This window comes from Furipterus horrens, unplaced genomic scaffold, assembly GCF_987537825.1.
Source record: "Furipterus horrens unplaced genomic scaffold, mFurHor1.1.pri manual_scaffold_4, whole genome shotgun sequence".
NCBI lineage: Eukaryota > Metazoa > Chordata > Mammalia > Chiroptera > Furipteridae > Furipterus > Furipterus horrens.
In genome coordinates, this window is record NW_028327174.1 from 35,725,424 (window position 1) to 35,869,602 (window position 144,179).

Genomic DNA, 144,179 nt, shown 5'->3' on the forward strand with positions numbered 1-144,179 from the left:
ACCCCCGCTCCCGTCATTGGCACCAGCTTGACCTCGTCATCACCAGAAGAACGGATATTGGCAGCACCCTCCTCACCCGCAGCTACCACAGTGCAGACTGCGACACGGACCATGCCCTCGTGGTAAGCAAGGTGCGCATAATGCCGAAGAGGTTGCACCACTCCAAGATGAAGGGTCGCCCACGCATCAACACCAGTTGTGCCAGCAACCCAGTTAAGACCCAGCAATTCATCAACAAGATGGAAGATGCACTCGGCGAGGGAGTGGCGGCAGATGACATTATCGAATCCAATTGGCCACGTCTCCGCGACGCCATATACAACTCCGCCATTATTGCTTACGGGAAGAAAGAGCGGAAGAACGCTGACTGGTACGAAGCTCACTGGGAAGAAATGGAACCCGTGATCGAGGCTAAGAGGAAGGCCCTACTGGCTTACAAGGTCACGCCCACTCCCAGTACACTTCAAGCTCTACGGGCTGCCAGGAACAAAGTCCAGAAGACCGCCCGCCACTGTGCCAACACCTATTGGCTAAACCTGTGCAGAAGCATTCAGGAAGCCGCCGATATAGGCAACGCACGAGGAATGTATGAGGGTATCAAGAAGGCAACAGGCCCAATCCCCTCCAAGATCGCCCCCCTTAAGTCCAAGACAGGTGAGGTCATCACTGACCAGGAACAGCAAATGCGGCGGTGGACCGAGCACTACCTCGAGCTGTACGCAACGAAGAACACCGTAACAGACACTGCTCTTAACGCCATCCCAGACCTACCAGTCATGGAGGAGCTAGACACCCCACCTACTGCGGCAGAGCTCGGCAAAGCCATCGACCGCCTCGCTTGTGGGAAAGCACCAGGAAGCGACGGAATCCCTCCAGAAATCCTAAAGAGCGGGAAACCAGTCCTGCTACAGCCGCTCCACCATCTACTCTGTCTCTGCTGGAAGGAGGGTTACATCCCCCAGGATATGAGAGACGCCAACATTATCACCATGTACAAGAACAAAGGAGACCGCAGCGACTGCAACAACTACCGGGGCATCTCTCTCCTCAGCGTCGTCGGCAAAGTATTCGCCCGGGTCGCTCTTGCCCGCCTGCAGACCCTTGCTTCCCGCGTCTACCCAGAGTCCCAGTGTGGCTTCAGAGCTGGCCGTTCAACAGTGGACATGATCTTCTCCCTACGCCAGCTGCAGGAGAAGTGTCACGAGCAGCATAAACCACTCTACCTCGCCTTTATTGACCTCACGAAGGCGTTTGATCTGGTCAGTCGAAGCGGACTCTTCAGCTTGCTACGGAAGATTGGCTGTCCACCACATCTGCTTGCTGTGGTCATGTCCTTTCACGACAACATGCACAGCACGGTGTCCTACAACGGCGCAACCTCTGAGGCCTTCCCAGTCAGCAGCGGAGTAAAGCAGGGCTGCGTCCTCGCGCCTACGCTGTTCGGAATCTTCTTCTCCATGCTCCTCCAATACGCCTTTAAGGACTGCAGCGAGGGTGTCTTCATTCACACCAGATCCGATGGCAAGCTCTACAACCTGGCCCGTCTACGAGCCAAGACCAAAGTCAAAGAGGTGCTCATCCGTGAGATGCTCTTCGCCGACGACGCAGCTTTGACATCACACTCCGAAGAGGGACTCCAGCAGCTAGTCACTTGCCTTTCCCACGCATGCAAGGAGTTCGGACTAGCCATCAGCCTGACGAAGACGAATGTTATGGCTCAAGGCACGGGGACTCCCCCATGCATCACCATCGACGGATACACCCTGGAGGTTGTCAACGACTTCACTTACCTCGGGTCCACCATCTCGAGCTCTCTGTCAGTCGACTTGGAGGTCAACCGGAGAATCGCCAGGGCAGCCACAGTTATGGCCAGACTGAACCGGCGAGCGTGGAACAATTCCAGCCTCACTGAGAAAACCAGACTGCGCATCTACCAAGCCTGCGTACTCAGCACTCTCCTCTATGGCAGCGAGACGTGGACCACCTACGCAAGGCACGAAAGGAAACTCAACAGCTTCCACATGAGGTGCCTCCGACGCGTCCTGCATGTCGCCTGGCAGGATAAGGTCCCCAACACCGAGGTGCTGAAGCGAGCCAATATGAGCAGTTTGCATGCAGTTCTTAGCGAGAGACGCCTCAGGTGGCTCGGCCATGTCAAAAGAATGGATGCAGGCCGTATCCCCAAAGACCTCCTCTACGGCGAGCTAGCAGAAGGCAAGAGGATGACAGGGCGCCCAAAACTGCGGTTCAAAGACATCTGCAAAAAGGACATGACACGATACTCCATCAATCTCAACACATGGGAAGTTCAAGCAGACGACCGCCTAGCCTGGAGGCTCGCGGTCAGGCAAGGTACATCACGCGCGGAGGCTGCGCGCAACGAGGAGGCGGTCCAGAAAAGATCGAGGCGGAAGCAGCGTCAGCAGCAGCAACAACAGCCATCTGCCTTCACCTGTAACAAGTGCGGCAGGGATTGTCACTCCCGAGTCGGACTGCACAGCCATTCTCGGCGGTGCAGATAGACTCTCAGGAAGCTACGCCATCGTCTCTCGAGACGGACGGCTGCCGACGATAGTTCCTGCCATCATTTATTTCTACCCCAGACTTAGAGTAAAGGGAACATCTTTCTTTCCCAGATTAGAAAACAAAATATAATTTTTCTCTCTTCCTCCAAAACCAATAGTAGCCAGTATCTCAGCACTCTTGCCCCACACCCGTTCCCAGTTGTCAACTTTTCTTCCATTTGTCTAAAATTATGTCTTCTGGGGAAGGTCTGGGGCTGACGGGCCAGGGGAGGGAAGAGAAGCAGAGTCCCTGATTTTGCTCGAGGATCACCACACAGCGCTTTGTCCCTCCCTGCTTCTGCACATCCTGCCCATTCCTGCATCTCCTCTGGAGCTGTCTGCCTCCTTCACTCCCATGTTGCACCCCAGAACCTTCCAGGACAGCTTCAGTGTGCTCCCCTGAAATGCAGGTGAACCAACCACATGGCCTCTGTTTTTCCCAAAGACCCCCTAGTAGCACCCAAGTTTGGCTCAATGGGCTTGGCTCACTGGGCTAAATTTGGGAAGGAGAATAGCATGGGAAGGATTTTTACTCTATTCCCTCTCCTCACACCTGCCATCATATTTAGTTAAACTGCTAGAACATGTCGGAGAAGCTGAAGATGAATGTTTGTTACATGAAGAGTAGCAGAAAAGCTGTTGGAAGACAGACTCTAAGTACAGCTCCAGAGGAGGCCAGGGGAGACAGAAGTCCTGGTGGGCAGCAAAGAGACCAGCAGAGTAAAGATGAGTAGGTAAACACATTTCTATGACCAGTAGGAGAATAGAAATGGGGAGACTGCCAAGTGGGCCTTAGACATAAGTCTTAACCCAGGGGTCCCTTGTTCCATCCCAGCCTCTCTGGATTCTATCCTAAATTTTCCTAATGTCCTTAGCTCCTTCCCTGCTGGGCATCATGCCTCAGTCCCTGAAGCCACCACCAGCTGCCACACCTTGGCACAAAAGGTAGGTGAGAAAAGAGGGAGTTCCCAAACCTATGCTAGAAGAGATGTCTTCCTTGCATCTTTACTTGTACTTGACAATATTTCCCTTTCTAAACAAGGCCATACATATTGTTTGGCCTCTGCAGTACTTTTAGCAGCACGTTTCAGTTGTAACAGGATCGCCAAGGGTTGGTCTGCGGCTCTAATCCACAGGTGCCCTGCCCAGATCCCCTTCTAGGGCTGGTACAGGCAGCCCTAGCTTCTGTGAGTATTGGCCGCCAACCTCAGCAGCTGCCTCACTCTCAGAGAACTACCTTTGCCCTTGGGGGAACAGAGGCATCTTGCATAGGGGCTTACTACCAACCCAGAGCCAATGAGTGACTGACAATGGAGGTGCAGAAGGCCAGTCTCCTTGCCCCAGGGGAGCAACTCTGTGGTGATCCCAGCTCCAGCTGAGGCCACATCTTTCTGTAGCTTTATCCACCCTGCTCTGTGTAACCTCTCACACCCCCTTCACCTGAAGCACACCCTAAGTCACTTGCACAAGAATCCCTGTCTCAGGTTCCACTTCCAGGCAATCTAACCTAAGACTCATTCTTATTCCACTAGAGGTTTTTTACTGTCACCAGAGCAATACATCTCTGGGACACCAAGGGTGAGCTGAAGAGCAAGCAGCTTGACAGGACCCCAAGCCAAATTTGAACATATAATCCAAGTCAGTTTATAATATTCCCAAACTTAAGCCTAATATCTGCTCTCTTGATGAAACTACCAGATCTATTCTATCAAATCCAGAATGAAGACTTATTTACTCACATTCTCAGGTAATTTTTCTCTTAACTATGAATATGAATTATACTTATTGAATTAGGTATGAAGCATTTACTATTAATCAATACATTTGTTATAATTCTTAAAAATGTGGCCAAATGATTCTAAATTATTTGCAATAATTATTCTTGCTATAATCATATAAATCTCACATTTTTAATCAGTTGTATTTTTCCCCCCATGAACCGTAAAATCTGCTATTGTGGTTGGCTGGGTCCCTGATACGTAGGCTCTGGTTAATCTAGCAGTGTTATTAAACAGATCAGATTTCCAGTTTGCAATTTAAAAAATATAATTAAATACATGAAGGCAAAGAAGAAGATAATTTAATCTTTCTGCTATGATTCATAAGTCACATTAAGGTCATTATTATAAACCTCAATTATAGTATTGCAGAAGTGTAGGGAGATTGATGAGCGGCATTCAGATTGAAAGAATTCCAGACAGACCAGACTTTACTCCATGTATTTGTAGCATCAGCTACCACATTCATTGATTTCCCCAAAACACTGATCCTAGTACAAGCTTTTGTAGAATCCCCTATAGTTAATTTCAGCTGACTAAATCCATTCTTCTAGCCCATAAAAAACAAACAAAAAAAACCAAGACTATTTAATTTTCATGGAGTTATCCTCTCAAAAATCATCTACCTAAATAAAAACCCAATTATTTTAAATTCTGTTTCTGAATACATTTGGTTGTATTCCTTTTGGTAGAACCTATTGTAGTTTCCATTTATTTTTTTTTTCCATACTATACTTCATTGTTTAGCAAAATATACCAATCATCACCTTCCTGCCCAATCAGATTATTAGAGGGTTTTTAGAAGTTCTTGATGATTTGGTAACTAAACACTTTTTTAAAGAAGAAACTATTACTAAATTTAAAATTTCTACATATCTGAGAACTGTAGGTTGTTTCTAAGAAGCCCCTTTACTTTGGTCAAATAAATCAAAATATTTATAGATCTTTGCAGTATTTCTGTATGTATATTTTCATTAGAAATGGGAAAGAATACCATATTTATTTGCTTTCTACACACATGTACCAAAGGGAAGAGATCACTTTTTTTCTTTTTCTTACAAACTTATCACCAATAGTGACTAAATAAAGGCTTGTAAGATAGGCTGAATAACTCCAAATGATCCCATTTGTACAAATTTTAGCATATGACTGGGCTTCAAAATAGTCTTGATGTCCCAATATTACTGCTGTAATTCCAGCTATCACATCTATGTTCCAGGCAAGAACAGGGCTTCAGCCAGCCCTGCCACTACCCCACCACCAGACACACAAATAAGGAGTTTTCCTGGAAGCCCTCTACAACGTCTTCCATATACATACAATTGGCCTCCACTTAGTAACATTTATCTACAAGGAAGATTGTGATATGAAATTTCTCACTGGGCACAAAATCAGGGTTTTGTTACTGAGAATGGAGGGAGAAATGGAATGGGATAGGCAGCTAGCATTCTCTGCCTCATTCTCTTTTTTAGGATATGTTTCCTTAGATGAACTGTGAGCTCATAGAAGGCTGAAATTATGTCAAATTGATTTTTGTAATCACAGAACCTAGCACAAACCATAGCTTATTATGATTTTTTTTGTGTGTGTTTATTCATTTAAAAATGGAAATCTTAGCTAGTTCTAGTTTAGAATGAAGAAGATCAAAGACAATTATAACAGGTGAGCAGGTGGCATTAATTATTCCATTTATATTGTCATTCATTTGTTTAGTTCTTATTTCAACTAATAATTGAGTTTCCAGTCCGAGTCAGGCCCTGTGTCAGGCACGAGGGATTCAGTGATAAGTACAACACAGTCCCTGGCTTCAAGAAGTGAGTATCGGTGAGGTTAGAAGAAGCCAATGAGGGCTCCACAAGTCAAGGAGCAAGTTCAGGGTAATGTCATAAGAGAACTGAGAAGTGGTCCTGGACCACTATTTGAGAGGTCAGGGAGCCCTAACTAGTCTGGGTGAAACAGAGAGTGGGCAAAGAAGGAGGGAAAAAGAAAGACAGGTGTGGCTACATAACAAAGAAACTGATACTATATGCAGAAGTCCATAATCTATTCCTTCCAGCACACATACCTAAATGTTGGTTTTTCCCTTGTACTTCCTCATGGAGGATTTCCCAACACTTTGTCCTGCATGGCTCTGACCCACTGATGAGCTTCTAGGATGGCCTAAACTATAGTCACAACTGTGTTCCATGGACTGTATTTAAGCACAGAGCAACTGACTTCCCAGCATCCCATCTCACAGGGTGAGGTGCCTGGTGGGCCAGTTTGGGAAAGGCGGGTCTAGACATATATTCCTCAAACTTGGCAATATGACTTGCCAGGGAATTCTAGAAAAAGGGATTTATACCCAGTAACTGCAGATGTGAACCTCGTTTTCTTACTGTGTTACTACCTTGGATTTCAGTTTCATAAGTCACCGGAGGGACCCATGATTTAGTTGAACTAATGAGTCACCACTGCAGCAAATCCCTTTGACTATTTGACTAGTAATAGAGATACTGTCATCTCTTCCTGCAAATAATTCAATTCAGTTCATAGCATTTAGAGCCAGAAATGTATCTACACCAACTCCTATTATCTTTGCCTACCTAGATAAAGAGATGATCTCCTAACCACAAAGCAGAAGTCACACAGAGAGACAGAGATTTGAAGATGCTATGCCATTGCCTTTGAAGACGGGAAGAAGCCAAAAGCCAAGAACTGCAAGTGACATCTAAATGCTGGAAAAGGCAAGGAAATGGATTTTCCCCTAGAGCCTCCAGATAGAAGATAGCCTATACCTTGATTTTAGGATTGCTGACCTCCAGAACTGTAAGATAACATATTCTTATTGTTTTTAGCCACTACGTTGAGAGTTAGCTCGTTTATAGTTATCAACAAAAAACTAATTATACATAATGATATAGCTCTAGGTGTTATCCCTCCTGCCCCCCTCCCCCCCGCCTTGTTCATTCCCACTGCTTTCCACATAAGTCTCTCTCCCTTGGTAGGTGTTCTCTTTTCTGAATCTATCCTTTCAGATTGCTTTCTTGGAATTCAAATCTGATTATGTCAAAGGGCTTGAAGTGCATGAACACTCACTTATTTCTAGTTAGGTTACTTTGGGGGAATATAATTGGAAACCAGAAATAGGGGTTGTTTACAACTCCTGTCAAGGACATTTGGTGTGATCTAAGAAAGGTTTAACAGGGATGTGATTATAGCTAAGAAAGCTTAAAACAAATTGCACTATACACTGAAGAAAGAATGCCTTAACCACACAGGACTGAAGTAGGGAACAGATTTATCCAGATTTATCCAGAATTGGACAGGGGTAAATTTACTGCTTCAACAGCCATGAGCAAGGCACACTCTGTTTTACAGGTGGGGCTGCCTCACCAGGTACATCAACACTAGCAAGTGCTTCTCCTATATAGTGATCATGGCTATTCAATAGTAAATGTCATCCTGATTTACATACTAGTTACATGAAAGCTGGATGTCATGAGCCAGGCAACTTGTTCATCCCTGGATGCATGATAAAATCAATGTCAGGGCCCTACTGGTGACCAACAGAAATTATATTAAGGGTTTTCTACTTGGTATGATCCAGAATTCTGGTTTAACAACAGATACACTCCTACCTGCTATCACAGACCACCACAAAAGAGGGATGAGTATAACAACAACAGGAACAACCACAACAAGGGGAGGGAAGCTCTAAGACAGAGGAGAGAGAAGTCAACGTTTGCAAATGCCACCAAGGAAGGTGGGGATTAAAATTTTCCATTAGATTTGGCAATTTAGGTGGTGACTAAATGAATGGGCAGTCGCGTGAAGGGCAGGGAGGGAGAGCTTAGGAAATGGTCACATCGAGGTTGGACAGCTCTGAGAAAAGGATCCTTGTCCCACAGAGTCTTGTTTAAATGCAGTTCGCTTGGTTTTTGCATTGGAATCGGAGAGAACCCTTCTTCTCCCCCAACCCTCCAAATGTTGCCACGCCAAATTTGAGTCTTACTATTTCTTTCTCCTCAGTTAACCTCTGAGGTAGAGGAACTAATGAGCTGTGCAGTAACTAAAGGTCAAAAAACAAGAAACAAAAGGCCTACAAACCCAAACTCAATACAAACAAAACGAATCAGGCTCTGAGTAAAATGAGCTGTAACAAGTTGTGCTTCAAGTTTAATACCCTTGTTTTGATGATTAATAAAAAAGTATCTGGAGAATTAAAAGGGGCATTTTTATCATTGGAATGCTTTCTTGCATCTCGTCCATTATCTTCACCCCCACTTCCCGGCAAATTAATAGCTGTTGCAGAGTTGTGGGCATGTGTGAGCACAAGCTGGACCAAAGTCTGAATTTTGTCCTAGAGTAAGTGCATGCCAAAAAAAAAAAAAAAGGTGGAATAGTGAAAACAACATACATATCTGCATTTCTAGATGAAAGCACTGTTTCTTTCCTTCCTTAACTATTTGCTATATTTAAAGGGAGGTTAGGGGAGGGAGGGTCCTGAACCTGAGCCCAGCTCTTTCTAAACTTGGTTACTCACGTCTGATTCACTCGCTGTGTGTGTGTGTGTGTGTGTGTGTGTGTGTGTGTGTGTGTCTGTGATTTCTGTCTCTGTCACTGCCTGCTGCTGAAGAGCGGGTCGCTGAATCACTGCCACTCCAGAGGAAAGCAATTCAAACCCAGCCCTGGGGGTTGGCAGGGTTTTTTTGTTTTTAAGCGTCTGCAGGAAAAGCCTTCTACTTTCCGGGGTGACCATAGAGGGCAGTTTTATGAGAGTCACCCGGGGCTATGGAAGATTTTGCTCTCCTGAGAGTCAGTGTGGCACCGGTCATCTCACCATTTTGGCTCTCTGGGCCACAGGCCTCGGTGGCTTGGGACCGTGTGGCGAGCGGAGAGGCAGCGGGGGCCGGAGCGAGCGTGGCCGGGTGGGCCCGAGCGGTTTTACCGCACTCCCCGCCGTTTCAAACGCTCCCACAATGCAGCGCTGGCGTCCCAATTCCGTTACAATGTCTTTCCCGGCGCCGGCGAACCGGCGAGGAGCGGGCCGGGGACGCGGGGAGCGGCGACTGTAACCCGAGCGCCTGGCCGAGGGGGGCGCCCCCGCACCGTTCCTCTCGCGCGCTCAGCCCGCGGCACGGCGAAGGGGCGGAGCCGCTGGCCGCCCGGCCCGGCCTCCAGTCCGGCCCCCAGCCCAGAGACACCGGCCGCGGGAGCGAGCCGGCCGCCAACTCCGCTGCCCGTGCTCGCCGGTGTCCCGCACCGCACCCGCGTCCCGGCTCCCTGCCCGACCTCGCTCGCCCGCCCGCAGAGGCGGCGACTGTGCTGGGGGCGGCTCCCGCCGGGGGTGGCGGTTGGCGCTGCCGCCCGCGCGCTCGTACACACCCGCAGCCCCGCCAGGGGCGTCCTCACTCACCTAGCGCCGCCCGGGGAGGTGCACGGAGAAGGCGCGCCGGGGCCTCCCTCCGGTGCGGAGCGCCGGTTCGCGGAGCACCGCGGAAGGAGGCGCGCGGCGCTGCGCGCCCGGGGACGGACTCTGGGCAGCCGCAGGGCTCCGGGCGCCGCTGAGTCCCCAGCGCCCGGGCCAGCTCCGCCGGGCGGCCTGCGGGGGCGGCGCAGTTGCGAAACTGAGTGAGTATTAACTTTACTCGGCGGCCGCGATTTCTGGGCTGTGTCTGGGACCCCTCCGTCCTCCTCCCCGGAGCCTCGGAGTCCCAGGTCCCCTTCCCGCACCTGGGGCTTCCTCTCCCGTTCTGCCCCCACCCCCCTTCCTCCCGTTCACCTTTTCCCTGCTGTGTTCCCTTTTGCGCGTTCTCTCTGCCGCGCATACATGGGTCTGCCTGAAAAGTACGAGCTTGTTCCTCGCTTCTCGGTTTCCTCCCAGTGTCCTTGGCAAGGGAGTTTAGAGGCCACTTTTGTTGGGAAGGGAAATGTATGTCTGGTTTCTCTAATATTTTTTTCCTCCAAATGGAAATCGGATGCTCGCTAGCCGGGTGGCGGTTTGGTGAAATGCTTTTCTCCTCTGAAACAGTGATTGGTTTATAGGTTTTTAAATTTTGTCTGAACGATGAACCCTCCTCCGTCCCTATTCCCCTTGGCTGCCAACCCGTTAAGGCAGGGGAGCCCAGAAGAGGGGAGTTTCAAAGTAATTCCTTTTTGCACACTAGAAACTTTGAGAGGGTAAATCGTAGGAAACTCAAGATTTCACTTGAAGGGACGTGAGCTTTGAATGTGGGTCCTTGTGCGACACTGAGCCTTATAAAACGAGTACCTGGTTTATAATCGAGTGTTGCGTTGTTATTTTAGCATCATAGAGCCGCCTGGTGTTGCTAAACCACTACTTTCTCAGCATCAAATGGCATCTTGAGCAGTGCAAGCATCGGATATAATTGCGGGTCAGTATTGACCCTGATCTTTTAGGGATTTAGACGGGAAATACATATGCAGGGCACAGTTCATAGCTGATTGAAACCCATCAGGTTAGCCCTGTCAATATATTAACTCATTGCATTTTTAAAAACTGCTTCAGCCTCGTGATGGTGAGGACCAATGTTTATGGATTTTCCAGTATAATGTGGCTCAGCAGTTCTTCATTAGATATGTTGTGACCCCAGGAAGCGACTTTTCATATATATAGATGTCTGTTTTTCTGTCAGTTGGATTAAGTACTCATTTTGGTAGGAGACCTCAGGTAGTTTTTTTTTTTTTTTTTTTTTTTTTTCCTCCTCTTAAGTCTTTCATCTTTCGGTTGCCAGGAGTTAGCAATCATGTTATGAAGAAACAGAAAATGGGAAGCTTTCTTAATGGATTTTCAGCATCCTGGTTGAGGCAGTAGTGGGTGCCAGCTAGCCCTCTGCAGGGAGAGGTGGACACAGAATCAGGACACAGGAGACAGTGTTATCATTTTGGAGAGTGGTTTGTGAGTATTTATCTTTTAGCAGGCACACTAATGGTACTTTAAATTTTATTTCTCTCCATGGCGAACTCTCCCCAGGCCATAAAAATTACATGTGACCATACCCACTTTAAGAAGACTGAATATAATTTGATGATTATTCTGTCGAAATATAAGACCCAATAAAATCTAATTTGTAATGTAGATTACAAAACCTTTCAAAAATCTCCCCCTTCCTCATTTTCTCTTTTTTTAAGAGTACTTTCAGTAATAGACACAATTGGCAGTAGTGCTTGAGTTCTTTCTTTATAGGCTAATTAATCAAGCCTAATTTCTGAGTTTCAGTAGCTGAGGGGGGACATCAGAGAGCTGAGAGAAAGGGAGGGAGAGAGAGAGCAAACTACAGACTGTGCAGATAGGAAAGGCATTTCAGTTTGCCCAAGTGTCAACATGCTTCAGGGAAAAGCAGTAGAAAAGAAGTGAGAATGTTTAAGTGTTTTTAGGGTGCATGTTTACTGAATTAATTTGGCATTTGGTTGAGATATCTGGGAATTGCAGGTTTTAAATTCTTTGTGGTTGTGGTGTCATTTCTTTTTGCCTAATTTTTTTTAAGGTTGTGATTTTTTATGTGAGTTCAATGCTTGGCTTTTGTAGCCTTCTGTCATGGGTGGCTTGTATTTTTGACTTGAGTGCCTTGTTCATTTTGAGAAATGATTAGTTTTTCAGAATTCTTCTCATTAATTGATCTATTTTATGTTGACTTAAAATAAAAATATTGTTTGCCGCTGGATATTGTTACTCTTCATTATGGTTGATTTTTGGCATAATGGCTTTGCTATAATATTTATGGTAAACATTAAGGTTCTACATATCTTACTGGTATTCAAAAGATTGCAGAACTCTTTGCGGGTATAAGTGGAGTAAGGATGTGCATGGGGAAGGAAAACATGCATTAAATCGGAAGATTTGGATTTAAGAAATAATGCATCACCTGTTTACTCTCCTTGGGTGCTAGCTTGCTCCAACTGTAAATAGTCTTCAAAATTCAAAGTGTAGAGACAGTTTCCAAGAACTCTGTGTAGTGGAAAGAACGTTTACCCCATGGCCAAGCCAGCCAGACTTGGTTGGCAGGTGTGACTTTGTCACTCCCAGCTGAATGAGCTTCGCCATGCCACTTTAGCCCCTGTGATCTACAGTTTGCTTTCTGTGAAATGGGAATACTGCTACTAAAAGGGATGCTGGGACATGTAGAATACCTAATATACTTTCTGGCACAGCTTAGCCAATGGGTGGCAGCATCTCAGACTTCTCCAGAACTCAGTTCTTGATATTGAACCTTTCAAATACTTTCTGCTGTTTTTCATCTCATCCCTCCAGAGTGGCTCAGGCCAGGAGGCTTGGATTATCTCTCTCTTTTTTTTTTTTTTTTTTTTTTTTTTTTGTTCTATCACCCAACCCAACCATGTTGTCACAAAGTCTTACCCACTTTTCTGGCAAAATCTCGAACCTGTCTGATTTTTCAGTCTCCATTATGCTACCATCCTAGTTCCAGCCACCTTTATCTTTCCCGGTTGCACACACCCTACTCTCCACACATTCCGATCTCTTCCCGCACATCCTGGAAAAGAAAAAGACGTCACTTGGTTGTTTAAAGTCTTCAAAGCTCTTAGGAAACACATTTGTACTTGGCATAAAATATAAAATCCTCCACAAGCTTATAGGGTCCTGTGTGATTTGGCCCATGCACACCATCCTCCTCTCTTGTCAGCCACACGGGAACTTGCCCAGCGGACCTGCCTGAGGGCTGTTGCTCAGGCTGTTGGTCTCTCTATTTTATGACCATCTCACTGAGTACATTCTTGTTCTGGATGTTGGTTCAAATATCCCTTTATAAAGTCTCCTCTGAGAAGGCCATCCTTAGCATCATGTAACTTAGAACCTCTTTATTTTCTCCTTCATCGCACAATCATCCTTTCCCTTAATATTTTCCACAATTTTTAATTATATTATTTACTTGTTTAATGTTTCTGTCCTGCCCTTGAGGGCAAGAATAATGCCTGGTTTACTCATCAGTCTATACCCAGTGCCTGGGGTGTCTGTGTATAGTGGGTGCTCAATAAATAGTTATTATTATAATGAGTAAGATAGTAATATCAGTTTTATATTTGTGTTTTGATTGCCTTCTTATCACTGTTAAATCTGCTTTTCATAACAGAAAAGCCAGACCAGCACTCTCCTGTCTTCCTTCTTTGCTGGTTTTATGTATAATATGAAACAGCCTTTGCAGATATCAGGTAAAATTAATGCATTTGGGCTCTGTGGAAACATTTATAGTAATAAATTGAGACACCTTTTAATTAGTGTTACCCTTGTGATTTTCCTGTTGTAGATAATCCTTTTTTATAAGTACATCATTAAAGTAATTATGCATTTTTCATCAGCACGGGATTACTGAAAGAAAAAACCTTACCATGTCATTGTTTTACACGTCATGTGATAACATGTTAGCAGCTATTGGCTGCTCAGTGGTAGATTTCAAAGGAAGGTAGGGAAAACTGAGGTAGAAAAATGAGAGTTGCAGCTCTCGGGTTCTTGTCCTGTCCAGCTGTTGATGGGACTTGCACAGATGGCTAGATTTCATTTGACCATTTAGTTAAGGTGGAGGAGTGCTATAGTTACTTAAAAATGCGAGCCACCTAGAGGTCTGGAAGTTCTTTTTCGCTTCCTCACTAAAGTATTTCTTGTTTTAGCCAAAAGAGTCTCATGACTTTTGAAGGCCAAGAAAGGTTTAAAGCTTTGAGTATGTTTGTCATGTGGTTGCTCTTTACACAATATTAGTCTGATGTACTTACAGCTCTGAAGCAGTTACGTCTTTATTATTAATGTTGCTAGTCTCTACTTCTTACATAACCAGCCACATTTTCTTTTGACTTGTTTTTAAGACTTTAGTTTCCTTTTAGAATTTTTTCATAGACCCTTAGAGGATAATTCCAATTCTTCTCTAGTTTTGTATCTTGTAGGCCACTAAGTATACAGGGAACTTGGCAGTTGTTTCTAGTTCTTTCAGGATTTATTTCTTTGTACTCAACCTCTGGATTTCCCCAAAAAGTTATACCTCGGTGTGGTCTGGACCCTGAGTTTTTGCCAGCCAGAAGTTGGAGGCCCTTGGGTTGGGAGGACAGGGAGGATTAAAGCAGCATTTTTAAACTCCTGCTTCGTGCCGTGCTCTGGGCACAGTATTTGCACAAAAGACGAGTGACTGCTTCTCCTGGGCAAAGTCATAAGAAGGAACCTTAAGCTTTTCCTACATTCACTTCATTCATGGAAATTGTTCCTATTATAACCCTCATTTTTCCACCCTTGATTTTCCAGACAGGGAAGGGTGAAAAGATTGAGATGTCCTCTCTAGTCAGACCCCTTACCTTGCCTTGGTGTTTACTTAGACCTGATTTTATCTGCATAAAAGTATTGGGATTAGGGCCAGAGAGGGGCACACCACATGATCTGCCTTTTGTGGTAAGCCTCCGTGCCCCCAGGACATTTGCATCCTGAGTAGCCGCCACTGTGGAGGAGAAGAAAGCTATGGTTGGAGCCCTTGTTATTTTTTCCTTCATGTATATATGCTTAGTGGTTACTTTGGGTGACCTTGAACAAGTTGCCTGGAGCTTTTTAGCATCAATAATATTTATTAGCTATTTATTTCACAGCTTTGCTTTAGGATTTAGAAGACTTATTTTTGGCTTTTTTTTTTTTTTTTTTTTTTTTTTGGTCACATTCAGATATTTCACAAAGCTTATTATAATTAACTCTAGTGCTATCCAAGTATTATGCATTTAGAAAAATGTTTTATGAGAGAAATTTGACCTTCTGCTGCACCCAGAACCAGTCTTGCCTCCTCCGCCCACCCCTCCACTCCCCCACCCCCACCTTCCACACACACAGAACCAAAGGATCAGGGCATAATCGGAACTTCAACAGCAGAATCCTTTCAGAAGCCAAGGAAGATCTGAGTCTGACACCCAAGTTCCAAGGTCCTCCAATTAAAACATGCCCCACCAGCCCTTCCACATACCTGTTCTCCCAACCCCTTAAAAACCCTTCACCTAGTCTGGCAAAATGGATTTGAGGCACCATTAGGCCTCCCTTTTTCTTGGTTGGCACCTTCTCAATTAATAAACTTTTTCTTACTCAAAAAAAGGAAAGGAAGGGAGGGAGGGAGGAGGGGGAAGGATTTTGTTATTCAGTAGCGTATGTTTTACTCCTTGTTTTCGTAAGAAATCAGATATATAGGTTATAACAAGAGAAGACTTGTGATAGTTTCCACCAGGTTTTCTTCATGGGAGTGATGTACCTTGTCACTCTTTTTAACTGTCATTGGCTTCTGAGAGCTAAGTCATGTTTATTTTTAATTCTAGAAAAAATTTTATTGGAAAAATCAGTTAATGTTAAGTTATTCTTCCAGATATATATGCATTAAAAAACTGGTGTTCCCTTAATGGATAGGTATTGGACAGAAAAGCACAGTCTTACCTTATTTCTGCTTACAATATTTGAATACATTTATAATCTGTGAAACCCCACTGTAGAAATACTATTTAAAGACAGGTTAGGAATATTTTTCAATGTTTAAGATAAAATTTAGTCTATTTTAAAGCAAGTTCTAATACCCTGATGCCACTAGATGTTGGGAAATCGAACCTCCAACCTTTCGGTCTATAGGACAATGCGCCAACCGACTGAGCCGCACCGGCCAGGGCGCTCAAGTCTCTCTTGGCATTGCTGCTCCTTCTAGCTGTCTCTGTTACCAGCCATCTTCTTACAACAGTTGTCTGTGCTTAATGCTTCCACTCCTTTACCTGCCAACTCACTCCCCCGCCAGGTACCATTTCTTAGACACATTTCTTGCCACAGGTGCCAAGATCTTAATTGCCAAAATCAATAGAAACTTTTCACCCCTAATATAACCAAAGCTTTTTGAAGCATTTTACCATGTTGGGCTCTTTCCCTCTGTCTTGGAACTACTCCTTGACTTCCTGTCACCATTCTTTCTTTATTCACTCAGAAATGAACTCCATGCCTTTCCACTCATGGAAACAAAACACACAAAGTTCCTGTTCTCGTGGAAAGTGTACTCTTCTGAGGGGAGTTGGATAACAAATGAATGAGTAATTTTACATATTCTTAATATGATGATAAATGCTTTGGAAAAAAAAAACAAATGATGCAAGGTGGAAGAATTGAAAATGCTGGCAGTGGGCGTGCAGGTGTTATTGGATACAGGATGGGCAGGAAGTCCTCACTCAGGAGAGCACATTTGAGTAGAAACCATAATGAAGAGATGGAGCTACCTAACAACTGGAGGAAGAACATTCCAGGTAGAGGAAACGGTGAGTGCAGAGGCCCTGGGGCAAGTGCATAAGGTGTGCCCACATCATTGTAGTCAGACCAGTGAGGTTGGGGGGGGGCAACATGGGGCAGTAGCAGGAGATGAGGTAGAAGCAGTAGTGGGGGGCCCCTACTGTAGGGCCTAGCTGTGACAAGGATCTTGGTTTTTACTCTTAAGTGAGAAGGCAGTTGCAAGTCTTAGAGGAATGAATGAATGAATTGGAGGATAGCATGGAGTATTAGGCAAGAACATGAACTCTGGAGCTGGCTGCCTGAGTTCAAATCCCAGCCCTGAACTCAGTGGCTCTGTGACCATAGAGTAGTTGTGTAACTTCCCTCTGCCTCATTGGTAAAATGGAAATAGAAGTGCTATCTATCTCATAGTGTTGTGAGGATTACGTGAGTTAATATTTGTCAAGAACAGAGTACGGCAGATAGTGTTACAAAAGTATAGTGCTGTTAAATAAAGTCAGTAAGATTGAAAAGCCTCGCTTTGCTGCCCCATGGAAAGGGCTTGTCAAGGGGAATTAAGAATAGAATTAGGAAGCCAAGACATGGAAACAACCTAAGTATCCATCAGTGGATGAATGGATAAAGAAAATGTGGTATATATACAGAATTGCATATTCAGCCAGAAAAAAAAAGAAGGAAATCCTGCCATTTGCAACAACATGGATGGATGTTGAGGGCGTTGTACTAAGTGAAATAGGTCAGAGAAAGACGAATACCATATAATCTCACTTATATGTGCAATATAAAAAAACGAATAAAAAATCACCGAGCTCATAGATACAGAGCACAGACTGGTGGTTGCTGGAGGCCCTGGGGTGGGGAGAGGGGTATGAGTGAAATGGGTGAAAAGATGCAGACTTCCAGTTTTCAGATAGATAAGTCCTGGGATATGATGTACACCCTGGTAACTTAAAAAAAATAATAACAACTAGAAGCAGGAACACCAATTAGGTGATTGCAGTGATTCACACAAGGGATGGCTTCAATGAGGCGCTGGTGGTGGAGGTGGGGATGACCTAGTGACTGATGGATTAGATCTGCTTTTCGTCCCATCTCTGAGCTTTCTAAGACTTCTTCGATGCCTCCTTCTCTCCTGTTTGACCTGGGGTTCTCAAACACAGTGGCACTATATGGAATTTTTTGGTTGTCACAGAGACTAGGTTGTGGATATTTCCTGTGCTTAGTGGGCAGGGACGGGCCAGGGATGCTCAGCATTTTGTGTGGTGAAGACTTGTCCCTTGCAGTTTGCCAAGAGCATTCTGGATGAGAAGTGCTTCTTTAGACCTTCTTCCCAGTCTCCTCTCTGCTCGTAGGCCCAGGATTTCTTAACCTACAGTCTTGTGTGCGCAGCAGGGGTCCTGTAAGCTGCCTGTTATTTTCCCAAAATCTTGTTTGTTAATGTGCAGTCTGGGCTGGGGGGGGTGAGCATTTTCATCATGTTCTCAAACGTGTCCATAACCTGAGAATGTACAAATCCCCATTATGAGTGGTCTCATCCACATTCATTGTTTTTGCTTCAACCTGTATGGTGATGGACGTCACAGCTGTCCCTGCAGTGTTCCGTACTCTGACTTGTGCATCCCTCTTTGCTGAACCGTGCAGCGGTTCCTCAAGGTCATCATGTCTTCTAACTTCTTCCTTCAGTCCTGCCTGGGTTTGTAGAATGGTCATTCACCTTGCTCCTAATGTTGCCTTTCTCGTGCCACCTCACCCCTCACCTTGATTAAGTCATCTGTTCCTTCGGATTTGACCTCCTGGACAGCTGAGGAAATCTTTCTCATTTCCCCATCACCTGCTCCTCTAATTTAGCATCTCGTTTAGATTGTTGCCACTTCCCTGGCCTCTGCATCTGAGACCCAGCTTTCACATGTAGCCAGATGAGCTCTTGGATACATAAATCTCACTCTGTCACCGACTTGCTAAAACCTCAGCTTTGACACAGGACCTCTGAAACCTGGCACTGGTCCCCCACCCTGGGCTGGCTAGGTGGCTGGCCGCCTCCCTGCTTGGCTGCGCGCCAGCTGTCTTCCCTTATTGGTCCTTCCTGCACCAGGCTCCAGCAAGACTGAATAAGCTGTTTCATGTGTCAATGCTGAAACATCTAAACATGCTTTTGGTCACACGAAAAAGATGGTTCGACCTCTCCCTTACCTACCAAAATCCTGAAGGAGGAGCACACTCCTTTAGGAATCCGTCTGCCTTCTTTCTATACCACATATTTCCCTTCTCCCTTTGCATTTTAATTTCCAAAGCTCTCTACTTCATATAGATGAGCTTCTGAGAGGCTCCTCTTATCCTCATTTGTTCATAAGTTCTAAGTGACTAAGGGGACTTGAAGCTTGCAGTCCCCCGATGCAGCTCAGGGGCTATAAGTTGGTTCTCTGAAGCTTGGTAACTATTATGCCCTTGCTGCTGGATGTTCTGTAGGGCATCGTTGTCTGCAGTGGAGCAGCTCTGTCTACATTAAACATCTCCTGAGACAGGAGGCTTCTTCATGGTCTCTTTGCAGCCCTGAGGCTCCCCTTAGCCGCCCTTGGTGTCCAGATTCTCTCCTCACCACTTGAATTGCAAGAAGCAGCAGTGGGCCCAGCCCTGGCTCTGCTCAGCCATTCTGTTCTAGAACAATTTCCTGGCCGTCTGAACTAACTAACACTGGGCCAAGTTTCCACCTTTGGCCCTGATCATCCTGTTTTATATTCACAATGGAAAAACTTAGGAAGGTCTCTCTCCTCTGTTCTGGCTGATTATCACTGCTCAGTTTTGATAGGTACAGTTAGTCTTTTTCACCCTCAGTCCATTCATCCTCTGCCCTTCTGGGTTCTTCCCAATCTTCATATGCAACTATTTGTATAAGCTCTTCTTTTGTTTCTATCATAATTGTGTGTCTTCTTTTTATTAGTGCTTTAAATATGATGTGGTTAATAAATGTTTGTAAAAATATTTTAAAACACATTTTAAATACAGCAGGCACATTCAGCCATAGGCTAAGGAGCATGAAGGCACCCACCAGGCAGTTCTCAGAGTTTGGTTCTAGGGCGGGTTTTTGTTCCCATCTGTACAGCTGTGATTTGGCAGCTCAGGAGCGGAGGAGGCAGGATTTGTTTCATAGTGCCTTTCCTGCTTGACTGGAAAGTAGGATTTATGTTTAATTGTCCCCTGACTTTTAGCTCTTTGATGGCAGGAATTTGTCTGATTTTCATTGGATCCTTGGGATGTGGCACTGTCAGTTGTAGAGTGAGTTCACTATGCTGGCTAGTATTTATACCCTCAAGGGGAACCACGTTAAACTGCCACTAAGCATTTAACTGTGCAGACTAAACAAAGAGTTTGGAATATCATTGACTAAATCATTCATGTTATGTGGACAACTGAGATGATACTGAAATCTAGACTGTTAGGAATGGAGGTTTTACTTGGCTTCTGAAAACACTTCAACAAACAGTAAGTACTTACCATGTTCAGGAGTTGGTGCTGTAGAGGATCCCAGGAGGGGTAATGTGATCTGTGGTTTTGGAAAGCTTATTATTGAGTAATAAAGATGCAGTAAATATATAAATAATTACATATGGCAGAGTATGCTATAATATATAATTTTATAAACATATAAAACAGAGTATTGAAGAGAGAGTGGCTAAGTGATTTAAAGGGTAAAATATTCAAAGTATTCACTATAGCAGTATTACCATCATTCATTGGAAACATCTAAATGGTTGATAGCAGTTAAGTAAATTATGGTATAGGCACCAGATAGACTGTTATGCAGCCATTAAAATATTTGAATTTACAGTAATTTGGGTAAATGCATATGCTTTTATGTTAGGTAACATGTCAGAATGTAAACTTAAATATACCGCATGATACCAATTTTTTTTTAAAGCAAGCATAGCAAAAAGGGGGGAAAAGCACCAGAAAGAAAACATACCAAAATATAAACACTGCATCTGACTTCAACTGTATGATATTGTATATGTTTGTGTCTGTCTATATGTGTATGTGTATATAGAGTGGGGCAGAAGTAGGCCTACAGTTGTTCATGTGAAAAAGCAATACAATAATTGTTAAATAATAATACAAGAATAAACTGTTTTGCATACTCACACTGTAAACCTATTTTTGCCCACCATGTATGTACATATATGTGTGTACATACCATAATTACATACTTCGTTGAATTTTCACACACGGAACAAACTCATACAAGTGCTTAGGTGAAGAAATAAAGCATTATCCACATTCCCACAGGCCCCCTCATGCTCCGACCTTCTGATGGCATTCCACAGTTTTGGAATCATGTAAATGGAATCATACAGCATATACTCTTTTGTGTCTGATTTTTCACACTCAGTATTGTCTGATTCATCCATATTGTTTATAGTTGTAGATTTTTCATTGTTTTTATTATGAATGACTTAATCTTTCCCTTTCGTCTTTTTAATGTTTTCAAAATTTTCTATAATGAACATGTATTTTATAATCAGAAAAATATTTTCTTTTAAAGAGGCAAAGACAAGTTTATTTGTAAAGTGCTTGAGTAGATTCAGGTGGCCACTTCGGCTAGTCGTGGGACATGTGAGGGAGGATGGGTTGGGACTGTGCTGAAACAGATGTGCTTCAGTGCAATGTGAACTCGACATCAGGAGAGCAAGATTTTATCTTTTCGTCATTTAGTTGTCACAGGACTGTGAACACATGCTTTAATCCCTTTGATCTCCAGTTTGCTCATCCACTGGTCAGCTGGGTGTGATGGTATCATCCTTAGAGGATACTGGTCATGAGGATTAACTTGAGATACTGAGTCTGTGAGAAGGTCTGCCACAGGGTGAGCTCCTTTATTTAAAAATCGGGGTTAGAGAGGGTGGGTGACCAGGGAAGTAGTTACATCCAGTTGCCATGAATTTTCTCTGTGAAGTGAGGAGTGATGGTTATTTGTAAATGAAAGCAGGTGGCTTTGAGGTGGGGGCTTGAGCAAAGCAGAGAAGAAGCATTGGGGCCGGCAGCCCCTCTGTGCTCTGCGAGCAAGGGCCGAGGGAGGAGGGAGGGAGAACCCAGCAGTAGTAAGGGCCCATCGCCATTTGGAGTATAAGCATCAGTGTAGAATGTTGGTTTCCATGCCAGAATATTTGTTTATAATGTTTTATTTGGACTAATATTAAACCAATTGTTTTCTGATCCTACCAATGGAATGGAAGAGGCAGAAACAAAGAAAAGGAAAGAAGGAAAGCCCAACGGATGCAGGAGCAATGCCTTGGCTAATCTGCAAAGACTGCTATTTAGAGGAAGCCTCTGATTTAAAATGTGAATGTGAGTGTTCCAGGAGTCCATGGTGATCAGGAACTTAGGATATCTTTTTCCAAGGATATATACACTAAAGGGGAGCGCTAAGATGTTAATGTAGACCAGAAATGTCAACAAAACATGCAGGGAAGTTTTACTAATATTTTCTAGCTCAAAGAATCCTAAAATCACTAGCAGTTTTAGCTATTTTAGATCCTTTAAATAGTATAGGGCTGGATGGGCCAGCCTGTAACCCCATTCATGGCTGGTATTGTTTCTGTGGAAAAATTACTCAGGTGTAATGAAAACTGGTGGGGATGTGCTCCAAGCTCATCTGCCTCTTCCATCCTGAACCCTATGTGGAAAGGTTAGCTGTTTGTGGATAAATGATGTTAGTAGATTGGGCCATGCCTTTACTCATCATTGATCCATTCAGACAGTATCTGTTGAGTGTCTGTGGGCTGGTATGAAAAAAATTTTTTTTCTTAAGTCTTATCTTGCCCTGGCTGGGTGGCTCAGTTGGTTGGAGTGGCATCCTATACACCTAAAGGTTGCAGGTTTGAGCCTGTCAGGGCACTTATGGAAGGCAACAGATTGATGTTTCTCTCTCACATTGCTGTTTCTCTTTCTCTATCTCTCTAAGCATATTCTCTTATAAGGATTAAAAAAGAAAAAAAAAAAGAAAAGTCTTCTCTCCCAGGTACTTTTTATCTGGACCAGGCATTTAAATAAATAATTTTTGGACTGTGGTAATGGGTAAAATGTAGATCTGGGTTCCTGGGGTGGGTTGGACGTGAGTGCTTCTAGAACGGTGTTCCTAAGTCTGCCAGAGGAAATCAGGAAATCAGAGAAGGTTTGAGAGGGAAATTTGCCCTTGAACTAAGACTTGAGAATGAAAAGATATTTTCTGTGAGGCTACTCCATGCAGACAGAACAATAGGCTCAAAGCCACAATATCTAAGGGAGAAATTGGTCTGTTAGAGAACTACAAATAGTCTTGATATAACTAGTTAGATATCATTAAAGTAGCAATATGATGGGGAAGTGGCAGGAGCTAAGGTGTGGAATAACTCTTCCCTCTTACTCTACCCACCGGGGAAAGGATATCACGTCCTAAAGTTTGTTTATAAATTTGTGTTATAAGAAACACAGTTTTTCTGTCTCTGTCCTGAATCAAGATTTCTGCTTCTTTAGAATTTACATTAGGAAGTGTTGAGATTGCTTTATAATTAAGTGGAGCTTGGAGTACTGCTCAGTGTCTTCTAGTACAGTGTACTGGTCACCTTGTTTATATTCAGTCCGCAAACATTTATAAAGCACGTATTATGTCAGAGGAATCATACTTGCTGTGGATGGTATTATAAAGATAGGAATTGGCCTCTGCCTTTCAAGAAGCTTACAATCTAGTTAGCAAAGCAAAACTTGAACTCTCAGAAGCCCTATTATGGAAAGAAAGAAAACGGCTAAAGTAAACAGAATGGGCTTGTCACTTACATGTGTGGGAAGTAGAGAAATTGTTTAGAAGACAGGGCACCCTGATCAAGGACCAGAGGACCAAAAAGAACTATGGCTGGTGGACAGTAGTATGAAGGCAGGGCAAGGGGACTGTGGAAGACCGTGGTGGAGGCTAGCCCAGGAGCATGGACGTGCGGAGAACCATTGGGAGGGAGCATGGTGTCTAAGGTCACTCAGGGTGGGGTGCATTGTTGGCAGTAAAGAGAAATGGGGCCGAAAATGTGGCTGGGGCCAGGTGGCAAGGGTCTTAAATGATGCCCTGAGGAATTTGGACTTTATTCCAAGACACTAAGCTTTTCCGAACAAGTCTTCTAGTTGTCTTCCTCTGCAACCCCGGCCACTGCTGTCTTTAGTCTCCCAACCACTGTGCTCAGAGCAAGCCCAGTGAAATGCACCTTATCCTGACGTCATGTTTCAGGGACTCGCCTGGTTTAGCACAGATGACCAAGAAAGTTGTGATTTTGGTCTAGATCCTTAGGATGATTCATTAGTCAACAGCTTAATCCCTTGGTGTTGGTTCTTCTTGCCTTAGATTTTTGCAGCACACTATTCGGCTTTTCAACCACTTTTTTTTTTATTTTAAAGATTTTATTTATTTATTTTTAGAGAGAGAGGAAGGGAGGGAGAAAGAGAGGGAGAGAAACATCAATGTGTGGTTGCCTCTCACTCACCCCCAACTGGGGATCTGGCCCGCAAACAAGGCATGTGCCCTGACTGGGAATCGAATCAGCGACCCTTTGATTCTCAGGCCGGTGCTCATTCCACTGAGCCACGCCAGTCAGGGCTCAACCACTTTTGTGTCGTTATATAATTTGATTCTTAACAGTTACTGAGAATGATCCAACCAGACCATTTACAGTGAGGGGACTCAGCTTACAAAGCCAAAAATGAGTAGCTGAGGATCATTCAGCAGTGAGTGTTCAAGGTGAGATTAGAAACTGCAATTTCATGACTCTGTTCAGTCCAGGGTTCCCTCTATTATGTCATTATGCCATGGCCTTCCACTTGAGCCATTCTGAGTACCAATGGATGCACAACAGCAGTGTTGTTATGGTATCAGGAAGATGTTTGCCTGGGTTCATCCCTCTTGGATGTGACTTAAGTATTTTGAAATGGCTGAGATTGTGGGTTACACAGAGAAACTAATTGGCCTATATGGGAGTTTGCCATCTTGTGATTTATTTTTCCCCCATTTAAGGAACAGTCTAACTTCTTATAAACCTCTTCCATTCAACTGATTATTTTGATTTTTTTTCTGGAAATAATCCACCCAAATCACTGGAGCTGTTATCCTTGACTTTATATATTTAACAGGAAAATTGTTTTTGATCTTTCAGGTATTCAGTAGGTTAACAAAGTAGTTAAGTGAGTTAATTTGTGAATCATTTTTAAGCACTATGACTTAAAATATTTGTTTTAAAAAATTGGGAATCTTGTTTTACAAATGCAGGTGACTCTTCAACAATGTGGGATTGAACTGTTGTGGGTCGATTGGAAAATATCTGCGTATTGGTGGCCCCATGCACTTCAAACTCATGTTGTTCTAGGATCAGCTGTACACTTATTAATTTTGTTAAGAGCAGCAGAGTTGACCTTTCAAAAGTCATAATTAAGAACAACTAGGTTGTGAGGCCCACTGATGTAAAATTTTTACCTATAGGGATGCGGTGGTATTGACCATGGGAGAGTCTTGGAGGTGATTGTACCATGTTCTCTTTCAGAAGAGCAGTCACTGAGGAACAGAAGTGGAAGTTCACATAGTGGTAGGGCGTGGGACTAGTTCTGTGACAGCTCTTGGTTTAAAATCTTCAGTGTCTCCCTGTTGACAGTAGGATCAAGCCTAACTCCTCTGGCCTTTGTCTCTGAGTGAGTGTGGAGTTTGAGGCATTTCCCCAAGTCTGATAAACAAAGACACAGAAGAGAAAAAGTAGACAAAAGTAAGTACTTGTTTATTGGCACTGAGCAAATACAGTTTGATGGCATTATATTGATGATGGTAAGTTTCATGTGTGTCGTGGAAATGAAGATGGAACTCTTCTAACATTCTATTTAAAAAAAACATACAATAGACTTTAGTGGAATATGCAGAGGCTTCCGATGAACACTTTGTTCAATTGTAAGGTCAAATCAAATTATTTTTAAACTCCTAAATGACTGGGAGTAGGCCTAAAAAAAATACCCTCATATACCTCACCTGTCTAATAGGAGTAGCTGCAGTGGCGGTGGCTGTTTGTTTTGGCCAGGTGGGACGTTATGCTCCACTACTAATAATGTAATTAAACGCAGCATTCTATTTAGAGAAGGGAAACCAAACACTTTTCTCACATATTCTATTTTAAGAAAAAGCACACACATATTTACAGCAAAATGGGCAGTAATTTGGACTTTTAAAAAAGTACTTTAAATAAATGCAGTAACTTGTGGATGAAAAGGAATGCTGTAATAAGTCATAAATTCCCAACTGGGCCGTCATGGTGGGCAGTCACACCTCAGACCTGTAACTTCTTCAGTGAAAGGTGTTTAAGGCAGCCCTGTCCATTGTCCTTAGTGGATCTAAGTTAGCACACCTTTGAAATGCCAGACGTGATACGCCTTGAAGACATAGCCACCCTCTCTGGAGAGCACAGCATCTTAACTCTCCTGTAACCTAACCCCCGCCTCACTTTCACCTACCTCTGTGTAATGTTCCTTAAATTCTCTCCTTAATTCCAAATGCATAAAAGAAGCTACAATCTGCCATTCTGCAGAGCATTTAAGGTCTTGCTTTCTTGCATTGTCTTCAGTTTTGACTCAAACTCATAAAAATTCTCCACAGGTTTGGGCTTTCTTATGTGGACACTATTATGCTTCCTGTGCAGGGTGGGAAAGACCCTTCCTCCATAATCATTTCTGTGCCTTCATTAAAAGCACCTTATAAGAAATGAAATTGTTGCCTAAATGAGAACAGGGAAATCAGCAAGGGAGTTCTGGAAACGTTGGGGGTCCCTCCTCAGTGACTTCACCTCCATGCCATTTGGTGGTTATGTGATGTAGCTGAATTTATTATTTCTTGGGTATGTAATAGTTTTGTTACCTATTCTTTAAAAGCAAGAAAATTATCACTTTTTAAATCTCAAAGTAAATTCCACAAAAAAGGTTTTGTCGCTCCCCCCCACCCCCCACCCCCCCACCACTGACTCATTATTGGTTCTATTTTATTTTGGGGTTTGTTGATTTAAATAACTAAGTGATATCATGTGCAGGACTGTGCTAGGTCCTTTACCCACATTTTCATTTCAACTTCACAACTCTGCAAGGTAACTTGACTCATTTTATGAATGAAAAAATAGATTTGGAGAGATTTTTTTTTTTTAACTACTGAAAGTTAACTAACTAAGGACCCAGTGGGAAACGCTGCTCTCAGAGTGAGGCCAACACGGGGAGAGGAGCAAAGATGAGGGAGAGCAGTCAGGGCAACCAGGGCAAGGAGGAGACACCCTACAGGTCCGTCAGCCACAGGCCTTGCAACTCTGGGTATGCAGCGCCCTTGTCAGGGATATGTTTATCATTCCGTAGATCTGGGCTGTGTGTGTTTATTTACAAGTGCTTTATGACAGTGTTTGCAAACTCATTACAGCAGTAAGGCGGGTGGCATTAAGGGGTGAAGTGGGTTGGGTGTAAAGAATGAGTGGTTAGGACTCTGGCAAATTAGAGGGTACTCGAATTACCTGAAGGGGGGGCGGTCCCCACTCAGCTCCTCTGATTACTGCCCCTAGGAAATGTGGGTGGACTAGCTTTGGGCAAATCTTAAGGGGTTTTTGTTTGTTTGTTTGTTTTGTTTTCCAGAGAAGCCATATATCTGGATTTTTTGGGTGATTTCCATCCCTTTAAAAAAAAAAAAAAAAAAAATCCTGTGTTGGCTAACCAGAACAACAGTAGGTGGATTTGTGCTTTAAAAGGATCCGTGTCTTTCTGTTAGCTTGTGAGAGGAGGTGGGGGTAGTATTAAGTTCTTAAGCTGGTGAGAGAGGATTGCTCAGTTACCTGGTAGCCTCAGCCAGCTACTAGTGAACAGGAAAGGGTGGTAGTTATAAATGCCCACAGTTTAATTTTTTCATAAAAGGAGATGTAGATGTCAGACTCTTTTTTGATAGTCTCATTGCAAGAATAATTTAAATTCAAGCTAATTTAAAAATTATGAAATAAAATATTTCAATTAAATTTTTATAAAATTTAAAATCTATTAAAACTTCCATTTTAAGAATGAAGGATATCAGACTACCTGCTTTAAGTAACGATATTTGGGGGGGAGGGGTGTTGAAGGACATTATAAAACATATTATCCTATAAATTTAGATTTCATCCAGTAGAAAATAGGCAATGGATAGGTACTTTTTATGGCAGTAAAGAGATAGAGCAATTGCTTTATTAAAAGAAAATAGGGCTGCATTGTTAGGGTCACATATGTCCTGGTTACTGGATCAGTACTAGTTCACTCCTTTTTTTCTGGCATAATAATAGGAGTTTTCCTATTATTAGGAAGTATATGGTCACCTATACAGCTTGACTCCGTCTTTCCCTTGGATCCTTCAGCTGCGAAGAGAGGGGGGGTCTGCTGCATGGGCAACAGCAGTCCCTCCATATCACCCTGCCCAGGCTCTGTAGCTTCAGCTTCACTGGAGAGGACACTCCAGCGTCATCGCAAGATGTCGATTCAACACGGGAGGAGACAGATACCATGTCACTCCCGAGTTGGACTGCACAGCCATCCTCGGCGGTGCAGATAGACTCTTTAAGAAGCTACACCATCGTCTCTCGAGACGGACGGCTGCCGACGACGATGGTCACCTATATAATGTCAATATTTTTTAAAGATTTTTTTTTATTGATTTTTAGAGAGAGGGGAAGGGAAGGAGAAAGAGAGGGCGGGAAACATCAATGTGGGGTCGCCTTTCACATGCCCCAACTGGGGACCTGGCCTGCAACCTGGCATGTGTCCTGACTGGGAATCAGCCGGCGACCCCTTGGTTCGCAGGCCAGCGCTCAGTCCCCTGAGCCACACCAGCCAGGGCGTTAATGGTTGCTGGTCCCTTGCTCATAGAGATGGAATGAGGCAGGTATGCTGTGTGACATTGTTGCTGCTTGTAAAAGTAATCACTGACGCAATGGCTAAACCAGTCTTCACCTTAGAGTGATGCTCAGTGATTTCCAAAGAATCTTTGCTGTTGCCATCAGCATTTTACTTGTCAGCACTATATAAAGCATGCTTGATTATTTCTGTATCATAGTTTTCAAAGCCATCCTCCTTGTTAACTTTAACCTACTCTTATGGCTGTATATTTAATTTGTGGTATGTAAGGGAGGCATAGCAATAACATCTTCAAGGTTCTGTGGGTGAATACTAAGGAGCACAACTGCTGAATCCTATGGGAAGAGTATACAGTATTTAATTTTGTAGTAAACTGGCAAAAAAACTGTCTTTTATTTTGCATTCCCACCAGTGGTGAATGAGATTTCCTAATGTCACAGTCTTACTAGCATTTGGTGGTTGTCAGTGTTTTGGATTTTGGATTAGATGTGGAGTATCTGCATGTTTTAATTTGGGTTTCCCTGGTGATATTTGACATGGAGCATCTTTTCATATATTAGGCATTTTCACATAAAAATACTCTTTTTATTGGGAAAGAAGTGGTCTTATCACATCTTACAGATGTGAAATTTAGGGAGGAGTGGCTAAAAGTTGTATTTCAGGGAGCAAAGACCTTCCTGCCAGGAGGGCAGCTCTGAGTCCTGGCTAGAGGCAGTGCTGCCGACCGGCTAGGAGCACAGACTGCAGTGAAAGGGCTGTGCTCACATACAGACTTTCCCATTCACTGGCTGGGTGACCCGGTCATAGATGATTTAACCTCCCTGTGCCTCTTATCTCACCAGAAAATGAGGAATGAGTTAAAATGCGTAAAATATATAGAACAGTGGCTTGGCACATAGAAAGTGCTGCTAAATGAAATGTTTAGACAAATCCTTTTTCCTAACTTTGGCTTGTAGCAAGTGATTCTCCTGGTCTCTTGTGACCCTGTAGCAGAGCCTGTCCTCGTCTGAAAGGGTGAAGTAGTTATATCCAGTCTGGTTTCCCTAGTATCCCGAGGCAGGAGTGGCCGGGATGATTTTTGTTTATCAAGTCATCCTCCCCCAAGATCCTACATTTCCCAGGGCCATAAGATGATGCCAGCGTCAGTTATTAAAAAGACACACCAGGTGCATTTATTCCCAGGAGCTCTGCAGATTAGGCTCAGGAAGGTAATGGCTGTCCCAGGCTCACTTCCAGCAGAGCTGAGACGGGGGTGCATTGTGTTGTCTGTGCTACCCTCAGAATGTGTAGAGGACAAAGCCAGTTTTCTTTTTGAAGACTTGATTTCATACAGTGAGAATGAACTCACATTTCTTGTGTAATAGATGGTTGCTGGCACCAATTCAACACCTATAAGAATCCCCAATGTGGGGTGCAGTGAGGAAGGATAGTTTATTCAGAGCAAACAGCTCAGTTGTGATAGCTGTGGAACAGCTCAGTGGTGTTACGGCTCAATTACGAAGCCGCGTGGCTGGGGAACAGCACGGCTTGGGCGGCCCTGCTCTGCTGCACCTGCTCCTGTGTCCTCCGCGCTGCCTCGCTCTGCACCTCACCTGTCTGCCTCACTCTGCCTGCTCTGCTTCAGTGAGACTTCTCTAGTATTTCAGTTGCAGCAGGGGAAATGCAGTCTTCTGTCTTCAGCGGAAAGGGAATGTGTGCTCCGTGAGCCAGAGGGGATTTGACTTACGGAGAGAGAAGTCCAACTCCTGATTCTTGATTGATGTGTCCTCACACAGATGAGGACTCCAAATCTTCAGTTTGATTGGTCCTCACTGTCTTGATTGGTCATAATGGAGCTGCTCTGACTGATCTGTGAAGATGCTGATTGGGGCTATAGCTGCGCAGCTCTAATTGGATAGGGAATGCCTCAGTCCTATTGGTTGAAGTACAGTTTCTGGATCTTCTTTATAAGGGTTGGCTCAGATGGCAGGAGCACAGTATGGGTAGGCAGTTCAGTGCAGGAGGCAGGTACTTCAGTGCCAGCTTCTCCCTGAAGTGTGGCTTGCACGAAATGCCCCTGTTTAGAAATGGCTGCTAGCCCTGGCTGGGTAGCTCAGTTGGTTAGAGCATCGTCCCCATACACTGAGGTTGTGGGTTTGATCCCCGGTCAGGGCACCTATGAGAATCAATGCATAAATAAGTGGAATAACAAATCGATGTTTCTCTCTCCCTCTCTCCCTCCCTCCCTCCCTCCCTCTTTGCCTCCTGCTCCCTCTTTTCCTCTCTCTAAAAATCTATTTTAAAAACTTTTTTAAAAGAAATGGCTGCTAGACTTTTTTTTTTTTTTTTTTGTCTTTTTTGTTTTGTTTTTACTTTGAGCCCAGTTAGCCACCAGGATCCCTTCTTAGTAGGTATCTTCTTTCTCAGCATTCACACTGGTGTAGGCTGGACCGTGGAGGCTCGTGGTTCCATGCACCCTTTGGAGCCTGTGATGTGTAGGCTGCTGTCAGTTCACATCAGGCCAGGGCAGCCCACCTCTGCTGTGAGCACCTCTGCTGGCCACGCCTCCCAGCCCTGTTTCCCTAAATTGTGCAGGGAGGAGATGTCCATTGTCTTCTTCCATGTGTTTCCCACACTTCTGACTTATTTCCCTTCTATTTGCTTTAATCATTTTCCGTTTTTTATGCCCCCCCCCTTATTTATTCGTACACACTGGTCCTTATGTGTTTATGCCATTTTTCCTGTCCTAGGAGTCAGTAGCGGACTCTTGACTTTTAGATCCGTTGCTAGGCAGTGAACTGGTATGAATTGTAACATGGTATGAACTGACCGACATCCACGATACACCATGTGAACTATTCAGTCTTGCCTCTTAGCTTTCTTTTGCTTAGCCAAATTGAGCATTATTAACACAGCATTACAGTCAACATATGCTGTCAGCAAGGGGAAAGAGTACACCAAACTAAACAAAAAACTGTGGGAGATTGCATATAATCCTAGAAATAATCTAAGGGTTTTCCTTCCTAAAGGCACTAAGACAGGAAATGATAAGGTTTCAGAAATATGTACAGTATAATTCACGCAAGTGCCTGGCTTAAATAGTGTTTAAACATAAAGATACTCTTCTTCAACTTAAGATAGCTTTGTTGCTTATCTTTTCTTTGAACTGAAATGAGGACATTTATTCAAGATTAACATCCATTATGAAACAGCTCAATTTAGAAAATTAGATAATTGTTTAAAGCATACTTGAGTGTGCCAACATACTATAGTAATTTTCAGTTCCGTAAGAGCATAGTCTTTTTATATATATATATATTTTTTTTTTTTGCCTTTTTAAATGTATGCTGGAATTTTTCTATGAACCCATATTTTACATAGACAATGAAATGCATTGTCACTTGAAATTAATTAGTGTTATTTTAAAAATAAATCTCTTCCTCACATTCAAACTCACTCTTCTTTATGGTAGGGTCTTTTTAAAATTAGTTATCTGAGACCATTAGAAAAAAACAGGGGAGAAATTTTTAAACATCCATGTAGACAACCTTGAGGGCAGGACTGTCAGGTTTTTCACAGTGGTCTTGGGATTTTTCTTATTGTCTGGTAGCAATATTGAACAGATGGTTAGTTGACAGCAATAAAGTGGGATAATCAGATCTGATGAGCTAAGAAGAAGTTAACTAGAGCAACTTTTAGTGTTTAGAAAAATTTCTAGGGTGAGTGGTGGCCAAAATCAATGTTTGGGGTTTCATTTGTGTTAATACAGAAATACAACTTAAAGCCACAAGTTTGTTTTTTAATAATTTGTTTAATTTAAAAAATTATCTTATCCCTCAATGACTCCTTCCTTGTATGGAGAGAAGGAAAAGAGAAATTTGTATCAGCTAACCGCCTGTATTGCCACCTGGGGAAATAGCATGTCAAATTCCTGCTTTATCTAGATCCTCCTCCTGGCCCTCTCTCCATCCTCATGGATTGAGTGCCAGATTTGGCGCTAGGGGCTGGTACTGTAAAGAAGAAATGAGACAGGATTCATTGGTACAGTAGGGGAACAGATCTAACATATAACACAAAACAGTGGATTCCTCGAAAGAATCCTTTTAATATGTTTAGAGAAACTATCTGTTGAAGGACTGTTTACAAATTCATCGTTTGTTTGTTTTTTTACCTTTGTAGTTTAACTTCATTTAAATTGAAAACCAATTAACTTTTAAAATTTTTCCTGGTCTTAGAAAGCAGCTCTTTCAGGGTTGTGCCTCATTTACCTAATTTCTTCTGCACATGCTCAGAGCTTGTACTTTCTGAGTGACAGTAAAGACAGCTTTATAATGTCTCCTTTGCAGAAGGAACTTACTTCCTTTTCTCTTCTATGGGTCTGTTTCCTTCCCAACATTACCATCAACTTGATGTTTTCTCTTAAAACCTTGGCTCAGCCACGTGTTCTGTCTTAATCACTGGACCACACCAAAGATCATACTATTCCTTTCTCAGTGCTCACCTGATGTCCCAATGTCACATTTCTCTGATGTGTGTTCTGTAGGGAAATAGAACTTCTATTAATACAGTTATGTTTGTTTTTTAATCTATACGCACGTAACAGTGTTGTGTGTGTGTGTATGTGTGTTTGTGGGTTTTTTTGTTTTGTTTTTATTTTTGGCTGACTCAAACTGGATCTTCAATAAAGACACCTAGATAATTTGATGAATATTGATCACAACTCTGAAAACAGCTCTCTGATGTATGGGATATTGAAGTGTTAACCAAGGAAAGAGACCTTATCTAAGTAATCAGTGGATAGTCTAGTAAAGTTTATGAAATGAATTTTCCACACTGTTCTAAACAAAAATGATTGCTTGGCTATTTAAAAGTAATTGATCATATCATTTGCTTGACTTTCCTTCTCCTTTGTTCTTCTGATTTCCTGTATGACATTTAATTACAAATCATAAGACTAACAATTTATTTCAGTTCCTGTAGTTTATTTTCTAAAATTTTTAAATTTATTGAAGAGAGAGAGAAAAAAAAGAGAGAGAAACATTCATTATTTGTTTCACTGATTTATGCATTCACTGGTTGATTCTTTTAGGTGCCCTGACCGGGGATCAAACTTGCAACCTTGGCGTATCAGGATTATACTCTAACCAACTGAGCTACCCAGCCAGGACTCAATTCCTGTGGTTTATGGATCAGTTTATTACCCAAAAGGGCAAGGTGGAGGAAAGAATATGAAAACTTATTAGAAGCAGTGTGACTTATGTGAACTAACCTGGGATAGGAGTCTGGTAGGAAAAAAGACACCTGAGTTCAAATTAGGGCTCCACTATTTGTTAGTCCTGTGACCCTAGAAAGGTACCAGATCTTTCTGAAATGTTAGTTTCCTCATCTATAAAATGTGTAGTATAGGATTTACCTTCACAGGGTTGGGAATAGTGTCTGAGTTGTGCAGAGTGTTGCCTGACACTTACTAACTGAGTACTTATTGTTCTTTAAAGGCACTGGGTTTGGATCAAGTCACCTCATCTTTCTGAACTTCAGTTTTGTCATATGTGCTGTAAGACTTTTAACATTACTATGAACAAGTTCAAAATTTATAGCCAATAACAAATGTAATGAGTTATTTCATAAAGGTCTCCATCAGGATATGAACTCTACTGCAGCTTTTTTCCTCAAGTTTCTTTCATGCTTCTAAACATTTATTTGGTATTCTTGTTACCAAATATCAGTTGTTGCATAATTAGTGGAAAGAAACCTGTATCTCTACTGTATTTTTGTAGTAAGGGTTTGGTCAGTGTTTAATATATGAGTAATTATTCTTATTACCATTGCTCTCTCTCTTTTGCAAGCTAATATAGCTGATGATATCATAATGGATTTATTTCTACAGAAATTTTATTGTTTTAACATTTCATATGGAATATGTAAAGCCTAAGATACCTTTCTTACTAACACTGCATATTGCTTTCAGCAGAACTGAATTATATTTAGAGATGTAGGATGTCTGTGAGGTTTGGAATTGAAGAAGAAATAAGACCTTTGAATATTTCTACTCTTTATGAGAAAAACTACAAATTTAGAAGAATTTTAAATTTGCATAATATTCATGATTTTAATTTATGGATACAAACATCACTTATGAAAATGTATTATAACATTTTATTTATAGTTGAATATTTGTATGGGTTTTTCTCTTTTCAATAAAGAAGAACATGATTTTTTAACTTTTGAACACCTTGGGGTGACAGAGTAGAGAGTAGCTGGCTTCCTTCAAAACCTTTAGACTTTCCTGTCTGACCTACAAGATTTAAACCAGAGCAGTAGGGTCTTTTCTGGCTACCAAAATAGGAGAATGCCTTATCTTTAGCACATATTTTGAAGTGTCCAGTGAATAACCTTACTTTTAATTATATCAAAAATAATATAATTACTGGAGTATAGAGGTTTCTAATTTTTATTCCTTCCTTTTACCCCAAATTGCATATGTTGATACATGTTGATTATTGGTCCATTTCAATTACTTATGTAATAGATATCTCTTTTTTCAGACATGTGGTCATAGGAGAATTGTATCTAGATGAAAGGAATCATTTAGCTAGACAGGGTTTTCATGGACGATAAGGTTAACATCACTGAACAACCCTCTGCCATTATGTAACACCTTCTGAATTCATCACGCTTCAGTGGGCATTTATTGAACATCTCTCATATTCTGGGCAATGTGAATGCAGATATCAGTGCAAAATGTCTCTGCCCTCAAGCAAAGGCAGACATGTAATGGAGGCATGTATTGGAAATGGTGAGGTCAGTTGTTTAAGATCATGGGCTCTGAAGTCCACTTGCCTGAGTTCAGTTCCTGGTTCTCCTGTTTAACAGCTATGTGACCTTCGGCCAGTTATTTAACCTTTCTGTCTTTTCGTTTTCTTTTCTGATTATTCTCTGATTACAGCTTACCTATCTCAAAGGGTTGTGAGGATTTAGAAAACAGTGCCAGTGAGTACGGTTAGACTGCCACTGGGGAATACCTGGAATGATCAATTTGAATAAGGCCAGGTTTGCAGGGGGATGAGACGTTTGAATTGTTTCTTGGAGAGTGAATTGGAGTTTGGTCAACACAACAAGTTGGTGAGACCAGGCGTGGGAGACAGCTGAGGCCTCCCAGGGACTGGAGAGGTGAGGACATGCGTACAAGAGCCTGAGTCCCTCACTTCTGGTCAGGTTTGGCATTTACCAGAGGTACCCCAAGCACATTCCCAAGACACTGGCAGGACCAGGACACTTCCCATCTCATCCCAAAGAGCCTTGACTTCTCCAGAATTTTGCAATTATAAAACTCTAAAAAGGAGAGATTTTAATGTCAGCGCATCTGTAAGTTAGTATCATTTTGAATTACTTACGAGGGAATAAGCATCGTGATCTCCTTGGCCTTTTTAAGTGTCTGGCTCTGGTAGTGATAACTATTATATAGGCGAAAGATAATGATTATGTCAGTTTTAGTAACTCCTTCTTAACTGCCCACTTTTCACTTCCAAAAGATTTCCTTGAAAACAAAACTAAAAAGAGTGATGCGGTTTTAAAGAAGAAAAGATGGATAGGAAAAGAGATTTTGATTTAAATAAGTAAGAATTCCTTTGCCAGTTAGGCTGGATTCCAGATATCTTCCAGGCCTAGGGGTGGGGATTAGGGTGGCTAGTCTAGTTAGCCTCTTCTCATGTGATTCTGAACTCACCACCCAGCCCTCGCTTCCAGCAGGGTTGCCCCTTCATTGCTCTCCAGATGACATCATGCTCCGTGGACAAGCCCTTTGACCAAGGCACACCAGCCTCAAATGCGTGTCTTCCCTCCAGCTTCTTTAGGAGATAAGTTGCTCTGTTGAAGCCAGAAGGTTCTAACCCATCTTATGTAAGAGGGTGAAACAGGAATTCTGATACTCTAGTTGGCTCATTTTCATTAGAAAAAAAATAACATGACTGCTAGTCTCTTTTTCTTGCAGAACTTGGAAGCGTGCACTAACGCACCTTTGCACTGCAGCTATAACACTGTGTAAAAATAACCCGGAAATGAATGGTGCTTTTATAAAAACTGTTAAGTTATATGAAGTGTTAGTCTAGACCAGATTTGGAGACAATGTCTCCATATAGGATTAAGGGAGAACCAAGGGATGGAAGGGGACACTTTGGACTAACTTCTCCCTTCCTCAGTTGTGTGTGAAACGTATGTATTTTCTGATAGTTCGCACCAGATTTGGGGTCCTCCGGTCCTTTCTGCTTACACCATTTCTAATTTGATATTTCCCATTATTTCATAACTAAGAATTTGATTGTAACTTTTTTGGTGCCATTTTCTCTTCATAATAAAAGTAGTTCGGTTTCCTGGTATGTTAAAAAAAATGATTGATGGAAGATGGTCTTGTCACCAAAGTAAACCTTTCTATAAATAAATGCAGAAACGTCTGGTAAGGGTATAGTCTGAACGTAGCAGACATAAGAATTGCGTCAGTTCTCGCCTTGTGGCCAAGATTTCTTTCTTAGGCTTTCTTTATAACTAATGTCATGGCAAGGTTTCACATTCTCACAGCATTAGGCGATAGAACGGGCAAAGAACGGGTGCCAAGTTACTGTCTCTGTTAGCCAGCCAGTGGTGGTGATTTTTACTCACCAAGGAAAAGGGCGGCATGCTTTTGTTTTTATTTTTTGGTACTGAAAGCCTGAGCTCTCCCCTTCAGCTTCATTCTTAGGTCCTGACCTTAGGCAGTTTTCCAAATGTCTAACTGTTAAACTGCTTTCAAGAAATGATCGTGGAATTGCAGGGAGCTTTGGTTAGGAGGGAAAGAAGGCATGGAGTCTTTCTAGAACACCATGGGCCCATCAAATGACCTTTTTAAGAAACAACTGAAATTCCTTTTTCAAAGGCACAAAAATACTCCTCGAAACCAAACCAAACAACCCCACCCCATAAGTACCGCAGTTCAGGGAGGATCAGAAAGGGAAGGAAAAGTTCTTGGGAGAACTATCTGAAGCTGAACGCTCGGGTATTTTTGCTCCTTAATGATTTTAAGTTAAAATGGGGTGACAGCATTTTTAAGATAAAAGTGAGCCAGGCCTGTAAGAACACTTGTGTGCATTTTTAGGTGCCTGTGCCTGGTGCTCTGCCCTTCCTCCAGTCCAGACTACCTCCCACTCTGCCCGCCTGAGGACTTCAGCGCCATGAGGTGAGTCCCTACATCTGTACCCCATATGAACAGAAGAGGATCACATACAGTGACTTAAATACATTTTTTTTTTCAAAGTTTGGGAGACTTTTAGAGATTGTGTTCACTGGTGAACTCCTAAGAATCATCATTTGTAAGCCCTTTATTTAGATAAGTGTAAACGTGGTTAACGGTGGTATCTTTTGCCACTGAAATGTAAATCCTAGGGTCAAATGGGCTGATGTTACTAGAGTCGTGAAACAAGCTTTGGGTTCCAGATTTGAAGTCTGAAGCAAAATACTACAAATTGTATTACCACTCTTAGACTTCCCTGAATACTGTTCTACTAATGCTTTAAACAGACAGCCTCGTTTAGAGCAGAGACCTATGAATTTCTAACAGTGAAAGGCTGGAAGATTTTGATAAGTCTGAAATATATTCTATAGTATGAGCTTCCATCTCTTCAGTAATGTCAGTAATTGACTCCATTAAGTAAAGAGGGGGCAAAAAAATCCCTTGAGGTGAAAATATACAACTAAATTATTTTGCACCTGCTTTTTATATGTTCGATATGTGTCATCTCTTATCTCTTGAACATCAAAGTGACTTATTGGTCCCAGGAGGGAAAATGATTTGACCTTGTTTGTAGTAAGTGAATTACTTAGAATAAACTGTTCACATTTTACAGGCGAATAAAATGTGTAAGGACACCCTCCAGTGTGCTGTCTCATAAATTCCTTAATCCCTCATTTGCAGCAGTTGCATGCTTGCATTTTTCCTAGGCGATGGCATTTTGAAGGTCTCACATACATTAATTTCCCCCTGAAATAAAAAAAAGTAGGATTTTAGAGCTGCTAGTAATTACTAGATTATGTGGAAGGAATGGAGTCCCAAAAGCACAAGTTCGTATTCCCACTGGTTCAGTTGTTCTGTGGACTGTGCTGCATTGCTTATGGGTTAGGAAAAACTATTAATAGAAGGCCACAGTGTTGAGAGTAAATGATGGTCTGATTGTAACAGGGCAATTTTGCTATGTCCGTGTGAGACCTGAAAAATCCTAGTAGAGTCTTGCTCTTTGTAATGCCTTACTTTACTCTTTGTATTACAGTCTAAAGAAGAAAAGCATAAGAAAAAAAAATGTGTGTGTAGTTCAGCTGAGTAAAAAGCTCTCTCCATGACTGGATAGGCACTTAAATTTTAGTTTTAGTTTCCATTACTGATAAAGCTGTTCTGTAAATCTTTCTTTTATACATGAATTATTTCTGTTTAGAATATTTATATATTAATTTAGAACAAGAAGGAACTGTGGTTCAAGTTTAATGTTGAGGGATTGTGTACATTTGAGTCTGAGTAATTTAATTATTTTGTTTCTTTTGAAAAACTAGTAGGAGATGTGTGAGTTGCTTGAGTTTGTGGCTGAAGAGTTCTCATTTTTTGCTCTTTCTGCTCACATGTTTAGTATGCTAAAAATTGAATGATTCTTGGCTTCAAGTACAAAGAGGCTTCTTTAGCATACTGCTTTGTTTTCCTTTTTGAATTAAGTTTTGTTTGTTTTATGTAAATGAAGGGCTGCTGGGCTAGGGCATAGCTAGCTATACGTGAAACTTATAAAACATTTTTTGCCTGTGCTGGTTACTGAAGTAACCCAGTTTACTCAGAGAAGGGAGACTGTATGAATTCCCCTGGTCTAATGAATGAGACATCAAATTTTAGTCATGTTAACTTGGATGAGCAACGAAGCCAGCTTTTAATTCTCAGTATTGCTACACTGTAAAAGACCTTAAGCCTTTTTACTTTAAATTTTTAATGTCTTACAATCAGATTATCTCTACTAAATCACATTTTCTCCATAATGATACAATTTTTCCCAAGCCATTATTCTTTTAAAGCATAATGATAGAGAATAATTCACAGTTTATCACAAGGCATCTTTGTTAGGTTTATAAATTTGAAACTGTGAGAGCAAACTATAAAAGCCCATATTTTCTGTGGAAAAAAATAGATTGGGTAAAACAAAATAAGATTTTACAGATTGTTTATTTGCTTTTCTTTCTGTTTGAACTAGAACTTCCCGCACCCCCCTTTTCGGGTACCTTCCTGTAAAACCATTAGTGAGGGGGAAATAATGATAAACAGGATTTAGCTCTATATTCTTCTTTTATAATAGCCTTGCAAGTAATTTCCCATAGTTTCTGTGATGAAGTACATGGTGGTAGCATACTGAGCCCCTGGTAATGAGGAATACGTTCAAAATACTCTCAACATTTTATATTTTAAGCTGTGTGTATGTGTGTTTTCAAGTTGGGTTTTCTGTCCCATGTGGGCTTCATGAAATTTATTTTTTATATGCTTATACTTGGTTTTCAGGGTTTAGATTGGTGCATTTCTGCGTAAAATGTTAAAGAGATATTTATTGTTGTTACAGGTAATTCATGCACACAGATTTTAGGAGACTTGAAATGATCTTGTGAAGAAACAACTTGGTAGTAGGGGGACATTTTCTGTAATTTAAGTTGTCATAGTAACCTGCATCAAGACACATGCACTTGGAATCCAGGCCTGAAGAATTTTAGTGACAATAAACATTCCAGTTGCATTCATCATTTTTTTTTCCCTCCAAGAAAGGAGCCCTCTATTGTGACCTCATTATTTCATCTCTGTTTTTAGAACATAGGTATCAGTTCATATTCTTTTAGCATTTTGAAACTTCCCTGGTAGAGTAAAAAAGAAAAGTTTAGCTGTTTATATTTGAAGTTGAAATTTTCTAATAATGTATCACAAACTCATTTCAGGTGGCAAAATAGGGACAATATAATGAAGTAAGAAACAGGATTTGAAGAAATTGCCATATACATGTGTTAAATGCCAGTCTTAATATTAAGAGTATTGGAATCTGGTCTTCATGGAACTCTAATCTGGGAATGTTTTGACTTTCCTAATATCAAATTGTTAATATTTTTACTTTATGGCATCTTGTATTATTATCTTAATAAGCACAAGTGCATTTTAATAAGAAAGATGGGATAATATTTTATTAATAGAGTAAGTTTACTTTGTATCCAGACATTATTTTTAGATATGCTGTCTTTCACAAAGGACAACAATTTTTTTTTCTGAAGAAAAAGCTTGTTAATGTTTGCTTCTCTTTTGCCTTTTGCTGTTCAGTAATAAAGATGATTTGCAGTTAAATATTCTGCATAAGTAAGAAATGTTAAAAGAAATAGGAGGTAAGGGTGTGTATGCCCATTCATTCTGGGAAACTTGGAAAATAAATTGGAAGAGTTTGTGGCTAGTCTAATAAAAAATATACAAATTAGAAGTTATGGGTTGTAACTAGTTATCTATAGATGAAAAGTGATAATACTTTTGTAGGCACATATCCATGTATGTATTAGAATCTCAATCGAATGGGTGATTCTTTTAAAAACATAAATCAACAAAATTTAAATTTTAAAAAGTACAAAGGTAGATTTAGAAAACCTAAATAATTCATTTACTGGCAAAATGTGAAGAAAAATTAAATGACCCGTTACCTCACTGTTTAGAGAATTCTATAGTTCATATTTTGAGAAGTATTGATAATTTTTTAAACAAAATTGGAATCAAGCCATCAAGAACCAAAATACTAATAATGGTAAAATGATAGAATTTTATCTCCTATTTGAATTAACAACATAATCAGCTATCATTGCTATTATCTGAAATACCTCTGAAATATGAAGCTAGTGTTAAGAAAAGGGACTGAAAGAACTGTTGGGAAGAATAAAATTATTTGTAGATAATAAAAATCCCCAAGATGATCAATTGAAACTTACAGACTGTAACGATTCCATTATAAATAATGTAATATGACCTATATAGTAATAATAGTCAGTTCATAAATATGAGAAAAAAGGAGCATAGTAGTAACAAAAAGTATGCTGAGGATTAAATTTTGAAAGAAATGTGAATGGCGTGTAGGACAGAAACTGTTCGACTACACCATGAGGATGTGGACACTCAGTGTTTCTAGATATGAAGACAATTATTTTATTATCTATATACTTGTAAGTTTAATATAATTCTAATCAAAATCTCAACAGTAATTTTTTTGCAGGTCAGTGATTCTAAATTTAATTTTTATAAAAAATAAGAGCCATAAAATGTTTATATATAAAGAGGTTTATAGAGAACTTGTAGTGCTATATATTAATTAAATAGTATGATGTTCATAAAATAGACAAATATTTGGAAGAGAATAGAAAGCTCAGAAGAATGTCATATTGATAAAATGCCATTACAAATAATGAATATAAAAGTACAGTAATGAATATACTAGAAGAGAATGTGCATGAATATCTAATAGATTTGGGGAAAGAATAAACTAGAAAAGAGTAGGAAAGGTTAAACAGGAGTGATTCATATGTAATTACATTAAAAATAAAACAAGTTTACCATATGTCAAATCACAAAAAATATTCTTAAAACTTCCAGTCAAAATGTTAGCATAGGTAAACACAGCTCACCTCCTTGAACAATCACATTAAAATTACAATTAAACTATAGAACAGCCATCATTCAGAACTGTTAGAAACTGAGCTGAATGGAAGTCCTACAACTACAGAATTGAAGAAACCACATCAAGACTGATAGGAGGGACTGAGATGCAGAACGAGCTGGTCCCACACCCATGTACGGCAGAAAAAATTGGAAGGGATATCTCAAGAGCCCCAGGCCCATGCCAGGCCCCCCTGTCCAGGGTTCCAGTGCCAAGAAGATAAGTCTCCATAACTTCTGGGTGAAAAAAAGAGTTGGGGATTGAGGCTGTGGAGACCAACACTTCTGGAGTCCTAGGCAGTTCCTCTTAAAGAGTCCATGCACAGACTTAGTCAGACTCACTCCCTCTGAGCTCCAGCACAGGGACAGCAAATTGAAAGTCATCAGAGACATACAGGGAGGAACTGAATTGTCTGGCATCAAGGCGATGGACGGAGGGCAGCTTTCTCCTAGACAGAAGTACTGGCAGTGGCCTTTTCTTTTCTTTCTTTTTTTTTTTTTTTCTGGGCCTTACGCCCACAGAGCCACAGAGCCAGCAGGCAGGTGCCATACCTGAGACTCCTTCCACCTGGCTCAAAGTGTTCCCTCCACCCTGGTCCCATCCATCTATCTGGCTCACCCAAGCTGTTCCCAGTGGCGTTTCCATACAAATGGCCTGTCTTGACTCATGCTTCATATTTTCCTAAATTCTCTCAAACAGGCAGCAGTGGCTTCAGTGAGCTCCATACCTCTCGCTAAGCTGCACCAGGTCCAGCACTAGCAGCAGCCAGCCTTGGTTCACAGAAAGGCATCACCTAGCACCTCCAAGCCCAGCACGAGTAGCAGCCATCTGCAGATCACTTTGTAGACTGTGCTGTGTCACCTGGGACAGAACACAGGCAGTGGCTGACCTTGGATGTGCCAACAGCAGTCAAGACTCAACTGCAAGCAGGAGGATGTACACACTGAGTACCCTGCTTGGGGATTAGGGGAGGCTGTGCCACTGGACCCTGCTACATTGGGCCACTATACCAAGCCTGGGAGACATAGCAGTTCTACCTAATACATAGAAACAAACACAGGGACTACCAAAATGAGGAGACAAAGAAACATGCTCCAAATGCAAGAACAGAACAAAACTCCAGAAAAATAACTAAGCAAAATGGAGATAAGCAGTCTACTAGATGCAGAGTTCAAATTGCTGGTTATAAGGATGCTCAGTGAACTTAGTGAGGACCTCAGCAGCATAGAAAAGATCTAGTCAGAAATGAAAGATACACTAATTGAAATAAAGAATAGTTTACAGGGAGTCAGTAGTAGAGGCAATAAAGCTAAGAATCAAATCAGTGATTTGGAATATTAGGAAGCAAAAAACAATCAGAACAGCAAGAAGAAAAAACATCCCCCCCCCCCCCCCCCCACAAATGAGGACTGAATAAGGAGCCTCTGCAACAACTTCAAGCATACCAACATTCACATCATGGAGGTGCCAGAAGGAGAGGAGAGAGAGCAAGAAATGGGAAACCTATTTGAAAAAAATGACAGAAAACTTTCCTAACTTGGTGAAGGAAATAGACACGCAAGTCCAGGAAGCACAGAGAGTCCCAAACAAGATGAACCCAAAGAGGCACACCCTAAGACACATCATAATTAAAATGTCGAAGGTTAGATACAAAGAGAGAATCTTAAAAGCATCAAGAAAAAAGCAGTTGCCTACAAAGGAGCTCCCATAAGACTGTCAGCTGCCTTCTCCAAAGAAACTTTGCAGCCTAAAAGAGATTGGCAAGAAATATTCAAAGTGATGAAGAGCAAGGACCTGCAGCCATGATTGCTCTACCCAGCAAAGCTATCATTTAGAATCAAAGGGAAGATAAAGAGCTTCCCAGACAAGAAATAACTAAAGGAATTAATCACTTCCAAACCAGTATTATATGAAATGTAAAAAGGATCTTATTTAAGAAGAATAAGATCAATATGAACAATAAAAAGGCAATAAATAAATATCAGCAATTGAATCTAAAAAACAAAATAAACAAGCAGAACAGAAACAGAATCATAGGTACAGAGAATGTTCTGATGGTTGTCAGATGCAGGGGTAGGGGAAATGGGGAGGGTAGGGGAGATGAGTGAAAGGGTAAAGAGCCTAAGAAGTACAAATTAGTAGTTAAAGAATAATCTTGGGGATGTAAAGTACAGCACAGGGAATAGAGTAGCCAAAGAACACATATGGATGACCCATAGGCATGGACAGTGGTGTGGGGATGGCCTGAGGGAATGGTGGGAGGGGCTGGGAGGATGGTACAAAGGGGGAAAAATTGGGATAACTGTAATATCATAAACAATAAAATATAATCTAAAATTATTCTCTCTATATATAATATGTAAAAAGAGTTAATACCCATATATAAAGAATGATTTAAAGTCAATAAGAATATACTCAATGCCCAATTAAAAATTAGTATAGTTCTTAGTAGATAGTTTTAAAGAGAGTATAAACAAGTGTAGTCCTAAAGATTTGTTCCATCTTAATACTATACAAAGAAATATTCTATCTTGTAAACCATATTATTAAAGATCCAGAAGCATGTACATAACACATATATGTGACCTCCTATACATAAAATAAAATATAGCAGACCTTTGTAATTCCTAATGTTGGCAGTGTGAGAAGTAAGAATGTCCGTGTAATGCAACTAGAAGGTAGACTGCTCTGCAGCCAATGATAAAACCTGTCTGTCTACCTACCTACTTACCCACCTACTTATCTAGTTTGTTTAATGAATGGAAAAACAGTAATAATCTAAAAGTGACAATATTAAGGATATAATATGAATTATAATGTCCTTATATTGTCACACATTTTTTAAAGTATATGTACATAGAAAATAAATGAGAAGGCAATATATAAAAGTTAATGATGGTTATCTCCAAGAACCACAGGGAAATAATATTTTTGTTAACTTTAAATTAGTATTACAAATTTTCTAAAATATTTATATTCAGCAAGTTGAAAATGGATTGTATTTTTGAAAACCAAATATCTAAGATTCCATTATGTGCCTTCATGAGAAAGCTATAGTTATTGAGATGGACTGTCCACAGGAATGAACAACAAAAGGGTTATCAGAGTCAGTGGGCAGGGCTGAGCAGACGGCAGTCCCGGCTGCCATTCATCTTAGACTGTGGTGTGTAGTTGCGCATCTGGTATCTTGCTTCCCGGCAGTGTGGGGCCCAGCCTCCCCGGGAATGATAAAGAACAGTGTGTCCTGGGGTGGGTGGGGCAGAGAAGAGCAAGAGGAGAAAAATTGGGACAACTGTATTTGAACAATAATAAAATAAAATAAAAAAGAATGACTACTGGGGAGAAAAGCAGTGTGTCCCTATTTTTAATATATCTTGAAATTGAACACATGCTAATTCTCCTGTCTCTATAAATATAGATGTTTCTGCTGTGCTGTGTATTTACTTCCCACACTTCCTTAATGTATCTCTATAGTCTATTGGACTAGACATTGTAGGTGGTAATCATAACTAATGTCACATGTGGTTCCTCTCAATGTTGACATTGACAGGCGGGGATGGTACTGTGGCTCCACACCCACTGTTCTCTGTGAACTGTCCTGTGGTATGCTTTTTTTCTTTTGTGCTTTCCTATGTTTGGGATGAATCATAGTTTAAATAGGAGAGACATTTTTGTGAATATTTCAAGTATGATTTTTTTAGGTGCATTTAATAGACTTTGTATGAATCAACAGCATTTGTTTTGTATACCAGCTGCAGAGCTGTTTTACTTCCTTAGGGAAAAAAAATCTAGCTGAACCTTGAAAATTGATAGAATAGCTGATAATATACATACTAAATGTGTTTTTCTTATAATTTTTAAATAACTTCTAACACTCCAAAACTACAGGAAGTAATAGACCTCAAGGTCTGAATCATTTGCAAAAGGACCAAAATTTTTCACCATAACCTTCCATAGCTGTTCTCTTCTCTAGCAAATGTGTATTCAGACCTGGCATTGCCCAGAGGGTCTACCGGGAGGTAGCAGGTGGTAAAGAGTTACAGTCATGACATAAATTACGCAGTAGTGGGATGAAGAGGGAACTGTGGTAGCACACACGGGGAAGGACTTGAACTGTGTAGAGGTTAAGGAAAGCTGCTTATGGATATCACCTGAGCCAAGTATTTAAAGATGGGTATGTTTTCAGGAAGTGAGGAGAGGTCTCGTAGGACAGCCTGGCAAATAGTATATGCAAAGCCTAGAAGGGCACACAGAGCATGATGTGCTTGGGGATAAACAAGCAGCTGGGTGTGAACATGAGTGTGGATGGGAAGAAGATAACTAACGTAAAAGACAGGATCCTCATTCTAGTTTGACAGAAACAGCCTTTTCTTTTAGGGGCTCTGGGATTTATGGTAATTAATTGAAAGGATCAGAATTATTTAGAAGTAGACAAAGTTCTAGTTGGAGGATAAGTCAAAGTATTAATGATTTGGAGTAACCTAAATTTCAGGTATCTCTGTAAGGAGAAAAATCACTCATGCTTTTTATTCTTGATAGCTTGTGTATAATCTCAAGAAATTAAATATTTAACATACTCCCATGCTTCAAAAGATATTGCTACTTTAAAAATTAGATACAGATAGGCAACTGTTAAAAGCTATACTCTTTCCTGCAAGTTGATTCAATGTCCATTCAGTTTGTTAGTATTTTCTCCTGGGAGCTGCTCTAGCCACTAGACAACTTTACTGTGTAGATTCTTTGCAGAATTTGCCTTGTCAGGATGTGAATTGTGTGAAGGATAAAATAAAGTATTTTTTTTTCTTTTGGTACAGCAAGTAACTCTTTTAGAAAAACAGGCTGATATTAGCTGTCATTTTTATTACATTTTGCCCCTAAAGATCATTTAAATGTATACTCTCAATCTTTTTATTATGTCAAGAAATAGAAATGTAAATAATGATTGTTACTGTTAATGAAATAGTGATTTTGTATAGTAATATTTATATCCTAATGTGAAAAATAAAGTAATGTTATATGGGTGACTTTACCTTAGCTCTAGTACTATTGTGCCTGCTTCATTTTGTATTTCCCTGGTGTTACGCCACAGCACATTTCAAGCAAATACATAAAATCTTAATTTTATTTTTCACTTGGAAAGCACTTTGAAGATTCAGAGTTTATGTTAAAGAAACCAAGACCAAGTTGGAGACTGATTTATTTCTGCTGGACATATTCTCTAGTTCAAAAAAAATACTCTTATAACTCATCTTTGTGGCCCCAGTATCCAGCCAACTAGATCACGACTAGTCAAATAGTCAAATAAAGAGAATATATCTCTTTATTGTCAGAGCCTGAATTACAACTCATATTTGTCTTATTTCCTATCAGTCCGGTGTTCTTTCCTATCCACTGGTACTTTCTCATCTGTTTTGCTACCGCAGAATGGGTTTACATAGCAGCAGCGTTCCCAAGGTTTGAAGCTCCCTGTAATGCTGCCGGCTGCCATAACCCCACCCCCATCTCACAAGAAGGCCTAGCTTGTCAGTGTGTTAGGATAAGGGGACTATCTGGGCTGAGAACCAAGGGATATACTAGGATGTTCCTGAATAAACTCAAATTCTACACGCCAGATGGGTGGCGCTTTGTGCTTTTCAGTATATTGTTCACACTTCTTTTGATAAAACTGCACAGTCAAGAGCTGCTATAGGACTGTAGACTTCTTCTAGAATAATGTTTCTCAGCAGGGGTGGTGCCACCATCAGGGTGCTTGTGAAATCGGTGAGGACGTTTTTGGTTGCCATGGTGATTGAAGGGAAGGGATGCCCCTGGTATGTAGTGAACAGATGACAGGTACACCCTGTGGTGCGCAGGACAGTCCCACACGATGGAGTTGAAATGGGCCGCCCCACTTTCCTAACGAAAAGCCACTGTTGACATAACCTTTGTACTGAGATGAAAGTGTGGTTGCAAGAAATTAGGGCCGTAAGATCCAGAGTTCCTTTTAAGACATGTTGAATTTGAGATGGCTACTGGACATCAAAGTGACTAGGTTGATAGGCATCTGAATGCAAGGCTGAAATATAAATATGGGATTTGTCAACTATTTCAGGTGATGATCATATTGAATGAGATCACCAAGGAGTGACTGTAAATGCAAAATAGTCATTGACTGAGGACCAGTGACTGGGATCTGGAAAACATGAGTAAAGCCCCGAGAATAGGAGACTGAGAAGGAGCACCAGTGAGGCTGGAGGAAAACTGAGAGGATGCGGTCCTGGTAGCCAAGTGGAGAAAGTATCAGGAACAGGGAGTGGTACCCACTGATTCTTAGATTTAGCAGCCTGAAGGTGATTGGTAATAACAGTGGGTTGAGTGGGTGATGGAGGTGAGAGCCTGGCAGGAATGAGCTCAATAGAGGAGGGAGGTTAGAAAATGAAAAGGGAATCAGAAATGGAAGATAGCTGGCAGAAGTGAAATAATAAAGCTCTCTTCTGTCTTTGTTACAAGTCGGGTAGTAGAGCTGCTTACTGAGTCTCTGATCTGGTAAAGCAGTCAGCGGGTGGAGTGATGGTGCCAGGGTGGAGAGAAGGGGCTGGCTGGCCCAGGGCTTCTGGGGCCACACCAGAGTCGGCCAGACGTCTGCTCTGCCATCGCCCTGCAGTAGCTCACTGAGAGCGAGTAGACTTCCAGGCCCTGAGGATAGAAGACTTTCTTACACTCCAGTGTTTGTTCCTGCTGTTTAGGAAAGTTGGTTAGGCACCAGCCAAGGGCTTAGATTTTAGCCAGAAACTAGACGTGTGGGGGAAATTAGAAGGTAAGGTAGTAAGTACCAATTGCTGCTCCCTGGGCAGCGGCTTGAAAACAGCTAGTTTTTTCTTCTTGCCCTCTGGGACCATCTTAACCGTTTGACTTGTAGGCAGAATGGCACAGGGGCTTTAAAAAAGGGACAGGGGGGCACCAACAGAGCACACGTTTATGGGGGTGCTCACTCTGAGTCCTGCAAGCTCAGTGCTGGCCCTGGGGAATGATGCCTCCTTGCATTTTACACCCTAGGCACCCCTGCCTGCCACACCCCAATTTCCCCTGGCCCTGAGAATGGGTACTGTAGGTTTTTTATTTTTTTAATTATTTATTTGTTTGTTCATTTATTTTTATTTTTAGAGAGTGGGGAAAGGAGAAAGAGAGGGAGAGAAACATCACTGTGTGGTTGCCTCTCACTCGCGCCCCCAACTGGGGACCTGACGCGCAACCTAGTCATGTGCCCTGACTGGGAATCGAACCAGCGACACTTGGCTCGCAGGCCGACGCAGTACTGTAGGTTTTTTAAGGGTCAATTGGAAAACGCTCTCGCCCTAACGATCTCTTTTTATATTAAATTGGAAGATTAATTTAATGTATTTTAGTTAGTGTGATATTCCCCTCCATCCTTAATACCTGCTTGACTTCAGCGACTCTTAACAAGCATGAGGAAGACTTGGTGGAGGGAAAAAATGTTCTGGACCACAAAATTCCATTGTTAGCGATGGGAATGGTTGGTTGGGGCCTCTGGACAACCAATGAAAGGGCAGCAATGGGGGACTTTTGGAAGAAGCAGGAGAGAAGGAACTGGGGGGTAAAAGGGAGAGTGATTAGGATCGACCCTGTTTGTGATGACTCGACTAGAAACTGTTCCTTTTCAGCTGGCAACATTTGTCATTTTTAAGTGTTTGAAGGGCCCTAATACCATCATGTCTTTCCATCTTCGGAATCCAAAGGAGGTTATCACTTACTTTGTTAATCCTAAGAACTGAGTTTCTTGTTCTGCTCAGTGCAGATCTGAGAAAGGTCTGCTGAGGTCATCAGAGGAATTAGCCACCAGTGTACCTCAGAAACCGAAAGCCTACCACAACATCCACAGAACTCAGAGAGTTCTCAGGGCTTTGTGTCCAGGATAATATTGCCATGTGGTCCTATGATTGTCCTGTTTGAGGGAACTGTAGTAATAAAGGCATAACAGAGATCATGGGCTGTCTTAAGATTTTACTTTTTTATCTTTAGAGTGAGGGGAAGGGAAGAAGAAAGAGGGAGAGAAATGCCGATTGCAGCCCAGGCATGTGCACTGACTGCGAATCAAACTGGCAACCTTTTGCTTTGTGGCAAGACACCCGAGCAGCTGAGCACACTGGTCACGGCAGAATCATGGACTGTCTTGATCATACTATTTGAGTTGACGTATTCTCATACGAAGAACATTTAGGATCAGATGTGTAGAGAGGATTGTGTACAAGATGAGTGGTCATCTGAAGGAACTGTGGGGAGAGATGTACAAAAACGGCTCTGAAGAACTTCCATCAAGAGGAAGTGTCCAGAGGGCCAGGCAGCAGACGCACTTAGAAAGATTGCAGGTGGTTAGAGATAGTCTATGATCTCTTATCGTCAGGAAGTTGATGATTATGAGACTGAGGAAGAGTCTATTGAACTTAAAAGTGGGGAAGGTTATTTTTGTTTTGTTTTGTTTCATTTTATTAAGTGGTTCACAGTGAAAATTGGAATGGCAAGAAGTCCATGACTAATTATGGATGAAATAATGATCCTAGTTTTTAGATCATGGTATTTCCCTCAAAAGTTATATCTTTATATATTCCAGCCACATCTGAGTGAATCTGGTAGCAGTACAACAGAAGTTTCTATTGCACTTTCTCTGGGATAGGTCTGATGAGGTTTGGTTTGTGTCTGCTCCATTTCTAAGAGCTAATTCAGCCATGTGTCCATGGAAAGAAGAAAGAAGTCCCCATTGAAAATGGTAGACTTTTTTTTTTTTCTTTTCCACTTTAGTTAGCTTACATAATCAAAAGGTCCCTTGAAAATTTCCTCAAAACATGTTTTCCAAAAAGATTAGTCAGATGTTTCCCAGAAGAGCTTTCCTCTTTCTGCTGAGCAATATAATTTTTGATGTTATAGTTACCCTTCCAGGCCCTTGCTTCCTCTTCTCCTGCAACCCCACAAACACCTGAGTCAAGTAAATGTGATGACATGATTAATGAATAAATAGAGACTGACCCATGAACTTCAGTGATAAGCTAATGTCTTTGAGGCTTTTGAAACAATTAAGTGTAATGTCTGTCCTTCTTAATTATTTATTTTATTAGCTGGCAGAGTATATTAGTTCAAGGTTTGAGCTCTGCTTGCAGACTGCCTTGATCCAGGTCTAAGCTTTTCCCTAATGGGGTGTGTGATCTTGGGCATGTTTTGGAACTTTTCTTCACCGTGGTTTCTTTTTCTAAGAGAAGGGATCATCATAGTATCTACCTCTTGAGATTATTATGAGAATTAAATAAAATGATACATTGAAAGCACTTAAAACAACTCCTGACATATGATAAGTGCTTAGTAAGTATTACAAATGACTTTTTCCAAAGCTGTCAGGCATTTAATATTTTAAAAGTGAGAAAGGCAAATCTCTTCTTCCCCAAATATCATTATAACTGGCAAGGAGTATTTGAGTGTTGATTGTGTGAATTGTAGTTATTTAGTCTTTTTTCAGTAGCTGTAAATGGGTTCACATATTTCTGAAGATAGAAGAGAAGTAATCTTCCCATCTGGCCTCATATCAGTATTATCACCCTTGACACCTAAACATTAACTGCTCACATTATTATATTATTACTAATTATGTAACAGAATTGAATTCTTAACAATTTATGGGGACTATGTTAGTATCCACATTGTTTTTTTCTTAAACATTCTGTGTCCATGATGTTTCCTTCTACGAAAGCTTTAAGAGCTGTGCAATTTCATCTTTATGTGCTGTCCCTCCACCCAAATTTACAGACTCAGAATAAAGGAAAGTGTGTCTCCTAGAGTAAAAAGAGATGAGATTTCCATGTGGTCAGTAGCATGTTACCCTCAGGGTTCTTTGTTGGCGTGGGCTCGTCCTCAGGGAGCTCAGCAGTGTTCTACCCAATTCAAAGGGCAGAGTTCTCCTTGTGTGCTGTGCCCACAGGAATTTCCTCCCAGCTTCACTCTCATTACCAGTTATTCAAGAGTATTTTATAAACTCATGTGAAAATGTGGCTTCTCCATTGAGAGCCAGTTGGTAGGACAGTACTATAATGCTCATAAAACACTTTTAAATAGGTGAAACGGGGTTGATGCTCACAAGCAAAGTAATGAGAAAAGTATTCTTATGAGTATTCTACAGATGAAGAAATGACCCTGCATGAGTTTATAAGGGAGTTTAGGGTTATACAATTAAAGTTAGCAGTGAACCCAGGTCTGCTGACTCTTAAAATCCTATGTCCTTCCACTTTTATTGTTTCCCATCACATTCACTCTGCTCACTAAAATCATGTAATAGGACCTGGACTAGTAGCCAAGCCTGTTCATTAGAAATTATAATCATGGAGTTAGAATTTTAAATAAAATCGTAAAATTTGACAATGTTTTTAAGTGTTGAAAACTTTACTTTTTATAATAAAAGAAACTAGTTCCTTTTTAGTTATATTGTTTATTCTTCTTGGTTATGCGAGGTCTGTCCGGAAAAAGTCTAACCATTGTTAATATAATAATGGTTTGTGCAGTGTCGATGTAGCCTGGCAGCCAAGGAGAGCGGACTGGAATGTGCATGTGTGAACAATGATGACTTCACTGTACTAGTCAGTGGGGGTGGTAGATGCCTGTTGAGTGAGCGTGTGTACTGTGTGGCCATCCATTCAAAATAATTGAGCAAGCAGAGCAACAAATCTGCATCAAATTCTGCATTAAGCTTGAACGTTCCTCCATGGAAGCTATTCGGATGATTCAGAAGGCTGCAGCTCTGGACAATTGGTGATTGGCAACTTCATCAGGACAATGCCGCCTGCTCATGCATCACGTCTCGTGCAGTTTTTTGGCAACACATCATAGGTGACTCGGCTCCTCTACAACCCAGATTTGCAGATTTGGCGCCCTGTGACTTCTGGCTTTTCCCAAAACTAAAGTTACCTTTGAAAAGGAAGAGATTTCAGACCATAGGTAAGATTCAGGAAAACATGACAGGGCAACTATGGCAATTGGGAGAACTGTGTGAGGTCCCAAGGTGCCTACTTTGAAGGAGACTGGGGCATCATTGTCCTATGTACAATGTTTCTTGTATCTTGTATCTTCTTCAATAAATGTCTTTTTTTTTTTTTTCATAATTCATGGTTGGATACTTTCTGGACAGACCTCATATATAAGCATTTTCTAACTACATTTTTAAAGGTTATTTTTCATTGTATGTATACTTTGTCATTAAAGTAGATTTCATGTTGATGGAAGTCTTTCTTTTCAGTATGGCTAGTGTCGAGTAGGCCTAGATTAAGACTGTTTCTGAAATTCTTGGAGGCGTGTAATCACCAGTTTTTGTCCTTTACTTGCTAGGTAGGTGAGTGGTCTCAGGAAGAATAAAATGGTTCTATTTTTGAAACCATTATTTTTCTAGACCTCATTCTAAGCAAATGGCACATCTCTCTATTGCGTGGACAAACCTCAGGCCTGTAGCATTGGTTTGAGGAATATGAGAGAGTGGATTTTTGTTGATTTATAGATTGTGTTGCTGCACCCTGCCTGAGTGGCCTGTACTACTACTCAGCAGATGCAGCCACAGCTGGCTGGTGCCATTTGTCCAGTGACTTTCTGAGTGAGAGTCATTCACTACATCAGCAAATACTGATGGGGACCTGCCCGTTTCAAGATCATATTCACTGATCAGTCACAAATGAGTTCTGAAAGACTCAAGCTCCTGTAGTAGCACTAGTAACAGCTATTTTTTATTAAGTAAAAAATTATGTCAGGTTGTATTTAAGGCTTCATGCTTATTGTTATTTAGCTCTGACAAATTTGAAGATTATTATTCCCATTTTAGAGCCAAGGAAACTAGCAATTCATCTCAAAACATACAGCTATTAAGCGGTGAGGCCAGGATTTGAACCCAGGGCTGACTGACCAACTTCCATATTAGGGATGGTAAAATGTGTCATGTGAGTGGTACCTGTGCCCATGGCAGACCTAATTAATTGATCATGGTATTTGTTCATGCTAATAATACTGATTGTCCTTTTTGACACATTGCATTCTTAGCATCTGTGGTCAATCACGTAGTAGGCAAGATAAAATATATGTACTGTCCTTGACTTTAATGTGCCTGTATTAACTTTCTCTTAACTTCCAGTATGCCTGTTAGCTTTTCGAAAATAATGTATAAGGTAAATAATTGCATGTTCTGTAGCAAGAATAGGCATGCAGTATTTTTCTGTAGAAGTCATGATTGATGTGGACATTTGAGTTTAATACAGGTTAAATTACATTTTAAATAGCATATGAAAGCCATTTCCATGTCAAAAAATTAAGGCACATTGATTTATAATATTTATTTATTTGAAAATTTTCTCAAATGTGTATTTGAAATAAAAGTTTTTGACAATGCTCATAGAATTTGTTATAATGAAATTAGATATTTTTATATGTAGAGGAGAAACTGGCTGTGAAGTCTTCATTAAATTTTTATCGCACATCAAAATAATAATCCTTTAAAAATTAAAAATTTGAGTTATGGCTGGAATTGTGGAAATAAAAACTTGTTAGAATTAGATTGATTGATTGATTTCAAGTATTAAGTATTTTTCCTTTCAGATCTTAATGCTACTTTAACTGAAGATAGTATGTTTTTCTTTTTTTAAATCCTCACCCAAGGACATCCTTATTGATTTTTTTTTTTTTTTTTGAGGGAAAGGGAGGCAGGGGGTGTGGGGGTGGTGAAGGTGAAGGGATCTGAGAGACAGCCCAGCCAGGACCAAACCTGCAACCTAGGCATGTGTCCTGATTGGAAATAGAACTCATTCCAACCAACTGAGCCATACGGACCAAAGCTGAAGATAGTGTTTTTTAAATTGTTCATATATGATTGGATAGATGTTCCAGTGTTTCTCTTGACCCCTTGATTTAAAGGGCTCCACCCACTGCAGGATTACTGAAGAACATCTTGGCATAGGATTCAGAGTTGGAGTGTTTGAGCCAAAAAGCATTCATATCTACAATAATAAATTATCATTCCTGCCTGTTTCTTTGTGTTGAAATTTCTGGAAAATGCACTCTTCCTTTTTTCCTCTGAAATCTGAGACAAAAAACTGAGAAATAGATTTATATCAAAATATTTCCATAGATAGGCCAGCAGCGAAGAGACTGAGGTGAGATTTAATCCAAATTAACATGCAAAACCATGGGAAAGTGTTCATGTTTTGTCTATATATTTAAAGTTCGGTAATGTTTACTTTAAGTTATTTATATCACTTTGAAAAGAAATGAAAATTTTCCTTATTTTTGTACTGATGTAGTTAGGGGAAATTATATAATACCTAATATTAGATTATCTATTATTGTATCGAAAGAAATGCTGATTTGAATGCTTTTTGGAAAAATAAATGAAATTAAGAGAAATAACTCATTAGTAGTGCTTCTACAGTCACTCTACTTGTTCTCAGTAATATGTCTCTGTTTTTCCTTTATCTATAAGGTCCTAGATATTTATATTTTGCAAACAGGAGACAATACTTTTCTATATAACATTTTGACCGCAGACCCCACTAACTCTAACTAATGATTACTTTGAAGTGCTTGGTGGCCAGTTGGAGTTTATAATTTGTTACCAAATTACTATCATCGTTTTTTTCATCCTGTATTTTGCCTGTCAAGCAGTCATATTCTCCAAAATTGGAGCTTCAAACCTTCAACTAAAGAGTTTAACTAGAGGCAGGAAGAGCCTATTTTCCCTTGAAATACATGGGAAATTTATTCATTTTCATTGGTTTTAAAACTTTTAAAAGCCTGCAGGTAATTAGAGCTGGTGGGGGGTTTGTTTGTTTGATTGTTTGGTTGGTATTTTTGTTTTATTTTTAGATTATCTAATGAATCTTTTGGTTCTAAAGTCTAACTGGTATTTTTTCCTTGCTTCATTAATAGTCGTCCCTTAGATTAAGAATTAGCTTATACCTGACCTGAGGTTTTAAGATCTCCCCATAATCTTGGACCATAGTTCACATGTACAGAATTTTTCTTGTAATGTTACCTTAATTAATCTGATTAGATATCCATGCTGTCTTCTCTAGAAAGTCACAATTTGGGATATGAGGAGTTGGCACAGGGGGGCAGGGGGAGGAGTGTTTTTGTTTTTTTGTTTTTTTACACATTAGTGTTTTATTAAAGTATAATTTCCATATAACATATGTTTCAGGTGTACAACATAATGATTCTATATTTGTGTTTATTGAGAAACAATCACTATAATAAGTCTAGTTAACATCTGTACCCTTACATAGTACAGAAAAAATTTGCTTGTATGAGGACTTTTAAGATCTATGCTGTTAGCAACTTTAAACTGTGCGATGCAGTATTATTAATGTCACCATGCTGTGTATTACATCCCCATGACTTAACTGTTTTATAACTGGAAGTTTGTACCTTATGACCCCCTTGATCCATTTTGCCAACCCCATACTCTGGCAACCACATTTTCTTTATTTATTCATCCATGAACAGACCCTCATGTTGTTTCCATGTCTTGGCTATTATAAATAATGGGCAGTGTACATGGGGGTGTACGTATCTTTGAATTACTGTTTTCACTTTTTTTACATAAATACTCAGCAATGGAATAAAATATTTAATATTTTTTGAGGAACCTCCGTACTGTTTTCCATAGTGTCTGTACCAATTCACATTCCCATCAGCAGTGCACAAGGGTCCCCTTTTCTCCATATTCTCAACAACACTTGTGGGGCTTTTTTGTTAGTTTGTTTTTGTCTTTTGATAATAGCCATTCCAGCAGGTGTGACACCTCATTGTGACTTTGGTTTGCGTTTCCCTGATGATAAATGATGTTGAGCATCTTTATTTAATGTACCTGTTGGCCATCTGTATATCTTCTTTGGAAAAATGTCTGTTTAGATTCTCTGCTCATTTTTTAATTGTATTGTTTGGTTCTTTGCTATTGAGTAGTATGAGTATTTGGGTATTAACCCCTTATCTGATATATGATTTGCAAATATTTTCTCCCATTCAGTCGGCTGCCTTTTTATTTTGTTGGTGGTTTCATTTGCTGTGAAGAAGCTTTTTAGTTTGATGTAGTCCCAGTTGTTTACTTTTACTTTTTTTTGTCTTTGCTTTTGGAGCCAGTTCCAAAAATGCATGACCATGACCAATGCCAAAGAGCTTACTGCCTATGTTTTCAAGTCTTACATTCAAGTCTTTCATCCATTTTGAGTTCATTTTTGTATATGATGTAGTCTAGTCCCATTCTTCTGCATGTGGCTATCCAGTTTTCCCAGTGCCATTTATTGAACAGACTACCCTTTCCCCATTGTGTATTCTTTGCTCCTTTGTCTTAATTAATTGACCTTATATGCAGGGGGTTATTTCTGTGCTCTGTTTCAGTGATCTGCCTCTGTTTATGCCAATACGATACTGTTTTGATTACTATAGCTTTGTAATATAGTTTGAAATCAGGAATTGTAATGCCTCCAGCTTTGTTCTTCTTTCTTAATATTGAGTTGGCTGTTTGGTGGCTTTTGGATTATTTGTTCTATTTTTGTGAAAATTGCCATTAGGATTTTCATAGGGAATGAATCTTACATTGTTTGGGGTAATATGAACATTTTAACCATATTAATATTCCAATTTATGAACATAAAATCTTTTCATTTATTACTGCCTTCCTCAATTCTTCATTAATGTCTTATAGTTTTCAGTGTACAGGTCTTTCAACTCTGGTTAAATTTATTCCTAGGTGAATAGGATTTTCTTAATTTCTCTTTCTGATAGTTCATTTTAGGAGGAGTTTTTTTATTGATATTGTTATCTACATAAAACAATCTAAGAGAAAGCTTTATAAATTGCAAAGTTCTGTGCAGGTTTTATATTGAATGAGAAAATTGTTTTAAGTAGTTATAAAGATAATATATAAAATTAACACTTTTTTAGAATTTAAGTTGCTTATAATGTTGTTTGCCGGCAGTTGTCCTTGTCAGCCCATTTAATGAGGTGTGAAAATATTTTCTTCTTCCCCTTTTTTTTTTTGCTTAAGGCTGTTTTATTTGTATTTTCCTGTTATATAGATGTTCATTTATATTTTTTACTCACATTAACATGATAGGAGAGGCAATGAAAATATTATCTGAAGCTCAATAATTAGTTGAGACCTTTCCTTTTACTTTTCATTTCTAGTGGTTTATAAAATTTACTTTAAAAAAAATTTTTCTGCTATGCACAAAGTAGAAAAGTGTTTTCTCATGAAAGTACTGGCCTCACATTTTTAGTATATCAACGGATTTTTCCCCCCTATAGATGAATAATATTAACTGAGAAAACATTCTTACTTGTTTTTCTTTGGTTCATATGGGAGTAAAAATTCATATATGATTAGGTAAATAAAATATTTCTAACAAAAAAAGCTTTTTCCTGATTGCTTGTCTTTTTATTACATCAGTATTATTAATTGTTAATAGACATATTTATCCTAAGGTACATGAAGAGAAATTGGAAAATAATGCTTTCTATTGCTAGACAAATTGAGGTCCTGTCTGGAGAAAGGAATTGCATGGTGATTTGCACAGGGAAGATTTTATCTAAAGGACTATAAGTGTAGCAGGGGATTGTAAGTAAGACATTGGTAAGGAGTAAAGAGAACTCTGTAAGATATGGAAATAGCAGATATAATATTATCTTCATAGCTACTACCATAACTGAGGCTGAGATAGAATACTCAAAGAGAAGGCCTCTTGGAACTGAGATTCAGACCTTGTTGCAGAGAACCTGGCTGTAGTTCGCTGGGTGGCAGAGAAGTTACTATGGTACCTCATTGATGGAACGTGCCAGAAACACACCCCCTGGAACTTGCTGAGGAGGTATCTCACCAGACGCCCTATACTATGAAACCACCCAAAGCCGGTTCAGGGAAGTTGCCAGTTCTGCTGCCCTTTGCACTTGCAGGAGCAGGGCCCTGGAGAGGCTACATTTGCTGCAGGTCTGCACCCTGGGGGTGCCACCGTGCCCTGCCACAGAGCTGCTGCTGAGGGGGCACACCAGGGAGCAAGCCCTCTCCTCTTGCCCTCTCCGCTGTGTCTCTCCATACCCTCTCCTGACATGGTGCAGTTGTCAAAAAAAAAATTTAAGGACCCAGATCCATTTTCATAAAGCAAGCCAAAAGGATTGATTTGGAGCTGAGAAGCAATAATAACCTACAGAACCTGCGAGATCATTTATGAGAAAAAAACATTTATCCTTTTCCATGTGCTGTGACAGTCTGTGAGACAGCTTGATTTCATTTCTGCTAAAATATCTGTAAGAGGCATGGGAATTGTTAGACATAATTGGTTTGTTTAACTTGTAGTATAATGTTAGAACATATCTTTATAGCATATCTACACTCTTGAAAATACTTAAGAATGTCTTTGTCACTATAAAAGCTAATTTTTGTTTATTATTTTTAAAAAAGCATTTTATTTCATCAAACTTCTTACCTGTATCCATTAGAATATAAACATCTACATGAATGTTACACAGGTAATTGACTGCCACCTGTGAAAACTTTTTAGTCTTGCTTAAAGTATTTTTGAAAATAGCTCTAGAAACTTATTTCTAAATTCTTGACATTATATAACTAGACTTAAATTTTATAACATTCTGCTTTGATATGTCTTACTGACAAAAAGAAATAATCACTAGCTAAAGAAAATGAAAAACAAAAAGTTTATAAAACCAAGTATGTATCTCATTAGTACTCAACCAAAGAACATGCTTTTAATTTCTTAGAGAATCATAGAGGTGTATGGAAACTGAACACTTAAAAGTATTCCAATTTTGGAATCACTGGACAGAAATTACCGAGGTTTGGGAGAACCAGCAGAGTATCTGTAGGTGGACCAGCATTGCTCTCATTCTACCCACTCCCAGAGGAAAGCGGGCACTGAACAGGGCCAAACCAAGGATATTGATCTGCCTATCAGAAGAGCCTTTCACTAAATTTGGAAAAGTAGATCTGGTCCCAGACCTAATATCTGATATTGGCCCTTTGTAGTCAGTTAAGTTATTTAGAATAACTAGTTCATGAATGGATTAAGTAAATATATCCAAAATTGCCCAATGAGCCTTTTTTCTCTCAAGAACTAGACTAAATTCTAGTGCGTCTGAACCTGTCTTGCATCATGGCAAAGTGAGACGGTTGCCTTGGTTTGGTGTGGCAGCGGTGGTGACAGGTGTGCTAGCCTGGAATCACTGGGATGGGCTCCATAACAGTGACCGGAGAGCTGGTCGGCTCAGCTGCTCTGTGTGGTCATAACCGTGCCTCGGAGAGTATCCAGTGTGACCAGCAGATACACTTGACAAAACTGGTTCCAGTCTACAGTGCCCCAGCATCAGCGTTAGCCTTCTTACTCGAATGGGACAGCGTATGTTCTTTTTAAATAATCGTAATAAGAGCAAAACCATGTCACATGGGGTAAGTTTGCTTTTTAAAAATAAGTATCTCAAGTTCAGTGAATAATCATTATGAGTGAGTTTAGGAAAGCTAAACTCATACTTTTTAAAGAAGGTATGGCCATTAGAAATAAGACACTTTGGAATAATAAACTGATGTGGAAGAGATTTCTAAAAGAATTCCAAATATAGTTTGAGAAGTGACAAAAAAAAATAAGTATATATTTTTCTAATTGCCTGCACTAATGGGTACAACACCCACCTACATGTGAAGTATGAAATTATATATTAAAGAAAAATGTAGTCTCATTACTTTAGACTCTTAACTCTCAGAAATGGCTTTGGTGCAGCAAAATCCAAACTTTGGCCTTCCAGAGCAAACTAAATAATATAAAAGTTTTTCATGCATAGGCTTATGTAGAAGAGGGGGTGAGGGTGTTACTGAATTAGTTTAAAAGATGTCTTGAATTTTTTAAAGTTTCCTGATTATAGAAAAAGATTTATAATTTTGCAGAAGGGCACTGAGTTGTTATTCTTTTAAAGAAATGGATTAAGTAAAAATGTCGTCGTCGGCAGCTGTCCGTCTCGAGAGACGATGGTGTAGCTTCTTAAGAGTCTATCTGCACCGCCGAGAATGGTTGTGCAGTCCGACTCGGGAGTGACACGGTATCTGTCTCCTCCCGTGTTGAATCGACATCTTGCAATGACGCTGGAGTGTCCTCTCCAGTGAAGCTGAAGCTACAGAGCCTGGGCAGGGTGATATGGAGGGTCTGCTGTTGCCCATGCAGCAGACCCCCCCTCTCTTCGCAGCTGAAGGATCCAAGGGAAAGACGGAGTCAATACAGCTTGGCTTCAGGTGTGCCGCAGGAGTTACCGGTGTTGACTACAACGTCAAACCACCTTAGGGACTCCGGCTCCGGATTTTCTGTCGGGGTTTACTCCCTTAGCCTTTCCCCTGAAGAGATATGCCGCAAGGCAGCGGAGGTTTTTTGGAATCAGAGTTTTCCTTCTCTGAAAGTAAAAATGTACTACTTATATTTTAATACTACATTCTAACTCATTTTTAAAATAATTATAAAGGGGAATTCAATTTTCTGGATATCCATTGTTTGGTAATGATTTTTAAATTGTATCTCTGGAGGTGCCGTAGGGCTGCAGCTTTATGTCATTTGTTTAAGATGTAACAGGAAAAAATAAACTTAAGGATCACATTTAGTGTAGATCACACGTATATTCTTGTCACTTACATGGCAAAAGAGTAAATATTACCTTATACGGCAAAAGAAATAAATTAAGGATCTTAAATTATTTTCCTGGATTACCGGAATGGGTTCGAATGCCATCATACCTATCCTTCCTTACAAGAGGGAGGCAGGGAGCTTCTGAGACAGAAGATGATGAGATAATAGAAATATCGAGGCAGAGATTGGAGGGGTCACACCCAGGGGATGCCTGGACCTACCAGAAGCTTGAAGAAGCAAGGAGCAAATTCTTCCCAAGAGCCTTTGCAAGGAGCAGTGCCCTGTTGAGACGTTGGTTTTGGCCCTCCATATCGACAACATTTGAGAGAATTAGTTGCTAACAGATTCACCTGGGAAGTAATCGTAAGGAAGTTCTTTAAAAAATAAAATAATAAAATTTAAACTAACATGAGGTCTACACGAACAAACTTCCAAATGTACATTACAGTATTGTTAACTAGAAGCACAATGTTATGCAACAGATCTCTAGAACTTTTTCATCTTGTATGACTGCTGTTTTATACCTATTGAATGGCAACTACCCATTTCCCCTCCCTGACTCCTGGCAATCACTAATTTACTTTCTGCTTCTATGAGCTACTGTTACACATTCCTCACAATAATGGAATCACGCAATATTTGTGCTCCTGTGACTAGCTTTTTTCCTCCATGTTGTAATATATAACAGGATTTCTTTTTTATGGCAGAATAATTTTGATTGCAAGTATACATTACATTTTTTTTATTTATGGCATTTAGATTATTTTCAGCTCTTGGTTATATTGCTTCAGTGGACATAGGAATACAGATATCTCTTTGAAATTCAGGTTGGTGCAAAAGTAATGTCCAGTGTTTTTAAAGAGAGTTTTAGATAGTATTTATTAAGTTTGTGCCTCTTCTTATAATTTTTTGATGTCATAGTGACTGCTTTATACCTTATTTTTTCAGATTATTCAAGTATTGTTCATAATCATCTGCAATATTTGCACCCATGTTCGTCCCATCTAAAAACCATGTTAGAAATGTTTTACGCTATGAGTTACATAAAGGTGCCAGTGCATGTACAGCAGCAAAGTCTATGCAGAGCACTTACGGGGACGATGCAGTGACTGAAGGAAGTTGCAGGAGATGGTTTTCCTGTTTCTGAAGTGGGGATTTCAGTTTGAAAAATGAGCCAAAAGAGGGTTGTCTAAAAAAACTTGGTTCCGAAGTGTTGGAAGCTGTTGTCACAGAAAACCCCACCATTACCTCTAGGGAACTTGCAGAACAATTTAACGTAGCCCATATAACCGTGCTATGATATCTGAAAAGGACCAGAAAGGTTTCAGTAGTTGGAAAATGGGCCCTACACGAATTGTCTCCAGAGAATCTGCAACAAGCGTGTTGCTTGTTGTGAATCATTGCTTTCGTGACACCTTCAAGCACCATTTTTAGGGAGGCTGTTACAGGTGCTGAGAAGTGGATCCCTTACCATAACGTTAAATGCCGCCGACCATGCATCAGTTGAGGAGGAAGAAGAGTTCAACCACCAAGAGGAGGACTTCATCCAAAGAGGATCGTGTTGAGTGTATGGTGGGATATGGAACGAATTGTCCATTATGAACTGTTAGACAACAATCCAACAATTACTGCTAATCTTTACTGTGAACAAATTCATCCTTAGAAAGTAGCTTTGAACCAAAAGCGACCCCCCTTAGTCAACAGAAAGGGTGTCATCTTCCATCACGATAATGCTCGTCCTCACACAGCTGGAGTCACCAAAATTTCTTGAAAGAGCTTGGTTGGGAAATATCAATATCCCAAAGAACATGGGATATTGGAGTCCCCTACTGTTATGGTATTGTTATCTGTATCTCCCTTCAGTTCTGTCAACGTTTGCTTCATATATATTGTGATTTATGAGTACACGTATAAATGTTATGTCTTCCTGGTAAATTGACCCATTACCTGATATAATGCCCTTGACTTTAAATACATTGGCAAATGATTGGATATTTAATTTGATTAAAACTAAACACCAATTATAATACCATTCTCAACTGTAGTGGATAATAGGCTTCTGCTTTGTGGTTCTAGTCTTGGATCTAAGAAGTTCCTGGAGATTAGATTTGAATGTCATTAAGTCATTAATAAAATTAAACATTTAGTAAGCATCTACTGTGTGTTAAGTCTATCAGCATGTAACTAGTAGTTGATACTGTCAGAATTACTGTGGTCACTTGAGGAGAGGATATAAATGAGTGGCATAACAGAGCCAGAGATTCAGTAATTAATGTTAACCTGAGTAAGAACAGACCACACTGATGATTACTGGAGAATGACCAGATGGAAGGGAGAAGCTATGGAAGTAGGTTGTAAGAAATCCATATAGGAGAGTGTTGACAAAGGAACAGTCAGCAGCGCCGATGCTGTGGAGACATCAAAGAAGGTATAAGGAAAGGGTAAACTGAGTATCAAAATATAGCCCTCCAAGCATGAGATTCATGGTGAACTTGTTGGAAGTATTTCATAGATAAAGGGAGGACAGACTGTAGTGGATTTGGTGAACTGAATGGAAATTAATTATAATTATTAGAATATGAAGCCATGTGTAAATTTAATTTTTGCATATTTAAAAATGTTTCATTCAGAACTTCATTTCCTTGCCACATATTCTCTGAGATTATGGGTAATTTTAATTTCTTGTAGCCTTTCTCCATTTTCTGGATATTGTGTAATGAACATATTTTGCCTTTGTACCTGGAAAAGAAAGTTGTTAGGTATCTAGGATGTTCGCTTATGGTCAAGATGGCAGTGTAGGCAGACATGGCTCCACTCTTTGTGCAACCACATCAAAATTACAACTAAAGTATAGAACAACCATCACTCAGAACCATCAGAAATTGAGTTAAATGAAAGTCTGACAAACACAGAATTAAGAAACCACATCCATCCCTCCAGACTGGTAGGAGGGGCCCAGATACAGAACAAGCTGGTCCCACACCCATGTGTGGATAAAAATCGGAAGAGATATCTCAGGAGTAAGGAGTCCCAGCTTCACACCAGGGCCCCCAGCCCAGGGTACAAATGCCAGGAAGATAAGTCCCCACAACTTCTGGGTGCAAAAACCAGCAGAGATTGAGTCAATGGAAGAAACTGCCTAACAGTTACTCTTTAAAAACCCATAACCAGACTCACCTACTCATACTCCCTCTGAACTCCAGCACCAGAGTAGCAGCTTGAAAGGCACCAGTGGTGTGCTGTAAGAAACTAAAGTGTCTGGGATCGAGATGGGCAGAGGCCATTGTCCCTTTTCTAAACCCTCCTCCTACAGACCCACAGAGCCAGTAAACTGGTGCCATATCTGGGACTCCATCAACCTGACTAATACTGTTTGACCCACCTTGGAGATTCTCAGAGACTCTGCCCCACATAATTTATGGACCCACCCAAGATGCTTTTCCATATGAATGGTTGGTCTCGCTTCTGCTTTACAACTTCCTAAATCCTATCAAACAAGCAACAACTGGCCTCAGTGAGCCCAAGGCCTGGCACTAGTAGCAGCCAACTTAGTGTCACAGCTTGGCTTCTCCTGGGAATCTCCAAGTCCAGCGCAAGTAGCAGCCATCTCAGATTGCTTTATAGCTCAGGCAGGGTTGCCCTGGGCAAAGCACAGTTGAGGGCTGACCTTGGCCTCCATCACCTGGTTAACCCCAGAGCCTGTGTACCCAGTGGACAACTAGAGACATGTCAAAGCACCACCACCCTGCCCCTGCACAGCTGATCCTCCACAGAGGGCAGAGGTTGGTGGTCAGTGGTCATAGCTAGTCCTTGCAGCTGACTGGCCTGGGTAAATCCCTCCCATTTATCTGCCAACAGCAACCAAGGCTCAACTATAAGAGGAGGGTGTACTTGGCCCACACAAAGGGTGCACCTTGAGTACCCAGCTTGGGTGATAAGGGAGGCTTTGCCACTGAATCCTACAGGACACCTACTACAGTAGGCCACACTACCCAGACATGGAGTCAAAGGAGCTCTACCCAAAACATATAAACACACACAGGGAAGCTGCCAAAATGAGGCGGCAAAGAATCATGTCCAAATGAAAGAACAGATCAAAACTCCAAAAAGAGAGCTAAATGAACTGCAAATAAGCAATCTATGAGATGCAGAGTTCAAAACACTGGTTCTAAGGATGCTTAAGGAACTTAGTGAGGACCTGAGCAGCATAAAAGAGATCCAGTCAGAAACAAAGGATACACTAAAATGAAGAACAATTTACAGAGAAACAACAGTAGAGTGGATGAAACCAAGATTCAAATCAATGATATGGAACATAAGGAAGCAAAAGAACAACCAATCAGAACAATAAGAAGAAAAAAAAATAATCCAAAAAAATGAGGATGGTATCAGCAGCCTCTGGGACAACTTAAAGAGGTCCAATATTCGTATCAGAGGGGTGCCAGAAGGAGAAAAGAAAGAGCAAGAAATTGGAAATCTATTTGAAAAAATAATGAAAGAAAATTTCCCTAATTTCATGAAGGAAATAGACATGCAAGTCCAGGAAGCGCAGAGAGTCCCAAACAACATGGATGCAAAGAGGCCCACTCCAAGACACATCATAATTAAAATGCCAAATGTTAGATAAAGAAAGGATCTTAAAAACAAAAAAAAAGAAGTTAGTTACCTAGAGGGGAGTTCCCATAAGACTGTCAGCTGATTTTTCAAAAGAAACTTTGCAGGCAAGAAGGGACTGGCAAGAAGTATCCAAAGTGATGAAAAGCAGGGACCTACAGCCAAGATGGCTCTACCCAGCAAAGCTATCATTTAGAATCGAAGGGCAGATAAAGAGCTTTCAAGACAAGAAAAAACTAAAGGAATTCATCATCACCACACCATTATCTAAAATGTTAAGGGGATTTAAGAAAAAGATGATCAAGACTGTGAACAATAAAATGGCAAAACATACAACTCTATCAACAATTGAACCTAAAAAACAAACTAGGCAAACAAGAAGAATAGAGACAGATTCATGGATACAGAGAGCATCTTGATGGTTGCCAGATAGGAGGAGGTGTGGGGTAATAGGTGAAGAGATGAGAGGATTAAGAAGTACAGACAGGTGGTTACAGAATAGCCATGGGATATAAAGTACAGCATAGGAAGTGGTGTAGCTGAAGAACTTAAACATGTGACCCATGGACATGAACAATGGTGTGGGGATTGCCTCGGAGTGGGAGGTGCTGGGTGGAGGGCAAAAGGGGAAAATCAGGACAACTGTAATAGTATAATCAATACAATATAATTTAAAAATATAGAAATAATGATGTTCAATAGCCTTATTTGCCAATATGTTGAAATACAAAACATTTTCTAAACAAGTATTTCACAAACTGCTCAAGACTTCTGCTGGACTACTAAGTACCCATTTCTTTGGCATTTCCTTTGTGCTATAGGAAATACAAAAGATGGTGTTTTTGGAAGGTTCTAAGCCCTCTGGGTAATTATAAAGGCTCTGTGCTAACGGGTCTCTTGGCTACTATAATTTACATACATGAAATTATAAAAACCTACTCTAACCCCTGAATTTTGCTTCCATCTGTGGCTACTTTAGAGTGACTGTAAATGAGATCAGGCAGTCCCCTACCTAATAGAACTGAAACAAAAGAAATTGAAACTTTTGGTTGTCAGCTCCTAACTGTATATTATATGTGAGCTGGGATGAGTGAGGAAGAGCGTTTTTACTGACCAAATATTTTGTTCAAGATACTATGATGAATAAGGGTCTCCTTCTTTCCAGGTTAATTGAAAATATATATATGTTGAACTTTGGAGGAGCCCTGGTCAATTTGCCTATTCCCTACAGCCAGATTTGGACACACAACTTAAGTGCAATGCTAATTTAAGAAGCAACATAAATCTTTAGTGCAGTCTTTAGCTGAAAATCATCCAGGAATGGTTATATTTATAATACACGATAAAAATTCCTGAGTGCTCTTTCATCCAGTTCTCTTCATTATCTCTCAGTAGCCTGGTTGCTGTTCCACAGATCTCTCTTCTCCCAGGGAACTGCATTCCTTCCTCCATCCCTCACTGCTGGACTCAACTGTTAAGTACGTAATTTTAGCCTAGCAGGCTGTTTTCAGTTCTGTTCTCCATTACCTGTATGTCTGCATTAAGGGCAAAGGTGTGTGTGTTGGGGAGGGGGGCATTCTTAGATATGGTTAGGTGGAGAGAGAAGAATATTATAAACACAGAGTTTTTTTCTTGTTCTATCCAGTAACAAGTGCTTCACAAACCCTGCTTTTATCTCTCTGGGGAAAAGGTGACCTCTGGTGGCTAAAACGATAAGCCCCAAATTGGAGACAAAGCTTTAATGATCTCCTTTCTGCTCAAATTGTGTACATACATTCATGTTTTGTCACTTTTTATAATGTCCCATATACAGTCATTCCAAGTAAATCAATGTCTTTTTCCACCGTGTTTAAATGCTGCGTCTTTTGTTACTCATCAGCTGTGCCTGAATTTATGATTGATCTTAATTCAAGATCCAAATATTTTCTTAACAGAGTATGACATTCTTAACATGACTGTCTTCTTGGTACTCTTTTATATTATTAAAACTTAAAATTTTTCTACTAGTTTAAATAATTGTTATTATTATTGATCATTCTGATTAGAAAAAACATTTTACCTACCTGTTAAAGAAACTACCAAACTATGCTGTGTTATAGTTTTGGCTAATATTTGTCTTTGAATCAACCCTCTAATCAACTTCAAATGGGTTGCTTTCGCAGAAATATTTATCCTTGTTCAAATTGTCATTAAATTGCACCCCAGTTATTAGCATTGTTTTCATGTTGATCTTCACTGGTTTGTTTATTTGTGCCTCACTTTGCTTAAAAAGATCCAGGGAAACTTGAAGCATACTATAATAAAGGTAAAAACAAATTTTAAAATAAAAATGAAGCAAAAGGGATATCTTTCTCTTGGGGGTATAGATTATATTATATGTCTTAATTTTCTTAAAATTGATTGTAATCCATTTGTTTTCTAATATGTAATTGACAAATGTTACAGTGGTCAATAGCATTACGTTTAATGATAAAATAATTCTTAGTAGTTGTTCCCTATGATCAAATTAATGCTTTATTCAGGAGAAAAGAAAAAAACTTCTTTTCAGGAGCCATGGTTTTCAATTTTTTCTGTGACAGTTTAAATCTCCATGTTTCTTGTGCTTCATAATCCCAAATTGTGGGATTGTAAGAAATCGAAATTCATTCATTCTGTGTAATTGCATTTGTTTTCAAAGAACTTTCTATGAGGTTTAGTAGGATGACTTTTTAAAACCATCTGTCTACATAAGATGGATTCTGTGCTTTTGTTATCGAAAACTGAGTTTTTGTCTGTCATACACAGAATTGGTTTTACAGCCTGTGATGCTCTGCAGAGTTATCATTAATACCATAGGCATTTTTGCTGAGGTGTTAGGTACAAAACAAAAATTCCCATTACTCTCAGAGTAGTAGGAAAGTGTATTGTTCTAATGAATAATATTTCATTCTTTTGTAAACCAAAATCTTTGAATTCCTATTTTTTCCTAAAATTAGATTTTAATAGATAAGCAGCCCCAGATTAATGTCTGAAATAAAGTCAAGACAAAAAAAGCATTTCTTCACACATAGTATTCAGAAAAGTGGTTAGTTTTTAAGGTTAATTGTGTATCACAAAACATATCCAAACTATGTATGGCACGAAGAAAGCAATATACCCAAAGGCCAGACTATGCTTAATTATTACATTTCTTGGGCCATTGACCACTATTCTATTGATAATCTAAGACATGTTATTTTCAAAAATAGATATGATGCACTATTATATTATTTCCATAGGAGCATAGTATTTCATTGTCCCATAGTAAAAATAGAGATATTTAATAGTTGATTATGGAAAGAATGTACTGATTACTCAGTATTCACAAGTGTGTTTTTACAAAGTAACAGTACCATGGAGATGATCTGTAAATACAAATATTCTCTCTAATATTAATACCGTGGAGTATGTGGAAGGCATACATCCAAGTACTGTGTTTACAGAATTAAAAAAAATAAAAAGTAATTGTATTTTAATGACTTGTGTCCCGTTCTTACCAAAGATATTCACTATTGAAACACACTGTTAGAAAATTCTTTATGCTCCTTAATGTAAAGAACAAAAAAATGGCTTATTCACTACCTCTTATGTCTGCACTTCTGGTCTCGAGTATGCAGCCAGGGCATCATCAGTGTTATCTTCTTCCATATTATCATCCTGGCAGGGGGTCCACAGGCTGTTCTATAGAGCGCAGGGTAATGAGTAGACTAGGCTTTGCTGGCCATGTTGTCTCTTCTGTAACTACTCAACGCTCACACTGTATTACATAGCAGCCATAGAGAGTAGATAAATGAATGAGCATGACTGTGTTCCAATAACACTTTATTTACAAAAACAGTCAGCAGGCCGTAGCCTGCTGACCCCTGCAGTCCAGTCACAGAGATAGGAAGTTGGAGCAGTCGGAGATACAGGGGATCCTCTTACATATCTGACTTCTGACCACCTTGACTGCTGCTGCATTAAGAATAAATGAAGATTCTTTGACTGGCAAAACAATGCAATAATCTTTATTTCACAGCCAGTAGCTAGGTGCCCAGTTAATTTACTTGCAGACTTTTTCTTCCATTTTTGAGGCACTTGGGATTATGGTATTCTGCTACTACATTAATGAAGCATTTTATAATCCTAGGCTCCTTTTCATGTTGGTTTGATTTTGCCAGCATTACAATTTCTATACCTCAGATGTGAATTTGGAGGAGTTACATTGTGCTAGATTTCTAAGTTACTTTGATTTTGCTAACTGTCAAACATTTAAAATGCCAGTACTCCAAGATGCTACATTTAGTTGTTGTAGGTTTTTTACCTGTATCACTTAACTTGGACTTGGGTTATCAGTGTATATTTTGGCTCTGTTACACTTGAGCCCCATCCTTTCTCATTGTGATGGTACAAAAACAAGATAGAGTTCTTGAACTGGATTAACCACTTTTTGCTAAACCTCTGTCGTGTGGGTAATAGAGGTGCAAACCAAATTTGAGCCAGCCTGAGGGAAAGGTAGGATCTTCCTGGCAGTGTGCCGGGTGGGTTGCAGAGAGGCAACAGCAGTTATAAAATTATGAATGCCTGTGATAATAAAGGCAGTGAAAACGGCACAGTTGATTGAGAGCTTTTAAAATAAAGGACTGGAAAATGAGTGTCTGCTTCCAACGGTGCTTTTTAAGTGGAGTCTTAGTGGTCAGAGTGGCTGTGTGTGAAGAGCTTCAGAGAAGCGCATTTAATAGAGATTTCAACATCAACTACGCATGTATCATCGTTACTGAAAATATTTATTTAGAGAAATTCAAGAAATCTGAAAGGATGCTTCAGTAGCTTCATCTGATGTATATGTTTTACATATGTGTTACAAATAAGTTTACCAGAATATCTTGTTTCTCTTCATCACATGCTATTTTAGTGAAATACATATTTCTGTATGTATAGTTTAAATTTATGTGAATGACAGCAGCCACCTACAGCACATGAAGGAAACTTTCCGTATCCCAGGAGAGCTAGTGACTAACCTGTGGTCTTGGGAGTTTGGAGATTTTATGCCTGGAAAACTTCTGGATTACGAATTTTTCCACTGAGCTTGCTTCACTGCAAAGATCCTTCTTCAAAGGTAGTCTGTATTGCTTTGCTAGTCCAGCTCATCCATTTTTATAACAATTTACTCATTTATATGCACTTATAAAACTTTTAAACGTCCTTTGGAAAAACTGCGGAAATGTTATTTATATTGTTGTTTCGTTTTTTCTAAGAGGAGGGGGAGAAATTTGAGTCATTAATATAAAACAATTCTGTGTCTTTATGGTTTTAGATTCACAGCAGGTTGTTTAGAATCCTCTAGGTGAGGAACTTTGGAATGTTCATTCAAAACAAACTTCTAGCACTGTTTGTATAGAGAAGTATATTTCAAAGTCAAGTTCTAGGACTCATGGGAAATTTTCATGGCTGAGTCAAAGGTTCCCTTGGGACAGATGAATTTTTAGAAAGGAGAATAATAATTTTTAAAAGGATATGGAAATTACCACACTGGTGTTCAGCAAAGAATTTTGAAGAAAACATTTCCTGGCAATTTGTGTTTACCTGCAGTATAGAGTGTAAGAGAGTTTTGATCCATAAAACCTCCATATCTGTTAAAAGGAAAAAGAACTAGTAGATTTCATTAGCATGTGCAATGCCTCATTTCTTTATCCCTCTGTAATTATTTAAAACAGAATTTGTAAAGGGAATATCAACTGAAAAATTCTGTTGATGTCTAAAATGCCTGGGGTGCCAACATAATTAAACAGCATATGTATACACACTGGCCCTGTTCCAAAACCAGTTATTATGTGTATAACATTAATCCCGTGCCTCTACAAAAGCTGTTAGAGTAAACATCTGGAATCTTTTACTACCGAAACTAAAACATTACATAATCAGTTAACAGAGCTTCTTAACCACAGATGCACTACAGAGAGCAATTCCTGTGTATGACCTTGTTTTAAAGCAGACGTGTTAAGAACTAAATATACCAGATACTTAAGCCATCCTTGAAATTTGACTTTCCTTTAAGGTAAAAATTAAGGACAATTAAATGTTGCTAAAGAATTCAGTTTAACCCCAAATAGTCTGTAATGAGGTAGAATGGGATCAATTAGCAATCAAATTCTGACCAGGTCTTGGGCTGTTAACAGAATATATTAGACCTCCTTTCATCAAAAGAATTTGATATCTATTCATGTAAATATTGAAGTGCTAGGTAGAACTTGAGATCCTTCAAATTGCAACAGAAAAACCACAAATTGTTTTGGTTTTTAAATATAAATGACAAGAATAGTGAGCGTTTCCATATTCTTTTATATTTTTTGACTACAGTTATATTCTTTCTTCACGCTTAGTAAGATATTATCTCATGCTTTTATTCTAAAGCACATTAAAATCTTCCAGAATATAAAGAGTTGCTTTAGAAAAATGAATTAATGTAATCATCCCAATTTTTATTTTGAAGGGAAAAAATGATAACATGAAGGGCTATTGGTTTTTTATGATAGAGATAAGGTGAAAGTGAATGTTACCCTTTTACATAGAAAGAAATAAACTTAAAGCACCATTTTTTTTTAAGCATATTTCTTTGTGGAGGTGGAAACTTTTCTTTGTATTTAATATGCAAACCTGCCTGATCCCTGTGGGGTTTCTCACCCCAGGTAAACGTTTAGAGCAAGGACTATGGTCAGACTCAGTTCAAATCCCAGCTCCATCTTGTACTAGCTGTTTGTATCAAGTTAATTATCCTTGCAAAGCCTCTCCATTCTCCTTTGTAAAATGGGCGTGATAATAACATGTGTGCCTGGCAGAGGGAGCTCTCAGCATCTGCTGGTGCCTCCTCCCCATCACAGCCTCATCAAGCAGAGACCAGCAGGGTGCCTGGGGCTGAGCCTGGGGAAGTGAATAGGAAGGAGGAAGATGGTCTAAGCAAAGAAAACAGCACAAAGAGGTACAGGGAGACACGTGGACCTCACAGAGGGGAAGTGTTGTTCAGGAAAGGGCTGAAGTTAGGTGGGCAGTGATAGGAACATGGACTTTATCTTAAAGTCAGAGAAGAATATTCATGGATTAAGCAAAAGAGGCCCAGATACATTGGGTTGGCCAAAAAGTCCTTTATGTTTCTTCTGTGTGATGGCTCTAGTAGTGCTTCTCTTTAACTTCACTGGAAACAATTTTGTTTGATTATATTGTGACAGCTGCCATATCAGTGTGCGTTTAAAAATAAATTTATCAAAATTGGTGAATTTTTGTGCAGCCATTTTAATATTGAAGATGGAAGAAAATAAGTGTATGAAGAGGTGCTGTGACTGATCGGACGTGTCCAATGTGGTTTGTGAAGTTTCTTGGTCCTATTCACATTTTGACCCTATAATTCTTTGCTGAGGGGCTGTCTGATGCATTGGAAGATGTTTAGCAGCACCCCTGGCCTCTACCCACTAGAAGCCAATAGCAGGAGATAGCCAACATACACAAAATGTTCAAATCGATAAAGTTATCAGTGAAAATGTAAAATATATCTTTTATTTTACGGAAAAAACATAACAGACTTTTTGACCAACCCAGTATATTAAGAGTGAGTGAGTGAATGAGTGAGGGAATGAACTAGATTGCTTCTGGATGGATTTAGGCTGAGGGAAGAAGCTAAAATGAAGGATGAGGAGGTTATGGATGGCTTTATATTTTTATCTTTTCAGATTTTTCTGGTATTTTCCCCCCCATATAATGAACACTTTTCTTTTAAATGTTAAGTGTATGGGTAAGTTTATAATTTTTTACTACCAAGATCCCATTTTATTATGTCTTTTGTCAAATCTTCATCCCATTTTTAAACATTTCATTACCAAGTTGTATTTCATTAACAATTTTCTTGCTTTTTTATTAGTTTTTATATCCAGCAATCAGATTAACATTGAAATAAGCTTAGCACTGTAAATTTAGCTAATTGCTTTCAAAAGCAAATAGATTTCATAGCACAGACAGCCCTGGTATGGTTAGTGGATCTCCATGACACCTCGGCGGGCCCCAGTACGTTTGGTGGGGTGGGGGTGTACTGGATGCGCATGCATTCGTACGCGTGCTTAAGAGATGCAGGGTGAGGAACCTCAGAGGAGTGGCTGTATCCTGAAACTAAGAGCTGCCCCTAAAGGTCACCACAACATGCTTTGTTTTCCAAGACTCGGACACCGAAGGAAAAACACTGCTGCAGCTAGACTGAGAAACAACGTAAAAGTTTTTGTTTTTTCTTTGTTTTTTTTTTTTTTTTTTTAAGCCCTGACTGGTGTGGCTCAGTGGATTGAATACCAGCCTGTGAACCGAAAGGTCACCAGTTCGATTCCCAGTCAGGGCACATGCATGGGTTTCGGGCCTGGTCCCCAGTTGGGGGTGTGTGAGAGGCAACTGCTTGATGTATCTCTCACACATTGATGTTTCTCTCCCTCTCTTTCTCCCTCCCTTCCCCTTTCTCTAAAAGTAAATAAATAAAATCTTTAAAAAAAAAAAAGAAAAACGTTTTAAAAAATAATAAAGAGAGAAAAGCAGATACGTGTGAAACCAACCCCAGCTCAATTCTTGGACTGAGCTCTGAGTTCCTGTGACACATAATATTCTTAGGATCCCACTGCCTCCTTGGTGTATTGGGTTTCTACCCTGTCACGTGCCTTCACTATCAGTTAGCATACCGAGCTGTGATTGTCTCTAACCAGGGTGTACATGGCTTATGTGCTTTGGATGAACTAATGTCACTAAAATAAAATAGTTGGCTTCCTGAGTAATGTTATCATGTTTTATACCTTTATTCTTGGACTGACGCTTTGTTTTAAGAGCAAAGTCTCAAATGAGAACATCCTCAGTTCCTTTGGAAATAGGACTGACTAGAAGTTTTTTAAAAAGGCAATGACAACCACAAAGATAAACACACTAAAATAAGTGGTTTTGACAGTTTTCTGAAAGCACATTACATTCTCAGCTATGAGCTCCGCAGATTCTGCATACTTACTTATGTGTTCTTATATTTTGTGTTTAGAACCCCAGCTTCTGAGACATGTTGAAAAGCCTAAATATTTGACTTTTAAACGTATCTTCAACATATACCTTCATCATTGTTACCCCGGACACATTAGGAAAAAAATTACTTGCATAACCTTCTTTAATTCCCAAGATTAATTTGGGAAAATAATTCAAAATGCTTTGTTCTTTTAAATATTCTTTTAAAAAAAAAAAACCATCATTTAAAATGAAACATTCTCCACTTGCTTCATTTCCAACAAGATATAATTAGTGCTCTGTGAAGCCTCATCTCCTGGTGCACAAAACTGGGACATTGCTTTATCTCTTATTGGTTTTATTTAATTTGACTTCAGTGTCTTTACAGTGAATTTATTGGCCTGGTAAATAACTTCTTTGTCTTCAAAGACAGTTCCTTCCTATCACTCACTCAGAGATTTGTGGAGCATTCACAGCTGTTTATTCTTACAACATAATAATAGGACTTCTCCTCCTTATTTTCCTAAAAAGTATTTACATTCCTAAAGTTCGATTTTGAGTTGCCTTTAAAAAAAAAGAGCTGTTTTAATGGCTTTAGAATCACAAAACTGGAAGGGACACCATGGGCGCTCCTTGTGACTGGGCAGGGAAATGACCCACGCGCCTGTGTTTCTGTGAGGCTTCTCCTCTCGTGAATTTTAGCAGACCGCTCAGCGTGGGCTTGAAAGGCGAACTCTCAAGGTGACTTTCATAGGATCCCCGGAAGAATTAGCTTTGCTAAGTAGATAGGACAAGCTCCATTCCTTGATTGTGCTGAGGCAGGTGTAAAGTGGCCTCTTTGTTTTTCGGTGCTAATGGTTTCCTTGTGGTGGATCTGGGCGGGGGGGGGGGGGTGATAGTGAGAGCCCGAGTGGGCGGAGTCCTGTGGTGGGGGCTGAGGCTGCGAGTTAAAGGCTGGAGATGAGACGCCTGAGGGCTTTACCCTGTTGTGTAGCTTCACTCTTGGACTCGGTTAACCTCGGCTGTCCAGTGTTTTGTTCTGTTTGTTACGAATAATAATGATAACTGCTTTGCCTTATTTTATAAGTTGTCTAACACTGGTCAGGACTGTTTGAATTTTTTCAGGGTCAAAAACAGAAAGTGCTATTTCAGATTTGTAACGCTTCTCATACTACAACCTGTTGCCCATTATGTAAACTTCATGGCGTGTAAACAGTACTAGTAATTGATGATTTCCACGTCCAAGTCCTTCCCCTGTTACCTTTGAAGAAATCACTCTAACCTGGGAGCTGAGGTGATGACTTATGCTTTCACTGGCTATTTAGTTCTTGAGTGATGTATTGAAATAAAAGATATAACTAAAGGCTTGATTTAGAGAAATCCATTGATTTGCCTAGATTTAATAAGTAACTGTAGAAAGAAAAGAATATTTGTTATGTGTTCTCTGTTTAATCATATGTGTTGCTGAATGTCTGACGCTGGTGGCACAGTGATTAACAACGAGCATGTGAATGACATCGTGTATTTAAAATTAAGTAATTTTATTTTCTTGACTTTGATCATTCCACAAATTGAGTATTAGGTTTATTTAAACCGTGGCTTTTTTTGTTCTGCTTTTGGTAATATTTTCATTGTGTTTGCTTTTTTTAGTTGTTGAGTCATAACTTTAAATATGTTAGTATGCTAGGTTTTTAAAAAGAAAATTAGGACATTGTTTATCTCCTTAATATGATTTTTAGTTCAGTAGATACAAACAGTGTAAATAATTGGTTGCTTGGCTTTAAATTTTAAGAATTAGCAACTTAATTTTCTTAGTCATGCCACCACTAGGTAAATGTTGAGCAGTGGAAAAACTTCCCAAAAGAGCCCAAGTTTATGCTTCTTCCAGTGCTTCAGTTGACTGTTTATAGACAGCCTCTGGATTGTGAAAACATCTGTCTTGTGCTGTAGTGCTGAAACCTTCATAAATGGCCCCCACCCCACCTTCAGCACCTCTGCAGCAGTAAATTCCTTAGGCCTGGAATCTTTGATTCCTATTTTATAAGTAAGGTAACTGCTGACTTTATTGGACTCTGACTTTTTATTGTTTCCTGAGCACTGAATATATTAACATAGAGCTAACACGAGTATCTCATTTCAGTTTGTTAGACCATGATTTGCATTGTTTGATTTTGTGTGATTTTTGTAGTCTAAAATTTAATAATTTATTTAATCTACCTTTTCGCCTGAATATGTTGTTATCCGTTACATTGAAACACAAGCCTTAAGGTTTTGAAGATTTCTTGGATTAATTTTCATATGTACAGTGTTGAGTATTTCATGGTTAAATTTGTTCCTGAGGGGTCTGTACTATTTTGCTTCTTTGGTAACTTAGATAGGTTAATCTTATTGTGTATTTGCGGAAACTTAGGAAGTCAGAAATGCGTAGATCTCCTGGCCTTAACAGTGGATCATTGTATAACTTGATCAATTAGCTACTGGTTAACTCATTAATTTAATGACCATGTACTATGTTCACAGGAATAGCAGTTATGAAGAAAGGAAGGAACTGTGACTTCTAATTTAAACTATAGCTAAGGAAGCAGAGAGTGCTTTAAAATACTAAATTGCAAGTTTAGAGCAGTCTTAAAAAGGAAACACAGGACACCCTGATAATAAATGTGTATAATAATGCTAAAGAGTATAATGAGAGTACAGGTGAGTGAGTTTTATAGCTTTATGTCACTTCTCCGATAGTTAGATGTGTCAAACCTGTCTTCTCAGTTTTAGATGCAAATTTCTAATTTTTCTGGATAGCTCTACAGAAATGTTCATTGCTCTTACACAGTGAGAATATCTGAAACTTAACTTTTTATTTATGGCTGAATCATACTAAGAAAATGAATTACTAGTTATTGTAAATGGTTTGGAACTTTTAGTCTAGTTTTAAAAATGAACTGAGGTATATGTTTATTTAACTTAATTCTTTTCTGAAATAACATAATTATAAATAAAAAAGGTTATTTTATCTTCTCCTCACGTAAAGGAAATAAATATAGCAAGTTAGGAACTTGTTGACTGAGAAAACAAATAACATATTTGAGAGAACAGTTGGGGGAAAAGTATATGTTGTGTTTACTCTCTGTAGTCCCAAGCTAGGAAATGAGAGAGAATATTAACCATAGGGGTGTGTGTATATATTTGTCTTCATAATCTTAGACAAGTTATTTAGGTAGGTAACTTATAAACCACAATCTGAAAGTAGCTTGAGAAGTCTGTGCTGTTTACTTTATCAATTCCTTTGTTTTGATTTCATTAGATTCCTTACATTTTCTTTACTAAAACTCTTGAGTTTATAGAGTAGAGCATGTCTTCCTTCTAGACTGGTGACATTAGCCTATTTTGATTAATTTGTTTTTAGGGAGATAAAAGCTTTGCTTAAGTGATAAAGTGTTGAAAAAGAGCTATGTCAGGAGAATTTTATACTATCCTGAATCTTTTACACCATGAACATTAGACATTTTTTGCAGTCATTTTCCTATAGACTTTTTCTTTTTAAAAATATTTTATAGGTGATGCTGTTACAGTTGTCCCAATTTTTCCTCCTTTGCTCCCCTCCATGCGGTATCCCCCATTCCCTCTGGCAGTCCCCCCCACCTTAATTCATGTCCATGGATCATGCATATAAGTTTTTTCACTACTCCATTTCCTATGCTGTTCTTAAATCCCCCTGACTATTTTGTACCTAACCATTTGTACTCCTTAATCCCTGCACCTCCACCCACCCACTGCTGTTCTCCCCCTTCCCCCTTCTGATAACCCTCCAAATGATCTCCATATCTATGATTCTGTTTCTGTTCTGCTTGTTTATTAGTTTGTTTTTTACATTCAGTTGTTGGTAGCTGTGAATTTGTTGCCTTTTTCATGTTTATAGTTTTGCTCTTTTTCTTTGTTAAGTAAGTCCCTTTAACATTTCATATAATAATGGTTTGGTGATGATGAAACTACTTTAGCTTTGCTTCTTCTGGGAAGCATTTTATCTGCCCTTCCTTTCTAAACGATAGCTTTACTGGATAGAGTAATCTATGTTCTAGGTCTTTGCTTTTCACCAAATTGAACACTAACTGCCAACCCCTTCTATCCTGCAAAGTTTCTTTTGAGAAATCAGCTGACAGTCTTATAGAAATTTCTTTGTAGGTAAATCTCTCGTTTTCTCTTGCTGCTTTTAAGATTCTCTCTTTATCTTTCACCTTTGACATTTTAATTATGATGTGTCTTGGTGTGGTCCCCTCTGTGTCCATCTTGGTTGGGACTCTCTGTGCTTCCTGAACTTGTATTTCTTTTTCCTTCACCAAATTAGAGTTTTATTTGTTCAAATGTGTTTCTAGTTTCTTGCTCTTTCTCTTCCCCTTTTGGTACCCCTATGATTTGAATGTTGGTACATCTGAAGTTGTCCCGAGGCTTCTTAACCTAGCCTCATTTTTTTTTTTAATTCTTTTTTCTTCTTGCTATTCTGATTGAATGATTTTTCTTCCTTATGTTCAAAATCATTGATCTGATTCTCAACTTCATCCACTCCACTGTTGATTCCCTGTAAATTTTTGTTTATTTCACTTAGTGTAACCTTCATTTCTGCCTGGGTCTTTTTTTGCAGTTACAGTACCCAATGAGCTCCTTGAGCATCCTAGTAACCAGTGTTTTGAACTCTGCATCTGATAGATTGCTTATGTCCATTTCATGTAGCTCTTTTCCTGGAGTTTTGTTCTGTTCTTTCAGTTGGGCCATATTTCTTTTGTCTTCTCATTTCGGCAGCCTCCCTGTGTTTGTTTCTATGTGTTAGATAGAGCTGCTCTGACTCCCTGCCTTAGAAGTGTTGCCTGTTGTAGGGAAGTGCACCCCTAAGTTGGATAGCAGGCAGATGCAGAATGCAGCAACCACACTCTTAGCTACAGGTGCTCAAAGCAGGCTGATTTGTAATAGCCCCCAAATGAGAACCACCCAGTGCCCATCAACAGTAGATAGAGGGTACATTGTGGTGCGTTTATGCGGTGGAGAGCCCTGCTGCCATGAAAAAGAAGGAACTGCTGCTGTGCACAGCCACAGCCACGCAGCTCAGCAAACGAACTGTTACCCCAAAGGGACCAGACACCACTTCGTATGCTATCCTCCCTTTGTACAAAACCCAGAAACGGGCACAACTAGCCTGTGATGGTAGAGGTGAGAATGATGGCCGCCTTTCAAGAAAGGGACTGGAACTAGGATAGGGGTTCTTCTTAGTCTTGCATACAATTGGATGGGTGTGTTTGCTTTGTAAAAATTTATCACTTAAAATTTCTGAGCTTTGTTGTAATATGTCATGCTTCAGTGAAAACAGTTCTTTAAAAATCCAATTTGCTTATATCCTAGATGTGTACACTATTACAATATCATCCCCAGCTCCATTCTATCTAAATAGTGACTTATTGCCTGGCTGCTACTTTCCATCTCACTGAGGTACGGAGTAGTGGCAGGTTTCAGTGACCTCTCTGCAGTCATTCTTGGCCATGTTTTGTGACCCATTTCATTCCATGGGTTGATACTCCGTAAGTGACCTTTGCCAAGATTACCACTGGATTATCAGTGCTTGAGCTTTGCTCTCTACTCTGAAAATGTAGGACTTGGTAAAACATACACATGGTGGAAATCAGATATACTAATGAAATGCAAATTTATCTAAACATAAAAATAGGGTACCCCCCATGCCCGCCCAGCCACCAAGCAAGCAGTTTGGTTTGGAAAGTGTATTGGGATTTTTAAACAGTTAATTGCTTCAGTAGCTGTACCCTACAGATGAGCCTTTTATATTTATTCATGTGCCCTAGGTTAGGTGTATATCTTTTCTCATTCAATCTGACTGGGGATTGAGAAGCCATAGCCATCTTCACCTGGCACTGGAGTTTCTGTGAAGGGCAGAGACCAGACCTAAGGCCACTTCTATAAATAGGAAATTGTCAAGTGGAGTATCACTTTAGTCAGCATCACTGATGATATTTACAATAAATATCAGGTCTTTTACCCTGACATTTTACAGTACACATCTCAAACTTAGCATCTGTCTTCTTCAACAATACTGAATGCCCACTAAACAGTGCAACACTTCCTAAATTATTGGAAGCCCACAACTTCCGCAACTAAATGTGGAGTGCACACAGTATCTAAAGAGCATGGCCACCAAAGATAGTATAAGGAATAAATGTGGCATTTTGGAACAATAGCATCATTTGTTTTATTACATGAAATACCCTCTATTAAAATTTTATTACATGAAAAATACCTATTACTTTAAAATATCACCGAAAGATGCATCTTATTTTTCCTCTCACCTAGGGATTTAATTACTTAATCAGATTTTCTTCAGGAAATAAGTAGAATAAGCAAAATTATTCTTGAGCCCTAAAGATTAGGGGAAACTACCTTTCAGTTTGTTTGAATGGACACTTTTTAAATTTTCTAAATTGAAATAGCTGCATTTTAACAGATTCTTAGGGATTATGCATCTTTACTTTTGCAAAATATAATTTCTGACATTCATGCTCTTAAAGCATTTAGTACTTAACCCACTAAATAAGTATAGTAATGAAATTTAAAAAAACCTTTGAAGCATTTCATACTTTATCCACTGAATAAGTATAGTAATGAAATTAAAAACATTTGAAACATTTCGTACTTTTATCCACTGAATAAGGATAGTAATGAATTTTTTTTTAAATGTGTTGGTTAAATCTTAGTAGAAATTTTATAGTCTAGTAATTACTTTAACCCAAGGAGCTAAAATTTTCATTTTGTATATTTTGGCTTTGAAATGTTTACATATTAATATAGCTTAGAAATATATACCTGCAGAGGAATATGTTTTGATATATAAAGTTTGGCTATTTGAAGTCACTACTGTAGCTGTAAGTCAAAACAATGTTTTGTTGAAAAGCTCACACACGTAACTATAAAAATTGTGTGTCAGATTGCTGGGCTTGATATTTATGCTATTATGAATGAGAAGTCTATGGTGATCTTGGCTTTGTGGATGAAAAAATATTTTTATTCTCTATTAAGTAAAATAGTGGGTTTCATTGCAGAATGCCATACATATTAAAATCAGGAAATAGATTCATCATACTTGAATGGTGTCTCTAAGGCATGGAACAGAATTTGCTATCACTCAAATGGATTAAAAGATCACTAATGAAGTAGCCCATGTATACTCAGGTTTGGAGAGGAAATGATTCTGCTTTGTAAACGCTTTTGTGGTAGTAAGGACAGAGACGCCGGCAGTTTGATAACATTTGGATTCAGGTCCAAGCTGTCTTCCTGCTCTTTGAGACAAGGGAGGCTGGGAGATTTAGTTTCCAACAGGAACCTCAGGGGCCATGTGAGCCTTATTAAGTCTGATTTGATTATTGAACATGTGCTCTTTGCTTCTTCCCAGGTCTGGGCCAACAATTTGGCCAAATATATTACTGAGCTGAGGTAGTATTAGAATTTATAGCTCCTGTGGTCACATCTGCTTGATTACTTTCTCTCCTGAGCTAGGATTGGTGATTCCAAATGTCCTTGCAGACTTTACCAATAACTTTATCTTGTAAAGATAAGTAGCTTTTTAGTGGTTATGAGCATTATCAGATTTAGATTTGCTTCTTGTTGGCTGAGTGACTTTGGACAAGTTACTGATTTCTCTATACCTCAGTTTCCACATTTGTTTCATAATACTTCATGTCACAGAGAGCTGCAGATAGGGATAGAAAGGATTAGATAAAAAGTGCATATATATACAGTTAACTTTGCATCTATCACATAGTAAGAGTTCCTAAGTGTTTGCTATTTACTGTTCTTATTGGCTAGATTCAGTAAAAGACAAGGACATGTTTTCTTTTGAAGTGTTGGTTATAATGAAGGTATCAAAGTATATCTGCTTAAGGAGAAATATCACAAATCTATTTGTACCTAAATCTGTCTTCTAAATATCACCAAGTTTTCAGTGATTTTCTTTCAGTAGAAGCACATTATAATATTATTTGCTCACTGCAAATGATCGTGAAAACGAGCATGAAGTAGCACATGTAGAAGGCACGATTTAACTGATGGCAGAGTTCAGGATTTTTCACATTGAGTCTTTGAGAGTGTGGTCTCCTATCCCAGGCCTGGGAGCTTTACCAGCAGGTAAACCGTCACAGAACCTTCAACTGTTTCTGAAGGACCAAAGTGTAACCTGGGACCCTAAGAGAAGATATAATTGCAAAGCAGATGGCTTTTTATAGCACTATGCAAGAAATGGAACCCAGTGGTCTATTATTTTTATATTTCTTAAGAGGTTTTTGTGCCAGTAAAATTAAGTTGCAAGGTCCCCTACTGTCCCCTACCATAAACATTTAAGAAAATTATCAAGAATAGACCACATATAGGTTTTTCATGCTAATGTTCTTTTATCAGTGGTAACCTCCATTTTATGGTCTAACTAAATTCTTTACAAGAATGACTTCCTCAATAACTTCTATACTGGGCACTTAATTTATTGCAATATATGTAATGCCTCAGTACTCGTCGGCTTCAGAACTCGTCACACCCTGTACTCGTCTCATTTTAACAAGGAAAAACGTTTCAGCCCTCGGTTCTTGCTCAGCACTCGTCACACTTGCTAGAACTTGTATGAGCCATGACGCTGCCTCACGAGAGAAAATCTTTATCGTTTGGTGCTCATCGGTTTCTCTATAAAAATAAATATGGCTATGATTTTCCAAAACTAGAAAAAGAATTTGTTGGTGCTTGAAAATGAACCTGATCATCAGACACCCATTTTGCTAGTATGTGCATTCGTTTAGCATAGATTCTCTGAATTAAGACTGGGTTTTCTTACCATGGTTTAGTTGGTTTACCTCTTTCTTTTTCCTGGAATGGCAAGTTTGTGCATGTTGTCTGATCATTGTTTATTTATAGAAATAAATTTCCAGTAGATGATGAATGAGGTTTCTTAGTGTAACTTAGGACATTTTAAAAACCCTTATTTGAGTACAGTGAATCCTTTTGGAGAATCCTGCCTCACTTATTCTCTAATTTCTTTATTCATCCCAATTTTGAGTATATGTCCCTAAATTACTAGGTTTGTGACCTTGGGAGAGTTATTTAAGCTCTCTGAGAGTCACTTTTCTCATCTTTAAAGAGGCTAATGACCTAATTTGCTTGTGTATTGTATTATAGGGAATAAATGAGACATGGCACACTGTGCTTAGCACATAGTTGGCACACAGGTCATCCTTTGCCATAATTGCAGTATGGTCACCTGAGCATGTAATATTTGGGAAGTGTTAAATCATTGCATGTATTTGAACGCTGTGACTTGAGGATGATGGAGTAGAGGGAAGAGCATGGATTTATTGGATTTAATAATTAATATGCAGAGATTGCTTAGCATTGACCTTTTAAAAATGTACTATCAAAGAGAAAATCCTATGATTTAAATGAGTCGCTAAAAAGAAAAAAAGAAAACCCGTCTTTAAAAGACATAGCGCAATCATGGCAATAAAGACTTCATTTAAGAAGAAGAGAAAAGTCTGGGTTCTGTTAAACTTTCTCATTTGTTGTATATTGTTCCTACTAAAATTTTCAACAGTGTATCCATCACCACTTCTAGATGCCTCAAAATACATTAAAGGATGGCAGAAATCTCATATACAGTAATGCCTCAGTACTCGTCGGCTTCAGAACTCGTCACACCCTGTACTCGTCTCATTTTGACAAGGAAAAACGTTTCAGCCCTCGGTTCTTGCTCAGCACTCGTCACACTTGCTAGAACTTATATGAGCCATGACGCTGCCTCATGAGAGAAAATCTTTATCGTTTGGTGCTCATCGGTTTCGACACTCGTCCCGAGTTCAGGAACGAATTAACGATGAGTACTGAGGTACCACTGTATCAGCATGTTTTCCCAAAGTTGGTAATTTGTATCCTATGGTTCAGCAGGGTGTTTTATAGGCATTGTGCCCCCTTTGCACACCGCACCCCCCATGCTCAGTCACTGTAAGTTTAACCAAGTTCAACCAGTCTCTCTACCACAGGGTATCAGAAGCTCTATCTTGCTGTGCACCGTCTCCCAGAGATGCTGTTGTGAAATGTTTCCCAAATTGTTGGACTTAGAACCTTATTTCCCATGGTGCATCTCCTAGGACTTCCATTGTCAAAAATTTACTTGGGGAGGTACTTATTTATATTACTCAAATCTTCCTTAGCACCCACTTTTAACATTGCGAACCTTTTTACAACTCACCTTCTGTGACACCATTTGCAGAACTGCATTATAGCAAAATAATGGGTTTGCCAAAAGCAACTTCTGTGTAACTGGGTTTCCAAAATACAGACCCCGAGTGTGCAGGGGCAGGTAACCTAGGACTGGCCTCTGAGGCAGTTTTCCAGAAAACTGTTTTCTTTCCCCGCCGCCCCCACCTAACGTGTTTTCACTCTCCTCCGCACTGTGCTACATCCTACTGTGTTCTCTGGGTTGTTCTTTCACCTTCGGCTCCTTTCCCATCTCCACAGGGAATGGGTACCCACAGACCTTCATTCCTTACCTCAGTAACCATTTGAACGTTAAAAAGCTAATATTTTTTAGTTGCTAATAATTGTTTACCATTATTTAATTTCCACATCAGGCTAGTTTTTTTTTTTTGCTTGTTTGTTTTTTTACCAGTTTTCTATTCAAAGGACAATTTTGGTATCTGATTATTAATAGTTCTAACAACTGCTATTCAGAATATACCATGTTCATTGTGCTTAATCTCTTTGTCTATTATGCACCACCACCACCCCCCAAAAAAACAGCTAGTGGCTAGCATCAGTATTTGATTGAATTAAAGTATTGTAGATATTCTGATTGTGAAGATTTTATTATAACCCAGTTTATTTGTATACTGGTTTTGTAGTAACCTTAGATCTTAAGCAAAACTAGCAATGAAGGGGCCCTGGCTGGGAAGCTCAGCTGGTGAGAGCATCGACCAGATATGCCAAGGTTACGGGTCCAATCTCCTGTTAGGACACATACAAGAAGCAACCAATGAATGCAGAAATAAGTGGAACAACAAACTGATGTCTCCCCTCCCCTCCCCTCTCTCTCTCTCTCTCTCAAAATCAATTAAAAAAAAAAAAAAAACTAGAAATGAAGGAAATGTTTAAATTGGCAATGACTTTTCTATATGCTTATGTCTAGTGTCCAGGGAATAACAGAATTTACTCAATAGCTTGATGCTTGCCATCAAAAGAAGTTACACTATATAAAAATATGCAGTCAATTTTTGTTATTCATGAGTTTGGTCACAACAGTTTTGTCAACTGATTAATAAGTCACCTTGTTTTATATGTTTTTCTATTTAAAGATACCTTATTTAATAATACTATTGATTCATTAATATTGAACTCACAGCCAACAGCACTATAACTCATGCCTGAATAAAATTTAAGTAATACACGTATTTTCTCCATAAGGCACATCACAGCTTTCTTGCACTTAGAACCCTAGACAGCACTTTAGCACAATGCTTAGGGGCCATTTCCACCAGTAAAATAATAATAAAAATGCAGACACGTAGCACTAAATAGATTGAGACAAGGACTCGTGTCGACATTATGAAAGCAGAAACAAGAAGGCAGAGCATTGACTTTGTCCAGTCTCAGCTGGGAACGTGAGGGTCAGGCAACTCCCATTTGTCATTGCTGTAAAGTACACATACAGGTCTGTGAGTGACTGTGAACATGCCACAAGTGTTGGTTTGGGGGTTAATACAAGTAAATCTTAGTGAGTGCGGGAACTCACATATAAAGAACCCATGTGTAATAAGGATTGACTGTAATTGCTTTATTAAAGCACTGGTCTTAGGAGAATATGTTTCCACAAATGCAGATGCTTAATTCCCATAGCCTTTTAAGATAATAAATGGTTCTTAGCTAAAGAAGACTTGTTCACCAGTAGTATGTTACTTAATAAACCTAGTTCTTCATTATCAACATTATTAAAATAATAGTGGTTTGAATATAGAAACCTCGTAATGGAAACTCTAACTCACCTATATTTATATCCTCAGCGTAGAACCTTACTTCTACCTGCATTACTGTTTCCATGGAAAGAATTATTCCAAATGGCAGCTGACATTCCAAAGCCTTTTTGCCTCCGGAGTCTAGTTCCAATGATGACCAGTCCATCGCACGCACCTACAGTGTAGGACTTTCATTTTTCCCTCTAGTCTAGTTCTGGGGCTGCAGGTAGAACTTTGGGAGTTGGGTTCTGAAGGGTATGAAGGAAAGAAAAGCGTGGCAGGTCCTAGAAGGGCGTTCTCAGGGCTCTCCTGGGAAGATAGAGCCTTCAAGCGACTCTCATGAGTGATGCCCTCATGTTTAGGGGAGCTAGAGGTAATTGTCCTTACAGCCCCAAACTTGACAGAAGCCATCTGCTGAAAACAGTGGCCCTCCTAGAAATAAAATTTTGGACCATGTGGTTCTTTGATCTGATCCATTAAGGCATTTCCTGCCCTCCTTAAGGATTCAGGTTTGAAAGATATCAGTGGTGTTAAAAATGCAGGTGCTGGTCTCTGTGGTGACCTGTGTTAGGAATTCTCTGAGCAAGTGGTTAAATACCCTTCAAGTTTATATTAACTAAGCAGTATTATTTAAGACCAGTGTTTTACCACATTACTATATATTATTTAACAGATGTACGTGTGTTTTATGTTCATTTGTATTCATTTAATGATTAAAAGCTCAAGGTGAAAATGATAATTTAGATATAAATTAAAAATGCGCCTCATAAGTTTCTTTGAAATGGCAGTTTTCTTTGCAGAGAGGGGGACTTTTAATGAGATCTGCTGTCTTCCTTGTTAGGTTTCCCAAGTTTAAGTTTTGTTAGTGGCAAATAAGGGACTAGGTATTAACTAAATTTTAATGCAGCTGAGTTTTTTAATATTTAGCTATTTTATTTATTTTACTTAAATTAATTTTAATATATTAGTTTAACACTATATGTTGTTTGGCCATTTTTTTATTTTAATTTTATTCAAAGAAAGAATAATACATATTCTAATTTTAGTAGAGTGCCTAGCAGAGAAGGAAACAGATTTTGTTTTAAGTCATAACTCTTCTGTTTCCTTTCCTTAAATATTCTCTATATGGATTGGGGACAGTAGCATATAAACCCCTTATTTGATGTGTATAGAATGCACACCAGCCTATTAAAGGCTCAGAGAAATCTACATTTAAAAGAACTTGTTTAACTTTATTTACTGGATTTCTTGTCCTTCTTTGACTTTGGAACTCTTTTCCCCAGAAAAATTAATATCTCACAGGACTTCAACTGAGGAACACAGTATGGGGATCAGCTAGTCAGGCAAATGGTCTCTTCTCTGTTTATACAGGGGTTTATGAAACCACCTTAGCACCGCAGAGAGAGCTACAGCAGCATGCTGGGAAATTAACATACAGTCACTCCTTTCCCTTGTTTTCAGGATGACAAAAACTATTTTTGTAACTTCTCTGGAGAAAGTAGGAATATTATTAGGTTTTTTCTCCTTCAAGTTACATGTATTCTGACTCTTCTTCCCAGATGACCAGGTGGCCTAGAACTGTCTTAGGTCCTTTAAAAGAATGTATAAGGACTAAGTTACTGTTTGTAGTGAATACTACTTTACAAAACAAACTTTTAGTGTTTTTTCAAATAAGCTTTTAAATAAGTATTTAATCTCAGAACACCAGTTCTGTTGTAAACCTTTAAACAAGTTCGTGTTCCCTCTAATTAGTTTACTACATTTTTAAAAATAAAACAGCAAAGAAATAGGACGATCATACAATGATGGACAAAAATCATAGTTGGCTAAAGATTTAATGCAGGAAGAGTTGAGATTTTCAAAACACACAGGAAAAAGAGTTGTGTGTAATTGATTTTTAGAAGGCTGATAACAACATCCTAATTAGGAGAAGAAATCAAGGCATTTGGTTTGACAATGGGAGAATGTAAAAATTTCTGTTTGACATGCAATATAGCTAAACCAAAAAGTCAAACACTGGAGGAACACAGCAAATATAACAGAAGGTTAAGGTTTATATTATTAAAATAACATAATTTAAGAAAATTACCAAACCCCAATTAAATAAATGAGAAAAGGACATATATGAGGAAGTTGCCAGCCATCAAAAGAATTCATTTCCTTCAACTGATATTTTCTGTAGACCTGAGCCTCATGCTGCACTGGGTGCTGCAGTTTCAGTGGTGAAGATGACACCCTCAGTCACTTGGGGAAGGAGCAGGGGACACAGGGAACAAAGGAATGCAGTGAAGTTACGCAGATACCTCTGCAAATGCTGCGAAGCTGCAGAAACTGGCTCAATTATTTATCATTCCTAAAATGACAAAAACTCTGTGTTTCTCTTTAGCCTCAGAAATGATTCTAATGAAATAACTTTTTAAAAAAGAAACAGCTTCTCTGTTGAACAATAGAGCTTAATCGAGTATATAAGATTTATTTATTTACCCAATAGAGTGTGACTTTGTGATTAAAATTATAATTATGAAAATAGTAGTAATATGAAACAGTGTCATGATAGGTGGCTGTAGTTACATTCATGCTTTGAATTCAGTTCTGTAAAATAAGTACATGTTCATTAATGGAAGTAGGGTTATCGTATGTTAAAATGTGTTTTGTGTAATATTTATTAGAAGAAATACTAAGTTCATTCTATTAAAAATGTTCTTTCCTCTTTTTAGCTGACTACACAGACTGCCTTCTCCATGTTTCCGTAGCCGGAGACATGACCTGACACCTTTGATGACCAGTCTCAGGGCCCTGGGGTGACTGGCTGGTGCACCATGGAACTTAAAGTGTGGGTGGATGGAGTTCAGAGGATTGTTTGCGGGGTCACCGAAGTCACGACTTGCCAGGAGGTTGTCATAGCCTTAGCTCAAGCGATAGGTAAGTGAATCCCCTGTGTGTCTGAGGTAAAGTGATCTATGGGCCCTGTTGTTTGTTTACATGTTTGTTTTACATATAGATCTCTGGTGGTTTTTGTTCATTCGGTTCCATCATACAGCTTGCAAGCACACTTGTACTTATTGCTGTTCCCTGCGCTTGGGTAAATCTGTGAAGACCCTTGTTCTCTGGCTCCCTTCAGGTTTTACTGACCTTGAGTCTAGAGTCTCTACCGTCTTCTCATCTGCTGTTTATCCAAAACAATGATTTCTGGAACTAAAGATGTCAAAACCTGAAGTCCTAGTTCCCATCCCGCTGATTAGAAAAAATCCTATTGTTTATTCTCTACACTTTCAGAAAATAAAATGCAACAAGTTACATAGCATCATTCTTCAGTAGAAAGATAACATGTACTTTTAAAATCTAATTATTACATAGCAAAGGTCAAGTTGTCAGGTATATGCTTCCTGGCTCCATCTTATTCAATTACCCTGTGGCAGCTTTTCTTCTTACTTACTCCCAGTTCATCTGTATCACATTCTATGCATGTTCTTTAGTTGCCTTAAAATCCTTTTGGAACATGACACAAGCATAAACACCTGCATCGCTAAAGCCAGTAACGTGGGTTACAGTTTATATTTGCATTTTAAAGCCATTATTTAGCAAACATGCGTTAAGAGGAAATCGTGTGTTCAGCACCATGCTAGGTGCCCGGTGCCTTTGTCTTTGAGCTTCTTATCAAAAGTTTATTTTATGTCATGATCATTTATATTGGAAGCATGTCAGATGAGCTCAGGATTGAAACAAGTCACCGTAGCATTTCGTAGAGGCACTTGTGCTCCCTGCATTGTGGCAGATGCACTGTTAGAAGTTGGCAGTTCCCTGTACAATGATAGAGGCTTTCTTTTGATTTTGCCTCAAATGCTCTGTAGCACACTCATATATCAACCAGCGTTGCGAATCCTGGCTTTCACATCTAACAAAATGTTCTTGCCATTGGGACTGATAATTACATTATGGACTTAACTTTAATTATTAAAGAGGGGAGAATTGAAGCATTTAATTTTATTTCATATCCTTCGCACAACTTATTTTACTAATTGTCCCTTTTAAAAGTTTCACATAATTTATTTGAATTAAATATTCAGCTGTGTGTGTGTGTGTGTGTATGTGTTCCTGCTTCGTGAAAACTAAGATTAGCAAGTGCCAAACTTTGCTATACTTGAGAATCAAGCCACAGGCAGTAGTAAAAACATACCAACAAAAATACAAAAGTCGAGGTAGTTGGGTAAGCTAGCAAGCTGCATCTGTCCATACAGTAACCACATTTTCTACACAGAATTGCAAAAGGAAAATGCCCAGATGTACCAGGTGTGTGTTTACCCTCTGGACTAAAGAGTGTGCTTGTTTGTGAACCAGCTAAAAAGAAATTTTAACTGAATCTCCCCTCCATTTTTGCTTCCTCAATAACTCAGTCCAGACCTGTTTTGAAAAGTTGACAACTTAAATATGGATGTTTTATGATATTTCCCCAAACTCTCTGTATCATAAATACTTCATTGAATTCAAAATTCATCTAAGAGATGGCTCAACTGGCAGCCAGCCAAGGGCTGCTGATCCTATCCTGCTGTGAGATTTTCTCAGCATCAAATTCAGTGTGCTTCCGATACATACTTAAGTCTTTATCAGTCTTGTAATGAGAGTTATTGGTATTCAGTCTAAACTCTAAATAAGTTTTATAGTATTTGACATAATTTCTGCTATAGGAAATAATAGATGAATTTATTAATTAGGGGAAATTGCTATTATAACAAACTGTGACTTAAGATATTAAAAGTTTAGTTATACTATTAGCAGAGTATGGACTGCATGTTTCTGTTCTGCATTAGGGATTATTGATTATTTAGTTTTTCTGGGTAAGTAAAATTACTTCAGGAAGCCATCAAGATATAAAAATACACAAGTTGGCAATCTGCAAATATGATAGCATTTTTTAACTCACTGCTGCTAAGTAATCCAATAAAATTAGAGTTAAGCATAATTTGATAAATGATGTTTAATGTGTCTAGTAGTATAGAAAGAATACTGTCTGCTCTGATCTTTGACTACCTTGACAGGTAAATTTAGGTGGTAGAAGCGATTTAGGTGGTAAGAGATGATAACTAAAAGTGAAATCATGAGTGCAACACTTAATTGGCATGAATTGCTTCAACTGCCCAGCAGGAGTACACTCACTGTGTGTGTTTGGTCCTTATACACCTGAGGCTTTCTGAAACATTCCCAATATCAAGTATTGTACCTTGTTTCTTCCATAAACTATCCAATATTGTCATTGTTTCAGAGTTCAGACTGCTTCTCAAGTTTGCATTCAATACAGAAAGCCTCTGGCAGACCATCAGTCCCAAGTTAAAGTCAAGAAAATGCATTTGCTGTTACAATAGGCCAAACCAAAAGTATGGAAAGAACATATTTCTGCCCTCAAGTAGCATAGAACTTAAGTACAGCTAACAAAAGATCAGAAAGGAATAAAGGAGGAAGAAATCAGGGGGACTGAGGGAAAGATTTTCTGCCTCACACTACCTTGGTCCCGACTGTCATCTCAAGTACCAATGAGTCAGCATTTTTCTCTGCTCTCACTTCTTGTGATATTGTTCCCATATCTCCTTCAACTGAGGCCAGACCTAGCATCTACTAGAAACAAATTGATTGAAGTGAGGGCTCTGTGTGGAGTGGACTCTTCATCCTAAGAAGCCATGTTTCATATAGTTTGCCCCAACAAAATCAGTTTCCAACCACATTTTATACTGAACTCTAGGTTTTCTCTGGAAGTTGCTCCAAAGTAAGGCATCCTGCTTGTTTACCTTGCTTACACTCTTGCTTTGCCTGAAGTAGGTGCTCAATAAAACAGTTTCTAGGATAGTCCTGTCCAGTAGGCCTTCCTCCAAGGACAGAAAAGTTTGCTGTGCTGTCTATAATGGTAGCCACTGGTCACATGCAGCCAGTGAATACCTGAAATTAGCTAGTATGACTGAGGAAATAAATTTTTAATTAAAATTAAGTGTGACTAATATCTATTTTAGTAAATAGCACAGTTCTAGAACTGGTATCTCACACTTAAAATATCAAAACTCAGGCTCTGTGTCTTAACCATTGCCCACCCTCAAATGTCTTCCTCCTCATCTCAGCAAATGAGAAGTCTTTTCTTGTAATTAATTATATCAAAAACTTTGATGCTCTTTGATTTTTTTTTTTTTCTTGCTCTAATAGCTTACAACCAAATCCATCGACAAATCCTACCTGCACAACCTTCAGTATATATCCAGAACCTGGTGCTTTTTTCCACAATCACTATTGCTGCCATCATTTCTCACTTAGATTTTTGCAGTTACCACTCCCAACTCAATTCCCTGAATCCCGGTCCCCTCCAGTCTGTTCTCAACAGATTTAAAGTAATAGTTTTAAAATAGTTGCATCATATCACTCCTCTCCCAACAACCCCTGGGATTCCTGACACTCAGCAAATTCCAAAGTCCATGCAACGGTCCTCACAGCCCTAGATGAATCCCCACTCTACCCCTCACCTTCTGACCTCATTTTCCTGTCAGTTACTTTTGATCATCCCTCTGAAACACATCAAGCACATGATCACCTCCAGCTTTGCATCTGCTCTTCTCTCTGCTGAGAATACTCTCTGCACCCAGTTACCTTCCAACTTCATTCACTTGGGTCTCTGCTTAAATATCACAGAGGCCTCCCTGACCACAGGTCCATGCACATATGCACACACTTGCACACCCATTCACATACTCCCTATCTGCCATATTCTTTATTTTTCTCTATACCACGTATCCACCTGACATATTACATATAGGCCATGATCCATTAGCCACATTTTAGAATCTAAAAAATTCTCAATGCCTAAAGTTTATCATACTTCATTTATTAGCCACACTTTTCATGACTTGAACTCATTTGGCAGTGAAAATTGATCTGATTTGATGTGAGGCTGTTTTTAATCTATATTTTTTCCATTTGGTATGAACGTTGATACGTTTTACATTAGAAAATTTAATGTTTATTATAGAACTACAGGATAGCCAAAATCTAAAAAGTTCTAAATTTTCAGCATATCTGGCCTTAAAGCTGTTGGATAGTGGACAGCAGACCTACCTTCAGTTACATGTGTACTGTCAGTTACCCACCACTCTTGTGTTATTGCTTATTCTCACAGCCTACAACCAGGTCTAGCATGTGGTAGTCACTCACTACATATTTGAGAATAAATGAATGATTTTTTTCCCGTAAACTACAGGCTGAGTCAGGTGGCCACCTAACGTCCCATCCATCTCTAAAGTTACAGGATCCTTTAGAAGAAAAGGAATAGAATATATTTTATATTGTCACATTTAACTCAATTTCATGTGTAAATTGTCAATTTTAAAGATTTAACAAATTGATCTATTTTATATCTGTTTACAAAGTAATGCTATTGGTTGTAGACTATTTTGAAATTTCGCAAAACACACGGTTAAAGAATCACTCATGATCCTTCCTCTTAGAAGTAAATACTGTATGCAATGCTTTTTATTTGCCTGTAGATGAACTTTAAAAATAAGGTGTCACTCTTCGTAATCATTTATAGTTTTGAAATTTCATTTTTCACTTACTAGATTGTGAATTAAATTTTCCACATAACTTAATCCTCACAAGAATCTTATGAGGATGGCACTATTATTATCTCTGCCTTACAGATGATAAAGCTGAGGCACAGAGATGTGAAATAATTTGCCAAGCTCATGTAGCTAGTAAGGAGGGTATTGGGATTCAAACCAGTAGTCTGGTTCAAGGACACTGCTCCTGACTATGATGATACTGTGTTAGTTTACCCTCTATAATCTCAATGGACAACTATTAGAAAATATTGATTGAATTACATTGAAACAAGAAATAAACATTCTTAGTACTAAAATATACTGCTTTTTTTAAATAGCCAAGGTCATTCTCTACAGTTTTAATAGTTATAATAGTAAGTAAGCATTCACAATTTTAATGCATGTGAACACATGTAATAATTCATAGCCTGCTTCAGTCAAGATGGATTAGATTATGCTGCATTAACAAACAATCCCCCGAATTTTAGTGGTTTATAGTGTTAAGTGTTAGCTATTATTTTGGTTAATGTTATTTATGAGAAGTAACCAGCACAATGCATCAAATAGTAGGCATAATAAATGTCCGTCATTATGAAATCAATATTTTATTATTTTTAATAATAATAAGCATATCATATAATTCTAGGTAGCTCTTAAATTAATGTGCAGTAATTCTGTGATTACATGACATTCTCATCAACACACTGGGAAAATACACAGTGAATAATTTAACTTTGGATTGGATGCACAGCTGGCTGACAGGTTAGAGCCAGAGATTTTTATCTCAGTGTCATCATAAGATAAATACTCTATGGTAAAAATTATCTTAATAGTTACACTCAGGACTTACGCAAGATTCAGTGACAAATGTGCAGAATAGCAATATATCATCCGAAAATTACTTTAAATTCTTTAAGTTTTTATTTCATCACTGTTAAGTTGAGGATCATAATACCTATAGTGCTTAACTCACAGAACCAAATAAGATTGCGTATGTTTTGTATAAGAAAGCACCAAGGTCATTTAACAGACTATGAAAAAATACCATGTAAGCTCTGTTGTATGAATTCTAAATTATAAGAATTCTAAATGATTATGAAAAGAATTAGTGATGTTCACTAGAGTGTGCATAAGAATCAAAAATTTTATAGCTCAGCAAAGCATCTATTATCAGAATAATTCAGTGGGGTAGGATAAAGAATAAGGTGTTACTGGCATTACTTCCAATATATCCAGAAACAAAAAAATACATTAGCATTAAATTCATGGGAAATTAATGCCAGCTCTATGTCATGTACTTTTGAATAATGCACAGTATTCATCTTTGGGGTAAGGAAGATTTGATACTGAAACAAAAATCAGATGTCAAAACTAAAACTTATGAAGAGAGTTGATGTTCAGGGTGTTTAATAGAATCTGTATCTTCAGGGTCTGACACTATTTGTGACAGATATTTGTTGTTGAATAAATAACAAGATGTGACTTAAATTATGATTTTTTTGTTTTTTGTTTTAAGGAGAAATTCCCAAAAATTGTATTTAAAAATGGTTGTAGTTAAAAAAAAAAAAAGGTTGATATGAGGGCATAATATTTCTGGGTAACCCATATTTGAATATTTGAGTTTTCATGTATATTTTCAAAAACTTCATATTACTTATTAGTAATATATTCTGCTTTAAGTTGGGTGTGCATAATCTGTTATCTTATTCCTTTTAAGTTACATCAGTCATCCAGTGAGATTCCGTTAATGCATTAAAATTTCTTTATGTGATTTTCCTCTTTATATGAAGTTAATGATTCTTGGGATTATACTCAGTTGCTTCAACTATTCAAAAGTATAGTCAGTGTTTTATTTACCAATACTTAATGGGACACATGGTCCTAGGTACCAAAACGACTTAAACAACAAATATCACAGATAGATAGATATTCCTTTTTATTAGTTTTAAGGTTACCAAGGTAGTATGCATGGTAGAACTAAATGTATCCATTTAATAAAATGTACTAAAAGGAGTTTCGCGGGAGAAATTTTAGTCTATCTAAATTAACTGGCCAAGCATAGGTATTAAAAACAATGATTATGGGCCCTGACTGGTGTAGCTCAGTGGGCTGAGCATCATCCCTCAAACCAAAAGATCTCCAGTTCAATTCTAGGTCAGGGCACACGCCTGGGTTGCTGGCCAGGTCCCCATTGGGCACATGAAAAAGGCAACTGATCAATATTTTTTCCCACATCAGTGTTTCTCTCCCTCTCTTTCTTCCTCCCCTTCTCTTTGAAAACAAATAAATAAAATCTTCTAAAAAATGATTATGGAATTTAATTTCCACATAAACTACCTAAAAGCCAGTTTCTATAATAAAAATCAAAGCTGTTAATTCATTTACTTTTTTTTAAAACAAAGCTTTTTATATCTCTGGATGGAATTTTTTTCTTTTTGCCTAATTGCACTAAATGTGCATTATTTTACAAAGCAGGGAAACTGGCAGTGAAAGCAATTCTAAATAATCTCCTACCAAGACATTCTTAGAGGGCAGCATACTATTAAGCATTGGAAAAATAAGCTTTATATTTCCTTATGACTAAATTAGAGTCTTTAAAATGTTTCATTTAGCTTGTATAATATAATGAATGAGTTTTCTTTTTAAAGATTCTTTATTGGCCTGAGAGAATTAGAGAGGGCTCTACTGATCTAGTCTAAGCCCTCATATCGCTGATGAGGATACAGAGACCCAATAGCAGGAGTGAGAACCTAAAATTAGTTAAAAAGCAGTGGTGCCAAGAACACAAGGGGCCGTGATCTTTGAAGCAGTGTGCGCCTTGCAGATTTGTCATGTGGCTTTTCTTGGAGTGATTCCAGTAATGTTTAACCTGAAAATCATTAAGGGACCAATTACATTTCAGGAAGCCAGTCTAATGTGCTATGGCTTTCTTTTTCTTTCCCTTTGTTTGCCCAGGAATTTTTGATAATTACAACAACTAATATTTGTGTAGCACTTTTCCATTTTACAGAACATTTTTATATTTTACACCTCACTTGACTCTCACAACAACATTGTCAGGTAAGAAAATACTGTCACCCTATAGATCAGGAAACTGAAGCTAAAGGACATGTAATAATTTGTGCAAATCATGTAAATAGATGGCAGAGGCAGATTTGAGCACAGGCCTTCCAACTCCAGAGCTTTTGTTCTTTCTCCTCTGTCCAGCATTACATGGTCAGGAGCCACTGAAAGTTGCATGAGGATTCTTTTAAAAGTCAGATTATTGTCATGTCACATCCCTATTTAAAGGCAGTCTCTGGCCAGCCCTTTTGTTATGCAAATAACAATGTCTTTAATACTGGCTGCCATGTACTGAATATCAACTATGGGCCAGGTATTGTGGTAGATGCTTATTACACTTGACTCTGACTCTTATAACCTGTGAGGTACCGCTACTATCCCATATGGAAGTAAAATTATGCTACTTCCAGTAAGTCATTTACCCACGATTATGACTCCCGTCTGTTTGCCTGCAAAGCTCCAACTTTTCAGCTGCACCCACAATTCAGGTTTCCTTAAAGGAGAACACTGCATATCCTTAAAGCAATATAGTTTTTCATGTGCTACTTCTAAATTGCAGACATGGGTATGAGTATTTACATATCCAGATAGATCTCCATTTAATGAGATGATAATTAAGAAAATACTACTTACTGTTGGTTCAGAAGGTAATGAAATTTAGAAAGGCAGGGAAGCTCTGGCGGGGTGGCTCAGTTAGTTGGAGTGTCGTCCTGTACACCAAAAACGTTTCAGGTTCAAGCTCTGGCTGCTGTGGCTCAGTGAGTTGAGCATCAGCCTGCGAACCAAGTGTCACTGGTTCGATTCCCAGTCAGGACACATGCCTGAATTGCATGCCAGGTCCCCAGTTGGGGGCGTGTGAGAGGCAACTACACATTGATGTTTCTCTCCCTCTCTTTCTCCTTTTCCCTCTTTCTAAAAACAAATAAATAAAATAAAATAATAAAAATATTTTTTTTAAAAAGGTTGCAGGTTCACCTCTGGTCAGGGTGTGTATGGGAGGCAACCAGTCGATGTTTCTCTCTCTCCTCCCTTCTCTCTCCCTCCCACCCTCCTTCCCTCCCTCCCTCCCTCCCCCCTCCCTTCTTCTTTCTCTAAAATCAATAAACATATCCTCAGTGAGGATTAAAAAACAAAAAACTCATTGCTAGATGGCAGGGTCATTTTTTTTTCTTTGTAATAATATGGACTGCTAATGGACACTTCTTGTTATTGAGATATAATGAACATATAACATTATATTAGTTTCAGGTGTCTAATGGACACTTAATGTAACCCATCCAAACCATTCACCTTAAGTGGAAATATTTAGGAAGTATGTTCAAGCTAATGGCATGATATCGTCTTCTGAAACTTTATCTTCCATAATTACTAGTTAGGTTCACTATGTGCTTTTTGTTTTTTGTTTTTTAATTAAAATACAATTTTATTCTGTTTTTATTTTTAATACTATTTTTGCCATTTAAATTTTTCAGAAGAATCTTTGAAGCTGCTATTATCAAAACTGAACAAGACCCCTCTTTTTATATGAGATTATTTTGAAGGGTTGTTTTCAGTGAGGCGCTTTTGTTATTTGCCACAAGTGTGCAGGAAGATACCTGCTGTGTGAACTGTGGGTTTGCCAGGCTCTAGTGGGCAGAGGAAAGACCTGCCCAGCTGCCTTGTAGCTGAGTAGCAGGTTGTCCACCAGCTTCATGTCTCCTTTCAGGTGGAGAAAAGGGCCTCCAACTTTCCCAAGTCCTGATGTGCGAAGAAAGCAGAGGATTCACAAAGTGGAAATTTATTTAGGTTTTGAAGTTCTACCTAGTTCCTGGGACCAGGCCCTCACCACTTACATTCTAGTGTCCTTCTTTGTTTCAGCTGGAGGTCTTGCCCAAAGCTAGAAGGTCTAGGCAATCAGGTATTTGACAGAAGCATAAGATTCTCACTGAGGTTTCAAGCATAAAGTAGACTTTCTAAGCAAGTCTGAAGAGTATATGCAATTCACATCCTATAGGTTTATGCCATTATCTGTCTTCAGGATTTCAATATCTTTACATGAAAGTTGCAGAGGCATCATTGACTGGGCCTCAATGCTAACCAAGAAGACACGATTCTCAAATAGCATCTTCTATTTCACTATTTTAGCTGTTGCATGTGCCATTTTGACAGTTTATTCTTATCTTTTTATTCTAGGTCGAACTGGAAGGTACACTCTAATAGAAAAATGGAGAGATACTGAAAGACACTTGGCACCTCATGAAAACCCTATCATATCTCTGAACAAATGGGGACAGTATGCTAGTGACGTGCAGCTCATCTTGCGTCGAACGGGACCCTCTCTCAGTGAGCGACCCACTTCAGACAGTGTGGCTCGAATTCCTGAAAGAACTTTATACAGGCAGAGTTTGCCCCCCTTAGCCAAACTGAGGCCTCAGATTGACAAATCAATCAAACGGAGAGAACCTAAAAGGAAATCATTAACATTTACAGGAGGTGCCAAAGGATTAATGGAAATTTTTGGAAAAGGTAAAGAAACTGAATTTAAGCAAAAGGTGCTGAATAACTGCAAAACGACAGCAGATGAGTTAAAGAAGCTGATCCATTTGCAGACAGAGAAGCTTCAATCCATTGAGAAAGAGCTAAAATCAAATGAAATAGAAATACGATTTTGGGAGCAAAAATATAATTCCAACCTTGAAGAGGAAATTGTCCGCCTGGAACAAAAGATCAAAAGAAATGATGTAGAAATTGAAGAGGAAGAATTTTGGGAAAATGAATTACAGATTGAACAGGAAAATGAAAAACAGCTGAAGGATCAGCTTCAAGAAATAAGACAGAAAATAACAGAATGTGAGAGCAAATTAAAGGACTATTTGGCTCAGATCCAGACTATGGAAAGCGGTCTTGAGGCAGAAAAATTGCAACGGGAAGTGCAGGAGGCACAAGTCAATGAGGAAGAGGTTAAAGGAAAAATCGGTAAGGTCAAAGGGGAAATTGACATTCAAGGCCAGCAGAGTCTGAGGCTGGAAAACGGCATTAAAGCTGTGGAAAGATCTCTTGGGCAAGCCACCAAGCGATTGCAGGTAAGAACATTCTTACAAAGAGAATGTTTCATCTATATTTAAAAGAATTAATATATTTTTGACGTCCCTAATGACTGTCCATTTTCTCTTCTGTTTAAGGTTAGACACATTCCTTAGTTTACAATTTTTTTTAGAATTCTTGTGAGTTATCATAAAGCTTACAGGGGAGACCCAAACCAAGAGAGCCAGATCCACGCTGATCCAGGCTCCATGGAAGGAGCTGTCTTACTGTGGCAGGTGTAGCGTTGGATAATGGGGCACAGGCGACTAGAATCTCGGCTGGAAGGGACACTAATGATGAGATAGAGAATCTGACCTTCTCCTTTTAGAGACAGAGAAACCCAAAGCCAAAAGAGATTACCAAGGATTGCTTTCCCAGGCATTGTGTGGCTAGTTGGCTGCTCATCTGTCACTTCTCCGTTGTTGCTGAGCCCGTCTTCTTTCCCTTCCCTTCTCCCCCGTCCACATTCCCCTCCTTGCATTCCCGAGGAGAGGAGCACAAAGCCCTTCTCTGACTTTCCCTCTCTGGAGTTTGAGTGTTAAGAACACTTGCATCTCATCCCATGTACCCTGATCACTCAGCTTATGTTTCTTGGATACCCGTTCTTGAAAAGAAAGCATGCTGATGTCATGGGAGTTGCAAAGAGGTATCTTTAAGAGTTGATTATAACGTGGCTACTTAAATGTAAATGACTTAAAATTAAATGATATTCGGTAAAGCAGTTTACAAATAGTAAATAAATTTAAAGTTGTTTCTAGTCACAGCTGGCCACATTTCAAGGCTCGGCAGCACGTGCCTAGGGCTTGCTGATCTGGGTGGTGCTGGTTTAGGACCTTGCTGCCCAAAGTGTGACCCATGCGGCCCCAGGGCACCCTTGTGAGAAACCTGCAGTCTGTGTTACAACAGGGTCTCCAGAGAGCACCTGCGCACTGAAGTCTGAAAAGAGCTGCTTTAGAACATGGACCGTTCCAAAAGCGGGAAAAGCTAAGGTGTCGGGAAGAACTGAGACTATTTCGCTGTCATTATATATAGTGAGAGATAAACTACCCTCCCCTATTTTGAAAATCGGGAATTTCTCACTCAGTTGAAGGTTGTTAACCTCTGATCTGCCAGTATTTTACTCTTTGGATTCATTTTGACACTTAAGGGTACAACTGTGTTGCCTTTGAGATTACTTAACAGGAAACACTAATTTATGACAATCACTGCTAGTAAATCCCACTGCCTAATGAAAGATACCTAATAATCTAACTAGTAACATATCTGTAAGTACCCACTACCCTCAAAGTAAGTAAACACCCACTCTTTCCTCAGTGTCTTCCCTGTCCCTACCCAGTCCTCAGACACACTCAGCCTAGGAGAGAAAGAGGAGAAAAACCATTTAAATCATAGAATGGATGCCTCTCCTTGCTTTTAGACCTTTCCAGCTGTCCAAACCTGATCGCCTTCCTTTAGGGCTATTTGGTTCTCAACACTGTCTTCTTCAAAGACTTAAACACCCCGTCGTGAGGCTCCTGTGGGAATCCTGCTTTCCTCACGCCGTGCTATAAATCTCAATCACAGATCTCAGGAGAACTTAAAGCAAAACCACAAGAACTTTGAATCTCATGGAGCGAATGACTGTTCATTCTACAGTCAGTTATGAAGAGGATAATAGGGAAATTTAATTGTTAACAGCTTAGCAGGATTGCTGTAAAACACTGGAACGAATGGAAACCAGATTTGTTAGATGCGTTCTTGGGGAAGCGAGTATCCCACACTCAACCCCTGTAGCAGATGGACTGTCACCAGGGTGTCTTTTAGCTGGCCAATACTGAATCCTCAAATTAAAAAAATATATATTCTATCTAGGACAAAGAACAAGAACTGGAGCAGTTGACTAAAGAGCTGCGACAAGTCAATCTCCAACAATTTATCCAGCAGACAGGGACAAAAGTGACCGTTCTGCCAGCGGAACCCATTGAAGTAGAGGCCTCACACGCAGACATAGAAAGGGGTAAGATGTTGAGAAATTCGCTTTTTTTCTTTTTCTACTTCTCACCAGTTGAGTAGAAGTGTTATCCTAACCATTTAAAGCTAATTATTGGGGTATTTTAAAAATTTGTTTGATGTACTTAACTGTTTCTGGGGAAAATCAATAATATTTAACTTATTTACTTAAATGAGCATGATATCACCAGATCTTCTATTGTTTTCCTAAAGTATGTATGAGTAATAGTCTGAGTTTTAGCTTCTCTCTGTTTCTAATGCCCCTTCTTCCTCTCCTAAAATTAATAAATTTGAGCTGATATTTAAAAGAAACTTGTAAATCGGTATATGAATATGGTCTGAACAACCAACAAAGAGAAGCAAATTGCTCACCTTCTTTAAAAGATCTCTAAGTGTTCAGATCACTGAAATCTTGGTTTATCAACTGGGATGGTCAAGCAAAGTTAGCCTTTTTCTGCCACCCCAGGACCCACATGTAATCGTCACTGCATGTTCTTTGATTCCTTAGGGCAGGAAAAACTCTTAATTTGTCACAGTGCTCAGTACTCCACGTAGATGAGTCCCTCAAATGACTTTCTTTGTTTCCTGTTTAGAGGCACCATTCCAGTGTGGGTCCCTGAAGCGGCCTGGTTCATCTCGGCAACTCCCCAGTAACCTTCGTATTCTACAGAATCCTATCTCATCTGGTTTTAATCCCGAAGGCATATATGTATAACATTATCTGTCTTTAGGGGAGAGACACAATAAAGGTACCATGGACAGTAAAAATTCTTCCTTTGATTTGTGCCAATGACGAACAGAGGATGTATTTCACAAGCCTTCATACCGTTTTTCTGTCCTAAATCGCAGACCACTTGGAGCCATACCCTGTGCATTGATGCTAAAGAACAAAGAAACTATGTTTTCACACATCAACAGTGTTGACATTTTTATCAAACAGCTGTAATACAAAGCCTTCATTTTTATTTGTAGCATTTTGAGAGCATTAGAAAAGTATTATACTGTGTGTAAACATAAATAAAACCGTGACTTAAAGAGTCAAGAGAAATATGTGATTGGCTTAATTTAATTTATTCCATGTAATCAATTACTGTGTGAATGTCAGTGTTTTAATATTTTTTATTACTACTTATCTTGTGACTGAATTTCATTACATCCTGTGTGATTATGACTTCGTGTGCATGTTGCCAGACCCCTGCCGTGTACTGCTGAGTCACCAGTGTCATAGGGTGCTCCGCCGTGGACACTGGCTCGTAAAGGACCCACTTGCATTTATTTTGTGAACCTGTCCTAACCATTGTTTAATTTGGTGAAACAATTCAGGTTTTCTTTTTAATCTGGAGTTTAATCTTTTCTTTAGAATATTTTCAGTATATGAATGACCATGTACCAGAGCAGAATTATTTTCATGAGGCAGATTGTATGTTTAAAAGGTTTGCAGTGCTTCCGACACTGTTAACACGGATGTGAATGTTGACTATCCAGACAGGCCAGGTGGTTCCTAGTGTTGTGCTGTCTTTCTGCCCTGCCTTACCACCTCCCTCTCATGGATCCTCAGAATGGCCACAATATACATAAGTTAGAGCTACCTGAGGGCCAGGTCAGTCTACTTCAGGAAGATTGCTTTAAGTGATACATTCTTAAAATAACCCGCTTCATTTGTATGATCTTACAGCATAAGCACCCATGGGTTTACTCTATAAATTAAGGACTATTGCAATTTCTCCAATCACTTAGAAAGTGGGCTGAAGTTAGGCACTTTTTAACAAGGAAATAAACTTAAAATCAGTATTTGTTTTCATTTTTGAGCTTGAATTTTATAGGACATTAATCTCCATTTGTATATATATTTTCTTATTTATAAAACCAAAAATGAGTCAGCACCCCTCCCATGAGTAGTGATTTAACTAAGATTCACAAGTAATATCAAACAGATGTGGTCAGATACCTCCATTTTTACATTCCCTCTGATCAAAATTTGGTACAATATATAATTAAGACCTTTTTCTGAAATTTATAGTTTTTAATTCTGAGGAAAATACATTCTCTGTACTATTTACATGCAACGAAGTAAGAGTTGATTAGTATATTAATGCCATGGTAACAATAAAAAGTTGTATGTTATAGCTTATGCATGAGGGCAGCTTTGGATGTTTTAACACATTTGACTTATTTTTGATTTAATGAATGCTAAGAATGCTGCTATATTTAGGTTTCCAATGGAAAATTATAAGAATGGCTATGAAAATATATAGAAGCTTCTAGAGAATTGAAAGTAATAATGCAGAGTTGCCTTTCCTAGCCCAGCTAAATGGCAGACCTCGACTAAAGATATTATTTTCTTTGGGTTCTTGGAGTTACTGAGTTGACCTTTCCATTATAGTACTTTGCAAATAACTTGAGAAATATTATTCTTACCTAAATTAACCACAACCTATACACATTTCTTTTCAATTTATAATAGTTATTTCATATATACATATAAAAATTATGAGAATTTAAAAAATCAAAATAATTTGTAGATTTTGTGACAATAATGATTTATGTATGCCTGATATATGCCTTATTTTTAAAGGGTTTCATTCTATACTGAGTCATTTTGTTATTGTTATTCAGAGAAATTGTGATCTTATTCACAAAGAAAAATATTTTTTATAAATTGATCACATTCTATTTAAGTCAAAATGTTAAACTAAAGATATATTAGACCTTGCAATTGTAAATTGAAAAGATGCCTTGGCATGCCATGAGAAACACAAAGTCAATATCCAAGTTAATTGTTGTAAATTATTACCAGCATTAATCTAATAACTGTAAAGAAAGACCAGGAGCATCCTACCACCTTGCAGTAGTATCATAGGTAACCCAATAGCTTCATCTGAATTTTTAGACTGACAAATAATCTTTATGGATCTAATTACAGATGAAAGTACTCTTTCCTAGATGAGGAGAGTCTGTAAACATGAATTTGATGAATTGAGCAGCTGTACTTTTTAATCAATTATATTACTTCTGGAAGCACACCTCTAAGAAATATTTTCTAAATCATTTTTTAAATAATGCAAAGAAAACTTATTTTCCAAGAACACCTTAAAAATATTTTAGTTGTTCCTAATTATTTTTATTCATCATGAATACAAATGAGTTCGATTAAGTGCCACATCTTTGGATACATTGCAGAGGAGGGCGTTGCAATGGTATACAAAAATGCCAAACATAAAATTTTGCGTCTGGGGAATATTCAGGTTCTAAACAATAACTTAGATGACAAGTTCTTTGTTATTATACAGCAAGTTCTTTTATTGTGATTTTTCTACAAATATTAAATACATTAGGAGACTTTTTTTTTTTTTTTTACCAAGGAATAATTGAAAATAGCATTAGTATGTATGACCCTTTGAGTATCTGTCATCCTCATAGAATGATCTGTAGTGGGTTGCCACAGTTCTTTTTTTGTTCTTATGAGATACTTTGGATTATTAGCATTTGTATTTTGTCTTCAAGTACAAGGAATTTATATGTGAAGCTTCTGTTGGTATTAATAGGAGTTACCCATTCAGTTCCTCCAATCATCACTAGACTAACTGTCAATTCCCGTAGTTCAAATTAGTCATAATTAGTCAACTAGAGCTCAGACAAGACTGGTATGATAAAAATACAGGATTTACGGTGTGAAATGTGAATTTTAACAGTGTTTAAGAAGAGCAAATAAGCATTGTGTTCAGAGCATAAGTAAATTTTTTACATGCATAAAAAGAAACTTTTCTTTGTGAATAAGAGCAAAACAAGGAACTTTATTAAAACCTTTCTGTGGCCATCTTTCCAAATTAGAACTATAATAATGGATTGAGGAAATAATATGGAAAAGGCAAAACCTCTTGATTTCAGATGTGCAAAGGGTGTGGGCAGATGGGCAGTTCCCTGTGTGCATTGCCTTTGAAAAATTGGGCCTTAATTTATATGTAAATAACAGTGCTGTGTTCACATCCCTCTTCTCAAGTTGTCTTTATTAATCTATATTGTATAAAATTTTGCTCATAAGTATTACTTTTGTATTATGTTCATTTTTAATTGCATGTTTATACTATTTGCTACAGTATTTTTAAGTTTTGGGTGAAGGCCATCAGCTGTATGGAGAAGACAAAAGAACCGCTATTTATTCAGTATTGCTGCTTTCCATTTCCAGGACCGCGACTGCTTGAAAGCTGCAGGAGCTCTATTCCAATGCATTTTATATATTTTTAGAAACCAAATAAATGCAGATTACTATTTAGTATACTGATTATATTAAACCAGCAGAAATATAAAGGCAATAAAGTATATACATATATATATGGGGGGAAGGGAAAGATTAAAAACATAGGTTTACAGCCAGACATGGTGATAGCCCTAAATGTATTTCTCAATCTGTCTGTCCTTATTGACCCAAGGAGGATTTGAGTTGCTGCAGCTTTAAACAGGAAATTGCCACGTTCACTAATTGTGGACACGTAAATATGCTTTTAGTACTGCTTTGCTTATGTACAAATAAAGTATCTGTAGTCTGTATTATATGTAATTATTCTTTTGACTTTCATTTCAAAGTGTATATTTTCTGATGATTATCATGAGCTGTAAAACAAAAGATCAATATTTGATGTTCTCCCAAATAATAAATTTTCAGGATTCATTGGGGCATTACATTGCTGACTTGTTTGCTGTGCATTTACTGTTTTAAAGTATAATTTTATTTCCTTTAAAAGTTGCCAAAGAAACTATGTCTACATATCAGTAACACAAGATTACTTTTTTCAAAAAGTAATGTTAATATAACTAAAGACTCATTGCTGAAAAGGTAGCAGCTTCATCCAAGTGAAACTGAATTAAGAAACTAAATGCCTGCCTTTTATTTCAAAAGTGAAAGAAAACATTGTTTTTCCTGGAGCTCTGTATGCCCAGGTCTCCAAACCGTGAGAGGAAGAGAACTAACACTTGAGTACCTACTGGGTGCTTCCCAGAGGAGTGTCAAAGATGAGCGGGTACTGACGAGCAGGGAAGGGTGAGGGTGTAAGGACTTGCCCTACAGAAAGAAGCGAGGAGGCCAGGTGAACACATGCAGGGTGGGGGCAGGGTGCCGTGACAGGAGAACTGAGTTTGGCAGGGGCAGCTCATGCCAAAGTCCAAGTGTCTGTTTGGACCAGGGCATGCAGTCCTTATCACTCTCTCCCTTATCACTCTCCCTGGCTTGCGGTCGGTTTTGCCCTTACCCCTAGCAGCCTCTTTTCTCCTATCCCTATAGGACCCCAAAGCTGGCTGCCACACCCCACTTACAAGGGGATCATGCACTGCCAACTGGCTGAGGGGCCCCTGGCATCTCCCACATACCCCATGGAGGGAAGACCTGATACACAGTGCCTCCTGGGCTGCCCTGCTTGGGACCCAGCCCACTTTGCCTCCTCTCATCTCCAAGAGTGTTTTCCGTGCTGCTGATGCCATCCCTGGAGAAACAGTACCTGCCACTGCCCAGTTGGTTCAGACCACAGTAGGAAGAAGTTAAAGGTCCCTACCAGGCTCTGAATTCAGAAAACAAATCCTGAGCTGCTTCTAGTGTCTAACACAGTGTCTGTTTCACAGTAGGCACTCAACAGATGTGTGTTTCTAGTGCTGTTTTACTCACCTATTGCTGTGTAACAACTGGTTTAAAATAAATCAATTCTATTCCCTCTCCTGACTCTGGGTTGCCAGGGGCCCAGCTGGGCCAGAGCACCCAAGATGGTGTATTCATGCAGCTGGCACTTAGAGCTGGCTGTCAGCTGGGGCATTTTATTGTGCAGGTGAGAACGTTGGGGCCCTGAGGCAGAGCAGGAACTGGCCAAGGTCACACACTGAGTTTATAACCAAAAGGACATGGACTCTGCATTCAGGTCACCGTGTACCAGCTGAGTGACCCCAGACACGTGACTTTACCTCTTTCTACCTCAGTTTCCACATCTGTAAAGTGGGGATTGGGAATCACAGTAGCACCAGCTTCTACCTCAGAATGCTGAGCTGTGAGGACAAAATGGTGATAGCAGCTGACACTGCAAGCTCACAGTGAGCGTGTAGGCCCAGTGCTAATGCATCAAATAATACATGCAGATTCCTCAGCCCAGTGGCAGGCGTCTATTAAGTATGCAGTGATTGTCAGAGTTTGTTAGCAGAGGTACAAGAGCAAATTCACCAAGTACAATTTCAACTTCTGCTCCCATATCTCCTGTGACAGGGGGCTGGCTACCTCTCCTTACTTTCCAGATATGGCAGAAATGTCTGCTTTCTGTCCAGCTATGTTTTGCATCCCTACAGGTCTAAACAACCCCACTCACAGATGTGAAAAACAAGCTCAGGGAGGGTAAGTAACCTTTCCAAGGTCACACAGAAAGCAGGGGTTTAAAGTCCTGGGGCTCAGTCAGCTGGATAAGAGTGGCATTCCCCAAAGGGTCTGCTGTATGCTGGGCCATGCCCACTGCCATGGTTTTACATCCCCAAGCCTGCTCTGCTGCAGGTGGTGTCCCCATATACCAGGCTTGGGAACTGAGCCACAGGGAGGTAAAGGCACAAACAGTAAAGGCAGAACCAGTATTTTCATTCAGGCCTGGCTGGGATCCCCTGACTCGGGCCTAGACCATCTCCATAGCTGCCCATCCAGTCTCTCTGCTTCTGCCAGTGTCCCCTGCAGTCTCTTCTCAGTTAGGAATGGCCTGACCAAACCCAGGGAGATGATGTCCGTCCTGGGCTCAGAACCTGAGTGGCTTGCAACTCATTCTGAATAAGGAAATCTTTTACAGTGGGGTGGCTGGGGGTCAAAGCAGCAGTCCTCCCCAACCCCACACCCCCACACCCCGCTCTCTGCAGGGAGTCCCAATGTGGGCCTTTGCACTTCCCCTCTCTCGTCCACAGGGCTCACGCCTCACCTCCCTGCACCTTTGCTCTGTCCCTCTTCATGCGCTGACTTTGACCACTCTGTTTAAAACTGAGTCCCACCTAGCCCTCTGCAGTCCCAGCCTCTTTCTTCCCCTGTTTATTACACATTTAACATTTTACCTTTTTTAATTGGATTTTTATTGTATGTTTCTCCCCACCAGAACGCAAGTTCTCTGAGACCGGAATTTTTTGTTTCTTTCCTCTATGTTCGTATCCCTAAAGCCTACAAATGGTGCCTGGCATGAGGAAGATGCTCAGTGGATATTTGTTGACTGAACACATGAACTAACGAATGTCAGCTATTATTATCATTATTGGGCCCCTCACTCAGCCACCCGAGCCAGATCTCATGGATCTTCTGTAACCCTACCCTTCCCCATCATCGAATCCTGGCTCTCTATCCAAGCCCCCTTCCCTTCCTCTCCTCTCCTGTCTGTCTCCTGTCTTCAGAATGTGACTGTATCTGGAGATAGAACCCTTGCAGAGGTGATGCGTTAACATGAGATCACTGGGGTGGGACTACTAACCCAGTCTGAGTGATGTTCTTGTAAAATCGGGCAATTTGGACGGAGATGAGAAGAGACGCAGAGAGAGGACAGTAAGAAGGTGGGCCTGGAGCAGGCCCCCCTCACCACCACAGACAGAACCAGCCGGACATCTCCTTGATCTTGGATGCCTGGCCTCCAGAGCTGGGAGATGAAATTCTGTTGTTCAGGCCGCTGTTTGTGGTCCTTGCCTACAGAAGCCTCAGCAGACTACTACAACACGTTGATAAGACCGGCATAATCCCCTCCATCTCACTCTGTTATCACGTCCAAGAGCGCCCCCTAGGAAACACTAGGGCCAGAGTCCTCAAAACCTGGCTCTGATCCCCCCTGAACTGTGGCCTGTAGAGTTCACCACGGCCTCAGGCCAGTGAAGCAGCTCCGTTTAGACACGGACAGGAGAGGGAATGCATCTCCCTGGTCCCGGTGATTAGAAATGAGCAAAGGGTGTATCGTACTTTTGTCATGAAACCCACAGCGGCACAGTGCCTCCCTCTTAAAATGAGCCTCGTGTTTAAGGATCACAATGCAGCGTGGAGGAGCGGTGTGCCTTCTGCTGGGTTTGGCTTGCCTGTCAGAACCAGGAGGCCAGCCATCCTCTCATCCACTTCAGAGTTCTGAATTCCATCCCCTGCACTTCAACAAAGAAAACGTGTAGCCACCTCCCGTGCCTCCCCTTTGTGGGAGTGAGAGACAAACCATCGCTTAAAGATTCCAGCCTCGCTGAAGCGCCATGTGTCCTCATCCAATGGGCTGAGGCGTTGCCCTAAATTCAGAATCTTTACGCTGTTCAGACGTGGCACCTAGCAGGGAAGCGGCTCCCTACTAGGAATTAACTGAAAGTGGTTGTTTATATGATTATTTGTGTTTGTTTCCTTTGGCTGAAGGCGCTCACATCCCCCTTGGGAGTTGTTTCTTTCAATATTTCTCAGCTGTGATCAGCTTGATTTCTGATATATTGGCAGCCTCAGTTCAAGAGATGAATGCAGCTAATTTGATAGATAAAATTCTAATCTTTCCGGTCTCAAGTGTCAATTTTTGAAAGGCATTCTAAGATGTCTTTAACCCATGATTTATTTTGACTAGATTTGACGGCAGCCAGGTTGAGCCATTGGTTACATCTTCTCATCTGATCAGCTGAAGGCTAAGACCAGTGGACTCAGACTCTGGCTGTAGAAACAGAACACATTTCTGAAATCCTTTGTGACAAAACATCAGCTATAGATTTGCAGTTAAACCAAGGGTTTATGAAGCTGCTAATGACTGAACTTGACTTTCTTTTAAAAAATATGTTTTTAAAGATTTTATTGATTTATTTTTAGAGAAGGGAAGGGAGGAAGAGAGGGAGGGAATCATCAATGTGTGGTTGTCTCTCGAGCACCCCCAACTGGGAGACCCGGCTGGCAACCCAGGCACATGCCCTGACTGGGAATCAAACCAGTGACCCTTTAGTTGGCAGGCCAGTGCCCAATCCACTGAGCTACACCAGCCAGGGTTTGGCTTGCTTTCTTGAGGTCTGCTTTGCTCTGATCTCTTCAGTCCAGCAGAAGACTCTGTTGGCATATTTATGAAGAACCTGGCAGGATTTTCTTTCAGAGAGAATTCCCTCAGCTCCAAAGAAAACTTCATTCCACAAAGTAAACTTGATGTCAGCTAAGCAGGTGCCAGCCAAGTGGCATCTGGCATTAAAAAAATACATTTATCAAACTATATTTTGCTTGAGAAGCTGTTGAAAATTTTAAGTCCTCTAAATCGCTTCTACATCTTTTTTAAAAATTTGTATATATAAAATATATAGATTAAATACACATGCACAGACACCCTTTGGAGCTCACTAACCCTTACATTTTTTAATCTCTTTATCCTGAAAGACTCTGTTTACAAAAATGAGTTTAAATGTTTTCACTGTAAGCCCATAGGAGCTCATTGGTTCTGTGCCATTGCTGTGTAGAGAAGCGCCCACATCTGGGACACACCTGCAGAGGCCAGGGCAGTACCTCCTAGGCTCTCACTGTAACCTCTACCATGGAGGTTTTTCTTGTGATCTTCAGAACACCTGGCAATTTTACCAGACCAGGCTCAGGACTGCTGAGCTAATGGGTAAGACATGTCTCCTTCCTCCTCCATGCCTTGGTTTACTATCTGTCCTACCTTTACAGTGATGGGAAATGCCAAGTCATAGTGTCTAGAATGTTGAGTTATGGTGACATGAAATGCTGGGTCATGGGTACATGAATGCTGAGTCATGGTGTCGTGAGATGCTGAGTCATTGTGTTGTTATGGTTGTCATGGTGTTGAGAATGCTGAGTCCCGGGTATCTGTAATGCCAAGTCATGGTGTCGTGAAATGTTGAGTCATGTTTATGTGAATGCTGAGTCATGTTGACTTGAATGCCAAGTCATGGCATTGTGAATGCCAAGTCATGGTAACATGAAATGCTGAGTCATGTTGTGAATTCTGAGTCATGGTGTCATCAATGTGGATTCATGGTGTTATGAAAGTTGAGTCATAGTGAAGTGAATACTGAGTTAGGGAGGCCACTTTTAAAAGAATAAAGACTTAAAGGAAGTCCCTGCATGCCTGCAGAGATGAAAAGGAGCTACCTGGACACATAGCCCTCATTAGGCTTCAGTAAGAAAGGTTTGGGGGCCTGGAAGGCCTGTGGAGTCCAGCTTTCTGTTTCCAATCAACTGATTCAGAATGTGTAGGCCTTTTTCTGGCCATGAACCAGTACCCCTTCTCTCAATTATTTATTCAATCCATCGATCTTCTCAAATCAAATAACATGAAGGGAGAAGACATTTTAAAGATATTAAAAATTTTGTCTGAATTGAATTGCCCTTAATCCTTTCCAAATTAAAATTAAATTCATAGGGAAAATGTTCTTCTCTGAATAGACTCAAATTTGATCTACTCTATTTTCTAAAATCATAACTAAAGGAATAATTTTTTATCTAAAGATGCTTTACTTTGCTAGACATCCCCTCCAAATTTAATGCAGATTTATAACCTAAAGATGACTAATTTTTCAATTTAAGATCTTAAGTAAAACAAGCCATTGTCAGGTACTCTACCATATTGATCAATGCTAATCTATGGAAGGGATCTGTAATTTGAGGTCCATGGACTCCGAGAAGAGTTTTCAGAGGCTCCTTGCATGGAGACTCCCACTATGGACATTTTGGAGGTCACAAAAAAGTAGAGAGTACAGTGAGTAGGTATGAGGAGAGATGATGGGAGTTGGGGCCATATTGTGAAGACCTTTGCGTTTCATGTGGTAGGTGATGGAGCACCAGACAAGGTCAAAGGACCCTTAAGATCAGGTTTGCTTTCAGAAAGTTTACCGTGGCCATGCTGCAGAGGAGGTTGCTATTAGGGAGACCCACTGGGAGGCCGTTGTAATAGATCCGCTTAATTGTTTTTCCTTCTGTGAAAACTGTCCTGATCATCTATCCCTTCCAAATTATCCTCCAACAAATACCATTGACAACTCTTCATTTTGTGTCACTAGTTTGCCCTGAATATAAGTCTAACATAGCCCATGAAAAAATACCAGGTAGGTCTACATGGAAAATTCCTAGGTCGCAGTGCAAGGACAGATAGAGATTGCCCAAATGATGGCACGGTAAAAATGTCAAAGCTTGATGTCTGACTTAAGGCTCAGTCAAGCTAACACATGTAAACAACTATTGCAGTACCTGTATACATGTATATAAATAGGTATGGGTGTATATATATGTGCATGTGTATATATCTATATATGCATTATGTTATACACATATTATTTAGGTTACAGTGCATATAATAATAGCCAAATAAAAACCTTTCTTCTTATTGAATACCAATGTTTACAGACTTTAGGATGCTGAAGGTAACCTAGTCACATCTAACTGTATTAATACTCCATTAGTGGCCTGTTGCCTTGACAGTTTCTTTGTTTATGACCCAAGCAAATTAGAGAAAATACTTTCAAACAGATTTTCACTTTTTTTCATTTGCTATTGCCTCAAGATTATATCCCCGATTCTTCTAAATAGACAAACATTTGGGTTTGTTTTGGGGGGGGGGGGGCGGGGTCTGTTTAGGGCACCAGGATGCTGGTGGACATTGTTCTGAAATTCTACCACTTCATGATATCCTCAATGGAAGTGGGATCCATTGGGAAAGTTAGAGGATGGTGAGTCAGGTTTTGCACTTGTCCTGCTGAGATGGTGGTAGGACCTGCATTGCAATGTCCCCAAAGCATTTGAACATGCAGATTTGAAGCTTGAGAAGGACCCAAAGGTGAAGAAGGACATAGAGAAGCTATTTGCACCAAGATAATATTCAAGAATTCAGAAGAAGCACTCACCTCCCAAAATACATACAAATATGTTTTAAAATAAAGAAGAGGTAAACTTTCTCAGAGAAAAGTGTAAACCCTTGTTAGAGGACTAGCAGCCTTCTTGTCACCTGGGGATTGGGTAGAAATGTTTCAGATGCCACTCTGGACTTAATGAGTTATAATTTGTTTTTTGGCAAGGTGATCACATTATTCATATGCACGTTCAAGCTGGAGAAGTGCTGGAGGATACCAAGAAGAGGGCTAGTGACAGGAGCTGGAGAGCCATCTGCACTTATAAGGCTGACAGAGAAGACCAAAGTGGGAGACCATGAGGAACCAGAAAACGAAGTCTAGGGAGAAGGGTCATCAATGAAAAGCAGGTGGGCAGAACACTAAACAGAAGTATATTTATCTTGCAGGGTGATATAAGGACAAATTTAACTGATGTCTTTTCAGTTTTAGTCTCTTTTGTTTTTGTTTTTAGCAGCTTCAGATTTTCTAGAGAACACTGACAGTATCACCTTTCTCTGCTCCTCCAGCCTCCAAGCCCAGAAAGGAGAAAAGATTATTACGTATCTGAACTCTTCCTACCTCTTAGGATGGCAAATTGCTGTTTATGTGTGGGTGATTTAGGGTGAGTGGAGAAAATTTTGAGACAGGACCAGACTGCTCTACAAACAATCTTTATGTTTTAAAGACACCTGGCCAGTGAAAGCAAGGGACTGGATTGGGCCCGAGAGTGGCACAGGCGAGGAACCCAACACCTGAAGATGGGGTCACCCAAGACTTAGAGAGGGGATGGGACTTGTGGGCTGCAGACCCAATCGCACAGGCTGCCTGGGACACCCAAGCTGCATGCGTGTGGGCGTGTGTGGTGGTGGGTAGACAGAGCTGCTGGCCCAGTGCTTCTCCCTCTGCAGTGCTTCTCCTTCTGCAGTGCTTCTCTGAGAACTGCGCCCCTCTTCCTTTTTCCTGAATTATTTAGGTCCAGGGGGGTTTGTGCAATCCAAAGGTGAGGAAAGAGGGAAGGTGGGGAAAGTACCAAAAACTGATGTTATATGTAATTATGAGAAAGAAGAGTGTGATATTTATTTCCCTCTATCGACAGTTACTTCATTCCTGACAGATTTTACTGGAAATGGTTTCTAACAGATTAACTTTATGTTTGTTTTAGCTCCCCATTTCCTGGCACTGTCAGATACTTTTAAAGAAATGATAGAATAGAAAGTACAAAGAAGTTTGGAGACTCAAGTTCGAACATCATCTCTGTTTCATAACAGACATCTGACATTTGGCAAGGCATTTACTCTTGTGGGACCTCAGTTTCCACTTGTGTAAAATAAAGATCTGAAATGATCATTATTGTATGATGATGCTCTAGCACCCCACTATTCTATGATGTGTAACAGAGACAATAAGTGTAAAAAGGTCTGAAAAGCATGAAGGTTAAGAACATAAATCATAAATACGGCAGCACCTAAATTCTTCAGTCAATTCAATATCCTTAAAGTTCTTCACTGAACATTGTCCACAATATGGACAGCCAGGGAGAACAGAGAAAATTAAGAGCTAATCAGATTAAAGAAAGGCCGGTAGCTCCTAACACATGTGCCTAGGGTGGGGCTCCAGTCTCCCCACTCAGTGTGGCTGGGCAGAATCTCTTCTGGCTAGAATTTACCTGCTTCCACATACTGCAGGTGTCCCTGTTTGTCAGGCTGCCTATGGCTCTTAAAGACTGATCCTGCATGGAGAAGCACCTGTGTCTCCAATTCTCACACCTAGTTTATTAACTAAACAAGTTTACTTGATATCCTCTCTGCCTTTCCTCCTGATTAGGTTCACCTATTATATGCTAATAGCATCTTTTACTTCTTACCATAGCAGTTATCATCATTAGACCATGATTTGTCTGATAATATCTATCATCACTATACTGTAAACACCACAAGGGCGGGGACTGTGTCTGTTTTGTCACCCCTCCATTCCCAGAATCTACCATCAGCCCTAGTATAGAATATGCATTAAATAAATAGTAACAGATGGAAAAGATAAATGAATAAATTTGATCGTGCATATAAGATGAAGACTTGTTAATCAAGTCACGTCATTAACAAGTGAGATAACAAAAACATGGATTTGTTCTCACTGGCTCCACAGCCTACCCATTTTCCACTCTAGGTGGCTTCCTCGTCTCTCCCCTAGACTTCAGTCTCCTGGCAGTAACACTGGTGCTGGAGGAGGCGGTGAGGGAGAAGCAGGCACAGCGATGACAATATGTTGCTGTGCCTGCTTCTCACTTGACTTTCCTCTTCTTGTCCAACAATATACTTTGTTGGACCTATTTAGAAGAAGTCGGCATTTGGGCCAATGGCCTTATTCTCATGTGGAGGACCATACTGAAGTATTCAAAACCATGACCTCTCGCCTCTCACCTGCCTCCACCTGTATCATGGTCTCCAGTACATGAACACACTCAAGTTGGAAATATATGGTATTTGTATTTCTCCAATGGGCTTAATTCAGGATCATTACTCTCATTCCTAATGCAGCAATTCCATCTCTGCCCCCAGATTCTTGGCTTACATGACCAGAGGTCAGCCCTTGGTCCACCCATGCCAAGCTCTAGGTCCATTTCCAGAGCCCAGGTGGCCTTTGCCTCCATCTCCTTCCTCTTGCCCAGAGCTACATTCCTCAACATGTCCGCTCCATCTGTACCTCTGCTTGTATCCCTCGTTTCCATGCCACAGCTCCCTCTTATTGAATTATTTCTTCAAAAAATCCATGAAGCTCAACATCTCTAATTTAAGATAAGCAGAGTAAACACTCTTGCCCAAATGGAAATCAGTTTAATTACCTTTCATTGCTTTATAATGTCATCAAAACAAGTTCTCGAAGTTTGAATGGTTCCAAGGAGTTTTAATGACTCTTTTTCCTTACATGTCCTGTTTATCACAACTCAGAGAAAATGATTTCTCAGCAGACTTTTCTCAACCTCTGCGGACCGTTTACTTGATTTAGAAAAGGCCTAAGCGGCTCCACACCAGCCTGCAGCACAGAGAATGTGGGAGGCAAGAGTCAGAATGTCTGCCTGCGTGGATCACTCAGCGAAAGCCCGTTGCTGCGTCTTCCCTTCTCCAGCGGCCCCGCCGCCGCCCAGTTCTCGGTCAGAGTGTGATGGAAGAGGGTCTCCCCGCCCAGGGTGACACACTGTACCACCGCGTGTGCTCTTCCCTGCCTGGTCATCTGATGCCCCCTACAGGAGGACTCTGTTTGGGCTCTGCGGTATGCAGAGCTCCCTGGAGTTATCGCCTTCAGTCTTTATAAAACCTGAGCTTGATGTGGTGAAGTTGTGAATATTACCTATAATGAGCCCACAAATTCTCATCTGTTTTAAAGTTGGGGACTTCTTTTCATGTTACTAATTTCACTAAAAAATCTCTACCTACTCTGAGAAATTCTGGTGATTGGAAGACTTTCACATTGGTGGCAGGGGTGGCGGGGGTAGCGGGGGGTATCTAATGCGGATATTAATATTATGATTTTTAATTTACCTTAAAAAAAAACCCTGACATATAAAGCTAATCACCCTCTTGGTTTCCCTTTGTTCTGGATCTTCACTCCAAAGTGATATTTGTATTTGATCCTGCGTATTGAAGAGAAAACTTTAGGAACAGGCTGACTTAAAGAGTAAAAGGATTGTTGTGAGAAATACACTAGGTTAGAGGTTAATTTTCTGCTATTTTTCTTCAAATGGCCTTGAAATGTCATTTCACTCCTCTGGGCTTTAGTGTTATCTTCTGTAAAATTAAAGGGATGGCCAGGATGGTCCTAAGATTTCTTTCAGTTCTAAAAATCACCTTATGCTTTACACCTGAGTCACGCTTCCCTATTAATATGTATGACTTTTTAAAAGTCATGCAAATTAATTTTGTTTTCTAACTTGTCTTTTCTCCCCCTCTTTATGGTCATATTTATGGCTCTGTTATATTTGCTATATTCTCTGAATCAGAGATCAATAATTATACATGTAGATTTTTCAAGAAAAACAGTAACAGTCATTGTAGTCATGTTTATAAACTTCAAAAAGAATATTTCTTTTATTGTCCCCTTTCCAAATTATTTATAATTTAGATGTGTCTTCATAGCATTTTTAGTATCTTACATCAATCTCTTAACCAGGGATAATAGTAATCTTTAGCACCCAACAACAAAAACATTTATCAAGCACCTACTATGTCTTGGGCATTCTGCTAGGTAGTATAAATACAAAGACAAACAAACCCTGGACCTTGGAAATAAACTAAGGATAAGAGAAAATGTTCCTGTATGTTTAGAAGTTAATGTGCTGCTACATTATTCCTGCTCTATCCTAAAACTGACTTCAAGGACATCATACTGAATCTACACTCCTTGATGTGAACAAATAATCTAAGGCAGAGGAACAGGATTTTTTTTTTCTTTTTAATCTAATCTTTACTGTATCTTTTTTCTGGTACCACTTAGTCCCCTTATATCCCACTCCCCACAGCAATCTCCACACTGTTGTCCGTGTCCATGAGGACTATATGATTCTAAGATTTGTTCTAACTCCTATACGCCTGTTGTTTGGACTTATAGTTCACTTGTATAATGCTTTTAATAATTAAGAGGCAGGACTTTGCTTGATAAAATAGAATAGAAATTAAGCAAAATCCATCAAATCTTCCATCATAGGAAAACCAAACACAAGTCTAGCCACGTCTTTGTTGGAGCTATGGTAGTGAACTCTTTGGTTAAGGCCAGGAGATTAGTGGGAAAACACTCAATTAAAACAGGGGAACAAGAATTCAAAAAAAAAAAACAAAGTTGAAAGAACTCAACATCAGAAGATTTGCACTACAAGATATGCTAAAGGAAGTCCTTCGAGCAGAAATAAAATGATACCAGTTGGAAATCTGGATCGACACAAAGGAACAAAGAGCTCTACATGGATACAAATTTCATTAGCTAGTACCCCAACCTCTCTACCCAATCAGAGGGGGCAAATGTAGATATGGAGAGTAGACAGTCTGATAGAAACAGACACACTGATCATTAGGAGGAGGAAAAACTGAGAGCCCTACACTCTGGGAAGAAAATAGGAAAAAGAATATTGGAGGAAGAGGAGAAAGAGGGAGAAAAATAAATAATTTTGAAATTCTAACAGGCTAATGTCAACTAGCATTGGCCATCAAGAAAAATATCAAATCAGAGACTTCCTGCCAAGATGGAGGCATAGACAGACATGCTGCATCTCCCTCCACAACTAAGAAGGAATACAACTACCTCAAAACTAGAGACAACCAGAAGTTCCAGAAAATCAAGCTGCATAGAAGTCCAACAAACAAAGAAATAAATAAGAAATACTCATCCAGACAGGTAGAAGGGGTGGAGCTGGGGCAGAGGATGCAGTGTGGTGGCTGCAGGAGCAGTGGCAGCAGCAGGCTGATGGAAAGCACACTCACATGTTTTCAAAAGTCAGGAGGGACACCTGGGGAGCACTCCCAGCTCCTGACTAGGCCACGCAGGTCATGGTCACAGCACCAGGGAAAATCAAGCCTCATTGCTTTTTACTGTGCAAACCAGTGGGGATTGGAGCGGAGGAAGAAACTGCCAGTCTCTCAGCAAAGTCTGCTTGTTTAAAGGGCCTACACGGTCATAAAACATCTGCAGACCCACCCACTCTGGGAACAATGGCCAGGGCAATAGCTAGAGAGGCACCAGTTCCATACAAAAATGGAAGAAGTGCCTGGAAAAGGGACGAGTGCTGAGCAAGCGACATTGTTCCCTTTCAGACCCCTCCTCCACACAAAACACCACAAGTTGGTGAGACGAGTCACCTTGTACTGACTAATACCTAAGACTCCACCCCTTACAACATAACAAGTGTGACAGCTCTATCTAAGACACAGAGGCAAACAAACATAGGAGCCTGTCAAGATGAGGAGACAGAAATATGGCGCAAAAGAGGGAATGGATCAAGGTTCCAGTGGGATAATTAAGTGACAAGGAGATAGCCAACCAAACAGGTGAGGAGAGAGACAACCTAACAGATGCAGAGTTCAAAACACTGGTGATAAAGTTGCTCACAGGCTTGACAGATATGCTTGAGTATGGCAAGTGCATAAGGGAAGAAGTTAAAGCTATGCTAAGTGAAACGAAGGAAAGTCCACACAAAACCAATGGTGAGGGGAAGGAAACCAGGGTTCAAATCAATTATTTGGAACATAAGGAAGAAAAATGCAGTCAGCCAGTACAGAATGAGGAAATAAGAATTGGAACAACTTTAAACGTGCCAACATCTGAATCACAGGGGCGCCAGAAGAAGAGGAAGAGCAAGAAATTGAAAGCCTATGTGAAAAAATAATGAAGAAAAACTTCCCAAATTTGGTGAGGGAAACAGACATAAAAGTCCAGGAAGCACAGAGAGTCCCAAACAAGTTAGACCCAAAGAGGACCACACCAAGACACAACATAATTAAAATACCAAAGGTGAAAGATAAGCAGAGAATCTTAAAAGCAGCAAGAGAAAAGCAGAGAGTTACCTACAAAGGAGAACCTATAAGACTACCAGCTGGTTTCTCAAAAGAAAGTTTGTAGGCAAGAAGGGCCTGGCAAGAAGTATTCAAAGTAATGAAAAGCAAGGACCTACAACCAAGATTACTCTAACCAGCAAAGCTATCATTTAGCATGGAAGGGCAGATAAAGTGCTTCCCAGACAAGGTAAAACTAAAAGAGTTCATCATCACCAAGTCATTATTACATGAAATATTAAAGGGACTTAAGAAAAAGAAGATCAAAACTATGAACATCAAAATGACAACAAACTCATAACTATCAACAACTGAATCTAAAAAATAAAAACAAAATCCAGCTAAGCAAACCAGAATAGGAACAGAATCATAGGTATGGGGATCATTTGGAGGGTTATCAGCTGGGAGGAGAATGGGGAGAAATGGGGAAATGGTGCAGGGATTAAGAAGTATAATTGGTTGGTACAAAATAGACAAGAGGAAGTTAATAATTATAAAAGGAAAGGGTGAAGTCAAAGAACTTATATGCATGACCCATGGACAAGAACTAAGTGGCGTGGGATTGCTGGAGGGAAGCGGGGTACTGGGCAGAGGGGAGCAAAGGGGGAAAGAAATCAGGACTACCATAACAACATAACAACAATATACTTAATAAAAAGAAAAATATCAAATCAGATTTAAGATACTTTTGAGAAGACAGGAAACAGAGATAAGTCCTTAAGAGATTTTTTTCTAAATTGAATAAAATTTTATTACTAAACTAGTAAAAAAAATTTTTTAAATGTGTGCTGTTTTCTTACAATTTGATTTGTATTGTTCTGATTTTCAAATTAGATGGGTTTGGAAGACAGAAACTCTGTCTTTGGAACTTTCTTTTCCCACCTTCACTCTTAGCATGTGCTCTAAGCCTGGTGTTCACAGAACAAATGCATTTTGATTGAATCTTTGATAAGTTAATTTCATAAATTTTCAACTAAAATTCAGTTCTGCTACCAGGAATATTTAGTCACCTTTTGAAAGGTCAAGCTGAAGAAAACCTAACACTTGTCTATTCTTAAACACTACAGTTTTAAAAGTGAATTTAATTTTGCCTCTTGTCACATATTTATACTAAGGAATCAGAAAACCTCTTTCTGGTTTCTTGACAGCATATAATTTTCTAGTCTTTTAGTGCCTGCCCCCATTAGATAGAGTAAACATTCTCCCTTGATTCCCATGTTAATGATCTTTATCTCCACCTCAAAATGATGGCTCTGAATACAAACCAGAGTACCAGCCACAGCTCTCTGAGAGTAAGGCCCAAGTCATGGCTCCAACCACACAATCCCATTTCAGCCGTCCTTGTCTAGGAGTAACTGTTGACCAGTGCATGTCCACTAAGAAAATTCCCTCCACATTCTTCCAAAGAGCCTGATTTATACAGTTCCATCTGGAACTGATGGAAGTCCAAACAAGCAAAATCAGATTCATTTTTATCTCTTGTGAAATTGATTAGAGTCACAGAGGGCGGGATTCACGGGCATGTAGCCACACAGGGCCCTGAATTTAGAAGAGCTCTGTGTTGGGTTTAATACTCTGTAGTCACTGTCATGAAATTCTTAATAATTTTATTTTTGAACTTGTGTTTTAGAGGTGAAGTCAGATGGGACAATGGAACGTGTGTGTGAGCAGAGGAAATACACTCAACATGCATGTCCATTATTTCTTATTTCCGCATCTACCGTGTCTTCTGAACAGAGGGTTCCAGTGGACCCACATGCAAGGGTGTTCAGCAAGACTCAAAGCAAGTACAAGGTAAGTGTGTTACATCTATGATTGAGTACACGAAGGCACTGGAGCTGTGAGAGGCCACCCTTTCCTTTTGAACTGTATCCTGTTTCTAATGCAGATAGAAGGCAACGGTCTTTTAAGAAAAATAAATGACTAAGAAACCCTATCACTTTCTTTCTTATTTTACTTAGCCATCCACTTTTGCTGCATATCTTGACATAGAAGAAAAGGGAAAGATAGGTTAACCCATAGTCCCCTTACCTTTCAGTTCTTCCTTACTCATCAGTAAGCCAAAGGTAGAGTGTTGGTTGAACGTGCATTAATCAGGAGGTGCAATAAAAGCAACTGAAATACTCTTGTTCAGCATATTCGCTGTTCTTGAAAGAACAAAATACATAGGCATGTATGCACTGCAAAATATGATTTGTGCAGTCTCAATAATTTCACAGTATGTTACATTGACCTTAAATTCTATTATAATTGTTCTTATATTTGCATTTAAATTTGCATTGCTCAATATAAAGATGAACACTAAAATTCATTCTAGTATTTAAATTTTTAAATTTAGAATGACATTAAAGAGTGAAGGGGACCAAAGTTTTGCCCACTCGAAATGTGACTTTTAGGATATTTATTTTAAACTGTTTATTAAGAAACACAGGACTCAGAAAGAACCTTTGACCCTCCCTTTTCCTGACTAAACGGTTTCAGATAGAAACCCTGCTTCAGGAAGGGAACCTTAGCATATTCAGATTAGCACATATGCAACAGACAGGAAAAAAATCTAGCAAAGCTTGTCCCAGCCAGAATTGTTTACTACATATTTGCTCTTTCTCCTTCCTGTAAATTAAGTACTTTCCCTATGAATCCCAGACCCCTGCCCCTCTTCTCCTTTGTCAAGAATGGCACATAGCCTCAACAGCACAAGGTCACATTTTCCCTCGTTAGTCTGTCCCTGTTAATTTAGAAGAACTTAGAACGCGTGACAAAAGTTACGTTTTTTTGTACCCAAACGAGAGCAAATAAAAACACCATAACAAGTTAGAAGAGTGCGGAAAAAAGGTAAAGGTATCTTAGTACCTTTAATGGCACCATATTCTTGTGTTTTTATTGTTTTTTTTTTTTTTAATAAAGGTCCCACATTTTCATCTAGCAGTGACCCCTGCAAATCATATAGCCAGCCCTGATGTGGGAAAAGCAAGAAATGATGAGAAAGTCAAACTCAGAGCAAAGACAGGAAAACATTTAAATGACTGTTTCATCGGGCAGTCAAAAGAAAGTGCTATAACTACTCGTTTTAAGAGAATGCTTTACTAAAATGTCCTCAACTACCTGCACCATTTACACAAAGTACCTTTATTTCCCATGCGTTTGACCATGGGCTGCCGCATCTTTTAACCCAATGTCTGCAGGAACCAGTCTTACACTAGGGGGCAGCAGCTACCCTTCGCAAACCTCTAGGTCTCCAAAGCCCAGGATTTGGGTAAAGGCTTACTTGAGACCCTGAGACAATGCAAGGATACTACCTAAGCAGTTTGCTGTTCATCTTTATATTAATGTGCTTTGCTGCATTGTTTTTCAGAGAGGCTGGGCCTCTTCAAGGACTTAAGATGTTTCTTTGCTTTAAAAGAAATAGCAGTAACCACATTTCATCTGTTCTCACTCCACCACTCATTCTAAAGCGACAAAGTGACATAGTTTAAAAGATCGTTTTAAACTTAGTTTCTCTGTACAGCCTAGCAGTGACTGGTCATTTTTCTCTACGATGGATTTGATCAAAAAGAATAACTCATTCACTGAGGCCACTTAGCAGCTAATCAATTCAGTGGTAACAATTCAGTGTGCTGGTTTCAGAGGAAATCTGCTAAGTCAAGGAACTAGTTAACTAAGCATTACAGAATCCACACTCAGCCACTTACCTTGACATGAACTGTTGAAGACTCAGAATATCCTAAACAGAAACAAGAATCTAGACGTCAATATTTTAAAGAAAATAATTGGTCAAAATGACTAGATTTGCCCAGATATGGAAAGTTACTCGGTTAGCCTACAGGTGAGACTAACATCACCTTACGGAAGAGTTGGCTCAAACAGAGCTTGCAGTATTGCATCCAATTCTTCCAACAAGATTTTCCAAATAAAAATTTTATTAAAATGAATTAAAAATTCCATGAAACATTATGTTAGGAAACTACTGTTGTGAATCCCAGACTCTCTGGCAAGAAAATGAAAGGTTCCTTTTATCTCAGCTTATCACAAGCAGCTTCTCCATGGAGGCTGTTCTACCCACGAGGGGCCATTGGAGATGTGCAGGAGTGTTTCTGGTGGCCCTAGTGACTAGAGCACTACTGCCATTTCATAGAGTGGTGAGCCAGGATGTTACACCGCCTACAGTGCACAGGACGCTCCAGACAATGAAAAAGTATCATCACGTGTCTCTCATAACCTTTCATGCCCTGCCTACACGTACATGTGAAAAACTTCTGTGTAATTTTTACAGCCTAGAAACTAAGTCGATTTTACATGAAAGCACATATTACTTTTTGCTTATTTCTAATAAAATCGAGTGTCCTGGGCATATAACTATCACCTACGTCAAAGGAAGACTATGCTTTATTTATTTTCAGAACTTCATCAGTAGGAATTGTTAACCGTCCCTGAAGATTGTGTCACTGGCTGCATCTTGGCTTGAAGAACTGGGTCACCAATAGAACATACTGTCAACAGTCTGTGTTTATAGCTCTTGATGCCTGGTGTTTCTAAGTGTATGTTTTAATAGACTTATTTGTCTTTGTTCAAAATGTCATATAAAAAGGGGAACCAACTTGAAGATCTTCCTGCATCTCTTAAATTCTAACATACTCATTATGAGTATAATCACCTGATTACCACTTTATGTTTAATAGCATAACTGTACCTGTGCATTTCCATATTAAGTATCTATTTCTTTCTTTTTATTTCCCCTTTATATTACTGTGAAAATATTACACATATTTTTAAACATGTGTATTATAGATTATATTTTTATGGATTTCATTTCAGGGTAGTAAAGGAGTATAGCAAAATATTTGTTTAAAAGAGGGGCTTTGTTCTCATAGGTTTGAGAACCAAGGCTGTGGGGCCTCCCCTTCCAAGTGTGACACCCCACCATTCCTCCCCACCTGCTCATTCGACACCTGCTGCTTACACAGAAGGGAATGGTCAGTAACAAGGAATGGTTAGTAGCTAGCCTATGAAGAAAATGTTATTCTGATTAATAATTTTTTAAACAGGCTCCCTGGCAAGTTGTAAGTTGGACATTCTTATATGAAATGGATATAAATATAAAATTGTCAAAATTGCAATAAATTAATTAATTTATTCATTCATTGAAGACTACTAAATATTTACTAGGTGTAAGGCATTTTGCTGTTAGATAGTGTTCAAATAGTACAAAACTAATTTCTAACCTAAAGAAAATCTCTTGCTGAAAAACAAACAAACAAACATGGATTTAACAAGGCTATTATAACAGGTGACAAAACAATTGACTGGGTGAAATTTTCACCTGGATATTTTGGAAGCATGTATTTGTATCCTATCTGTATTAGGCGGGTTAAGCCCCAAGAAGGCAAACCAGAAGAACTATGCAAGAAAAACATAAAGCTAAAACTTAAAAAAATTCACTTTAGGGGGAATAAAGCAATTGTTAAGAAAATCTCTTGATATAAAATAAAATGATAAGACTATCGTTATTTTGACCCAAATATACATATTTTTAGAATCAGAATTATATGACTATAAAACTAGTCAATTTTAAAGCTCTTTTATATGACTGTTGAAATTGAATTCTATATAGTAAATTTAGTAATTAAAAGCATGGTCCTCTGTAATTACTGGAAACAAATTAAATGTTACTCTGGGATTTTTTCTTTCCTCTAGCTGGGCTCTAAAATAAAGTATGGAACAGCAAAAGGCAGAACAGCCCAGGGAAAGGCGGTTGTGTGACTGAGGAACAAGCTGCTTAAACTGTCATCACCTGGGTTTCCTTACGTGGTAGCACCTACCTCAGAAACTAAATGAATTAGTTCACGTTACATGCTTAGCCCAGCATATACATTAAGAATACAAGAACAGCAAATCTGCATTATCATATCTCTTTTCCATACTGGAGACATGAAGACTGTCTGTGGGAACAGTTGCCTAACAGGCAGGGCTGTCCTGACCTGACTAGACAGCCACGTGACTTGCTTAGTACTTCAGACTCTAGATATGAGAGATATCAACCAGTCCAAATGTAATTAAGAGTGTTTGACAACTTGGGAATCCTGGGTTGTTCCTGACTAAGTTATATTTAATTGTTCAAGTTAGAAAAATGGGAGATCTATGTGGATTTTAGTTACTGGAGTTTGTTACTCAGCACCAGACTGAAGTTCTGGGAGAATTTCTGAATTACTTCATTAGTGAAGCAACTTCCTAATAGGTGGCTATTGACTCTTACCACAGTGAACCCAAGAACTCATGATCCTCTGACCTAGAAAAAACCTCACGTGAGAACTGATTAGGTGGCAAGATACCAAGAAAACTAGTTTTACAACCTATCAGGTGGCTAAAGGTTGGTCACATTGTCTGGGAAAGCAGGAAGAACAGAGCCTCTATATTTCCCAGGGGCCATCGGCATAAAATACACTGTATGGGAACAGGCTCCAGAACTTGGTACAGTCCTGTGGCCCCAGAAGGGACTTAGTGCAGCTGGGATATGCAGGCCCATTATCTCCAAAAGAAGCAACAGCTGTCTTCTTTCCTTCTAATCTTTCCATAGCATTGCATGACCACCGAACTTGCCCAGAAAGAATGCAAATATAAGAAGATTTTAGATTATGTCATTTAATTTTTATAACTATCCTATCTCATTAAAATCATCCCTTTTATAGGCAAGGAAATAGATTTAGAGAAGTAACATTTAAGATCACAAAGCTGATAAGTGAGATTCAAACCAGGCTCTCTCACTTCAGATTCCATGCCCGTGACCTCTATACTAGATGGCTTCCTAGCAACCAAATACAACCAATGTTTGTTTAGCATTTTAACATTCGTGAAGCTCCAAACACTCGTGGACCTTAAATCATCATCATCTCAATTAAATAGATAAGGAAACAGGTGAAAGATATATAAGTGGTTTTCCCAAGTTCACGCAATTAGGTAGTAGAGCCAGGATTTGCACCCCAGGCCTTTTGAATTGAAGTAAAATTTATAATATGAATGCTCAGACATAATGGAGTGAGCTATGCCAAGTACCCAGTTTAAGAGGAAAGAGTTCTGAGGTCAGGACCTTAGCATATTTTTGTCTTTGCTTTATCTGCTGAGAAAATGCTTTTACATGAATAGAATCATCTGATGATAACCTGCATCCCAATTACTGCATTCGTCCATTCTAGATATATTACCTTTCTCTAGATGATATGTCGGGTTTGTATAATCTGGAAATGTCTTCTCTGTTGAAGATGAATATTGAAGAGAGCACTTTGGGATTGAGGCAATATCTGTAACATGTCAAGAATGAGAACTTCACATGGAACCCCTCTCCCCAACCCTCAGGGTTAATAAGCAAATACTGTCTGTCCAAGATGCCAAGACCCAGAAGATGAAAACCTTCCATCTCCCCAAAGGACAAACTTCTCTAAATTTGGAGGGAGATGCCACTTTCAGGCTCACTCCACTACTTTTATCTAATTACATGTTGCTTATTATGGATTTCAGAAGGTCTGCTGAAGAAAGGGTAGCTGAGTTGACACAAGGGTAGCTGGACTGATAGAAGTTCACTGTGAGAAAGGAAATGACCTATATAGAACTCTGTCAAAGTTTACTTGATGGAGCTGCTCTTGAGACACTGTGTTGACTAGTCTCATAACACTGGCAGGCTTCCCAAGGAAGTTCTGTGAGCTTGGTAATGTCTGCAATCATGCAAAGGCCTCAGCAACTACAAGAAGAAAGGTACTGAGATCAGTCACCTCACACCCATATTACCTCAGTTTTCACCTTACAGGGCACTGACTCTCCTCACCCAAAACACTTTTTTTTTTTTTTCAGTTATAAAAACATGATAAAATGTTTCATCAGTTTATCCCTTTAAGCTCAATTGTAAAATTTATTTAACTTTTTCTAGTTAATTTATCATCAATTTATAATAAATGTAGAGTATGTTATTCTTATATGACTTTTGCAAAAATATTTTCAACCCATGATATAAAAAGTAATGTAATGCTTTTCTGAACTACATAATTAATGGTCAGTACCAACAGATTTTACCTATTTCCAATACTGGAGACATTAAAAATTCAGAAGAGTCATTTTGAATGAATGAGTGAATGGATGAGCTTATTAATTAAAAAAAATTACTGTGTGATAAGCAAGGTGCTAGGTACTGGGGTTGCCTGGATTAATAATTAACCAAAACCCAATAACCCATCCTTGACATTAATATAATCAATATAGTTCTATGAGCAGACACAAGAAATGTAAGTATCAGAAGTATCTTAACTAGAGAAATCTAAGGAAAATTCAAAAATAGAATTTAGGAGATACTATTTTTGTCTTATTCTGGTTCAATTACTTTGTTCTCTGTGTGACTGGAGAGCCCACGTTCTCCCACTGTGATTAAAAAGGGATGTCATGTACTCCAAACCAGCTACTTGTTAAATGTTAACATTTAACACTGTCAATGTTAAAACAAATCATATAAGTTTCATGATAAACCTAGATCAAAACTGAAGGAAAAAGTTTCCTAAAACATGGCTTTGGGTGCTTGATAACAGTGCTTTGAAGCTTGACAGATGTAAAGATTGTCAATTCACCTTATCTTCTGCTAAAATATATATTCTTTGACAGCCAGAAAGATAAAATGATTAAAGGCACAAATGTGGGGAGGGGGATTGAGTATTAAAAATTTTAGATGTCTTGAGGGCTGATGCTAAATCCTGTGAGGAAAACCAGCACATCAGGTTTCCTACCTCAACCAATTTTCTAGGAAAGGAATCATAGTCTCCATAGGCAGGTGTCAGCGAGTTTACTGAACATAAGGGAATAGAGCCATACTAACCCTCAAAGTGGCCCAAGCTGTGGCAAGCCAGCTCCTCAGGCCAGATAACCAGTTTCTGAAAACAGGAATCTGGGTTCTAGCCAGATCAACTATGCAAGAGTAGGCTTTCACCAATAGGTAAAGTAGCCAAACAGTGAGTTGCTCCAAACTCACTTGGACGAATGAAGTTGGGTAGTGGTAGATAGTGGCCTGAATGCCTAATTTCTCAGGAGAAGGTCCAGGTGTCTTCTTTCTCCAAGTTTAGGTAGGAAGTGCAGTCATTCTGATTTCACAATAGAGAAGGCAAGCCCTCCCGATCAGATGTCATATCCTATGAGTCTCTTTCTTGTGCACTCTCTATACTAGGCATACTGGCCTCCTTGCTCTCTTTGAATGTTCTGCACATGCTCCTACCTCAGGGCATTTGCGCTTACTGTTCTCTGTGCCTGGAATTTTCTTCCCCCAGATTTCCTCATGGTTCTCTTTCTCACCTCCTTCAGGTCTTTGCTGAAATCTCACTTTCCCAATGAAGCCTACTGTATTAGTTTTCTTCTGCTGCCACAACAAATCACCACAAATGTAGTGGCTTAAAACAACACAAATTCATTTTCTTACAATTCTATAGGTCAGTAACACTAAGCTAAAATCAAAGTGTTGGCGGTCTATGTTCTTTCTGAAGGTTCTAGGTAAGAATCCATTTCCTACTCATTTGAGTTACTGGCAGAATTTAAGTCACTGTGGTTGTAGGTCTGAGGTACCTGTTTCCTTGCTGGCTTTCAGCTGAGGTTCACTCCTGGCTTCTAGATGCTTCCTGCTCCACCTTTAAAGCCAGAAATGACATGTTGAGTCCATTTCCCAATTCAAGACTTTCCTTCTCCTTCTTTCTTCTCTTCTCTCTCACTGAACCAGGAAAGGTTCCACTTCTAAAGACTCACATGATTAGATTGGACATGCCTTGATAATCAGGGTAATCTTCTCATCTCACATCTGCAAAATGTCTTCTTCTGCACAGGGTAACATATTTATAGGATCCAGGGATTGGGGCAATGAGGGCATGGACGTCTTTGAGGAAGGGCGTTAAACCTATTAGAAATAATAACAATTTAGTACAGTCACCCAGTAGGAGAACAACTAACTCTGTTAAAAAAACCCAATTCAGGATTGTCCACCCACTCCAATGGTCAGAGGTTGACCCAAAACCCGATGCAACACGTACCTCAAGGTACTAGATGTGTCAGTGTGACCCTTCCCATGCTCAGGGCTTCCAGTGAAAAGTCCCTTGATCCCAACAATTGGTGAGTGGGACAGCCGTGTTACGTGCCTGTGAACTTTTCTCTTGGTCACAGCTGATTGGAGTTGGAAAGGCACTTTGCCCAAGGGCCACCAAGATCTGAGTAATGGACAAACAATGATATGATAATAACTATCTGTTTTATGTTATGTGCCAGACCTCTGGCAGCTCCTTGCTGACCTCTACTCTGGGACACAATTAGCTCCAAATCTAATGCATACATATGTGTCAATACTCACAATACTCAATGATGAGGGCACTTCTACTAAATCCAACAGATAAACCCAGGTAGTCAATCTCCAAAGCCCTTACCCCTACTATTGCCTTCCAACTGGCAAGAAATTATTTTAGAGAAAACAAATATATTTTTTAAATAAAAATTTCTTCTGTCTTCCTTTCTTAAGGATACAAAGTATATATGTGTATACAAGTATACATATGCAATAACTTAAATAAAGATGTCATAAATGCCATTTAAATATTATAAATAGTATTTATTCAGTATTGTGAGCATTTGTATTAAAACAGAACTACACAATTTTTAAAAAGCACTGCATTGTACAAATGTTGTAAATTTCCCTGGACTATAAAATTAGAATAAAATTGAAACTAAACACATATTATCCTTATTTCACCAGAGATAAATGTTACTGAAACTAGGTAGACATAAAATGAAATGTCTTATATTTATGCAATTTGGAAAGGTATTTAAGGAAAGATGTATTTAAGGATATCCATTATTTCTTAATTTGAGTAGTAAATTCTGAGTAAGAAAATGTGTTTATCACCTATTAGAAGTTGTTACATGATGACCACATGGCTTCTAACTGGTGGTATTAACCTTGATTACTCAGTTAAAGGTGGTGTTTGCTTGGTTTCTTCAGTGTAAAGCTACTTTTTTTTTCTTTTCATACTGTAACTTAGGATGTGAGTCACTAAGTCCAGTTGACATTCAAAGGGGTGTTTTGTTTACTATTCATTTTGAAAATGTTTCAAACTTCTAGAAGAGTTAACAAAAAGAATGTGATGAATTCCCATTTTCACTTCATCTAGATTTGCCATTGATAGCATTTTCCATATATTCTTTATCACTCTCTGTTGCTTCCTCTATGCGTCTACATATTATTGTGATTCATGTTATTGTTTTATTTTTAAGATTTTATTTATTTTTAGAGAGAGGGGAAGGGAGGGAGAAAGTAAGAAAAAGAAACATCGATGTCCAAGAGAACCATGAGGGGCCACCTCTCACACACCCCCACCTGGGGACCTCGCCTGCAACCCAGGCATGTGCGCTGACTGGGAATCAAACTAGTGACCTTTTTGCTCTATGGAATGTCACCCGACCCAATAAGTCACACCAGTCGGGGCCATATTATTGTTGTCAGTGAACCATTTGAGAATGAGGGGTAGGCAACCTAATTCTATCCCAAGTACTTCAGTATATACCTCCTAAGAAAAGAAGTTCTTTCATAATTACAATATAATGGGCAACTTCAATAATTTAACAATATAATGTTATTATCAAATAAACAGTTTTTTAAAACCAGATCACCTGATAGATAATAAGTAAGAGATAACAAAAGCAGCATTTCTGCTTTTGTCTATGATGGAGTATCTGGTAGTAGCCCTCTTGCCTTAACTATTAAACTGGACAAAATGTCTAAGGCAAGTGTTTTCAGACATTGGAGAATGAGCCACACAAGGCAGAGCAGGCAATGAAAGACTGCAATCAATCCTGAAGCCAGGAAAACATAAGAGGTGAGCCTCATGATGATCCTGGCTCTCAGCCTGGGAAAAATTTCCTGACCGCAGTGAGCAGTCTGGAAGGAGGCAGAGGTGGCAGTGCCTCTGAGCTGAGGAGGAAGAGATCCGAGGGTGAGGAATCTGCAAGGCAGGCCCCAGAGAGGCCGGAGCTGGGCAGTTTGTGTAGATATGATCTTGAGTTCGTAGTGATACCTTTAATTCCGATCCAACAGCACAAGGCTTTCCCCTCTCTTCTCCTATTCCACATTTCTGGCTCCCTTTCAAAAACTCAGTCTCAGGGCAGAACGACAAGGTAAGCCACCGTTTTCATTGTCAAGTCTCCCACCTGAGAAAAAGCCTGCCAGTGGCGATGGGGGCAAAAGAAGGGACATGCAATAACAGTCACCATGTGACACCTTGATGAATAATGATGTGAGAATACAGAAAATGATGGATTTTGTCAGAGAGGGCACCAAACATTAATAGAAATATAGGGGGCAGGCAATAGCATATTTGCCTTTTAGAGCTCCAAGATTATGTTCTTTAACCAAAATTCCAAGTTATTTAGTTGTTGTTTATTGTTAAATTATTTCAACAATTACCTCTCACCACAGCTTCTTCATCTTGAGCTCTTCATTTTGATTCATCTCTTTGTATGTATCTTTCAGTAACTTTTTCAAAAAGGGTTCATAGATTTTGTTTCCCTTGTTTCTAATATGGACCTTGGTTACTTATTGATTGTAGTGACCTAAGCAGCTTATAGTTATTGAGACGCTCCCAAGGTCATTACAATGCATCCTGGACCAACTCAATCAAGTTCTCTGAGGGTCTAATCCATAAAACAGTATTACAATTAAAAACTTCCTGAAGTGGTTCTAATGTGCAGACAGATATCTCAAGTCTCAAAGAAAATTACATAAACAGGCTCTCTTAGGGGAAAAAAAGAAAAGAAAAAAACGAAGCAAGTTGCAAGCAGCCTGAGCTGAGAACCACTGCTTTCGTTATTTCAGATTTGAGAATGTTAATTTGTTGTTTTTATACTAGAGACTCCTTGGGTGGGTTTTTAAAAATTGCACCACATTGTTTTTCCCTCAGAACTTTAATGTGTATAGCAATCACCTGAAAATCTGGTCAATTGCAGGTTTTGATTCAATAGGAATGGAATGGCAACTGAGATTCTGTGCTTCTAATAAGCTCTCAAGTGACGCCAATGCTGCTGCTTCATAGACCACACGTATAAACCTTACTCTTCTGTCTTCTGAAGTGAAAATTGCTATGGAGGAATCTGTAGCTTCCTGATATTGACCTTTTTTTCCCCTGTTGGGTATCTTGATTCTTCTTCCTGGGTGTCCATATGATTCTCTTCTTATCTTTGAAATTCATATTTAGTGAGGTTACATGTATTAACAAAGTGTAAAATGAAGGAGTCCCACGTTGATATTGCATCTGCTCCTAGGGTTTTTTGTTTGGTTGGTTCCTTTTTTTTTTTTTTTCTTTAAATTTTTTCTAGTGCTTATAGGGCCCAAATCCACAACAGTTCCAGCTCTTCTTAAAGATTTCCTAAATAGTTCCAGCTCTTCTCGAGGACTACCTATAAAATTGTCAGGATGCCTGAACCACACAGTGACTGAGATTTGTTTCCTCTTTTGCACATTCATTCTTACAATAAAATGTCCATCACTTTCACTAATTGAAATGAGAGGGTTCCTTGCAACCAAAATAAATTAATAAAAACAATTAGAAACTATAGCTTTAAAAAATAGACAGTATGAAAATGAAGATTGCATAGAATGCTGTGTCAAAATCAACATTACTGCCTCCCTGCCCAAAAAAATGTCCTTCCAGTGATGGTTGGCAGAAAGGGGGGCAGGGACAGAGAAGTTTTCCTGTTTGCAATGTGCTTCTTACAAGTCATTATCTGATCTAGATTGATTGACAGATAGATAACAAGCAAGAGAAAAGGTGCAAAAGTTATAGTGTCAAAAAGAAGGGAAGAGATATAATCAATAAAATATACTTAAAAAAAGAAGGGAAGAGAGAATAAAGACTAAAATGTGATGCTAAAGAATTTTGGAAGACTTAAAGCCAATTAAAAGCTAAAAACTGAGGAATAAGAAAATCTTAAAGTAACGATAAGGCAAAATTTTAAACCAAGAGAACTATAAAAACTGATAAAACACAAATACAACTTTGGCTATAAAATAAGCTGAATGAAGATTAGAGCAAAAAAATAAAAGTTAAAAGAAAATCAGGAGGTTAAGATAACTTGTTAAAATCAAAATGAAGTTAGTTATGAAATAATTTTAACAGATAAAATTCAAATTAAGTAACTATTGAAAGCCAACCAGGTTATAAGGAAGATATACAACAGAATAAGAGATACTTATTTAAAACATGAGAATAGAATTAAAAATTAATATAATTAGGTACTTTATGTAGATTAAAAATGTCATCAAAATATAAAAATATTAAAAGTTTAAAAATTAGAAGAAAGAGAAGAGAAAAATGTCTTGAAACATACAAGGAGTAAAAGGGCTTGGCATTTATGTGTCTTTTTCCAAGAGCCTATCTGCTGATGTCTTTGGGTAGAACCTGATGGGACAGAGAGCAATGTGACACCTTGGTTATAGAGGCTTCCCTCTGGCTCCTCTCAGCAAGTGCCAAAGGCCAGCCTCACCAACAGTAATCAGAGACCACAGATAGGAGGTATTAATACAGCGAACTCACAGCTGGATGGCACCAACCTGACCCAGGAGAAACTCCCTCACCTGCCAGCTACATTCCCTCCTGGATTATCTCCTCCAAATTTAGCCCATGCTTAGAGTCAGGGGAAACTACTCTCTCTAGATCAATAACATACGAAGCATCAGGTGTCAACTCCTGTCTCATGTCTCTAGAAAAGATTTTAAGAACTGTGGTATAGCCCACAGATAAAAGAAGGCATTTATTCAATAAATGTTTATTGTGCAGTATACTATACCTTAGGAATACAATGATGAATGAATAACAGAGCCTCCTTAACAGAGATTTAGACTCACTCCATAGAAAGAATAGTGGAGTTTTTATAGTTTTAATACATTATCAATGGCACAGATAGAAGAATTGGCTCTGAACAGGAAGGTGACCTTTCTCTCTGAAGCAGGAGGAGGGGACATGATGGGGTGGGAGGAGGTAGGTAGGAAGGGTAGAGAGTCAGGGAGATTCTGCCCAGTGGGCTGAGTTCTCTTGATAAAGCAGAGATTTTCCTAAGAGCGAGGAGTCTGGAGATAAGCAGAAGTCTTGAGGTAACTGGAAGAGAGAGGTCTGGAAGAGTCATAAAAGAAACCTGAGAAGGAGCTAAGAGCAAGTAAACAGTCTAACACACAGCAGAGGGCCAAGGAGAGACTGGAAGTGGTGCCAGTTGGAGTAGCAGTGGGATTTGGGTGTCCAGGTGGGAGAGACACAGTTAATTACAATACAACATGAAGAGTCCTAGTGTGACAGGATAATTTATTGAGACATTAATCTGTATCTGTTCTCACTGCATTTTCCCTTCCATCCATTTTCAAGGACTTCAGGCCTACCTGCATCAGTGAAGTTTTGGACTAAATGCTTGAAGGAAACCCCCTGCCAGGACTTTCTTTTCTTCTCCTTCAAAGTTGAGGTCTCAAAGTGGCCTTCTCCATGCTGACTTACAGATATCTTCATTTTAGTGAATAGTATTTTGAAGCTTTAAAAACTGGTTGTCAACCTTTTGAAAACAGATTTCACGTTAGAATCTAGATTTCAGCCTCTCCTGGAAAAATCAGATGGCCTGGTAATACCAGGCTACATTTTCACCTGGCTACAATGAGCTGGAGGTGAGTAACATCTGCCCCTTTTAAGGAGGCACAACTTCTAGTTCACTGTGGTCCTTACCATTCTCTGCGATCTCACACTTAGTCAAAATCACTCATTTAGGTTAACTGCCTGGTCCCTGCAATCCTCTCTAAAGGTGAAGCTTATGTTAGGAGAAAAGAATAGAGAAGCAATAAGTCAGTGGGCCATACATAGGTCTGCAATTCCTCAGGTGTGACAAAGGCCCAGAGGGGAATGGGAACCCAAAGCCCTAAGGCCTGGATCTTCTAGCCTCAGCAAGATTCCTACCCAGAAAGCAGAAGAGGAGGCAGGATAACAAGCAGCAGACTTGGACTATGATAATTATCTGGGACAATATAAGAATGAAGGGGTCCTTTCCTCACTATCCTGGCATCATTCCAGGTTCTTGCAAAATCCAAAAGGGGGTTGCAGTGGGAAAGTATATAGTGATTGAGATTATTTTCCACCAGCCCTTGGAGAGGCAGCTTGAAATTAGACTTAATGAGAGAAAATAAGGACACACATCACTTCTTGCACATGAACTTCTGTGGACTAAGATGTTAAACACCCTAGTGGAGATTTACAGAAAGGGCTAACAGAACACAAAGCAAAGAAGTAGGTGAGGTTAAGTTTTGACGAAGATAGCCTTGGAAGTTTTCACAAAGCAGATGTAATTTGAGCTGAGTTTCATAGGATGAGTAGGAGGCCTCCAAATGGAGTTATTTCACCGGAAGACAAACATTTGAAAGTGTAAAGCATATTCAGGCAACTGTGGATGTTCAGTGCAACTAGGGCATTAGATGCCCATCTTCTGGTTGGGGGAAATAGGAGAAGGGAGAGAGGAGAAAGAAGGTGACACTCGAAGGAAAAGTTTAAGCCTTCATGCCTTCTTCGTGTCATGGGGAGTCTCTATTCTTTAGTATACTAGAAGGCTAATTGTGCCGGCAGCATTGCCAGTGCATGGGGAGAGAAAGACTGAACAAAGACCACTTAACAGATTCTTACAATAATTCAGGTGAGAGATGATACAGCTGGGAACTATGACAATGACTACAGAGTGAAGAGGAGGGCTTGGATTTCAACACCCATGGACTGAGTGCTTACTGTGTACCAGGCATTGTGCTATGTGCTGAGGATACACTGATAAATAGATATTGGTTCTTGCCTTGAAGAAAATTATTGACTAAGGGCAAAGTTTACCACACTTGACAGAGCCAGCAAAGAGCTGAATCATCTGGCATCATCAAGCCTTAGTTACATTTGTTGTGTATCACATTATGGGTCCCATTCAGAGGATCCCATTCAGTTCCACACAGGTTGAGGGGCCATCTGGCAACTGAGTTTCAACCTGTTTTGAAACTCACTTCTTCTCCTACAAGGCTACTATCTGCTTGTTCTTTCTGACTCAGGAGATAGGGAATGATCAGAATCTTTAATTTTAAATGTTAAAGAAGGTACGTAAGTGAGCAATTTTTTTTTTTTTAACATAAGTTGCAATCATTTGGACTGTCAGGGGGATCTCTATTAATGCTTAAGTATTGTATCTATAATTTTACTGTGCCAATAAAATTCATTGACTCTCCAGATCACCCTAAGTCTTCTCCCATTTGCAGGTATAGGAGTTAACTGCCTTTGTCTCCCTACCACTGTTGACATCTTTATGCCACATAGTGCCTAGAACATAGCAGGTGACCCATGTTGAGGAAACAGATTTATAATTCGGAAGGGGATGATTTGAGAGGTTGTGTGCTGTTGTCTTTGGTGAGGTAATCAAGCTGAAGTGCTTGCCAGAGATAGTCACTTATTCATCCAGCAAATATTTATTGATCATTGACACATGCTTACTTATTTATTTATTGCCAGGTACCATTCTTAGCAGTGGACAAACAACAATGCGCAAAACAAAGTCTAGGTTCATCCTAGTGATAGACACAAGCAGTAAACAGGTTATTTACTTATGTGCGTACATATATATATACATCAATATACACAATGTCTGTGATACCTGCTATGAAGAAAAACAAAACCAAGTAAAAATAATGATGTCATGGCAGCTATTTTATATATTGCCTATGGGCTGCTCAGGGAGGGCTTCTTTGAAGAAGTGGCATATGAGCAGAGACCTTAAAAAGGGGTTGGGGCTTGGGGGTTCGGAATCAGCTATCCAGACATCTGGGGGTTGAGTGTTGCAGATAACTGGATGAGCAAGTACAACTATTCTGGGAAAGGATCAAACCTCTCCTACTAGAAGGCCAGCAGGGAGGCTTGCTGGCTCCAAAGAGGTGAAGGGAAGGGAGAGGGGAGTGTGGCAACTGATGGGACTGGAGATTCAGTCCTTTCACCTGGCATTCTTCATGTACACTGATTGAAAAAATCCAGTGCAGAGGGATAGGATCACTAGTTGACATAAATAACTGGTTGGCAAATGCTTGGGAACTTGTGAGGTGTTATTACAAGTTTTAAGCACCCTGATGGGTGATGAATTTGTCTGTATCTGCAATGCCTGGGACGTAGTAAGAACTCAATATATATTTGCTGATTGAATGTCTGAAGTCTATCTTTGCTTTTTCCACTTTCAGAATATTATTAATAGCTAAGCTGTCTCATGTAAACAACCTAACATTAGGAGTGTAAGGGAGTGTTATTCAAACTCAATCATAGGACAGTATGCATACATATCATTAAAAGGCAAACAAAAAAACAGCAATAAATTTGTCTTGCATTTTGTCAATGTTTGTTAGCTTATAAGCAGTCTGTCTCCAGGGTGGCACTCACTGTACCCTTTAGATTGGGGAGGTTACAAGCACTCTATGTTAGCAAATTCTGGCACCTGACCTGTGTAAATATTACTGGCAATGTGGGAGATCACTTTCCGTCACATGACCAAAACCGTATGTGTAGGGGGTTGTGGTGCTTCCCTACTTTTGTAACAGGGCTGGGTATACTCAGTTACCTAAAGGGCATCATGAACTCCAAATTCCACCTACTCATCTTAGTTTATAAACATGCACCATTCCAGAAGTGTTACACACACAAAAAAAAGTGATCACTTCAAAAAGTTACTCTAAGACGTGACCATGTTTTTCCCTAAGGTGTTTGTAAATATTTTTTGAAAACATATCTTAAAAGATCTATCCCTCAGCCTGACTAAATTAATTTTTTTCACTTTACAGCACCATGCAGAATCCATTAGTGCCATTAAATAATTTCTTTTACTTTACACCTTGCACAGTAAGTCCCAATATATTGTATCACAATTAAACAAATCCCCTAGTGCATAATTAGTGGGAATTCAACTTGCAAAACTGAGACCAATGAAAGATGCAATGCCTCCACAAGCCTGTACTTCAACCTCTTTTGCTCTTGCACAGTCTCCCCATTTCAACCCACAGCCACGGGAAAATGATCAGAAATCCAGCAAGTGGTCCAGGGACCCAGACAGGGGGTCTGGCCCGCATCCTGGCGCCGCGGCTGTATCACAGCCTGGCACCCCCCGTCCGAACTGTCACTTCCCCCAGCCAGGGCTGGCCCGGGCTTGGAGAGGTTCCCGCCCCGTGGCCCGCCCGGGACGGCTGTCGACCTTCCACTAACCCGCGCCCCGGAGGTCTCAGAAACTGCTGTGTCAGACTGGTTCGAGGAGTCTCAAGTCAGAGCCAGCTTTAATTCGGGAGGAATGACTATCTAGGGCCGGCCCGCTTAGACGCAGCGGGACAGGGTGTGGCGCAGCTGTCCGGAGGGCGCGTCCTCGTCCCCACCCGGCCGCCCGGCACTCCGCTCTGCCACCTTCTACTTGGCTGCCCTGCCTCTCTGCGGCCCGCCCTTCCCCGCGCCCCCCTTTCCCTACACCCCCCGCTTCCCCAACGCCCGCGCCTAACGAGCGCAGGGGCCAGCACGCACGCGCGTTAGGCCTGTAGCCGACACCTCCTCGCCCCCGCCCCGCCCCCTCTCACGTGCCACGCAGCGTGCGCCCAGCATGTGCGGGCGCGCGTGACATCGCTGCGTCCGGTTCTGGCTCCCTCACCCGACGCGGCTGTACTTTGAACCCGGGCGTGGGAGGGAGAAGTCGGTAGGGAGGGAGGAAGGGAAGTCGGGAGAGGAAGGGACAGGAGGGGGTGTCCGGCCTCCCTGAGAATGATATCACGGGTAGATTTATCGCTAGGCAACCTAAGAATGCTTCTCTCTCTTTCCAGTCCTGAAGCTCTTTGAAGATCTCAAAACTGATGACATTATTCCCCTCGGCTTTAATTCCCCCACCACGCAGCGCTGGAAGTGCCATTTAAGGAGCTAGGGTTGGTTTACCGGTTTTTAAATGAGTAGGTTTCATGCACATTGCTCAGAAATAGATCCTTTATCCCGCCCACTTGTGTCTGCAGATCTCTCCAGGGTGCGGGCACGCTGTCATAGTTCTTCACCTGTTTGGTCATATGCGGATCACAAGGCTAAGTTCTAGCTTTGCAGACGAGCCTATTCGAAATGATGTGCTTGAAAACCAAGCCCTGCTTAAGGGATCACAGAAACCGAAGCCGGTTCCTTTAAAATGTCATTTTATAGAGATTTTTCTTACTACTCTATGTAACAGATCTTCAGGAATTGGTTCCAGGCTGAAGTTTCCCTATTAAAACTAATTTTCAAAACAGTGTGGAACTCATAAAGCTGCAATATGGAAACGAAGTTTATTAAAGAGTTATGTAGCAGATACTCAATACATCCGTTGTGAAGCATTTGATATTCTATGTATACAAGTGTGCATACCCCATGTAAACGGCTTCAAATGGAAACTATAGCTAACTTTACAACACCCTAAAAATATTCCATATAAAAGCTGTAACAAATCGCCTTCTTTCTTACTTCCTCAATTCTAAAGGTTCCTTCTGTCCAGCTTCATTATTTGCTTTGATTCCTTCTTTCATGGCAAACCTTTAGAGTTCAATGGGAACAACAGAGGTGAGAGGGCTACAGACAGAAGCAGGCAGCTCACCAGATCATGAGGGAACTCCCAAACCAAGGAAGGCACATTTCTGGATGTCTCCAAACAGAAGAAACAATAAAATTGTACAGTTCTTTGTAGGGGACCTTGGAAATTGTTGCCTTGGAAATTTCTCTATCATAATTATTACATGCTTAGTTATTAGAGTCTAAGCCATAATTTAGAAAGGCTATTACCTTGATAATCTTTCCTTATCCACTGACAAAGGATATTTTGCCCTTTAGGACTTCGCATGGACTAGCTCACCTCCTCATTCCATGAGAAAACCTCAGGCTGCCCCCTCCTCATGACTACTACTATGGGGCAATAGTATAATATAAAGAGCAGTGGAGTGGACTCAGAACCAAAAAATCTGGTTCCAGTCCTGGTTCTGCTACTTACTGAGCTTTGTGACCTTTGTCTAGTTGCTTGCCTTAGCTTCTTCTAATAGGTTCTGAAAAACAGATCTCAGGATTCCTTCTTTCTCTAGATCTAGGATGTCTCTTCACACGCCCTTCCCTTAAAAAACCCCTCCCTTTGGGTAGTGAGTGTAGACCATTTATCATCATGTTATTCTGCTTATAGAAGGGAAAGAAGTCACCCTTAATTTCTTTTGTCAGATAGATGAGGCGAGACAAAGTGGCTTTTGAGATACCGGTTTTGTTTTTCTCCCCCTACTGTATTAGATATTACCATGCTATGAATGCTATATTCTTTGCAGTAGGAAATACCATGACCCCTTACTTTCAGTATATGGTTCAGATAGATCCTCAGGAGAAGATGATGGTGACTGAGAGTCAAGTTCTAAAGACTGAAAAGTTAGGAAATCCTTGCTTAGATCTCAAGTAAAATATAATCACTTAAACTGTCCTGGTTCTTAGCAAAGGACAAGAGTATGCCAGAGCCTTCTCCTTGGAGAGAGTTCCATGGATTCACTCACTTGTTTATTCTGTGAAACCCACCTACTTCTCAAGGCCTTCTCTGACCTGCCCAGATGAGGTTAGCAACCCTCACTCCCAAGTACTGTATTCACCCTTGCATAGGTACTTATCATGCTTCATTATAATTCATTTTAGTGTGGGTCTGTCAACCTCCACTAGACTTTGAGATCCTCTGAGATTATTTATCTTTGATTCTTCAACTCTTACCACAGCAAACCTCTTACAGTAGGAGCAAACAAATATCTGTATACCCACACCCACTCTTTATTTAATTTACAAACTCAAGGAGAAAAGGAGTGTTGCAATCAAGGGGGAGTCTGAAACCTCTCACCAGAGACTTGCCAGTGAGTCTAAATTCAGAGGCAGCATCTGAGCCTACATATCCTCCCTGCCAGTTCGCCAGAATCCTTTTGCTGGACCTGCCAACCAAGATGTTCAAAACCCAGAGGTAGAGATTACAACCAGAAGCATGGTCCAGGGTCATCGCTAAGGCAAAGTGATGAATCAGTTTTCATTAATGACTCCTATTCCCCTTCCTATCCACCTGAAAGAAGTGTTCATCAAATCAAATAGTTTGTTTCTGGAATATAAACTCCTTTATTTTGTGGTTACTTGTGTAATAAACAACGAGTAAGCTGCTTTTTTATGTAATAAAATGATCAAAAATATATAAAGTATTTGAGTGTTTTTGCATAGTGTTCTGCTATGGAAGATTGCTAAGAATGTAAACGTTAAAATAAACGAAGAAAAAAAGGATGGAAGGAGAAGCATATCACTGATTCTACAAGTTCATGCAATTTAGAGAAGTGCCCAACAGGTGCTCTGTTAGAGCCTATGTGTTCTCATTGTAGACACATTTTAAATGGGTATAGTTTTGGTTAAATGGTTTCTCAGGCCACAGGAAGTCAGAGGTAATTCGCAAATTAGGTAAGAGTTACAGGCAGGCTCTCTGACACATCAAGAAGTTACAGCTGGCAGCCTGACCATGAATAAAGACTGAAAAACCTATAA

General features: G+C 39.6%; 1 protein-coding gene across 2 annotated transcripts; it reads left to right on the forward strand.

Annotated features, from left to right (window-relative positions):
* Positions 1 to 9,858: 9,858 nt before the first annotated feature.
* Positions 9,859 to 105,659, forward strand: RASSF8 (Ras association domain family member 8). Of its 2 annotated transcripts, XM_090275491.1 has the most exons (6): positions 9,859 to 9,955; positions 37,579 to 37,659; positions 90,236 to 90,440; positions 100,325 to 101,214; positions 103,067 to 103,211; positions 103,798 to 105,659. In XM_090275491.1, exons 3-6 carry the CDS (start codon positions 90,338 to 90,340, stop codon positions 103,917 to 103,919), a joined length of 1,260 nt encoding a protein of 419 aa, XP_090131617.1. In that variant the 5' UTR covers positions 9,859 to 9,955; positions 37,579 to 37,659; positions 90,236 to 90,337; the 3' UTR covers positions 103,920 to 105,659. The 2 variants fall into 2 exon arrangements, with proteins under 2 accessions (XP_090131617.1, XP_090131618.1); XM_090275492.1 differs by lacking the exon at positions 37,579 to 37,659.
* The last annotated feature ends 38,520 nt before the right edge of the window (positions 105,660 to 144,179 follow it).

Coding starts and splice junctions, on each gene's coding strand:
- RASSF8 (XM_090275491.1), top strand. CDS start 90,338: ATGGAACTTAAAGTGTGGGTGGATGGAGTTCAGAGGATTGTTTGCGGG. Junction 101,215..103,066: donor AAGCCACCAAGCGATTGCAG/GTAAGAACATTC, acceptor TATTCTATCTAG/GACAAAGAACAAGAACTGGA. Junction 103,212..103,797: donor ACACGCAGACATAGAAAGGG/GTAAGATGTTGA, acceptor TTTCCTGTTTAG/AGGCACCATTCCAGTGTGGG.